This window comes from Ixodes scapularis, unplaced genomic scaffold (genome assembly GCF_016920785.2).
Source record: "Ixodes scapularis isolate PalLabHiFi unplaced genomic scaffold, ASM1692078v2 PGA_scaffold11__112_contigs__length_91849675, whole genome shotgun sequence".
Taxonomy (NCBI): domain Eukaryota; kingdom Metazoa; phylum Arthropoda; class Arachnida; order Ixodida; family Ixodidae; genus Ixodes; species Ixodes scapularis.
In genome coordinates, this window is record NW_024609837.1 from 66,334,452 (window position 1) to 66,456,791 (window position 122,340).

Consider the following 122,340-nt stretch of genomic DNA (forward strand, 5'->3'; position numbering starts at 1 on the left):
GCATATCCCACAAGCATGAATAACCAACCTGCTCTGCTACAGGCAATCACAACTGATCAATTTCATTTTCATTGACGTAAATGAGTGATGTCAAATTGTCAACTTTGACGGTGTTGGTTTTGGAACAAGACGACGCCAAGCTTGCACCGTGCTTTTTAAGCACGCCATGAAGCTTGTCATTTGCAAATGATAAGTTGTGTGTGTGTTTGTGTGTATGTTGATACTGCCTGAAGTTAGTCCCTGTGTGCCCTAGGTTCTGCAGCACAGACTTTTGCTTTATGTGCTCCAAGCTAGTGTGTGACGATAAGTGCCGTCATGGCATTCACTGGCCACAAACGCGAATTCAAGCATTCGTCAAAGGATTGATTGTTGATCGGCACATACATCCAAGGGACGCAGTGCTCATGTCCAATATGTAAGATGGGCTTGGGTGCCACGGACGTATCGCAGAGGAGCTTTCTAAGGAAAAGAGGTAAAAATAGTTTGTTACATTTTCAAAATTTCCTACAAAAAAGCAGCATTTTGGCACTCTACCCTTCTATACTACTTCTTTTTTTTATCCCACTAAACAATATGCGATTACTAAAATCCCATTGAAAAATCATTCATTCCAGTCCAAAATTTGCAGTATGATAGTCATAGTAAATATTTTCTCGTGCTCTCTCGTCCCAAGGATTTTTTTTCCACATTTTTTAGATTCAGTTATACATTTGTTTGCCAAGTACATGCTCTCCCCAAAATAGCACAGGCGTTGTGTTCTAGATTTACAGAGTGCTTATTGGTTTCCCTTGTGTAATGTCCTATGGTAAGGCCTTCGAGGTATAAATAAATAAATAAATGCTTCTCAAAGTTTGTGATTTAAAACCAAATCCGAACCGGTCTTAGGATGCTAATTAAAAGTTTATAGAACAAGTACACACAAAACTGGACTAAACGTAAACCTTTTGGTGGACATCCATCTGGTTAGGAATGGCAATAAATGAAAGGAATTTGCTAGACGACGACGAAAACAAAAACAGTCACCCGTTATCAAGGGGCCGAACTGGCCTTAAAACCTCGAGATTCGTATCAATTTTTGGTTAGAGTTTTCCTTTCATTCAAAACAGGACCAGAAGTATGCCTTAGGTGTTTGAAGTAGCCATCACCGTTTCTAGGCTGCCAAAGTATCCACAGGTTATTTTTGTTTTCTTTCGCAGTCTCCATGGAAGTTAAAATCTCGCTATCTCCAACCTGATTGGTTGATTGGCTTTATTAATTCCGTTCTGTGTGCGGCTTTGAATAGAATAACCGGAAACGTATTGTTTCGGATTTTACTAACCGCCTCTTCAAACCGCGACAGTTGAAAAGGAAACTAGAACTAACGCCAGCAGTATCATCATTCGAAAATAATAATCTTTTATGGTTATTTTATTATATGTTAAACTTATTTTAAAATATTTTGAAACAATATTTCTAGCATATCAACGAACTTTTAACAAGAAACATACGAAATTATTTAGAAAGTACAAACACCCAAACCCACCGCCTTCAGACGAAAAGTGTGCCGCAGTTGGCCACGCTGTAATATTTACGTCCGCTGCCGCGTCGAGGAATCTGCTGCCCATCCGTCCAACGCACGGTGGCGATGCTACACTCCCTTTAACGCGTCGCCTCCTTTATCCCTTTCTTTTTACAAATAGCATTACTCGGTTCTCGGCCCGAGCCATCACTCCAGCGTTTCACCAATCATCCAGACGAGGCCCAAGCCGACGATGAAGGCGAACGGGAGCAACCGAGGGTCTCTGCGGCCCCATTACGGCGGCCGGGCTCCCCCGTTCCTCTTGGCAGCGTTGTTGATCGGCCTTGCACTCATCGGCTTCTGCTACTATAACCTGTCGTCGCAGTACAGCGCCCTGGAATCTCAGTACCGGGAGCTGCAGCACCGGCTCGACGCCCTCCTCGAGAAGAAAGACGAGATCAAGAACAGGCACGACCAGCTCAAGACGAAGTTCGAGGAGGTGATGTCTTTGGTACCTCTTTTATTGGCGAAGTTTGGTACCGCTTTTGTTTTCGTAAATATCAAGGTTGGGACCGGCAAAAACACCTCTACTTTGTTATAAAAAAAAAAAGAGGAAAAGTAAGTTTTGTTTGAAATAAGCAAAGAACTGTGAAAGAACGTTACGCCCAATGGCGTAAACTGAAGATCTGCAGCAGATTTTTCTTTTTTTCTTTCTCAGATTTTTAGTTTGCAGTTTATTTCGAAGTTGAAACGAACAAAATAAGCGTCCTCCGACTGATCTGCCAAGAGGTGCTCGCAGAAAAACGAAAAATTAAAAGAGCACGCTCACGAGCATTCGTGCTTTAAAAAAAACACGCACTCGTGCTCGCGCACAGCGTACAGAACATAGCGTGTAAAAAATAAATAAAAAAGAGTTGCATTTCGCAATTTTAAAGGCACGACCGGTCATGGTAAAAGGTCACCCATACTCCGTTTCATACTTAGCGTGCAACGCTGTCAAAGCTACTGGCGCGAGCGCGTGGCTTCATCTATGCTATGGTTTCGTTTGCGCGAGAACCCGTGCAAATGATCTGTGAGATCAAGCCCCACGCTCGCGCCAGTAGCTTTGACAACGTTGCACGCTAAGTATGAAACAGTATAAAAGAGCAAGCTCCGGACTTTCAGCCTCCCTGGCGTGCACGCGCGTTCGTGGAATGAAGGAACTCCCCGCATGTTTGTCCGTGTGCAGAACTTGAAGAACCTGGAGGAGTCCGAAAAGCAGCTCGCGCAGCGCGACCGCGAGAAGTCGGCGGTCGAGAAGGCGCTGCGCACGAAGGACGATGAGCTGATGGGCAAAATACGCGAGGCGGACACGGCTGCCAAGGCTTTGGTGAGTGGGAGCGCCTTGTTTTACTGCTGCCTCCCGCCAGCTGCTCGCTTGCTCGTCCCAGGCTTCCGGGGTTCGTAGTCCCCTGCCGCGCTTCGTTGCGCGACGCGAGCGTTATCTGATACGCGCATTTGGTTTTTGGGTTCGAAACGCGTTGTAATTACACCTCCTTCCCTAAGGTGTACGGGAAGTAGATCAGTGTTGTTAAAGGATTTATTCCCGAAAGGAACACTGCAGCTCGCGCAGAAAAAGTTTTTTTTTTTTTTTTTTTTTTTTTTTAGGATGTGGATATTTTGCCGGCAGCCGGCGTAAGTGCCTGGAAAGGTTCTTCCGGCAGTGTTTTGTAATTGGCTGGCTCCCATCAAGGGACGTGCAACTCTGCCAAAACTTTCTGTGCGCTCGCTGTGGCATTTCCGAAAAGAGGGGGAGTGTGTCCACATCTTTGCTCAAAGGCAAGCGCATGTGCCATCGTACCTTCGATCGGATTGCCCCAGAAACGACGCTGCCTCGTCTAGTTTACAGGGCAGGACGAGGAGGGTGCGGGGCTTGGGTAATGTTGCCCCAGTGTCGAATGTTACGGGCTCTTGGAGTTCTCAGATTTGTTTTCGCTGCTGGAACTGCCATCTCCTGTGTTTATACCCACTTGGCTCTTGCGGCGCACCAGCAAGTGTCACGTACGCCGACTTTAGGGCCCACGGATTTGGTTCCTCTTTCACGGGCATCTCTGAAACTACAAACTTACTCTCCTAAAAAGAATTGCCGAGCGAGTGCAAACTCGAAGAGTCTAGACCGTTATAGACAGGTGTTTCAAGCAGCCGGCATTCCCTTTCCCAGGTGTATGCCGCGGCTGTTGGCACAATATCACTCGCAAAAGATGCTGGCGGTCATCATGTGATTGTAAAGTTAGCCAATAGGGAAGAACTACCGGCAATGTTTTTCGCGGGTTCTTGTGCCGGCTGCCGGCAAAACATCTGCATCCTTTTATTTTATAGTTTCTTGGGTAGAACAGAGGTGCAATCCGATTTGCACCATTTACGCCACAATGCTTACCTCGATTGCTACATCCCGCTACATTTTATCAAAATGTGAGGAACATTGTGCCAAAACTTATTTTCACATTATTCATATTAAAAATACAAGAAATCGGGCCCCGTTACAGGGCCGGATTGTTACGGTGGGCTCATGCACATTTCCAAAACTTTCGATTATCGCCTTCAATATCATCATATTCCATTTGATATCTGTATCAAACATTGAGAGCAATTGAAGTTTTGCTATGTTTATCATGCTGTTGTCTGTTTTGGATGGATAACTGAAGCGATCGTTGAGTGTGCTTGTCACCGTGCAGCGGAGTACCGCAGTGAAGCGACTGCCGCAGAGTCGGTAGGCGTCGCAATTTTGCACACCTTGCTTTGCCTCAGTGCACCCACGTGATAAAGGGAAAGCGCCCCTCTGAAGCAGGACGTTGCGCACAGTTTTTGAATAAAGCTGCAGCTGTTATGCATGATAGACTGCTATATTCTGACGGCATCTTTTTAACATTTGAGATTCATCCAGGCTACCTGAGTATTGCGAGAGAACTTCTATGGACTGCTTTATATGTTTACTTGTCTATGTCAACTATAGTTAGTTATTACCTTTTTACAGCCTCCATGCGTTCAGTGGCACAGTGAATATATTAAATTAAAACTAAATTAGCTAGTGCAGTCAGTGCAACGAGGTAGAGAGGCTTAGAACGATAAACTGGTATCCCGTTCAGCAGGCAAAAGTGACCCCACTTGGCTGAAGTCATGTTGTACAATTTTGACCGGTAGACACATGACCATACCAAATCCTGAGGTTTTACGCAAAACTGAGCCGAGATTTGTATTGTGATTGCTGTAAAGAACACAATAAACTATTTTTTCAATAGCGTTAGCCTCAGAAATCAGTGTCTAGCTCTGATAAAAACCCAAAATACAGCGCCGCGACCGACAGCATCTAGTGGAGGCATTGCAAAGCTGCCTGAGTTTTTGTCGTAAAAGCGCATTTCGGACTTAAAGAAACGAAACATAACTTATCTCGTCGTTAATGTTATTAAAGATCAATAAGCAATTATTTGTGTGCGATATTTCTTTAAAATCTAGACATAAAACTATAAGGTCACGTGTCTACATAGTGGTAAAAAATGTGCAACACGGCGGCGGCCAATTGGGTGTCAGTTTCAGCTGCGCTCTACCTTGTTAAGTAAATGCAAGCCTGGCAATTACCTAAACAAATTAGGCTATTTTTATTTTTTTTTTAATAAAAAAGCATATTTATTGTTTACATGCTGATTTTCATTATCATAAAGTTCTGTTTATAAAATGTCATTGAGGTTCATATCAAACAACATTGTTTTCTATTTCTCAAGAGCATTGTTTTCTATTTAAGTTAAGAACTGGAGTTCTATTACAAAAAACAATCCATTTAAGTGCTCAAAACTATTATATTCTAGCGTTAGTTCCGGGGAATGTTTTATTTAGTTTATGTTAAATTTCATACCTAAAATAACCACATACAGCAATTCATACTGCCCTTCAATCAGGATCTTGCTGTTGTTCTCTGTGATTCTATGTGCAATGGACTTTTCTGGAAAGTAGCGCGCGCTCTCAGGCGGCGTGCATGAGGCATTACGGGAACAGTGAGGGTCGCTGCTTCGTCGTCTGCTGCCACCGCCATACTGCCTACAAGAACCACTTTGCCTATGTTCGCGTCGGGTCCCCTTGTACGGGGGCTCCGGAACCGGGGGGGCAGGGGGGGCGTCCGCCCCCCTCATGTTTTTTTCGTAGGGGTCATGACCCCCCGACGCTGAAGGCTGACCCACAACTCTCCCTTAATGTAGTCAGAGCAACATGCTACCGCACCTTCCAATCTTGAGGCGGAATAAGAAAGGACAGCGACGTTTTGTCGGGACGAGAATTGGTAGTAAAGCTGATACCCCTGTTAAGTGCTGGAGTAAACGTTTCTTCTGAGACAGCCTTGAGGCGCGTGTATTGGTCACATCTTAATCACTGGCAGCCGGACGGGGACAGCTTAGGAAAGGCACCTTTCTACCGTTCCCTGTCATCGGAAAGGATGGCGGGGAGGTGGCCTCCCTCCGGCTCTGGATAAGCCTCCCCAAACGTAAAACCTCTTGCCGTGGGAAATTGGTCTCTGGCAGAGTGCTTCGACGAACAGCAGTCCGGAGCATATGTCCTTGGAGGGACTGCACACTCTCTTCGACGAGTTTTGCTTGGGATCGGCTCTTTCAAGCTCGGCCATGCCAATACCGTGCCAATTAAGCTCACTGATCCCATAATGGCCGGGGAGGGTTCAGAGCTGGCCTAGCATGGGAGGCGCCCCTTGAAGTTTCTGCACGACGCCTAGACGCGAAAAGCATTTCTGCCATCCGTCAATCATTTTCATACTTTTGTTCGGTGTGACAGGAGAGGCCACAGAAACGCTCTTGCGTGCTAGAGATTTTGAAGATCTCTTTTTGTTACTCAGAAAAGATTTCGGCTAAACAAAGGTCGCTTCCTCCATTTCGGTTTTTCCACGCATACGATCTTCAAAGTTGGGGGGGTATCTGCACTGCAAGGATGTGAGCCTTGACCCCCGCCCCCCCCGATCAGAATTGACTTCCGGAGCCCCTGCCCTTGTACGGCAGACGGCAATCTCTGCAGCACCGTGTGCTGCGTTGCCTTTCCCATGTGACGTGAGAAACCCTCGATCGCAGCACGTTTGTCCACTGCCCTTTTTCGGATGGGCCATCATTCTTTCTTTAATGGGCCATCACGCTTGAGCCATGCGCCAAGGGAGCTAGGTATCACTAACGCATCCAACATCTCTTTCTTTTTTTTTTCTACGGGAATCAGTTGAGCTAGTTAATACATTCTATTTTTCTTTGCCAATAAAAAACTATAAACAAACAAACAATGCAGTTTGTTTTAACAACGTTTCAAGACCGTTAGCTCACCTGGAAGCATGAATGGATTAAGAATGGCGCTGCAGTTCGGGTGGTAGCGTGCGCCATCAGCATGTAGAAGCTCGACAAGGCTTGACTTGGTTTGGCTAGAGGGCACTACGCCCTCACAGTTCCCATAATGCTTTCTAGCGCTAACCGGTCACGTCGGTATTTCGAGAAAGGTCCATTAAACTGCCAGCTAAAAAATCAAACCTGCCATGTTGTTAATGCCATCGAAAGGTTGCAGAAAAGCAGGAGGGCAAAGTAGGCATAAACACGTAAATCTTAACATGGTGTTCACGCTGGTATGAATGAAAATGAAATGTGTGCTTATGCTTTAAACATACTTTTTTTCTGATTCCGAAATAACATGTAAGTTTCTCCAAGAAGTGCTCTAAAATGATTCGGACCAGTCGCATCTCTGTAGATGTCACAAAACTTACTCTCCCTCTTCCCCTCTTTCTACATAATAAAAAAATATAAATATTTAGTGCCGTATTTAATTTAAGAGTCATTTCAAGTTTTGCTATACTTTTCTGGAGGGAAAGAAATGTAGTGTTTTCTTCAACGCAAAATTAAACTATGTGTCGCCAAGCGCTCATTCTCCACCCAAATGTGGCACTAGCGGTCCGGACCAGATGCCAGAGTTTCAGAACATTCTACAGCTACAAGTGATTTTCTGACTTTCAATGAGAAATGGGGTGCTGGCTCGGTAGTTTGCGCCATCCAGCCACTTGTATTCGTGACCTTTGTCGGCCACCATGTTGCCATTGAAAATTTCCGAAAATCGCTTTCATTTTTTGAATAGGATAAAGGTTTGTTCTGAAGCTGTGGCATATGGTGCAGACTGCTAGCACTACAATTAAGCGGAAACTGAGTGTTTGACGTTGCATATACACGTTTGCAAGTTCGGTTTCATGGTCCCGCCATCTTGGTCAGTGCGGTGCACCAGGGTGCGGCCATAATCCAATTGGGATGCCTTAGCAAGGCTTTGTAATCAGATTGTAACGCGTCCAAGCGCAGCCCAGCCAGGCGAGATGGCGGTGCCCTGAAGCCGGACTTGCAAACGTGTATAGTTTATTTTTAGAGCGCAGCTCTTAGGGGCCCGTTTCCAGCCTGAGCGGCGTCGGCGTAGGCGTAGGCGTAACCGGGGGGCGGGGGGGGGGGGGGGACGGGACCCCCCCCCCCTCGAAATCACGTGACCCCCCGAGGTCATGTGATCCCCCAGAGGTCACGTGACCCCCCCCCCCCCCCCCCGGTCACGTGACCCCCCCTCCCCCGAGATCACGTGACCCCCCGGGGTCACGTGACTACCCGCAGGTGACGTGACCCCCCTCAGTACCCTTCCCTACTCCTCCTCAAGAGCTGCGCTCCAATTCGGCGTTACAGGGATTTGTAAACGGCTTTCATTTTTTAAATTACGAAAACATTACATTTGTGGAGGGGGGTGGGGGAGACAACCCATTTGTAAAGATTATTTTTCCTAGATTTTCGTTATTTTAAGGGAAAACAATACCTTAAAATTGCATTTTTTATGTCACATTTTTATCAATTAGTCTTATCAGCTTTTAAATACCCTGATAAACGCTGTCAGAAAGTTTCACTCCTGTAACTAAAGAGTTATTTTCCGGAGTGAATTGTTTCCGACATGCCGGTAACATCTAAAGTGCAACTTTCTGAACTCTGTTTCACTTTTTTGCATCAAACCTTGATTTAGGAAAACTATGATTTGATAATGGATTGGTATGTGGAGCCAGTTTTTCAAGTTTCTGTACTCAAAATGTGATAAGGAAAGTGGCTGTCAGCTTACTTTTTGCATTTTCATAGTCTTTCATTATGAAAAGCTGCGGTACCTATCTTCAACCTTGCAAAAAATGAAAACTTTTTAAGATTTTAATTTTCGATTAAAAATGGTATAATTCCTGTAATTTCTTTCCACAGCCACGTGACTCGGGTGTTATTCTGTATGTTTAACAAGAAGAACTGGCCGTTATCCTTGCCTTTCCGAAACGAGAGTTTAGAAAAGTTTGAGCTTTTATGCGACGCATAGTTTATTTACCAGGGCCGAAAAACTTGGGTTTCTTTTCTTGGGGATGCCATGTATAACCGACCAAAAGTTTTTGAGTGTTTGCGAGATCAAATCTATAGACTATTTACAGTGACGTGACTGTTGCGCCATTTCTGACAAAGTGCTTACCCTGCCACATCCTGATACGTCTTACCAAAATGTGAGGGATTTGCATCAACATTCCACCAAAACTTAATTTCACTTTAATAAAAAGTTGGGGGACACTTACGCTTCGCCTTTCAGAGTGGAAAGCGTTATCGGGCCCCGTCCACAAAGCCTTCTCGTTTAAACCCACGCTCGTTCCCAAGCCGTGGTAGCATCACGTGTCACGTAAAGTCACATGATGTCACGTGTGACTTCATGACGCGTGACATCACACGTAGCTGTGACGTCATGACCTTGTGGGAACATGAAATCCCTTAATGCAACCGACCCACTAAATTTAGCGGAAATTTCTCCGCTAATTTTGGCACAAATGTTTCCGCTAAATTTGGTGGGAAAAGTTTCCGCTGAATTTGGAGGGAAAATTTTCCGCTACATCTGAAAGGAAAATTTTTCGCTAAATTTAGCAAGAAAAGTTTCTGCTAAATTTACGAAATTTAACAATTGATAGGGTCACGACATCACACCCATGTGTGACATCATACGTGGCTGCGCGCGTTGCATTATGGGATTTCATGTTCCCGCAGACGCCGGATTTGCTGCAACACAAGCTCCTTAACGCTATTGCGTCCATGCTGAACACATAATTGCTCAGGCCTCCCTACCCGACCGGATTGTTACGATACACTTGTATGAGTTTTCAGAACTCTTGATTATTGTTCCAGATAACACACTGTTTGGTTTCATTTCGTATCAAAGACTGACAGTACTCTGAAGTTTCGCAATATTTTTTGTGGTCTGTTCTGGGGGGTTAGTTTCGTTGAGTGCGCTTCTCATTGCGCACTGGTGAACTGCGAAGAAGCGCCAACCGCAACGTAGGCATTGCAATTTTGCGTGTCTTTTTTCGCTGCAGCGCACTCGCATGCAAACGGGTATGCACTTTTCCAGGGCGAGACGCAATGTAATTTCTTTCACAACTTTGGCTTGTATGACAGACTGCGATGTCCTGGCGGTACCTCTTTCCAATTTAAAATTTAGCAAGGATACATCAGTATTGCGAGAATTTTTATGTCCACTCTTTTGTGATTTATTTTTATTCCAGCTCTTTTGTAGGTTCATTTTTATGTCAACTCCTTTGTTTAGTTACTACTTTATATAGGAGTTATAAATTATAACTAAATTTATAGGAAGCTTGGGAAGAACATTAACGAGTTCAGCGGGATTGTTTTTAAGAAGGCAATTGATCGTTCACATGCCCATTTTTGTTATGATCTACATGTAAAATGTAATTGAGGTTCATAATCAAATGACCAGCACATTGTTGTTCTTCATGTGAATTATAAAATGCAGTTTATTACAACCTCTAGAACTTGAAGGAATCATTAATTTAGGTGCTCGAAATTATTGTATTCAAATATTATTTCAGTGGGATTTATTACCTTAAATAACCATTCGCAGCAGTTCATACTGTCCTGAAGAGTCGTTGAAGAGTCGATTTTTACGAAGGCCTGATTTTTGTGACGAATAATATTGCACAAGATAGATCCTGCGAATATGTTATCTTACTCTAATGAATACATAACTCTCCCAATCGCAAAGTTGTGAGCTCACAAAATATTCCGGAAAGGCACACTTCGCAGGATTTGGGAAGTGTGGAGCATGCGCATATAAGGTCGCTCACAGGATGTAGCACTCTATACTCTGTTTCACCTTATGATGTACCGCAGGAAAGGCTACAAGCGCGAGCTCCTTGCTCAAGGCACATCTTGGCGGCACAAGCTCTCGTGCAGTAAGGGCAGCTGCCATTGCTATGAGCTCGCGCTTCTAGCCTTTGCTGCGGTACAACATAAGGTGAAACGGAGTATAGGAAATGTATGGTAGAAGCAGTGTTACGGTAACCTTCGGAGTGGACTTCCGCTTGTGAAGGGTTGTGGTGCGTGACAGGCACGTGAAGAGCCAAAGTCAGATTTGTTTGGAGTGTGTGCATTTTGTCTCATGTTTTTTTATGAATTGCTATATGACAGCTATATGCTAGGTCTCCTGCGGCACCTGTGTTCAGTGTTGCCGAAAAATGCAGGCGGTTCGGTTTTGTTTGTTTATTTTTGACTCCTGTTTTGATAGGAAGACCCTGTAGCAGTTGGTATGGAAGGGACAATAACATATTGGTGCATGAGATATACAAAATACAGCAAGAAATGACGCTTTCATAGGATACCTAATAAAAAATAACTATACTGAAACAATCGAAAAGCCAGGTGGTAGTGGGAGTTAAACCCAACTTCAGACCCAGCAGAAAAGAAATATAAATTAAATGTAAGTCCAAAAGGGGAGAGAGCACTTAAGGAGCCCCCTAAAAAGTAATGATCACTGAATATTACCGGTAGTTACTAATTTATTATACAGCAGTCGCAGGTTTCTCCATAAAAGCAATCAGTCCATAGTAAGCTCATTACCTGTAATGCATAATGCTGCTAACTTTGATGCCAGATGGAGGCTAACCTATTTCAGCGACATAGTACACTCATGCTGACGTATGATATGCAGTACGCCGGCGTCCGTTTCATTAGGACAATAATCCTTCCTTCGGGAAGGGCTGAGGAACCAGAATGTATTTATATACCTTGAGGACCCATTTCTATGTATTAGTCGAGCGACGGTTTACATGGAATTCCAAAAGTCTGCAAATAGCATAACAAAGACAGTAGGAACAAAGCATGTACAGGCATGCAATTGAGACAATACTAGCAGAAGTGCAGTTCCTGTTACAATTTTAAGTTTCATTACTAGGAGTAATAAAGACAGTGAGGCTTTATTGAAATTTAGCGGCGTTGGTTTCTCTAAGAATCTTGTTTGGCAAGAGATTCCGTTCCGAAGTTGCAAGCAGCAACGTTGAATTTGTGAAACTGTCGGCGACGTTGCTTTCGCTTTCCGTGTTGTGTTTGCGTGTATGCTTATATAGCTTGAAGTTAGTCTTCATCAACGGGCGTACGGTGTCCCAGCTGTAGATGAGCAATTTAGCCAGCGCAGTACAACCGCTAGCCTGGGCTCTTTGACGCGCACCACGCAGTAGATGATACACGACCGCACGCCGGTACGACGCTCATCCAGATCGAAACAAGCAGGGGCGGGGATTGAACCCAGGATCCCCGCGTTCTGCGGTGTAGTCTCGCTTCTCGCCCATCGCCCAAGTCTCGGAGCGCTTAGATGAGAGGCACTAACGCCGCGCGGAAAACCGGCAAGCACAGAGCCAAGACGTCTTTCGTCCTTTCGTCTTTGCTGCGACGCGGGATCGAGCGGAAGAAAAAAAATTGACGGCATTGTTCTCTATTTCGCATCAGTCATTCTTTTTGCGAGTCAGTCGGTCTTTTACTTCTTGTTCCTTCCGAAACGGTCGGTACAGCTGCAAAACGATGCCCATTTAGATATTGTACTTCGCTCACTCCTAAGCCGACAGTGCTATGCAAGCAACGGTCTCGTTGGACCAGTTGCGCGGCTGTCTTCCACTGCCTGATCGTGCTCCCATCTGCACCCGTGCGCAGAAAGCAGGGTCAGGTGTTGAAAGGGAGGCGGCGATTGGTTGGGCGAATGCGTAGCCCCCCCTGCTCTGTCGGCTTAGGGGTGAACAAAGTAAATGCTAGCACCACTAGAAACGAAAACATAAGTAAAAAGGTGAAGGAAAAAGATGTATTTGCTGGTGATATCAGGCATCTTGTAGAACGACATTTGATGTCTCGAAAGATGACGTAAGCGTCTCTCCTCCCGTCCGAGGACCTCTACACGGCAATTATTCGTGCCTAGATTCTTACGACAATCGAGAAAGAGCTACCCAGTTGTGGCTCAAGCAGCGGCACGTTCACGCACGAAGACCGACGAGGACTTCTCCCAGTTCTCCCTTTTTTCTTTCTTCTTCGGCCACGAGTGATTACGCCTACAGCTTAGAACATATGAAGAGCTATGAGCCCTCTGCAGCATTACGTTCATAATTCAAAATATTAGGACACGCATATATTAAGAAGTTTTATCACTCCCAGAACACCGAAAACATGTTGAATTAGGGTACAACACTGCTTCTAGGGCTTTTTCTAAATTTGTGATTCGATTGGAATGGAAGTTTTCTAGCATATTTGCCTTTACATTCAAATTAGAAATGTATACTCGGTTTTGGTATAGATTAATTAGTTTGGATATGATTAAACATTTCATCTGCAATGATCACCGCAATACCCCAGAAATAGCCCACCTAAAATCGAGAGAAAATCGGGTGAGAAAAGGGGTGGGCTAACTTTCGGAAGGCAATCAAGTAAAGTTGATAAAGTGCCATTTTTTGGATTGTGCATCCGTTAGTGGTGCAAATATCGATAGTCGGCAGAAACCTGACTATCAATAGTAAAAAAACTATTGATATTACTATTGATAGTCTACTATCGAAAAACTATTGATAGTCGACTGTCGAAAACCTATGTATAGTACTATCGATAGTCGACTATTGGAAAATTATTGTTAATTGACTATGGGAAAACTATCGATAGTTGACTATCGTAAACCTATCGATAGTACTGTCAACAGTTTACTATAGATAGTTTTGCAAAACTAGTAGTTTGCGTCGATCCCTCTTCTCTTTTTCTCGATTTATTTTTTCAAATGGGACACAAACTAGCCCAAGCACTTACCATAGTGGTGCAAAACTATCGATAGTATCGATAGTCACCAGAAATTTGACTATTGATAGCAAAAAAAAACTGTGGATAGTCGACTATCGAAAAACTATTGATAGTACTATCGATAGTTGACTATAAAAATCTATTGATAGTACTATCAATAGTTGACTATAAAAAAATTATTGATAATACTATTGATAGTCGACTATCGAAAAACTATCGATAGTACTATCGATAGTCGACTATCGTTAGTTCTGCGGAAATATCGATAGTTTTGGAAAAACTATTGATAGTACGGATAGTCAATTTATCGATAGTTTTGCATCACTAGCGTCCGTGCCAAACTTTTTATCGGGGCGAAAGACAGTGAGGCAAAAATAACTGTACTTACCACAGTCAGCAATGTTCGCTTATATTCCGCCGTAGCTAAATAGCCACATTTACGCCTGGGACATTATTGATCTGAACACTATGATTAGTAAAAATAAACTGTCCTTCGGTATTTCAATCGGGACATTACGGTATGGGCGGTATTAAGACAAACTCAAAATTTTAAATTAGAAAGTAAACGTAAAATTAGAAAGTAAACATATCTTAGTCAACTATTGTAAAAGACAGCGGAAGCGCCCCCGTTGTTCGTGCGCCAGCTATTAGCATTTCCAGAACTTGGAAACCCTGCAGACTATACGTTGAGCAGCCGATTTGACGGGACAAGTGCCCCTGTCTAGATTAACCTAGTTTTCAATGAAAGTGGCTTGGGCGCTCCCCCAGTATTTTACGGTAGAAGATCTAAGGAATTCAATAAGTTATAAATGAAGTCTAAGGTTATTCATAAGCTTTTTTTTCTTTTTTTTTTATACTGAATATTTTTAGTTTTGAGGTTAATTGCCACGGGAAATGTCCAAGGCATATAAAAGAATAATACTTAAGCCATATTTAACATATTTAAATCCCTCTTGGATACCTCAGTCATACTTCTACCACGAAAAGGGGAAATGACAAATCGGTTGTATACAGGTGGAGATAGCCTTCATAAAATAGCAGTGTATAAATAGCTAATTGTGACATAACAGGAAACAAACATTCACAGACCCAATTTACTCTTGAAGGGTGCAAAAAACACGGATGAGAAAGAGACACATACAAAACGCACTGGTGCCAGTCCGTGTTGTATGTGTCTCTTCCTCTTCTGTGTTTTTTGCACTTGTAAGTCCTCCAGGTCACAATGAACCAACTAGGTTAATCCTAAGTTTTAATCCACTTTACTCCACTTTCATAGAAATATCTGAAAATAAATAGTCATTTCACGAAAATACTCGAGGTCAAGATGAAAAATGCATGCAATCTTCAAAAACACAATTTCAGAAATGTAATTTTTTTTTTTTTTTCAATTTACTCATTTTGAAAGAGCGGTGTACCCCCTAATGTGTTGTGTTGTCGCTGAAAATGAAACAATTGAAGGGACTTTAAAAGTTTTTCCACGCTGATCCTCTCATTTCGGTTTGAATTTCGCTTGCATTTATAGCAGATACACGACTCCCAGTGTCTTGATGCCTTGTTCCGGCATTTGGCATCAAAGAATAAATTGGTTTCTTGGTCTGTCAGAGGTCCCCTAGTGCGACAAGTAATCAAAATCATCCATTCTTGCCGATAATATTAATCTGTAATGATTCCCAAATAACCACGAAACAATGCCCATAGCTGTGAGCATAGAGGGGACACTGAAGTTAATTGTTTTCTCGTACTTAATGACGGATATCTGGAAGCAGTTTTCTTTGCTTTTGCTTTGCTTTCAGCTGCGTTGAAAGAGTTTATTATGCACTGTTCTACGAATGGCGTAGAAGAGAGTTTATTATTAATGTGCTCTATTGAAACTCGCATTCCAGACGGGCTGCCTGTTAAGCATGAACGAGACGACCTCAAACCTGTCAAAAACCGAAGGTGAGTTAAGCAAACTGGTTGGCCTTCTTGTGTATGTTGCTGTTGTTTGAACCATGTTTCTTTAAATAAAATATCAGGAAACTTTTGATGAGACAATATCCGGTTCCAAATATGGGATGTCGTAGCAAATGTGATTATGCTTGGGACAGCCAACCCAACAAGGGATCTCGAGATCATTAGAGCCCCAGTGTTGCTGTGTGCTTTAAAAATATATTTTTTCTCATCGGTGGCACTGATGATGATCTCAAGGTTGAAGGGGCGATGCAACAATTTCTGTACTTTCAGTCTGCTTTGCAAGATTTGAAAGGCTGAAACATGCAAATATTTCAGTACTTCTTGTTGGTACAGTGGCACTAGAGAAAAATAAATGACCATTTTGCTTTCAGCTGTTTTGCGACTCGCTAGCTTGGTGTTTTCCTCTTGTTCATGTTTTGGGCTCCATTGAAACAATGTCTTCAAGAAAAATTAAGAGAATCTATAGACCTTTTTTTTTATTTAATAAGGCTGGAATGAGAATTGTAAATTAAATTATTGAAAAACCTACATATAATAATGGATTATGAAGCAAGTCTGCAAGTTACATATCAAAGGAATAAATCCTTTACATTTATGAACAATAGGAGAGGAATCAAGTTTTGTTCCCACCCACTTGTTTTTACTCTTGAGTCTTTAACTATGTTTTTTTCTGTTTTTTCGTTGCTGTGGGCAGCTTGCAAGTCTTCTTTCCAAAACCAACAAATCTGTGATTATCTGTTGATCATAGATTATCCCATTAATCAATATTTCAGGAGGTGGAAAGATGTGGAACCAATTTTCGAAAGTAGCTAAAGAGAACAACAAACCTTTTGGAGCTAATAGAAGTTACCAAATACAGATGCTTGGCTTAGAAGGAGCAATGAAACGATGTAAACTATATAACGAAAGGATAGTCATCTGATTTTTACTATTCATTACTGTTTTATGGTACTACCTTCGATTTGGAATTAGCAAGGTGCTCAGTGGTTTGAGTAGCTAAACTTCCCCAATTGATCTAGAGCGCATAAATTTCCTCCAGCAAAATCAGTGTAAACATTGTACTTGTGCATCCCTTGATCAGGGCTCGCATTCTGTCGGTGGCCAAGTTTGGGCCACAAACAAACAATAATATTGACGCTTTCTTCACTCCTCTTTTACCGTCAGCTCTTTTAAAGAAGCTCACGGAAGAAATGAAGTCTCTAAGAGAAGCCAAAGAAAATGCAGCTGCCCAACTTCCGTGAGTATGGCGCAGTTCATCTCCCGCAAACCTGTCCAACGATCTGCGTTACACCCCACTAAGTTCTGCCACATTTCAGTGAGATATGTTCCAGATGTTAAAAGCTTGTCGCGATGATATCAGGTAAAATACAATACCACTTTTATACGTAGTCGCTGACAAGATGAGAATGGCAGCAAGGTGGTAAGTCGGTCTAGTTGGCGATTGTTGTACAGGATGAAAGACAGCACTTGAGGGGACAGGACAAGGGAACAAACACAGGAGACTTGCGCAGTGACTCACAAATAAAATATGGTAAAGAAAGAAGAGGAACCTGGCAGCTAAATACACGAAAGAGAACGAATATTTCAATTATGAGTCAGCGCGTGCTTGTTGTGTGTTTGTTCCTTTGTCCTGTCCCTTTGAGCAATGTTTTGCATCATGAGGGTGGCAGGGAGTTGTCCTTCCTCCAGCGTAAGCTTTCTGTCTTCAACAACACTGTGGAAAACAAAAATGTGCAACTGATTGCACAGAGTGTGCCGCGATCGACAGCGATAGCTGTTATGCAATTGAAAGATGTGCTTTGGAAGCTTTGCTTTTATACTCAGGGGCATCTTTCTGCGGCAAAGTTTGGCAACCGAAAGTTGTTAAAACGAACCAAGCAAGGGGTGTGCAATGTGTATGCACAGGTGATAGAGAGGGTACCGGGACTTTCCATTTCGTCCGTACACCGGTTGGTTAGCGAGCTGACCGGCGTAAGCGAGCAGGTGTCGAGATTGATCCCAGGATCCCACAGCACAAGCTTTCGCTATACATGTTCCGAGCCGCGGTGTGCCACCGTCCCCCCCCCCTCTCGTAGGGCCAGTGATAACTAAATATGATCCAAATTGGATTTGACTTTGTGCCGTAGCATGTGCGCACTCTTATTTTGATGTGTTGCGCCTGTGTGCTACGATTTTTCGGCACCAGAAGAGTTTACATATTAATGACCTCAAATACTGCAGCACCGGTGAATTTCACGTCGTTTCTTATATTTATGCTGCAAATCGAAATCTGTTACAAGACAAACACAATTCGATAAGATCGACCGCGGTTACCTGTTAATTTACCTCGTAAGTCGGTTCGAGTGTTTCAGTCAAAGCATTTGCTCGTGTACAGAAACAAGTGAAACATAGTGAGAGACGTGTGGATGCAAGGGGGAGGGGGGGGTGTGAAGAGAGAAAGAGAGATAGCTGTTGTGCATCTGGCCATGGACTACACGATTGTGAGAGGGGGAACGGCAACGGGGAGAGAGTGGTATCGCAGTACGACCCTCACCCTCCGAATTTTGCTGAAAAGAAGCATTAACAACTGCCACTGTAAAATGACAAGTTTTGTGCATGATTCATGCAGTGCACAAAGTATTTCTTACCAGGTTTTCCCGTTGGAAAAAAAAAATGTGGGGTATTTCGCCTTTATTTGACCCATGCTAGGCCATTACCTGGTTTGCATGCTGGTGATGCCAATGAATGGTGTGAACTCTCTACGTATAATTCCCGCCAAAGTAAAACGAATATCTAAATCTGTTGCAATACAAACAGAATTCAATGAGATCGACCGCGGTTACCTCGTAATTTACCATTCCGCAGTGTGAAGTGACGATGCATATTGTGGAAAAATAGCCGGTGTTGCCACTGAGGTGCAGGGCATTTTCAGAAACGACAAGCCCGTCTACAGCTCTGTTTTCTTTTACAGTTTTGTTCGTTATTGTTTCTGCAATGCTAGTTTCTGTGACTATTTTCTGCAAATACTTGTTTCTGCACCTGTTTCCGTCATACCTATTTTTTTTTTTTACTGTTTCCGTAGCCATTTTTTTTTTGTTACTGTTTTCTTAATACTTGTTTCTGTGGTTGTTTATGCAATATACATGTCTTTTTTCTATTGTCCCATTATACTGTAAACAACTTAACTTTCGTTAATTTTGCGATTCGGTAAATATTGCAAAAAATCAATCATGCTATACTCCGTTTCACCCTCAGTCCGAGCGCAGCGGACGTTAGGAGCCATCCCAGGCAATCCAGCGTTGAAAGAATGTCATTTGACCTTGAGCTCCCTGTGTCGCTCAGCTCAACCGGCAGGTCACGCGATTTTCTCCCGGCGCTGGATCTGCTGGGATAGCTCGTGGCATTCGCTGCGCTCGGACTGAAGGTGGAACGGAGTATAGTGTGGCAGTCAATGGTAACAAATCCACAGCATCGCAAATTTTTCTGCTTTGTGCTTGGGGAAATATTTCCAAAACTCACATTCCACAACATTAAAAAAATATTCAGTCTGCGAAGAAAAAAATATTTTTATGCCGTCGTATTTGTCTGCGCGAGTGTTTTCGTAATAACCCCCCTTTTTTTTACTGTTTCTAAGATATTTTTTTTCTGATTGTTTCAATAATACCCCTTTCTGTGGCTGCTTCCGTAATATAGGGTAGCTACGATAGATCTGGCGCAGTGATTTCATTCGGAAATATTGGTGCCTTTACATAGAAAGCTCGAAGTCTCACTGAATGTACATCGAGGTAGTGCATTTACTGATGAAATTTTAACGCATAGCTCTCTTTCCATTAAAAACAGGACCAACTAACCTGCCAGGGTCAATGATGGACGGCTTCGCAGAAGACCGAGTACTTGATGCTTGTAACGTGTGGTGCTATCTCCCGATAGGTGCAGCGAACAGACGCACTGTGGCGTCTGCTCGCTGTGTCTGTCGAGAAATGCTGCCACGCGTTACAAGCGTCGCTAACTCGGTTATCTGCAAACTTGTCCGCCGATGACCCGGGCAAGTCGGTTGGTCTTATTTTTCCCAGAAAGGTAGCTATGCATAAAAATATCATCAGCTAAAATGCCCTGCCTCCAGGCACGTTTGGTGAATGTTCGAGCTTTCTACTTGCAGGCACCGATTTTTCCTGCTCGTTTTGCGGTGTAAGCTTACCACACTTGCTTGTGACCTTTACCGTCATTTGCATCCCACCGTTTCTGTAACAGTCTTTTTTTGCGTCTGTAACTTACTCTAAAAGACCTTTTCCCAGTAAGCTTCCGCTCGTGCGTACACCCCATCTCCTTGTGTTGCTCCTCCCATCGCCACTTTTGCGGGGCAAAGTTCCGGTCGACCAACATATTCAGCACCTATCCTGGCACTTATTTTGCCTTTCTTGGCCATTCTTGTTTGGGTGTACGCTAGTGTGGCTCATAAAAGGCAACAAAGATTGATGCAACAGCACGATGCCAATGTATTCTGATGGTCGCAAGCAAGTTGGGCTGCCCGCGACTTGTAGTTTGAAGACAGTTCCGCAGATGGCGCTCGTTAGTGGAGAAAAATCGATTCCACGCTGCCATCACGACAGCTATTTGTGCATCCATACACGAGACGGTTGACTCGCTGCTTTTTTTTGGTCCGCAGAAATGCAATACAGCCATCGAGTTCACCCGCGGTGGGGGCGGCCAAACAGGATAACGCTCCCAAGAAGGAAGATGGCGTCAATGCCGGAAGCGCACAGGACACCACGGTAAGCGACGGAATTTTCCTTTCTGACGGGTCTTTGGGAGCCTGGGAAGCTTCCGGGTATCGTGCGAGCCTTTCAAAGACCCTTATATGCAGGCGTGCAAACACACTGATAGAAACCGGGGGAAAGAGGGAGGTGAAAGCACGTGGGGCTGTTGGAACCCCAAGTTCTGACCGAAATGATCTGTGGGCGGACGCAAAGGCAGCTAGCATTGCGTTTACCTGCGGATCATTCCAGCCGGAGCGCAGCGGTCCGACGTTTCCGCACACTTTCACTTCCTTCTCGTCCACTGTTCCTTTCCATGTCACATTTCACACTGTGTATGTAATATGACTCTGAAAAAATTTACCGCGAAGGAAAATATATGATTCCATTTAATGTTAATTGAGTATGGATATTGTAATAAACCTACAACTCGTTTCATGCACAAAAAAATCATTTTTTTTTGCACTGCCTTTCAGAATTAGGTCAGCCTATAATTGTTGTAATAATAATGGTATTTATTTCCAAAGAATGAAGAAGCTTTAGGAGTAAAAGACTTCCCTGGAGGCTTGACAAACCCTTAGTGCCATACTTTTACAGCCACAGCATCACAGAAGAGAACTAAACACACACGAAAAGGTTAATGGGATACGATAAACGTTGGAAAATTAGTTTGTAGATTGCCTTGATCTCGTGCTCCAAGCACGAAAAAGACAAATAAAATTGGATCGAGGTACAATATCGTCTGCACGTACGGTTTCTGCGGGTTGGGTTGTTTCATAAAATGTGCTTATAATTAGGAATTCATAATGTAGAGCACGATTTGGCATCTCGTGAGCCTCAAGTTTTCATCTGCAGTCAAAGCATGGTGGAAGGCAACTAATCTGTGCTGGAGGCCGGGCATTAAAAAAAAATGCCTTAGTGTTCTCATCCTGTCAGTGACTATGGCATCGATTCAGGGGTTAATAATGCACTTATTTTTCACTTCGAATGTGAAACTAGTCTGCTGTTGGTAAAAGAAAAGCACTTTGGCCTATATCTGCAAAACAAAAAAAGATTCTTTTTATTGTAGACGGGTTTCAAGTGTAATTTGCAGTAAATTTACTACTTACCATGATGTCCCGAGATGCCCCACCCCCGAAAGATAACCCGCCCCCTATTTTTGGCATGATGTGCCATTTTTAAAAAAAAAACGCCAATCCTTTTTGGTAGGCTCTTTCTTGGGATGTTACGGTTTACTCATTTTTGCTTCAAGAACTGTATAGCTATTTATCGAAACGTGCGTGTTAAATGTCGAAGCATTATTTTTTCTCCGACGAGTATATCTTGTAAGAACTAGTACCTACTTTATGTGGCGTACGAAGTAATGCACAAAACGTTTCCTTTAGGTGATGAGCGTAGCATGCACGGGTAAAACTTTGCCCAAAACTTGGTGCTTGCTCTTTAGATGTTTCTCATAATGGCATTTGAAAGTACTGTTCCTATTCCAGTAATCGCGAGATAAACGTACTGTCATAACAAATTATGTTTCTTGTAACGGCAGTTATAAAGACGGATGTAGCTAAGCCACGCCCATAGTAAGTGGGTCCCTCTGTACGGGAAAGTGGCGACAAAGTAGCAAGCAGACGCCGCGTGACAACTTTTAATCGCGGACGGAAAAGCGAAAATCATTGCTTACCTTTCATCACTTTCATCCACAATTGGAGCATAACTGTAGCGGAAGATGCGCGGCCATGGCAGGCAACGCCTCTGCTCTTTGCACGTGGCAGACAGTGGGAGGGAGATGTCACTGCTTTCTCATATATACGTTAGCTTTAAGCGGCTTTATTCGTAGGTTTGCAGACGACTCAAATTACTCAAATCAGTATTTAAAAAATCAAAAGTTTTTTGCCACACAGCGTGCGACATGACAGTGACAGCTGTTAGTGCACATAGTATCTCCCACTTTTATACATATCCACTCTTGATTTACTCGACCCCAGACAACACACCTTTGCGGTCACTGAAATATGTTGGAATAGGACACATTGCACGCACGAGTCCCTGCCCAAGACTAGATTGAGACAGGTCATTACGAGCGGTGGGTTCCCTTACGTCTGACATTACGCGTAAATCGAGTTCAACAGCGAGGAATGTGTAGCCTTGCCAATTTTTTAGAAGACACTGCCGCCTCCCATGAGGCAAGTGCGTCCGCTTTGCCCGACGTCAAGACGCAGTGCGCGTGAAACGGAGTTTTCTGCCCAACACAACGCCGACAAGCATTCGGTTGTCGGCGAGATATCGGAATGTATACACGTTTGCAAGTCCGGCTTCAGGGCGCTGCCATCTTGCTTGGCTGGGGTGCGCTCGGACGAGTCATAATCCGATTACGAAGCCTTGCTAAGGCGTCGTAATCGGATTATGGCCGCGCCAAGAGCGCACCCCACTGAGGAAGATGGCGGCGCCCTGAGACCGGACTTGCAAACGTGTATAGCATTCACTATACATTCCGATATCTGTCTCTGTTCTCGAGCATTGGTGCTCAGAAGCAGAAACATTTGGCAACTACAGAAACTCTTCCGTCGCCATTTTTATAAGGACCGCGGTTCGCACATTCTCTTTTGCCAGGCCCTGGACCCAGACACGCATCCCAAGCCAAACTTCTAGCTCCGGCACGGCTCCTTGGACTGAAAAGGGAATTTGGTAAGGCAAGCACCGTAAATGCATACGCGTAACGCAAAACCCCGAGACGGCGGGTGAGCAAAGAATGACACCTATGCGAAAAGACTCGTGCGCAGCTTACGATTCGGCTGCGTTTGAGACTTCTCGTGTATGTGTCTTCCTCTGCTTGCCTACCGTCTCAGGGTTGCGTAACGTCTAATCTTCGCCGGCTTGTTTGTGCCTCGACTTTACGTTCATAAACATATTTCAATCCTACGGATCAAAGGCCCATTCATACATTTGCATTTGACTGCGCTCAAGTGCGTAGATTTCTCTTCTAACTGCCTAGAACCGGAGAACAGATTAACGCACTGGGGATCCCTACTGGGTGGCCCTGGAACTGTGTATAACTACGAGGGTTTTGCCGTATTTGTGAGGCCAAATGTACTCACCATCTACGAGAAACAGTCACTCCTAGCAAATGTCAAAATTACTTCCAGCCAACGACGAAAGAGATTGTAAAAATTTATACGCCGATAGAAATGGCGCCAGTCGGTTCCTATGTCGTAAGCAGATACCAGAGAAAGCAATGCGCTCGAGCACAGTCAAATGCAAATGTGCACACCGGCCCAAAGCCAAGAGATGCGGAATGTGCTACATGTTTTGAGCTGCGCCAGGCGTTACGTGACGTAGTCGTGCGATGCCGACAACGTTACCGTGTCGCTTGGTTGTCGTCGCACGATCCAGTTATGCCGACAACGTCACGTGACCGTTGTCGCGCCAATGACGTTTCGTGACCGGAGACGACGGGCGTCAAAAGGGGGACACGCAAGAGACAAGGCCTAAAACAGGTTTTAGGCTGATAATTGTTTTAGCTAGTTGAGTGCACCTTTACAGCATGTGCACCGGTGCTTTGGACCCAATTTAGACACTCTGCAAGTCGGTTTTTCTTTTTGGCGTATCGCACCGCGATTTACTACGGTGGTGTTACTAAGTGGTGGAAACTTGGAGTGGAAATATTGACGGATGAACTTATCTCATTCGGAAGATTAAAAAGAGCCTGTTTCGTACAGTATATGGCAGCGTTTGACAGACGGTGCGGGCCGTCTGCGAAATGCTGCCTGCGGATGCTCAGAGAGTGCGTCTTAGTGTGCCATTTCTGGAGCAGACATTGGTGGTTTTATTTATTCTTATTTATGGTGTGACACTTTCTGCACTGTGAAACTTACCGTATTTACTCCTACAATGAACGCACTCGCGTAATGAACGCACCCCCCCCCCCCAAGTCAGCTCTCAAAATTTCGACTTTTTTTTCACTCGCGTATTAAACCCACCCCCCACTGGGACGTCAAAATTTTGACCCCCTCCCCCCACGCGCGCGAAATGAACGCACTTTTCTATCCTGGTGCTGCGAGGTCGCGAATGCATGGGCAGCGTGGGCAAACAAAACGCCTTGCAAAAGGCGTTAAAAAAATTCGAAAAGATCCAAGGGAAGCAAGAAAAAAAAACATTGAGAGGAGCTTTTTTTTTTTTTTGCACAGCGCAGTCTGGACTTTGGGGTCGCGCGCCGCGCGCAAGGAGGTAAGAAAGAGAAGCGGAGAAGCCCTCTAAGCAAACGAAACAGCTTGCGAAAGACAGCAAAAAGAAGAAGAAAAAAAAAAAAAAATCACGGAACTAAGATAAAGAAACAAACAAAGAGGAGCTCTTTGTTCTTTTTTTTTTTTTTTTTTGCACAGCGCAGTTTAGTTACGGGGGTCGCGCGTAAGGAGATAAGGAAGATAAGCGGAGAAGCCCTGGCCTAAGCAACGCCTAAGCAAATAAAACAGCTTGCGAAAGGCGGCAAAAAAAACCAAGGAACTAAGAAAAAAAGGAAAACAAAGAGAAGCTTTTTTTTTTCTTTTTTTGCACAGCCCAGTTTGGTTAGGGGGTCGCACGCCGCGCGCGAAGAGATCAGAACAGAAGTTACGTTGATTTTTCAGGATAAAAGGTTCCTTCATTATGCGAGTAAATAGGACGCAAAAATTTTACTTCACGTAATGAACCCCCCCCCCCCCCCCCCAACTTTGCATCGATTTTTCGGAAAAAAAAGTGCGTTCATTCTGCGAGTAAATACAGTAACTGAAAACCCAAACAACTTATTTTGGGAAATATCCCACGCAACCAAGAACTCAAATAAAAGCGCGCTTTTTCGTTCATTCAGCGTCCAGTGAATCCGTAGTGCCATCTCTGGATAAGGCAAAGAAACATGGCCGTCCCTCGGTGTCTCCCCGACAGCTGCCGCTCTAAAAATCAGTTACCATTTTCTTATTTTCTTTGTACTCGGAGTTCCGACTTGAAATTTTAGCACAACATTGTGACCAGTGAAAGACATTTTCGAGAAAAGTTGCTACAAGATCCGTCCAGTTTTTTTATTTTTGCGAGCCATTTTAAGCGTGTAAATTTTCTTTTGTGACACCCTGTAGAAGACGCCGACAAACACAGCGCTGACTAAAAACTTTTCTTTCAGAATAAAATTGGTTAACACAAAAGAGAGAGAGAAAACTATACAGGGCATTCTTTTTTCATCGCAGTCAAGGTACTGGTTTCAGTCACAGACGGGCAGGTGTGTAAACACCCGGGCTCGTGAACCCTCTTTCTTTACGGAGTGCGGCATCGGGACATCTTGCTGTACATTGTAATAGATGTTGCTGTACTACGCAGTTAAAAATTATTTAAATACTGGCCAAACCTCGCAACAAGACCGCTAGAGAAATTCACGAGGCTTTTTTTACAGCGGAGCTGTTAAAAGCTAGTTTCCCCAGTATCGTGTCCGTGGACAAACAAATGTTGACACAAAACTCCAGACAGCTACCGCCATCTATGAGCGACAGCGGCAACCAGACAACCAGCTTGCCGTTGTCTCGTTGCTGCAATCGCTCATAAATGGCAGCAACCTTTCCAGCCTTTCCACTCTGGCTTTCACCAGAGTGGAAAGGCTGAATTTCTCTAGGCGTCGTCCTAGACATCGTATTCGAGGACGGTGCCTAGAGGACGATGCCTAGAGGACGGTGCCTAGACGTCGTCCTCGTGGTTGTCCTAGAAGTCATCCTTGAGGTCGTCCTAGACATCGTCCTCACGGTCGTCCTTGAGGTCGTCCTAGACGTCGTCCTCTAGGCATCGTCCTAGACGTTGTAAAGATAACAGCTTCGCTGGTCCTCCATCTTCACGTGAGGTGGAAGGGATCTACATTTTTTTCTTTTAGACATTATGGACCTTTTGTTTCTGTCAATGTAGAATCAATTACCCTTTCAGATGGTAAATGATTTTCTGATTCGAGTCACCAAGCACCATTGTGGCACTGTCTGCGAAACACCGCCAAAGACTGCCCGAAACAGGTTAATCTTTTTTCCCTTTAGATATTTATGCTCCAAGCTTCCACCACCTAGCTGGACCCACGTACAGTCCGTTGCAACTCAAGAAGGTAGGGCGAGGGAAAGGAAGGCCAGAGAGGAGGAAGCATACAAAACGCTTAAAAGAGGAGGAGGTTTCCTCCTCTCTTCTCCAGCGTTCTGTCTGGTTCCTCCTCCCCGGCCTTCCTTTCCTCACCCTACCCTCTTGAGTTGTAACAGACTGTAGTAAGTTCTGCGTCAATGTCTGCGGGCTTTATTTTTCTTTTCCTAGCGAAGGTTTTTTGTACTTGATTTGTAACGGCATTCTTATTCCATGTCCGTCTGTCTCCTCCTCCAAGGTAACCAAAGCAAGAGGGGAAACTGCCGTGATTGAGCGATTCATTCCAGATGACGGGACGATCTCCGCCATCCATCAATTTGTTTTCTTCCGAGCCTCGACCGCGGTTGTCGTCGTGCGCGAGAGGTCGTCGATCCTTACGGACGCGGGAGCATTTGCCAGCTGCCCAGCTCCGGTTGTAGTCTAGCTTGTGACATTGTGGTGACTGTGATGGCATCGTTTTTTTTTTAAGAGGTTGCGGGGGAAAGGGATGTTATTGTCGTTTCGACCGTCAGCTCATTTGTTTTAGTTGGACGCCCGTTCGGACGCGGTCTTTGGGAGTCCGACGGCCAAAGCATTTTTTTGTCTTCCATTGTTTGTGTGTTTGTTTGGTTGTGTTGAAGGTACCCTCGATTTTTAACTTTTAATTGTCACTTTTGTAATCTCTGACTGAGAATAACTTTGACGAGAAAAACTAAGGATCACTCGTTCAGAATCATCTGAATCTTACCTTGACAAGCACATAAAGACATGGTGGTAATTTCTTTAGAGGGCACAAATTAGTATTAGTGTCATTTAAAGATGAATGAAGGCAAACTTTACTGTATAGCTTGTTTAATGAGCACGTGAAATTTCACATTTGGTTGCGCTGTATTCTCATTGTTTTAGAAGATTTTTTGCCGCAACAAGAGGTTGCGGATGCTTGTTCTAGCTCGGCATTTAGTAGCTCAGCTCGGTTGATTCATGTGATGTCCCTGTTCAGCCATTATCATTTTCATTTATTACCTTTTCATGCAATATGCAGATTGTTGGATTTGGATACAAGGTGTACCTCGAGTTTGGTTTTTGTATGGAGTGGCGTGACCCTCTGTTGTTTGGGGTCCGTTTTAAAGCCGGTGACTATTCCATGTGCAGGCGTTTTAATGCTTTTCTTTTTTATGTTATATTAAACCTTGGTTCATTGCACTGTGAATTTCCCACTTTCTTTACTTCGAAAAAGAAAAAAGAAAATGGCGGGGCTTTACGGGGCGTAGCAATTGAGGTCGTGGGCCACGACTTGACTCCTTGGGGAAAAGACCACCCAGGGTTCGAACCCTCAGCCTTGCACCTTAGTGGCCGAAACAGAACCACGGGGGCATTTCTTTGGCAGTGGCATCACTAGGGGGGGGCAGCTGCTCCCTGGTGCAGCGCTCAAGGGGGTGCAGCTGGGCGATGAAGTGAATGTCGTGGCGGCCCACCGTGCCGCTGACCCTAGTGGCGCCACTGTTCTTTGTTTAAGGAAAAGAGCTAGGATCTTGTTTGAAAGTAGGAATAAGTGTGTTAATGTTAAATGGTAAAATGCAAAAAGGTTTTGATTGTTGCTTAAGGAATCGGAGCTCAAGGAAGAAAGCTGTCAGAGTATTCCGATGCGGAACGTTGCCAGCAACTGGTTGTTCCGAATTCGCGAGCCCGTCCTAGGTATCTTTGGCACTAGATGATAACTTGGGTCTGCTAAGATATGGAGAAGTAGGAATACTTGCACCGTTTAAGCCGAGACAGGATTGGGTCAATTGTGCAACAAGTAGCAAAAGGACTACCTGGGCAGAAATTTGGCAAGTTTTCATATTTCCGTTTCGCCTCGTAAGACGAAGTTTGAGCTCCCTCGTTAAGTTTGTTATAGTGTTCACAGGCATTGTCAAGGACAACATGTCTGGTCCCAATATTGAACCGTCGGACAATTTTAGCGAGCTCAAAAAAGCGGCCGACCATTTGCAAATTTGAGCAATTGAGGCGAGTATGTAGTGCATTAGACACATCCCATAAGCGAGCAACTCGTGAAGCAAAAGGCTTTCGTTCTGCATCGGTTGTGAGCGTGCGGAATTCTTTCCCTTCTTAGTTTCTTGGTGGGGAATCGGAGCGATGGGACATTGGTGCAACAGTATGCACCGCATCACCCTGCATGAAATTGGAAGATTGCATGTTTCGCGATTGCATTGTGATGGGGTTTTGTTTGGAACCAACAGCACTGTACTGACACAATGCGTACAATCAAATCTTTGCAACTTGGGTGCTTACCCGTAAAGCATCATGTAAGACGCATTCCCCGCAGACGTGACAAAATTATCTGTGCACATGCCTCCAGGATGTTCAAAGCATGTTCGCTACTCACGTGTGCTTTGAACGTGTCTGCAAATGGTTTTTATACGACCGGTGTGTAGGACAGTCGTACAACGAAGAAACGCATCTCGGTCGTCTCTTGTAGGGTGCAGTGCAAGCGCGGCTTTACAGTCCCATTTCAAGCAGTGCCACATTTTCAGAGTTTCACCGCACGACTGTGTCCAGTTGTTAGCCATTTGTCATTGAAGGCAGTCTTGGGACGTCATTCCAAATTGCTTTGCAAGTCCCAAGCGCACGTTGGCAAATCTGAAGTGATTTATCTCCAGCTTTCAGCGCTTCTTCCCCTATGCAAAATTTCCTCGTCACTAGGGACGTACACTTCTCCATCCATAATTCTTTTTTTTTTTTTTTTACTAAATGTTAGTTATTACAGATCCAAGTTGAGAGGTTTTCATTGTGCCACACTTTGTGGTCTGCAAGTCGCACTTCCTCGTAGGGTGGGCGTTGGGAAATTGCTTCGATAAGACTGCGCACATGCATTGCGATTGCGATGCATGCTCAAACTTCGGACTGCTGGAAGGGCGAGCTATTAGCAGATGCTCTGCCATTTCTCCTTTGTCGTAAATGTCTACATGGGTTGTCACCTCAAGAAAAAAGTTTTATGCATTATTCATACACCGCACAAAGTAGTTCTTACAAGATTTGGTTGTCGGAGGAAGCTATGCTTTTGGCGTTTGAAACATGCACGTCTTGATAAGTTAGCATGAAGCTATTCTAAAATGCACTAAAAAGGGGAAATTAGTTATTCTGTGCGCTGAGCCAGACTTTTTTTTACTACGGTTCTGGAGACGAAAAGGAGCACAGTTCTTTTTTTGCCGACTGAACTTTTGACATGTTTTTGTACATCAGCATTTATTACTTGCTTCAATTCATTTTTCTTTTGTTCCTCTTTGGTTGTGCCCTTTCGAATCTCTATCAATGTCCCAAGTTACTCCCTTACAGAAAAGGGTGGGGAGTAAGAACTACATTTACTCCTCATCCAGATACTTTTACCGTGGTTTCATTCTGTGGTGTGAAGGGGGGGCTGTTGGATTATGCGAGCAAGCGGCGTGGTCTTTAATCATTATGGACTTGCGGACTAATTCCTAATCCCCTCAGCTGCAACAGTTGCAACTTGAAAAAATGAATGAAGCATACATCATTATTGAGCAGGAATTCCAGGCAACAAATGAAGGACCTTAGATATGTACGCTTTTATTCCAATACAGGTGATGAGGAAATATGTTAGGCTGTTTGTTAGACACTAGGAGAAACATTTCTGCTGCACGGAGGAGGCATTACATACACACCAGTGGATTCCGGGATGGGAGACTGCTGATTGTTCGACCGTTCAGAGCTGTAGATCGTTTTTCTTTTTCAATCCAGAGAAGAGAGAATCAAAAACGGCAAGACGTGCTGCACTTTGTAGGCATGAACTGTGATGACTGATCTTCGTTAACGAGATGACTGAAGTGTGTATGTCACTGTTGTAATAAAAGATGACCAATGAAACTCAGAGTTTGTTAAATTGAAGTCGTAGTTTGTGTTTCCACCACTGGATATTTTCCTTCTAAAACGAAGGTGGTCGATGAATTGTCAGCCTCCTGAGAACTTCAGACAACATATCTTGGAACTTCGGGGTTTTTTTTCTTCTAGCAAAGTTTTTGCATGTTGCACAAAAAAAAAAAAAAAAATTGTGTCAGAGTTTTTGCAGCGAAAAATAAAATAAAAAAAGCCCAAAAAGGCTGCACTGTTTTTTTTTTTGCCAGGTTTAAAAAACAATTTGCTGCTTTTTCTCGTGAAGTCGCATGGCTTCCCTCTTAGCTGCAGTCCTCAATAGCGATTTACTTAGACCTTTTCCCGTGGTTTGCGATTTTAACCTAACTGAGAATGCGAAATAAAAAAAAAAAAATGGCCTTTTTACCAGCCTCGTTTAACATACAACTGCTTTATATACAATAAAAATTTATAACAAAAAAATTCCAGTTACGAAAAGTGCCGATTCATATGGCAAAATTCAACATGAAATGGCACTTATTATAACCCTGCAGCTGGCAACAGAATATAATCCTAACTGGTAGTTATCCATCCAGAAGTTAATGTTCTCTTGCATATCGCAGCAAGTGGCAACAAAATTTAATTTTCATGGAATGTCCCTAAAAGTTGCACTTCCGACAAACTCAAAAAAATATTAGACTCCCAAATACAACGTTCACAGTATACATTGTACAGCCATAGCCAATAGACTCAGCTCAGAACACACTGAAATCGACCAGTGACCGCGTTTCCCGGTTCACACTAACACAATTATAATAATAAATTCCTCAATGGTCAAGAAAGGGACAGCATACACTGCTCTGATGATTTAACTGCTGTTGGAATCTAGTTGATGCAAACCTCCATGAGGACAGCGCACAGGTGCGACGGAATCGCTCGCAAAAACATGACTAGTGCAATACAGGAGTCATGAAACAAAACAAAAAAAAGTCTCGGAAACGATTGTGGCAACACTGGATGAAAGTCACACCAGCCTACAAAATCATACTTAAGTAGACAAGAAAAAATTTCTACAATACGCCAGTCTCAATTCACGGAAAAACGACCCTAGAAAGCATCGACGAGATCCCTTGAGAAAATGAGAGCTACTATGTCGTATGTACAATCGGAACCATGACTTGCAATATGCAATTTGTACTAACACAAATTGGGCAAAAAAAGCAGGAATGCAAGAAAGTGGATTCACACCACACTGTCGCAGAAGTGTGCCCGAAATGCTTTGTGGGGCTACATGACGCAGAAAAGTCTTATTACTTTCGAAGAGGTAATATAGCAGACGACACTGTCATCTGCTATTCGTGGACAGAAGATGCACAAATGGCAGACGACCTGAGCAAGCAGCACGTGGCTTAAACATTGTCTCTTGCGCTGTTAATTGTACGCGCTATGTTCCAAAACTACCCAGCAGCAGGTAATGTAGAAGATGAGAATCTAGACTCTCTCGAGGCTCGTCTGCAAGCACTTCGAATCCATAGTCGTCAAATTCTAAGCCCACAGCAAGCCATAGCCGAAGCCACCATTCTTAAGAGCCTCGGACACTACTGGATACTTGTTCTGGAGGGAGATCCATCTCGAGACGCTGTAGCGCATCAGACTGCGCAATGAAAACAAGAAGTAATCGATAAATAGTTATGCAAGATGCACGAGAAATGGCTCCGTTTCGAGTTGACAACTCATCAAAGTGCGAGCATTTGAAAAAAAAAAAAAGTAAAGACTAGATAGAGGTTTTATGTCCGTGGCGACCTTCGTGGAAACGTTCGAGGTCAATTGCGAAAACGCTGGACGTAACTGAACGATGGCTGCTTTTGGCAAACGTGAACATCCTATGTACGACGGCTTCAGTGCACTGGCAGACGGCACTTGCACTCTTGTTATGGCAACCTTAAAAAATGACAGTGTCAGAAAGGCTAACGTGGACTGGCAGTTTTTGCCGAGGGTACATTGAACCATGAAAAACAAGAGAGCTACCGCATGTATGGAGCTGTTTGGCCGACGCCAAACTTCCGCTGCCAAAAGACGCCCTTGTAAAAGGGGAGGCAATCGCACCTCTGTATGTTTCCGCTACCCGACCCGTTCGCCGACCGCAGACCGTTCCACAGACGACACACTACTGACACCACCAACACCACGCGCTAGGACAGCTCTACAACACCGCACGGAACCTGGTCTCTTAAATACACACAGTTAAATATAGAGTCGGCCAAAAATTCTGAACCTCCAGACCCCTATGCCAAAACCAAAAAAAATGACAAAAACAAAAAGAACAGACATCTGGAGTTCATAACGAAAGTGAGAAAGAAAAAAAACACCATTCAAACCTTTCAAAGTAAAATAAAACCGGCGCCGCGATCGCGCAACGTTTTTCAAAACAAAGAAACCCGTAATAGCCGTTGGCTGTGTTTCCGATGTTAATGAAGTCACAAATTAAAAAAAAAAAGGGAAACAAAAACTCGAGCTAAGGCTAGTCACCAGTTTATGCGACTGAAAAGCACCAGAATCCTCAGGTGCAACTTCAACAAGCACCAGAAATGAAATAAAAAAAAAGTCACCGTGCATGGCTTCGACGGCAACATCGCGGGACGTGTCGCGTAATAGGAATTAGATCGAAACTGATGAATTTGGAGCACTCCTCCCATTCAGAACCGTCTCATCGATCCTTGTCGCCCTCTGCGACTGCTTTGTATTCAGCACGACAAGCGGTACGTATCATTTCCGAGGACGACTTATTTAAAAAAAAAATACAGCAACTTTTCGCTCCCAACTGGAGACTGCTTTGGCCCAACTTTGGCAATTAGTGTCGAGGTAAACGAGGCAGCACGCAAACTGCAGGGGAAGAAATGAAAATAGAGATTACTTCGTCAATGTGAAAGATGCTCGTGTCGTACGCCACAGAGGGAACAAACTCGACCTTTGCACCAGCAGAAACAATAACTCGCACCAGCTAGCTACAAAACAAAAGGTGATGACTCAAGAATTCAGAAAAAAAAAAAAAAATCTCAAAGTAATAAAGAATAAAGGTGTCACTTTCTTCAGATCGATGGAAAACTTGGCTTCGAGCCAGCGCCGACGATCGCACTTCCACGAGGGGTGGTCACTGGCCGCAGTCGCCGATCACTCGAAGCCGATCACTCCGAGCCGATTACTCGAAGCATATCAACTCGGAGCTGACCAACTAGAGCCAATCACCCCCCGAGCCGATCACTGGGGCCAATCACACCGGGTCGATCACCCAAAGCCGATCACTCCGAGTCGGATCCCCCACGGTCGTCGTCGTCCTCAAAGCCGTCGAGCGCAACGTCTTGCAGTAGTCCGCGCAAGAGCGCAAATTCGAGGAGGGCAAGGTGGCAGAACACATATTGGTCCGGCATTTGGATGCTGAAGGCACGTTGAGAGCGGATGCGCTCCACGGTGGAGCGCACGTCCACGCGGCCTTCCTCTTCCAGCTGTAGGATGCAGATGTCGAGGGTGATGAACGTGCCTGCGCAAGAGCGGGACCAAAACGATGCAGGGGGTCCACTCAAACTGTAAAACATTCAGGGCTGGGCGTAATACCGCTCCGCCATCTCCTCCATCCACATATTGTCTCCGCGGCACATGGGAACAAGCACAAAGGGAAACCTGTTTACCAAAGTCCTCCTACAGTTCCCTAAAGTGCTTCCAATTCTCCAGAACAGTGGTTCTTAAATCGGGGTCCACGGACCCTTAGGGTCCACGAAGCTCTGCCTCATCAGTCAAAGTTCTCTTTTCAGACTGAGAAAAACTTTCGATTTTAGGGCTTGTTTTCTCGTGCGCATGTCAATGAGAGAAGTCTACTTCACACTAGCCCTTAGTCATATACATTTATTAAATCATTATCATTTTTGACCTATACCTTTCCATTTCCCTCGCCACAATTGGGATCCTCCATCCTCTCCACCAATCCATAAGGGGTCCGCAAAACATTGATGGCTGAGAACCAGTGCTCCGAAGTGTCCCTAGTGGCTTTCCAAGGTGCTTCTAGCACCATATTTTTCAAACTTGTAGTCCATGGGCTATACATGTTTAAAAGTTTAAATTTTACACGGTGCGGATTATCTATAGCACTGGTTCACAAATGGGGGTCCCCACAAGCCTTTGTAGGGTCCCTGAAGCTTTTCGGTCAAGCCAAATGATACACTTGTTATTATTGACGCTGGCTGTTGCACAAGAGTGAATAGACCAAACCATTTGCACCGAGTGGGCAGGGTCAATTATTCTTCATTTCAGAGCTTCAAAGTTGCTTTTCACGCATTCAGCTTTCTTCATTTACCTTTCTATCACTGTAAGCGTCGGTGGTTGAGAACCACTGATGTACAGGTACGGACTACAAAAAGGACGCTTTTTCTAGATCGTTTGTCATGACACTACGAATTTTGTGAATGACAATCTATGCCAGGGTTGGCCAAGCTGACCCTGCCTAAGAGCCGCAAACAAAACTACGAAGCTTCCAAGAGCTGCGTGGGGGGGGGGGGGGGGGACTTTTGTCTGGAGCAATAAACAAAACTCTAACAACTTTCTATCTATCCGAGTCAAAAGCAGTCCAACTGTATGTAAGGTAGCAGTAGCACAAGACTACCAAACCACAACCTGTCTTTCGATTTAAAATGCGTTCCATTTTCCTTTTTCTGGAAGTGCCCGTGTGACCAGGAGGAAGTGGGGGGAGGTAGCCGCGAGCCGCACTTTAACACGCCAAGAGCCGCATGCAGCTCGCAAGCCGCAGCTTGGCCACCCCTGGTCTATGCTATTGACGATTTGTGTAAGATACAAGTTTCTCTGTTAGCCACTAGAGACAGGCACTTGTTGAGGTACGTGTTGTATGAGAATATTTGACGTGCAGACCAGACACCAGGTGTACGGAAAATACTGTAGTTTCCCGAGATGCCTTCGGTAGTTCCCCCGGGCATTCTGAAGTGCCAGAGTTCCTTCGAGTGCCGCCCTTTTCCCGACGTAGGCACAGTCGAGCTAAGAACCGAACGCACCGTTGTTCCCAGCACAGCAGCCACACTTTCCTCCTACATACTTTGGCAGAATTCACTTGGGTGTGCTCAGTCATGGTCGCATTCGGAAAAGGAGTTGGGGTTAGTGATACCTACAGCATGAGCAACTGGCAACTTTCAGCGAGCGAGTGAGCAAAAGTGAGAGAGCGTTATAGTGACATTCAGTGAGGGTGCAATCCAGCTTAAAAAAAATGCTGGTCTTTAATTTTTTTTTTTCATTTGTTGTGTTGAAATTTAGTATACTGATGTATTTCTCAGTGGTGATTTCAAATATGCAATTTGTTTTCAGATAGCTTTACTAGATCCCGAGTTATCAACCCAGTTGTAGTTTTAGTAGGTAGTCCTTACGAATTGTTACCATAAAATTCTTCAGAATAAATCAGAATTTTCTTATAGAATTGCATTCCCCAAGACATGTTTTCTGCGGCGATGCTATTTTAAGCCTGATTTAATGATAATACATCGGTAAAAAAACATTTGCAATCAAGTTCCACAAAACGGGAGGCTATATCTTTTTGAGACTAATTAATTAAAATTATTGTATGACATAGAAAGGAACAAAAATAGCATCACCGTATAAAGCTTGTCTCGGTGAATGCAATTCCATAACAATTTCTGATATATTCTAAAGAATTTTACACTAACGACCCATAAGGGGGACCTAATTAAAATTACAAATGTATTGATAACTCATGATCTAGTAGAGTTATCTGAAAACCAATCGCGAATTTGAAATCACCACTGAAAAATACATCAGTATACTAAATTCCAACGCAATAAATGAAAAAGTAAAGTTAGACCAGAGTTTTTTTTAAAAGGCCGCCCGACTTTTGTTAACCCTTTGACGGTAATCGCCGCACATGTACGGCGACGATGACATTTGAAAGTGTTACGTTCAAATGCGAAACTGCGCACGCCGTGAGAGGCGTTGCCATTTGTAATGCCTTTGGTGAACTATAAATGTTGCATTCGAATGTTGTTTCGCATTGCTGGACTGGTTATAGCCTTGGAATTAGATGATTAGAGCAGTCAGCAATTAGATGACTTTAATTGCTGGCTGCTCCGGCGATAGTGCCAATTGGGAGCACTGGCTCTTCAGATTCGGACTCCCGACGCTTTTTACAGCGGAGCTGTTAAGGGCTAGTTTCCCCAGGATCGTGTCCCCCGCAAAGAAATGAAGACACCGAACTCTGGACACCTACCGCCATCTATGAGCAATGGCGGCAAGCCACGCATCTGGTTGTTGCCGTCGCTCATAGATGGCGGTAGCCTTTCCACTCTGGCTTGCCGACTTGCGGCTGGCCATTGCTCTTTCCATTGTACAGCTCCGCTGGTCTTCCTTCTTCACCAGAGAGAAAAGGCAGAAAGTTTTTGGAATTAAATTTATAGGATGAGAGCTCGTCATCCGATGGGGAGGTTCTGTAAAGTTGGGGTTGTGGGGATATTTATACAGCGTGTAGTTGGTCATCCATTAAAGTTGCGACGAGACCGTCTGGTCAGGAATCAGAAGCCGCCGGAATGTCATGGAAGCAGAGGCGCCAAAATGAAACCAAATGATGACAACTTTTCGCCTTCAACGTTTTCAGTTGATGCTCGTAAACTTAAACAGCTTGCAAGCACTGTCTGCGCTCTTGCCAGATAATTCGGAAAGATCTCCGCACTGACCCTTTCTCTTATACTATTCCTTTCTAAACAAAACCGGACCACTGGAAAACATCACACGGAGGAAAAAAAACTCGACCGTCAAAGGGTTAACCATCTTCAAAAAGCTTTTCTATTGGAACCTGATCTTAAAGGGATACCACAACGAAATTTGGGCACTCATTTTTTGGTCTATATGTGTTCAAAAGGGCAGTATCACATGGAACATACCAATATCTTGTTAAAAAAGTCTCGAGAAGGAATTTTAAAACAAATTAAACGATTAGCAAAGAGCACCTGGTGGATGTCGCTAACGCCTCGTTTGTAATGCTCGTCTAGGAACCTTGACAGCTAATGACGGAGGTTGTCTCGTCTCCGGCCACGACGAGAGAAGGGGGGAAGGAGGAACTCCCCTGTTCCCGAGAATCCCTTTTGTGTGTCGCAGAAGTCGCTATTGTCCCGCTAGAAGATTATAGAAGATTAACCCGTCACTCAAAATTTGTACAAAAGCAGCCACTTCGGTGGCTGGAACGACTAGGCCATCCTCTCGACGTCAGCCTCGCCGTAGCTTTGCTCGTCTTGAGACGACCTACATCACGATTGCGTTGGATGTCACGTGCTCTAAGCTGGGCCTTCTCCGAGCGCTTGCCAGAGTGGGCCGTTTATAACTAAAAATACAGCCACCAGGATCAAAATACAAACGTGCGATTGTCATTTACGGATATTGTGGATCATATTCAACCTATTTTTGAACATGACGGGAATATTTCGAATTTCGTTGAAGTATCCCTTTAAGGGGGAACACTGGTCTTGGAGCTTTCTTCCTTATTTTTGTGACCAAATCCAATGAAACAGCATAAGCTTGTTCAGATTTTTACACTGATTTCAATAACTCAAACCTCGTGAGAATGCGACGCTAGCAGTCGGGATAGAATGCTAAAGTTCGAGAACACGACGTTGCCTGCATCAAAAGGTAATTGAGAAAAACAAAATTTCTCAATGAGGTGACGTCCACTTAAGCCTAATGTCATGAAAACAAAAAAATGACATTGTCTTGACCTGTAGCCTCTATTTCAGTGAAACAAGCTTGTCAGCAAGGAATAAAACAATATTTTCTTTCTTGCCGACGAGAGTTTCTTCGCCAATATAAATCCCACGAGCGTTTGCAATATCATTTCTTGCTACGGTGATATTAGGCTTAGGTGGGCGTCAGCTCCCAAAGAAATTCCAATTTTCTCATTTATCATTTAATCCAAGCAACATCATGTTCTCAAACTTTCGCGTTCCAACCCAACTTATGAAGTTCGAGCTTTCCACGGTGTGCAGTTCATTTATCCGGGCCGAAAAAACATGATTCTCTATTCTTGGAAACTCCCCGTACTTCAAATACAACGCGCTTAAAGTGCTTCTCAACACCCCATCTCGCAATATCTCGGAACGTTAACCGCCGGGTCGCTTGTGCGGGCAAGAAAGGGGGTGTCCACCCACTCACCCGTCCGGCCAATGCCAGCGCTGCAGTGCACCACAATGGGCGGTCCCAGGGGGTGCCCCTCCCACTTGGGCTCCATGCTGGCCAATGCCTGTGCCTGCTTGTCCCTCACCACTCCCCGGAAAGCCAGCATGGCCAGGGCAGAGTCCGGCACGCCGTAGTCCGGCCAGCTCGTGAACTGCAGGTGGCTGACCAGCCGCGTCTCCTTTGTCTGCGGGCAAATGGACGCCATGCGGGGCGTTTGTTCATACTTTGTTTGGTCCACTGTAGACTGGACTCTCCTAAAGGAACTTGTCAAGTTATTGAAGCACAATTGTTTGCAAACGAGCTGACTGGTTACCTTGAAAATTTTAAAAAACATGTGCAAAGAAAAAAAGTTTTTTTTTTTTTTTTTTATGCCGCTTGGATGTAAAAGGGATGTCATTAAATTATACAGTGTAGACTGCATATAACGCATGTCGCGGGAGTCGCGAAAATCCGCACTATAAGCGGTACCGCGCTATAACCAAAACATCAATTTTTCAGGCCAAAATACATGCCATCAGACAACTTACCTTTGTAAAAGAATTTATTTTATGTTAGATAAAAAATAAAGCTTAGTTTGAGGAAAGTCTTTATTTCACCAGACTAGTACACTTCTCTCTCAAGTGTGTCACACATTTTGAAAGAAATGAGCGACTTTTGCCTGGCGCAGCCTTTTAACGGCGTCGCGGGTTGCGGACGGACGTTGAGAGCGTTCAGGATTGCTAACCCTAATCAATTTTCTCCGGTGATGAAAACGCGTGAAAATTCGCATCCTTTACACGGTACGTGCCAGTAATACCTTCAATTTGAGCACAGGCATGGACTGCTCCAAATAAGAAACCCGGGCGATGTTCGAAAACACAAACGCTTAGAAATCGCCACTGTAGTCGAAGTAAACAAACGATACAAGCGTTTCTGCCGTCTTGAGAGTGCCGCCACGACATCGCCGCATGAATAGGTGGATCTTTCCTTCTAGTACGTGCTGGGTTATCATAGCGACACACAACGAAAATTCACAGTCAAGGATAGCGCTTTTACGCGGAACGATGAGCTTCCACCACGCCGTCTACGTCGATGATCACAACCGACGCCATGTTTGCGGATAGAAGCAGCCGGCCCGCGACCAGCACGCAACGCGCGCGAACACTTCTCCTCGACCTGCGATTGGTCTGTCGTTGCGGTTGTTTCTAATGCAGCGGAGGGACGCACGCACGTGAACGACACGTGCGTGCGTCCCTCCGTCGCTATGGCTACTGAAGCCTCTCTCTTCGCTTCTCCCCGCTTCTTCGAGCAACCTCCTTGCCCCGCGAGTGCCGCTTGCGGCTCGCGCCGTTATCTAGTGTCGCACAGGGAAGCGTGCTCGCTGCACCGGTCAGTCGGCGCGGTCACCGGGCTGTTGCAGAAACCGCACTATAACCGGTATTTCCCTTCGTGCGCCCGCATTTTAAGCGGTATGTAATTACATGGAGTTCTATGGGAGGCGAACCGGTGGTTTAAAAAATCCGCATTATACCCGGTCCTGCACTATAAGAGGTTACGTTGTAAGTGGTCTATACTGTATTTACAACAAAAAAACTTTTTTTTTTTTTTCACAGCTTTATTTAGGACGCGTTCATCATCATTACTTAGCGACTTCTCCACACCACCGTTGAAAATAAAACACTCAGGTGCGCCGCTGTCGTCAATTTCTGACTGGCGCGCAGGTCTATCATGTGGAGCTTCCTGTGGGCTGTAAAGGCCCGTTCACACTCTTGCGACTGAGTAAAACCGAAAGAGACCAGAGCGGTTTTTAAGCCTCTTGCGATCTCTTAGGACCAGCTCCGCTACAGCGCATCCAATCCTAAGAAGTCGCTAAAGGCTTAAAAACCGATCTGGTCTCTCTCGGTCTTACTCGGTCGCAAGAGTGTGAACGGCGCTTAAAAGTGACTTATTAATCTTTGTTTTTTGCTGCACTTAATACGAAGATTAATAAGCAACTTTTAGAGCCCATGGCAAGCTTCCGAAAGAGCACAAGCACCACATGACAAAGTGGCTGGCCACAGGACTCTTGCTGCTAATTTTCCGCGGGTCTCCCACGGGCGCCAACTACAAATTCATTTCATGGTGTAAATATAGCTCTAAAAATATTTTTGACGTCGTAAATTTATATAGTGACATCCTTTTTCCATTCAAGCTTTTTAAATTAAATTTTTTATTCCTTCGCATATGGTTTCTAAAGGGGCCCTCTAATGACATTTGAGCTTCTGCACTTTTTTTGTCATTACCTCATTAGTGGTTCGGGCTACTCAGCGAACAACTAGAGGCCATAAAATATTAGCGCATCATATTTTAGTTCGATCGGACAAAAACAGCGCAACGTTTGGCGGCACCCCAGCGTGTTCAAAACGTGCAGCTGGTAACGTTTCATGGACAACTCGGCAGCGTCGGCAAGAGCCGTCAAAAGTTTTTATGCGGGCTAAATAAAGTGTACCACTCCATGAAGTGTCGTCATTCTTTAAAAAAAATGTTTTTATTGGGTAATTTAGAAAAAGGTCTATTGGGACGCTGTCTACTTTTGTGTGCTATCAATACCCGGCCAATTGAGTCAAGGCAATCCGCTTTCCGAAGACGTTGCCATGCCGACAATTGTTGCGTTCATTTAGGCTTAGGAATGGCCAGAACCGAAAGACTATCTAAAAAATGCAGAGAGGTCATAGCTAATGCTTTGCGATTTAAGTGAGGTAAGCCTAAGCGAAAGCCTCCTGCACCATTCATTGCTCACTAACGTGCCCGATATTGCAGCTACAACGACATATTAGTTCCAAAGCGAGCGGCGCTCACTCACCGGGGCACTGCCAAGTTTCCCCACATCCCTACCGAGCCAGTCACGTGATTTCAAAATCCCTTTCCTAGGTACTGCGGCTAACTTTAGCCGCGGTTAGCGCTTCGAGCAAACGGGCCCTGATGTTGATCATTTGTAAGAAATGATCTGGCAACCCTGACAGAATATGACGCGACCAGCCTCCACCACTGCTTCCAAGAGTCACATCATGGAGTCCATGGGTCACGTGATGCCAACTCAGGCCCGCTACGCTCAGCGAACCTAAGTCTACAAGTAAGCAGTTTTAAATGTCCTGTAATTTTTTTGTAATCATAATTTGCTCATAACTTTTAAAATAATTCAAATTTCCAGAAAAAAGGCTTTCCTCCGCATTTCTATGTTTAATGTCTCGGCACAAGGGTCTTGTGACATCACACGTGGCGCCTTTATGGGAAACGTCCCAAATGCAATGAGCAGTTACGCCGACAGTGACGCCACTCAATCCGGAAACGGCCCCTAAGAGCTGTGCTCTAAAAGTGACGAATGGTCGGTTCGACCACGATCCTTCAAACACTGTGAAAGCTACGCTCCCCGGCATAGCTTCCACACCATCGGTTTCTGCACGTTCGACAGTTGGCCCATGGGAGAAGCATGGCCCACACGCGGATGGCACTCTGGTGGCGGAGGCGTAGCTTTCACTGCAGGCCAACTCCGCCGCAGAACCCCTCGCTTGCCTCGTAGTTGTGCAGCTCCAGCTCGGCCTGGATGTAGTCCGGCTTGGGGTCGGCCGAGAGCGTGGTGACCCGGAAGAGCCCGTCGAAGTCCATTGACGCCTTCACGGCCGCGGGCCAGTACTGGCCGCACTTGCCCCGACCCCGCTCGAAGGTACGCGTCGTCATGACGATCACCGCACACCGCTGCTCCCACACCATGCGCCAGAAGTCGCAGTACGTCTTGGGCAGGGGCCCTGCGACATGCGCCAGAAAACATGCGCAACGGCGGAAGGTTGGAATGCGCATGAAGCGATCCCGCAACGGACCTTCCGCTAAATTACCAAATTTTCCGGACTGCAGTCCGCGCTTGGTGTGTGGTCCGCAGGGGCAAATTTAGGTCGAAAAAGAAAAGTATTTCCTCAGATAGTTTGCCCCTGGTGCTTAGTGGGCACGTAAGTCTTCTCGTACACAGCACACCTTGACAAATGTCTGCTTTGTTCTTTCTTTCCTTTATTATTCCTTTGTTATTCTTTTTTTAAATACACAATCGTTGCTTGGACCCATAGCCGTGGAGGCTAGTCGCGGGTCCAACATTTGAAATAACCTTTACAATGCGGCAGGCAAACAAAACAAATGTATGCACACATCAAAGTATTCACAAAACAACATACATACTAATTGAAAAAAAATATATAGGGCATGATATTGAACTTATTCATTGGCTCGCAATTTAATTAAATACTTCTTTAAGGATGGCAATATCTTGGATTTACATTTGATGTCGGTAGGGATATCATTCCATACCAGGGCACCGTTGAATTCAATAAGCCTTTCTCCATAAACATTTCGACAAGATGGCAAATTAAACAGATTATTTGTTGCAGCTCTCGTATTCCGTAATGGTAATTTAAATATCTGTAATGGGAGTGGGTCGTTAGTTTTTATTATTTTAAAGACTGTTTCAGGTATTTTTAAGTTGTATAGGAGGTCTAGTGGCAGCACACCAACTGATTGAAATAGAGGACTATAGAGGTTAGCTCACTAGGAAGCTTGTATGACACATAAATCATTAACATACTCTTTCATTCACAAAATTCATCACGTCTTGTCATAACGAGCGATCTGGAAAGGAAAAAATTCCCGCATAGTCCGCACCTGTAGACAGTCCGCACTGCATAAAATTTAAACTTTCAGGCACGTTTAGTCTGCGGATTATGGTCTGGAAAATACGGTACCCAAGCACAAAAGAGCATGCCCCGAGTGTGGTTAGATGCGCCGACATATGCAGCACTAACTTTTCTAAAGAAAAAATCTAAAATGAACCAAGCACGCGGGAAAAGGTGAAGCCACGAAGAGCAAGGCTTGATGCAGCAGCGCGATTAGAGGCTGCTGGGACAACATCAAACAATGTCCATGTAACACCCGCTTTTGCGCAACTTGGGAGGAAGAAAGAAAATAGTTTATACAAGCTCTATCATGCTGGGAAAGACTGGTAAGCACAGAATGTGTGATAGGCCTTCCTCTTATTGGCGTTCGTGTGCAGGGCCCCCAGTAAAGGCTCCCCCTGATGCTGCACCCTTTTTTACGTTACCAGTAAGCTCGCGCGCAATCTGCGGCCGTCTGCTTCGTAGCAACCGCCGTGCGTCTGAACGGCATTGTCCTTCCTACAGCTGATAGACATTTGACGTGATATAACACTCCTGGCTTTCTCTCCGGAGCAAAAAAACAAAAATCGAAACGCTTCGAGCAATCGCTGGCGGGAGACGTAGCGGAAGCCGCACTGACATCGATATCACTAACGGCTGTGCTCGCCAGAGCAAGGGCTTCCTTCTCACCCTGCAACCCGCCCGAACCTTCACAGAGGTAGGTCTGACCCTTAAACGTGCCTCTTCCTATGGTATCGCTGCTACGATTGCCTAGGTCGTGGGTTCTCCGAATGGGTCTCAAGAAGCCCGCGACCCCCAGAATACCCTTGAGAGTTCATCGAACTTCCAGATTTTGTCGGCTGCTGCTGCTCATAAGTGAACTATCTGCCTCTTTAAAACTCTCTTAGAAGATCTGAGCCATTTGCATGTTGCGTCGTTATGCGCTAAGCACTTTAAATACGCGCATTATTGTTTACCAGGTCTCTAGACTTCTTTGCCGCTTTATTCCTTTAATTCCGACACCGGGAAAGCTTCCTTGGCTGTCTGTTTAAAGGGACACTGACACATCAAAATTATATTTTATTTTATTATCCGAAACAATTTAAATTGATGCCGGAACATTACCCTCAATATTCGAAACTTGGAAATTGAGTATTTGTGAATTAAAAAAACAATTTCCAAATGCCGATTTTGAAGTTCCCGCGCGATCCGCGCCAGTGTAGTGAGTCAAATTTTGCGGTCTCCTGCGACTCGACTTTCTTTCGGACCTCCGCTCCATGCTGTGAAGCAAAGCGCCGTTGCTACCGCGACCCGAAGCGGGGAAGAGGTGAGCAGACGGGATAGAAGGGTGCCGGCGCGGGGAAAAGCCGGTTTCTTCTCCGACTCAGCGATAAGCCTCTGCTCAAGCGCCAACAAGTTTTCCGAGGGAGGATACAGATCGAGGAAGCGACATCACACCGAAATCGGATTTTTGGTGTTTCAAAAAGAAAGGTCGTAGTGCGTTCGCAATTGCGTTAAAAAACATGTTTTACGATTGCCGTTATTAAATGTTATAGAAATGTCGCCTACAAAGCTTCTAAATTTCCTGATTTTTGACGTCACTGATCAAAAGAAGCAAGGAGGTGAGCGCAGGAGATATAAACAACAAAAATAAAAAGGCGCGCGCACGCGCAAAAAATTTTTTTTTCGCGATGCATTTTTTTTTTACCTTTGGGGTGTCAGTGCCCCTTTACGGTTTAAAGGAGGGGTCTCCGAACCCCCCTTGCAGGCAAGACCCGGCTCGCAGAGGCATTCTGACCCGCCCGTGGCTGATTGCAGTCCTTTCAATCAAGCCCAGCCGACAACCGACCCCCAACAGGCCTGCTGGTACCGGAGTAAAATTAAGTGCGCGTAAAGAAACAATGCCGCAACGTGCACTAACCGCGTAGACTAAGACCCGCAGTAAAAACAAAAGAAGACTGTATTGTAAAGCGTGCCCTTTCGTCACATTCATCATAGCCTCGTCCCACTAAAGCGACAAACACAGGTTTTTGTTTGATGACACCACAAAGTTCCGTGTCGACGATGCTGTCCCACTGCAACGACCAACACCCGCGACAATCGCCGACAAACGATCGACGACGGACGAGTTCTTGTCTGTCGTTGGACTTGAAGTGCAGCAAGCAGTCCCACTGAGGAACATCTCTCGGAAACAAAATTACCCTCCTCGCCCGTTTATGCCTTCTTTTGCCTCCCTTCCCACCCTTCCTCCCGGAACGAGAAGCCCTTGGTGGCCACTCCTCGTTCCCGGCCCCGCAGTTGCAGTCCCTCAATTGCACGTAGTGGTCGCGGGCGCAGCTTGGTGGCTGGCGCCGGGCGGTCGTGTTGCAAAAGGGAATTTGCTGTGGCTGGTTTTGCTCGCGAAAACTAGTTTTTCTCCTCAGAGTTTCGAGGTCAGTGGTGCATGCCATCATACCTCACATCCCCCGTCGACTTTGGCTTTAAAGGACAAGTGATCTGTTTTGAAGATGCAATTAGATCCTTCACTGCTAAGCGCAGGAATCCTTGCCCTTGCAACGGAGGGCACTAAATTTATTTAGGCGGACACGGCGTGGGAGGAATGAAATCATTCTTGACTTGTTGCTCCCGAGCAATACTGGACATTAGAGGGTTAACCCGCGGCGCAGTACGGCAGATCGACGAGTAAAAACTCAAGCCGTCCTCGACCGATCGGGGCAGCAAGAGGGCGAGCAAGCGCCACGTCACGGCACTCCCCCATACCCACCCTGGGTGGAGATGAAGGCGTTCTTGTGGCGGTAGCCGTCGACGAAGTTGGCGTTGATGTATGTCGAGTCCTCGTCGTCTCCCCGCCGGGCCAGGGTCACCCTGCTGTGGTCGTAGCAGAGCACGTCCGTGTACCGGTTCTTGCACTGGTTTGCCTTCAGCCTGCCGACGGAGGGAGACGTGAAGGCGCCGGCAGACTACACGCGAGGCGCGGGTGGTGCCCCCCCAGCGCGGCTCCGAGCACATATTTACCGCGTCCCAAAAAGTGGTCTTGCGATGTCATAAGTACCTACGTTGTTGCCAGCCGCGACCTTGCTTATTCTGCGGCGGGTCGCTGTCCAGCTTGACAGTCTACGGAAGCTTCAATGGCGGGAGTTGAGACGCCGCGACGACGGCGACGCTCGCATACCCTCGCTCTTTCTTCCGGAACTTCTACGTCCAACAGCACGACCCTACGACTCGCGCGAGGTCGCCGCTTTGAGACCGCTTTCAACGCGCGAGCGGAACGGGCCGCCGAACGCGCCGGTTGGAGGCGCGTTCTGGACACCGTACTAAAAAGGTCAGTTCCGAGAGAGCGTCGGGAGAGTGACAAGAGCCCACCTGGCCGTGAGGAAGGTGCCCTGGGGCCCCCTGGCCTTGAGCTGGCTGTACTCCTGGTAGAGGCCCTTGCGGCCCTTGACCTGGAGCTGCCCGATGAACTCCTCCAGGGTCACGCCCCCCTGCCCCTCCCACTGCGAGGAGGAGGAGGCCGAGGAGGGGCACTCTTCCTCCTCCTCGGCCACGGGGGGAGGGGCCTCCGACGGGGGCTCGGCCGCTGGGTCCTGAAAGGGACGCCACGCAATTCCTTCGCAACAAGCCCCGGCTCTCGGCGGAACCTCTACCGGCCTCGGTATTGATGTGGTAAAGCAGTTCAGAACCCTACGGAGCTTGAAAGCAAAATTCACAGGGTCTCTTATGTTATCCCTAGGACGACTTGAAGGCGAAAGCCCGAGCGTCGATGTATTAAAGTCAGACATCCCTCTGAATGTGCCGAGTCATCCTTCTCAATGTGCTGAGTCATCATCTTAATTTGCTTAGTCATCCACTTAATCCGCTTAGTCATCCACTTAATTGTCTTTAATTCCTTCCGATTCACTTGAATTCCTCTTAATTAGCTTTGCCGTCCTTCCTTCTTAATTAGCTTTGATTACTCTAACTTCTCTTTAATTCCTCTTAATTCACTTTGATTCATCTCAATTCGCCTAAAAGTCCTCTTTACTTCCCATTGATTCCTCTTACTTCTCTTTAACTACACTTAATTCACTTTGATTGCTCTTAATTTGCTTTGTCATCCTTCTTTATTTCGTTGCCTCCAATTCGCCCGAGTGGTCACGTAAACGTTTTGGTACCTTTTTACCTTTCGTGTCGACGACATGTTTTCGCTTAAGGACTTTGAAGTTTGACTGAACGATTAGACATGCAAAGCTTTCGCCTTAATAGTGCACATACTAGGAAGTGCTTGGCTCATTATCACGCATCGACAGGTGGCTTGGATCCACTGAAATGGTGCTTAAAGGGTCGACAAGCAGCCAGAAAGGAGGAAACTCTCCCTCTGTTCCTTCTTTCCACTCAGACCCCCCCCTTTTTCTGCGAGGAGTAACTCAGAGACCCACTACCGTGGGAAGAGGAAAAAAGAAGAGTGCGAGAGGAAATGGAGAAAAGGAACCGGAAACCGGTTTTCTGCCCAGCAGAAGACGGTTCTGTAGGTCGGCCCATAAACAGGGGAAAAAACTTCACCTAGGGGCCAGGACGGTTAGGGAAACTGGGGAGCCTGGGGATTTTGTAAGGGTAGCCTGGGCAACCCGTGTTCCTAGGGACCCAATTTCAGAAACCGTAATTTAGAAAACGACTTCTCCTTAGGAACGGGAGTTTCCCCAGACTATCCCCGTAGCTTCTCCCCGAGCTCCCGAATACCCTTGAACCGTTCCCTAGGTAAAGCCAGTATGTAAGTGCTGTTCTAGCAGATCTGAGCCACTTGTCGGTACATACCTACAGGGGCAAGACATTTCCTATCATCTATATTCTTGCTTACAATGTCTGTAAGCTTCTACACAAATATGCTGCATCCAATCCAAAAACGGGAAATGTTCCAAGGCTGCCCTTACAGAAAAATGAAGGTTGCTCGGGTTTTCAATTTTTTTATACATCTGACCTGCAGATTATGTAGCCCACTGAAAAGCGTTGTTATTTTTTAATATACATATTCATGCGCAGTTAGTTCTTTGCCGATTATGCGACCCGTCAGAAAGTTTCCCGATTTTGTTTTATTTATTTATTTATTTATTTATTTATTCAAAGTACCTCAAAGGCCTGTCGGCATTACATGAGGGGGGTTATATAATCTGGTTAATACAAAGAAGGAATGGCAGGGAGCACGCCGACTCTATACAAACATCAATACACATCTGCGCGCAACAGAATAAACTAAATATTTGCACAGCTGGGTAACATAAAGCACATAATGAAATAAAAAATAATAATAATACACACATCCGTTAACATCTCGAGTAAAAATATAGATACAGTGACCGGTTTGCAAGAAAATAACATCGTTACACATTTTTAATTGGCTAACATATATGTGGTTAACTCTGAACGAAAAAGTGCTGGGTTGGAAACTGAAACAACGGCCTCGGGAAGATCATTCCAGAGCTTGATGGCACGTGGCAGGGAAGAATTATTGAATGACAATGATGTCCAAAAGATGCGCTTAAAACTCTTAGTGTTAAAATTACGTGATTCCTTGTTGAGGTGTTCCAGATGTAAGAACCAAGTCCCAGCGGGGCTGTGGCATAATCGGTGAATTAAGCATAGGAGAGAAATGTTACGTCGAGTTTCCAGTAGACATATAGGATAATTTTGCTTTATTAGTGACACGCTGTCGAAACGCGAATATGATGAAGAAATGAAGCGGTCTGCACGGTTTTGAATGGATTCGATTTGATTAATAAGGTAGGTTTGGTAAGGGGCCCAGATAGCGGAGGCGTACTCTAATTTTGGGCGAACATAGGTTTCATAGGATAATTTGCGGAGGCGAGAGGGCGCAGATTTAAGATTGCGTTTCAAGTAACCGAGGGTACGGGATGCTTTAGCGGTTATCGTGTAAATGTGAGAAACCCAAGAAAGATTAGAAGTTAGTTCGACACCGAGGTACTGATAAGCGGAAGCAGCGATGATGGGCGAACTGTTGAGTAAATATGTGAAGTCTGAATTTGTGCGTTTACGGGTAAAAGAAACAAGTTTACATTTTGCTGTGTTAAGGGTCATTTGCCATTTGTGGCACCAGGTAACTACCCGATCAATATCAGTTTGGAGATGTAAGTGGTTGTCAGGGTTGTTAATCTTTCTGTACAGTACACAATCGTCGGCAAAAAGACGTACACAGGATGTTAGCGATTGCGGGAGATCATTAATGTATATTAGAAATAGAAGAGGGCCAAGGACAGTACCTTGCGGCACCCCGGAGGTTACATCGGAAAGCTCCGAGTAAAAATCACCTACTGTGGTGAACTGCTGTCTTAAGGAGAGGAAGTTTCGGATCCAGGAAAGAGTTAAGTCGTTAATGCGAAGTGAGGAGAGTTTAGATATTAGACGGCAGTGCGGCACGCGGTCGAACGCTTTAGAGAAGTCTAAGAAAATGGCATCGGTCTGGGTGTTTAGGTCCACGTTACTATGTATGTCGTGAGTGAATTCAAGGAGTTTGTTGTCGCATGAGAAACCCTTACGAAATCCGTGCTGGTGTTTGTAAAAAAAAGTTGTTTTGGTCAAGATGGGACATATCACATTCGAGAAAATAACCTGTTCCAATAGCTTTGAGACAACACTCATTAATGAGATGGGTCGGTAATTATTTGGTGAGTTTTTATTGCCACTTTTAAAAACTGGAACGATCTTCCCGATCTTCCAGTCAGAAGGGATGGATCCGGTAGATAATGATTGTTCAAAAAGTAAGCAAAGTATATTTGATGATACCTCAGCAGTGTTACGTAATATTTTAGAGTTAATCATGTCGGTGCCCGCGGATGTTGAGATTTTAAAGGGACACTGACACCCCCCAAAAATTTTTTTTTATTTTTTGCCAGGCGCTTCATTATGGTGTCGGAGGACTACCCAATTAATATTTTGCAACAGAGTAGCGTATTTCTTTAATAAAGCCAAAAGACGCAACTGCTCGAAACCGAAACCGAAACCCGACGGAGGTCGGAGAAGTGGAGAGAAGAGAGCGACTGGCGGAAGTCACGTGGCTACACCCGACCGTGCGGTTTTTTGGTTTTTTTTTTTTTCTCCTCTCCGGTAGCAGACGACACGACATGCGGCTGCGATGCGGCGTGCGGGACTGCTTGCCGTGCAATTCTTTTGCAGTTATGTTTGTTCCGCTCGTTGTTCTGTACTCCAAGATGAGTTGTTTTGTACATTGAGGAGTTGGAGATGAGTAGTGAGTGCCCGTGGTGAATTTCCATGATCGGCTCCGAAAAGAATACACCCAAAATGTTGCGTGAAGAGCTGGCTCACATGTCTTGCATCCGAAAAAAAGTGGCATTGTGCGACAGAGTTTCCGAAAGATCAACGGTATCGGGACCAATGGCTGGCTGCAATTCCTGTAGAACATTTACGGGCACCTCGGAAAGCGGACGCTACCCGATTTATATGCTCCTTGCATTTTGTGGAAAGTGATTACATTGAGTTTGCAGTTGTCAAAACGGAAATCCCATACCGTTTAATTCAGCGAAGGATCGTCCGCAACATTTGTTTGTTATTTTTTTTGTTCGTTTCTTCAGTGATGATTGTAAAAAAAAGAAAAAGATATGTAAACATCAAAAAATGTTTGGAAAAAAAAAAAAAAAAAATTCACGGGGGATCGAACTTGGCCCTTCTGCGTGTGAAGCGGACGTCTTTCCCACTGAGCTACTGGGGCAACTCGTTCCTAGTGGATCTCTTTCCTTAGTAATAATTCAGCCGGTAAACTGTAAGTTGGAAAGTTTGCTGTCGATTTTTCTCTAGCAAAAGCACTCCCGGGTCGAAGTCGGGAAGCACCACGCTTTGGGGACGTTCGCACCTAGTAAAGAAATCGTACGCGTACATATTCAACTCGAAGTAGACACGTCGTGCTTGACGTTTGCGCGAGCGTTGTTTTTAGCCACGAGAAGGGAGCGACGGCTCGGCGACGTCTTCGTGCAAATCGGCTTGATGGCCGGGCGTGTCGTACGGGATGAATACCAATTCTTTTGATCAGTCCCAAATTTCTCTTTTAACGGTAGACAGAATTCGCCGGTACCGCGAACGACAGTTCTGAAATAGAGGTCCCACGCCCGTCGTCCGCTGCCATCGCCGTCCCCGCGAGTCCCACGATACGCGAAACGACGAACGCACAGAATGCTTCCGGTTGTCTGTGGAACTTTTTTTTTCAATCAACGTATATACAGCTTTTTAGAAGCCACAAAAAATGGGTTTCATATTTTTTAATATTTTTAATATTGAGTGTGTGCCTTCAGTGACCCACGACTTTGATTAAATTTGGTGGTCGCATCGATACCTTAGAAAACGGCCCAGGACCGCGAAAAAGAGAGTGAGCGAGACTCGAACCGGCCAATTCTTGATCGGCGGTTTTCGGGCGGAAAGAAACCGAATTTTGAGCCGCAAATTCTGTTCTGGGTAGTTGAGCTCTCATATGTCACCTACAACTAAAAACCTCGGCGAGCATAAATACCCTGTCAGTGTCCCTTTAAGGTTATTGATGAGTTTTAGAATTCCTGCAGGCGATATTAAAATGGGTTCCATAAAACGGCAGTCTAGCTCTGGTACAAACGGAATATTACTTAGGTCCTCGGTTGTAAAAACAGACGTAAAGAAAGTATTGAGGACTGTTGGGCAGCTCGCGTCGGGTACGAGTTGGCCAGAGCCGCTAATAAGGGATATCTTAACATGAGACTCGGTAGGCGATAAATTTTTCCAGAATTTAGTTGGATTGTTTTTAAGTAGAGCAGGTAAATCGTAATTAAAGTACTTTTTCTTTCAGTTTTCTAGACAGGTAATATAGTCTTTTTCGCAGCTAGAGTACCTCGCCCACAATGCATCAGAATTGGATTGTTTTGCCTTTTGGAATAGTCTTTTCTTTTTATTACGAAGCGTTTTTAGTACTTTATTAAACCAGGGCTGACTGACGTCGGAACGGATTGAAACAAGGGGAATATGAGCATCAATGAGCGCAGATAATTTATTTTTAAACATATTCCAATTATTTTCTACTGTACGAGTGTGAAAGCCGGCAGTGAATGAAGAACAAAAACGCAGGAGGCTTTTATTAATCGAGTCATAGTCAGCCTTGCTGTAATCTCTTATCAGCTTAATAGTATGCAGCTTTTGGGAGATAGATAAGTTTAATTTCAGATCCACAATTTTATGATCACTGAAACCGTCGCAGCAGGTCAAGGAAGTGATTACGTCTGGTGCTGATGCTAGTACTAAGTCGAGAATGTTGTTGCCGCGCGTGCTGGCGGATACGACTTGTACGAGGTTGAAAGTTAGGCATATATCCACAAAATTTGTTTCAGTATTATCTTGGGATGATAGTGTCAACCAGTCGATAGATGGAAAGTTAAAGTCACGAAATACAAATACGTCGGCTTTCGGATAGTCGCAATGAATCAGGTTTAAGTTATCGTGAAACGAATCGCAGAATGATGAGTCACTGTTGGGTGGTCGATAACAGACGCCAATTATGGTTTTCTTGAATGAAGTATGAAGACAGATCCATAGCATCTCGATGTCTTTATCAATTTTTATTATGCACGAGGGAATGTCTTTTTTGACAGCTATCAAGATACCTCCTCCCCTCCTGATACATCTGTCACGGCGATAAATGTTGAAGTCTGCGCAAGTGTCAAATATTTCCTTATCAAGTATACCAGGTTTAAGCCAAGTCTCTGTTAGGATTACGACGTCGGTATCGTTATCGTACAAATATGATGATAGTAAATCATGTTTAGGGATTACACTGCGGATGTTAGTGAACATAAATGAAACATTGCATGTTTTATCCGAGATTCTTGACAAGACCCGATTAGGACAGGAGGGCTTAGATTTTTGTTTCATTCGCTGTTATGCTGTCAGTTGTTCTACACTGTCTGATAGGGGATTGTGTTTGTGTTTACGTGTATGTTTTGTGTTTACGTGTACGTTTACGCTCCTGAAAAAGCCCTAAAAGGGCTAGCGGTATAAATAAATAAAATAATAGCTATCTGAAATGAGCAAAACAAAAATTTGTAAGAGCTTTTATTCTACATAGATTGTCTAGGGCAGGGGTTTCACAAAAACAATGCCTTGCTACATTTAGCGGGATGTGAAATAATGCGAATGTAAAACGCGCAATTTCCTCGCTACATTTAGCGGGAAAATCGGTGTCTAAAAGACCCCCTTTGACGCAAAATAATGTAAGAGATTACGCACCAATTTAGGTTTTGCCACTGCGTTTAGCTGGAAAACGGTTCCTGCCTCATTTTTGGCTTGTGTATAACAAAATAATTAGGGGTGTGCGAATATCAAAATATTTCGAAGCGAATCGAATTGAATAGTAAAGGTTACGAATCAAATCAAATCGAATATTTTCGAATACAAATATTTTTTATTTGATGTGAATCAACCAAGGATACTCTATCAAAAACGAACTGGGAATTCTTTTTCAGCAAACGTAATTATAAAAAGGTTAACTTTATTATGGCAATAAAAAAAATGTCACACATGTGACTGATAAAAAGACAGATAAAGTAATACTAGCAAAAACACGATTCAGAGTATGAAGTTACAGAATGTTGTCATGAAGAAATGTAAGTTGTTCCACGTGTTCTGGGAGCAGTGATGCTCTTTTGCTGGTCACAATTCCCCCAAACACTGAAAACAGGCGCTCGCTAGACACACTTGTGGCTGGTATGGCTAGGTACCTTCTTGCAAGTAGAGCCAACAGGGGGTATCTTGTGGCACCCTTCTCACACCACCACTTGCAAGGATCCTCTTCCCGGGCCAGGACGTCTTCGTGCAGGTAGCCTGCTACCTCTTCTTCAGCTTGTGTCATTGAATGCTGCTTTTGTTTAATGAGGCTGTCCAAGTTTTGCCACAGCGCTGACCTGGACGGAACTTCATGGGCCGCTATCTCTGAGGACACCCCTGCGCTTCTTTGTGTCTCAGGGATTTTTTGCGCTTCCTCAACTCCCAGGTTCTTCAACCAGTTCCCCATCGACCTGTCCTCTTCGTAGACCACTGCCTTGAACCTTGGGTCTAGGAGCATTGCCAAGCTGGCTACTTGGTCAAATTTGAAGTCAGGAAATCTTGTCTTGAGGCACTTGGCCAGGTTAGACGAGAACGAGGAAGTTATGGTCTGCTGGCTGATGGAGCTGTTCAGGCATGCAAGGATGCAATACAAGATGGGTATTTGGGCTGACAAGGTTGGGTAGCTGTCAGCTCCAGCATTGGTCGTTGCTTCTTCTAGTGGCTTCAGAATAGCAACGTAATCACTCATTTCCTTCCATTCTGTTCCGGTAAAGCCTTCAATTGACCCCACTTCAGATGCAAGGTCAACGGTTACTGCTTCTCTTAACTCTAAAAGCCTGTACAGCATTGCACATTCACTATTCCACCTTGTTTCAATGTCCTGAACAACATGCGGGGGGGATCTGCCTATTTTTTTTTGGTAGCAGTTGAGCCTTTCCTGAGCTTTTGGGCTATGTTTATAATGCCCAACAATGCCTCTTGCTTTTTTACAAAGTACAGAAAGTCCTGAAGTCATCTCTTTCGCGTCGCTGATGACTGGTTGTAAGGTATGAGCAAAACAAGTTCTTTCACACCAAGGAAGTGCATGAGTGGCTGCACTGATGTTGCGAGCGTTGTCAGTCACCACGTAAAAAGGGCAAACGTCCTTGGGAATGTCCCAGAATGTGACAAGCTTATCAAGAATTGAGGCAATTCTAGCTGATGTGTGCTTGCCTGGGACGTGACAGGTGCTCAAGTTGTAGCGAGTGAGCTTGAACTGCGAGTCCAGGAAGTGGCAGGTCAGGCTGATGTAGCTTTCGTTCGCTCTGGACGTCCACATGTCAGAGGTGAAGGAGAGAGACTCCATGCCACTCTCGAACGCATTCTGTAGCTTAAGTCGAACCTTCTTTCTAGTGTCGTCGTACAACTTCGGTACTAACGTGCGCAACAGCATTGTTCTCGATGGTGGCAGGTAACCTGGGACTGCCTCCTTCAATAAATCCCGGAATCCCCGGTCTTGCACAATCATGTATGGTTGCAGGTCGAGCGCAACCATCTTGGCAATCTTCAGGTCCGAAGCCTCCCGTTTTGCTTGCGGCAGTGCTGTTTTTCTCAACACATCAGCAATGCTTGGCTGATTAGCAGGCTTGATTTTAGCAGCTGCTTGAAACTCCGCATACTGATTGGCGTGCCGTTTCAAATGGTTCACGAGAGTAGTGATCGTGCCTGATGGGGTTCGCAGTGAGCTTTCGCAAAGGTTGCACACAGCTTCACCCTGGCAAACTTTTCGGAAATGGGTCCATACGAGACTTCTTGTGCTGGCAGGAGGTTGTGTACTCCGCCGTGGTTGTTGAGTCCCTGACGATTCCTGTCGTGGCTCCATCAAGCTCAAGCACCAGCAGACACAGACGAGCGCAACAAGTCAGAAGCGCAACCACGTGAACGTAAAGCATGGCACACGATACGAGGGATGAAAACGTGCGCCTCGCGGCCACCACAGCCTCCTGCAGAACTAACCTTGCGCAATATATTTTCGTGTGCAATAGTTGTGCCGAGAGAGGGCGCCACAAAGAAGCTATAAAGCTAAAGACGCAATACGGCTATTTTTCGGCTGACGGAGCAAGTCTCACTTTGACCGGTGAAAACGGGTAGAAATAAAATGAATACTGGAAAACTGGTTAATCAGAAAATCAAGCGGAAAATAACTCGAGTGGCTTGATCCATCATGGCAACGACGGTAACAACTGTACAAATTATCCCCGAAAGTAAGCCGTAAATCCATATCCAAATTCATAGCACTTTGGCCCCTTGGCCCTTGGCTTCCTTGGCCCTGTAGGCCAGTGGGCCAATCTCTATGGTGCTCTATGGGCTCAGTCATTCAGTTGTGAGTGCACATGAGTGAGTGGCTGTAGTCCGTGGCGTTAGAGCTCACGACGATGTACGTGCCCTTGCAAATCGTAGTCCTTTATCAAATTTATCACAGCGATGGCTCCGTATATGTTTGCGCCACTACCACTGGGCCAACTCCGCAATCCAGACATCGCGGCAAGCGAAGGTCAGATCGCGCTACCGCGTGCATATAATTTCCACTTCCATTGCTTCGTACAAGAAACAAAAACAAAAAAAAGGCACTTAGGTTGGCTTTTGGGGTTTGCCAAGTTCGAAACTATACTGCGCAGCCCAAAAACAAACTGGGAATGTGACTGCGATTTGGGACTTACCGGCGAGTTTAGAGTTATTCATAGTTTTCGAATATTCGAAGAACTCGAATACTTCGAACAGTAAAAGTGCGAAGCGAATCGAATCGAATAGCAGGCACTATTCGTGAAGTATTCGAAGTTTCGAATATTCGCACACCCCTAAAAATAATACAAGGATGCACCAGTCTTGGTTCATTTTGATTCCGTCTCACATTCCATGCACCTCAACTTTTGTTGTAAAGACCGAGCTCCTTCGGATTTTTTTCAGCGAGCTACAAAGAACAAACCAAAAGCATTCCATAATATTGGTACACTCTTTCTTAGAATACTGAGAACAGATGTGGTCTTAACTTGAAAGAGTGTGCACTTATTTTCATAACAGGCCCAAAGGTAAACTTGCGAAAATAACCTGGTGTAGGTGCACTCCAATCTAGTGATTTGAGAGCACGTCCGAGTGCAAATCTAGACTCTGAACAATGGGAATACAGACTAGTCCAGACACCTGCTTTGGCTGTGTAACATCCCACTGCAACACACTGTGTGGACCTCAGTTGCCATGGCAACAGTGGTGTTGCAATTGCAACCAGCAATGGTGCGTCGTCGCGACCGGTTGTGAGCAGTGCAAAAAAAAAACAATCGCATCTCCACGTGGTGAATGATGTTGATTGGGGCGAAGCTCTGGTGGTGCTTGTGTGCGTAGACGGTGAACCGCAGCATGCCGAGCCTTTCGTTCGTTTTCATCCATGTCAGAAAGAGAAAGTGTGGTATGGAACGTGGTTATATACGCATTTGAGCATTTGACCGCAGCGCCCTCTCGTCTATAAACGTTGAGCCAATGCATGCAAAGTTTAACGCGATATTATACGCATTTGACCGCAGCGCCCTCTCCTGTATAGACTTTATGTGGCTACATGCAACGTTTCATCCATGACATCCCCAGCTCTTGAGTTACTACCACATCTCAGAGCCCCCTACTCGTCCCGCAGTCGTGGCCGACTGGTTAAAGGGATACTGAACCGAAATTTCGAACTCACAAAACAAGGCTGCACAGATAGGCGGGACGATGCAAAACCCAAAAACATCACTCATACAGCGATATCTCTAACGGATCGCCATATTTTTAGAAAAGAAGCGCCCGACTGAACCCGGCCGACGAGGCCGACAAGGCAAGGGACGTCACGATTCTTATTCCCCTCCTCCTCACTACGTCCCGTGTCGAGCTGGTGAACCGAAGCGAGGAGGAGAGAAGCGAGGCCGCTCCCCCTCATTCTCAAATTCTCCCGGAGGACAGTGATGTCAGAGGCCTCGCTTGATCGCGCCCTTCTTTTCGAAAAGTGCAGCCACCCGTTTGAGATATCGATGTACGAGCAATGTTTCGGAGTTCGTAGAGTCCCGTTCAACGCTTCTAGAGCCTTATTTTGCGAAATTCAAATTTCGGTTCAGTATCCCTTTAAGGCGATGGACTAGAAATCCATTGGGGTCTCCCCGCACAGGTTCGAATGCAGTCAACTGCGCAAACATTTATTTTTTTCTTCATCATTTTTCTTTTGCCCTACACGAGCACGTGAGCTCACAAGGACGATCACGAGCAGGAGCACCAGCAAGATCGATGTGAGCATGGACGCCGGACAGACAAGGCTAGACCCTAAGGAACTTCGCCCCTAAAATTTGCTTCATCTCTGGCATTACCCAAAGGTGTCATTTAGGACGCTTTGGTGGTGCACAAAGCCTGCGAGCAAGAGCATTCATGATATGTGTAGGCAGCCGCGGTGCCGCCAAACCCAAACGCACAACGAGCAAAGCTCCCGCCCCAAGAGTACTTGCGACTGCGGGAGTGGGCGAGTGCACACTGCGCTGCAAGCTTCACACTCCGTACGGGTTACGTCCGCGAACATGGGAGCGCTACGGCTGGCCCCATAAATGACACGCATTTAAAACCACGAAAACTTGTGCCACAAAAACTTGTGTACTCACAACGATGTCTCACCGTAGTTCCGACGGCCACTGCGTGCAGCCGTAGATCCCCGACCCAAAGCGCGCAAAAGAAAACCATTCTCTCCCTAGCGATTACGCGACAGAATCCCAGCATTTCGGCAGAGGGTGGCACGTTTTCTATTGCTCGTATCGGGATAAATGATGCAAAGAATACGAGCTGCAAATTCTTCTAACATTAAAAGAGCTGTGCAACAATTTCAGGGCTTTGCTTTAATTATTGTGGAAGTTGATGCCTGACACTTCTGAAGTGAACTACAGTAAACAGATTTTGCCTGGATACCCTAGTTTTCTTTTAAAAAAATGAAAAAGATCCAGGTTTTTGCCGCCTCTCAACTTGTATGTCGTCTTCCGGGTCACGTGCGCAGTGACATTGATGGGGTAGACACGGGGTTCCGGAAAAGTTCTCTCTTTAGAGCCATCAGTGAGAAGCGAGAACTCGTCCGCTCGCGACCGCGTGACTACATGCTGGCGGGCGCCGCGCGAACAATATGGTGAAAGGAGGAAACTCAGGAAAGTCATCCGGGTCCGGCCATACCTGTCCGGCCCTGTCCCTCTCCCCCTTTGGCTTCTGGCGGCTGTTCGCGGTAGCAGAGAGAGCTGACAGTTTTGTAGACCTAGGATAGATGGCGCCACTAAAACTCCGCATAATAAAAGTTTTGTCGATGATACCAGGTTTTTGACGCATTTATGTATATGTTGGAATGACAAGATTTGTAGAAAAGTTAACTTTTATTGAGCAGGTATTCGCACAACTTGCTATCTTTCTACAAGGTTCCCCATTGACGTCGCACCGCGTGTTTCTCATGGCCGCCGCTCGCGGCTGCAGGTCGGGGAATATTCTAAGCTTTGCCTCACTATTACGCGGCGAAATCGCAACATTTCGATGAAAGGAGGTGTATTTTCTGTCATTTGTGACAAGGTGAACAATATTAAAAGCAGAAGATGCCAATTCTTTCAACTTTAAAATCGTTGCACAGCTCCTTTAAAATCATGGCACTGCCCCTTTAAAATTCAATATTTTTCTCGTTCATGATGAGAAAATTGCTATGAACGAGCATCGAAAATGAATGTCAAGAACAAGCATCGTGGACAACCGACACGCTGGGAGCGTTACACGACTTCAAGGTTGCATATGAAGCTTACAAAGGCCCTCGTAAAGTCAACTAAGAAAGATGCCCCAGCGAAGCTCCATCTTGGGTCGGTGCAGTGGCAGTCGGATACAACGTCCACTGAGCTGCGAGCAAATTTTTCTTTTATGTACATCTCTATCGTGAGCTGCGAGCACAGCTGCTCTGGAAAGGTAATTTTAATGCGAACGTGCCGGCGAGAGTAGCACTCTTCGAATGAAAAAAATAAAATAACGAAAACACCGTAATGTCCAGAGGAATGCCCCACCCCCGAAAAATAACCAGCACCCTATTTGTGCCACGTTTTGCCATTTTTTTCAAAAACACCAAAAGATGGTGCTAGATTCAGGTTGAAGCATGATCGAGACCGTATTAACTCTTTTTGAGGCATGAGGTGCCCCCTGGCGGCCCCCCCGGCGTACCTGCCCGTCCCCCTGGCGCTTGATGACCTCCACCTCCTTCTCCCGCTCCTCGCAGTTGTGCTTCTCGTGGACCCCGACGAGCAGGTCGGCGGGAGTGGGCAGGGCCGCCGAGGAGGCGTCCTCCTCGCCCTCCGTCAGGTCCTCCTCCCCCAGCGGGGGCTGCACCAGCGCTGGCAGGGGCAGCGGGGCCTCGCCGCTTGACGCGCTGTACCTGCGCGCCAGTCCGCATTGTGTGCGGTTTGTATTGCGTACGGGCTGCCTTACAAACACCGTGTACTGGTTGCATTACGTATCAGATGGGTATTGCCCTTATATGGTTTGGGTCATCTGTGGCAATGTTAGAACCAGAAAACGTTTCGGGTCCTTCGTCGGTTACGCTAAAAACCCCAGTTTTTACTGAGGTTTTTGGCTGGACTGGGTCGCCACAGAAGACCCGAACCACCTAAGGGCAATACTGTCTTAATATTAACACTTCTAAACGCTCGTTTTTCTTCCCGGGCCAGTTTGTTGCAGGTTAAGTTACACACAGCTCGCATAAGGCCTGTGTTGCACACAGTATGTGTTGGATATGCTTATGTTGAGTTGTATAGTTTGCATTGCATACAGTTTGTGTTGCATACAAGTTGCACTGTATACAGCTTCTGCTTTTGCACTGCAAGTAACCTGACACGCCCTTTGCGAAATTCACTCTGGCCACTTTGATCACTATCATCATCCAAGCGCACACCATCTGTGCCATGCTCATTAATCTACCGACTCCTGTTCCCCGAACCATTTATTTGCCCTTCCTTTTATCATTTCCATTCCTTTTTAACAATTTGTTTTTCCTGTATTATTGGCAGCAAACATTCTCACTGTATTCACATCTTTCTTGCCTCACTGCTGATAGATGGTAGTGTACCGACCCGCTATACCTGACCCAAATCCGCACGACGCCACGCCATTGGCTGCGCACACTGCGACGCCATACCAATAGTTACGCTCCATTGCTGACACTCTCTTCCATGGGCTCACTCGATACAGTGCTATCGATGCGAGCAAGCAAGCTGCGTGGAGAAATCCCACATGAGGCTGTCGCTCCAAAATCGGACACGGTTTCAAATGCTCTCCACCGTACAGTGTCTGGGGGAAGTTCCACGTCCGAAGTGGTCTCATAACGATAGGCAAAGCAAACTCAAGTAGCGCCGTAATTTAAGCCAAAATATGCTTTTAGAGCGCAGCTCTTAGGCGCCCGTTTCCGGCTTGAGCGGCGTCGCCGTCGGCGTAACCGCGCGGTGCATTATGGGTAAATTTTTCCGAAGGGACCCGAGGACTCCCGAAGGAACCCGAGGTCCTTCGGGAGGACCTCGGGTCCCTTCGGGAGGACCTCGGGTTCCTTCGGGAGTCCTCAAGTCCCTTCGGGAGTTGCATGCAACAGGCTGCATGCAACCTGTTGCATGCAACTGGCATACAACGATTTGTATGCAACCTGTTGCATGCAATCCAGGTTGCATGCAACCTGATGTGACCCCTGAGGTCACATGACCTCTTAAGGTCACGTGACCCCACTGAGGTCACGTGACCCCTGGAGTCACGTGACCCCCTGAGGTCACGTGGCCGCCTGAGGTCACGTGATTCTCCTGAGGTCACGTGACCCTCTGAGGTCACGCGACCCCCTTGACGTCACCCGACCTCCCATGAGGTCACGTGACCTCAAGGAGTCACCTATCCCTCAGTACGCTTCCATCCTCCTCCTCAAGAGCTGCGCTCCAACCGGCGTTACAGGGAATTGTAAACGGCTTTCATTTTTGTCTCGCAATTAGGGCCCCCTGAAAGCCCAAGGAAGTCGAGGCATAAGCAAGCCTGATATTCCTTGGCCGGAGTCTGGGTATTTGAATTGCTAAACAAGTGCCAGAGTTAGGCCTCACTGCCCGGTAGTTCAGTCGCCACCTGGCCCTTTTACTGCCTCGGTTCACGAGCAAAATGCCAGGATCAGGCTTTGCTTCTGGTGGTTAGCGGTTTTCACCGGGCAACTCTGGACCTAAACTGCCAAACGAGTGCCAGAATTAGGCTTTGCCGCTGGGGCCCTAGACTCAACCAAACAAAAAGTTGTTAGCGAAAGCTCACAAAGTGCACCGACTGGACTTCGGTGAAAAAAGTGTGTCGTCGTTGTTGCGAAAATCCAATCGGGGCGCTCCGTAAACTTTGTCCCCAACCTTGTGTACGACGAGACTGGAGCCCCCGGTTCTTCGGCTAATCCGTGGCACCCCTGGCTCGTGTCTGGCGCTTTGGCAATCATGCGGCGAACCGGAGCAAACCCATCAGCCAAAAAGTACTCGGCACTATCTAAGGCCACGGAGCAAAGTCCTGGGATCATCAAACTCGAGCCGTGCCGGTCGTTTCTCCGGCGAGCTGCCCGGGGAACGCGGGAGGGATCGCCCCACCTGTTGGCCATGGATTTGAGGCAGTGGAGCAGCCAGGCCTTGTGGTTGAGCGACAGGTTCCCGCCCAGCTCCCTGGGCAGGGCGTTGTACGGCACGTGCAGGCTCAGCTGGTCCAGGCTCACCGTCGTCACCTGCGGGGCCCCAAAACCGCCGCCGTTACCACGGATTCTGTCAACGACCTGCCTGATTTTGTCAACGACAGATTATGTTGATAATGATTTCTATATGATACAAGTTGTGCTGTGTAGGAGAAATTTCGCTCGTGGATTATGTATCAGGTGCAGAGTGTTCATGGTATGCGGACCTACCTAAGGAAATACTTTTCTTTCTATCAGCCACCGATTGCCCCTGCAGACTGTAATCAGGTGCAGACGGAAAATATGTTAGCAATTTACGCGACGCTGCATTCTAAGATTTATAAAGATGGATGATATTGGATGTGTGCTCTTGTATTCCCGATTTACCTTCACCCTACAGAAAGAGTCAGTGTGTACAGAATGAGTTGGTTTCACTAGCTTCCCCACTTTCCCAAGGCTCTTTCAAGTCTTTTCTGCAATGCCAAATCGTGCGACATGGTCGTACAATGAAGTTCCACTTGAATAAACTTCAGTTGAACAGACCACATATTAAGACGAAGCAGCTTTCGTAAAATCCCCCAGCAAAACCCTACTTGGCTCGTTCAATTTGCCTGCGCCAGTGTGGAAAAGTGTAGCGTGGTGCCCAAGAGTTCAAGGCAATGAACTTGTGGATGTAATGCTGCACGTGCAGGTAAATTGAATGCATCAACTGTGTCCAATGCATTCCCTCCATTGAAACTTCACTTTTCTTGAGGTCCCTCAGAACTTGTTCAGATGGTATTTCCCTGTATACATGCAGTGGATACGTTACGTTACCGTTGGCATAACATTGTAACTATTGCTTTACAAGTCTTTCCCTTGAACAGAGGTAAAGCATCTCGGGGTGGCGGAATCAATTCTCATCGGGGTATGTTCATAGTTTTATTCTTCCTTTTCTATTGCAATTTCTTCTCCATTGTGCGCTCTCGTCAATAGATTTTCTCCCCAAACTTGCGTCACGCATTTCATCACAATATTTTTCGCGGCCTTCGTACACATTTTTCCCGTTGATCCCAGCCACAAACCTTTTCTGCAATAAAATATTTCAACGCAGAATGCATTTAAGGATCCGCCATCCAAGTCTAAAGTGTCGCGAGAAGATGTCAGGAAAACATAATGATGTGGCCTTGTCTCCTTCGGCATCATAGAACACACATTGTCTGTCCCTAAGCAGGAATCGGACACCGGATTTCCCGCTCTATGATCCGACACTTTGCACCAGCAGAGTATAGCTTGCTTGAGCACCTTTACAGCTCCTGTGTATGCTCGTGCTGCCGCAAAAATCTGAACTCGCCTCATTGTATTTACGAAGAACCCCAGGACAAGGAAGGGACAATACAAAGTATCAACACTTTTTTTAAACGTTGCGTTGTCCTTTCCTTTCTTTCCCCTGTCTCGGGGTTTTTCCTAATTATCCTCAATTTGCACCAGCTCATTTGCAAACCTACTTTTTGTTCATTTCAATACTTGGCACAAAGCCAACCAACACATGTGTTTGTAACGGCCTCCCCGACAGATCGCCCCAAAAGCGAAACGGGTGGCCACAAACTTAAGACGCATTCTAAGTCATTAGGCTTTAGGTATAGTACTAAGGTATTCTTTTACAACTTCCCAGATGGACCACATGACACCTCGAGCACTGCCTATGCAAGTGTGGCAGGCAAACTCTCCGACCTTGAAGGGAAGAGTGCAGCGACGCAGCTATTTGCAGGGCGCCTGCATAAACGCTTCGCTTCACGGAAGCCTGGTTCCCCGTGCACGTGCGGTGCCCACAGCTCGTGAGGGAACTGCACATTTGTCCACACCTCGCGTGGATCTGTTTGTAAGTTGGTCTATACCCAGTGATGCGATTGGCCTAAGCCATTTTGGAGCACCTTTCGGAGCAGCCAAAACAGTGTTTTGGAGCAGCAAAAGTGGCCTTTGGAGCAGCCAAACAGTGTTTTGGAGCAGTAAACGTGACTTTTGGAGCAGTCAAAACAGTGTTTTGGAGCAGCAAAAAGTGTTTCTTGGAGCAGATATTCTTAGAAAAATTAAAATATTTGTTTTAAGTGCTGGACAAACGAAGAATGCTTTGTTCGCTACAATAAACAAATCATGGCCAAGTTAGACCACCGAGTGCTTCAACAAGTAACTGACACGCCAATGACATAACAGATTTTGCAATGCTTCAGTTAAATGATACATATATATGTACCCATCATAAATAAATATGAACCAAACTGCAGATGTTAAACCTTATTTGAAAATAACCAGCTTAGTAGTAAATATCACAGCATTAGTTTGACCAGTTATATAATATATGGAAGCAGTCTCCTGCTGATGAAACATGTAACTACTGCAATGCAATGCGAAATTGTACACAAGACAAAGGTGCATTACGATTAGCGGGTGATTTTCTTTTTGCTTTTCAAAACTTTCTGCAAGGCTGCTGCAAGCCTTGCTTTGCTTTCGGCTAGTAATGAATGTCCACTTGCAATGCCTCCAAAGAGACATTGAGACATCCCACAAGTGTATACATACATTGCTGAAGCCATTGTAAAACAATTCCGAAAAACCGCTCGCCACCGTTTTACTGGATCCCGACGTGCCAGATTTTCGTCAAAACTAAGCAAACGTAAAACAATGGACTGCAAGAGTCCCAGCTGGTGCCTCTGTCGTGCATTCATGTTCGCATGCACATGAGGGCAACTTCCGCAGGCTTGCAGCTGCACGTGCTTCGTCGCACGAGCGGAGATATTTATTCGATCGAAACGGAAACCATGCCTCTTTGCTCAGTCACCAACTGGTTCTCAAAATTGTATGCAAAATGTAACTGTCCACCATACGACAAAGAACAGTCCAGCAGCACATGCTTTCGAGGCTGGCTAAACACACAGAAGCTAGACAAGCTAAACACAGAAAAAAAAAAAAAGAACCGTAGCGCGTCGATGCAAGACATTGTAAGCCAGGGTCAAAAAGTCCTTGAACCGCTTTGTAACTCGAGACAAACAAGCGCGCTGTGCGGGTTCAACGTGCAGACATTGCATTCTTTGCTTTAGTTCACTTCTCTTCATCAACTTCCTTTCGCGGCAGATTTTTCAAGTACCGGGGTCCCTCTTGAAAGAAAGCCCACCGAGAGAAACTATAGGCAATCAATACTTGGACACAGCAGTCCTTGAGTTAAAGAAAGATTTTTGTAGTAGAGTATGATTTGAACTAGAACAGGAATGTTGATGAACATGCGGCAGTCCTTATGTTACAGTTTAGAAAGCGCCATATCTGCAGCGACGAGGGGACGGCTGCTGGCAACACTTGAGTTCGCGCGACCACGGTGACTGGCAGACAGGGACCGAATATAGTTTTCCCACGGCCTTTGCTTTCAGGAGCGAGTGCTTCAGCTCATAAAGTGTCTCGCGCCGGGCAAAAAAGTGGTTTCGTTTCACAGCATAATGGTAAGGCTGGTACCCAGCACGCTTGCGTCGGAGTGTACGCACAAGCCCGCGTCTACAGCTGAAAAAATTTTAAAGAGCCGCGAGACGAGACCCCTTAGACGACGACAGCGTGAAACGAGAGAGGACGGGAAAAACATAGTTATTGGAAAAACCAAGTAAGACCAGATGGACGATTGATGCAGAGTACTTTCTGTCAAGCGGCCGCTTGCGCCACCTAGCTCACGCATGCTCAATTACGGCACTCAGTTTAGTTTCGGCTTTGAAAGGCGACCGAAATTGGTCCTTTGGCGCAGGCTTGGCACAGATTACCCATATTCTGGCAAAATGTAGCAGGATGTAGCAGGGTTAGGCCCTTGGCGCAGTTTGGCGCAATTGGAGCAGCAATCACATCACTGCCTATACCTAAACAGGACCCCTGAAAGCAGCCGCTGCGCTCTTCTCTCGTACTACAGGGCAAAGCACAGGTTGGACATTTGGATCCAGTGCAATCAAACTTTTCACAAAGGTGTCTATAGGTTAACCATATATCATAGCCAAATTGCTTAAGGGTAGGTTCTAGAAAAACATGTATTAGCCTAAAAAATACAGCTTTTTTATACGGGGAGAGGAAAATGATAGAAACCGTCTGGCTGACCCCGCTACTTGCAGACAACGCAAAAAAAATAAAAAACGCGAAAGCTTTCTTTGATTCATCTGCGAGTAGCAGCGTTGGCCAGACGGTTTTAACTGCGTGCCAAACTGTACATAGGAAAAAAAAAAGGGATTTTTGGGGGGTTTAAATTTTTTCTTTCCTTAACCCACACTCGCGTAATTTAAGAATGACAAAAAGCGTCACGTAAAGGCACATTTATGAATAGTTTTGATGCACTCGGTTCCTCGATTTATTCACGCAAATTATTTCGTGCCCGAATAGCGCCAGAAGCACCTCATTGCTCGAGGATTGCCCGAGCGACGAGAGTGGCTCGAGGGAAAAGCGACTCACCCGGTCCCGTAGCTTCTCCCTGACGAAGAGACGCAGGATGCGGAAGGGAGCCTTGAACCACAGGGGAGCGCTGACAATCAGCACCTTCTTCAGCCTGGCGGGGTAGGCTCCCTGCGGGGGCAGACGCTGGGTCTCAGGCTCGGACAATGCCGCCGTTGCACTGCTGACACGCCGCACAAAAGACTGCGTACGGACGTTGTCCCAGATGTTTCTTACTCATACGACGGCCCCGCCGCGCCGATCATACAAACGCTGCTTAAGTGCATTGCGAGAGCGTTCAAAAGAAATGTGCGATATGCCGTATAACGCGCAATTGTCTTAGAGCACTTAGAGGAGGGCTGCAGTTGCTGGCAAGATCAGAGTTCCGTGTTAACGCAAAGGGTATGCGGCAGGGGTCGAAGCACTGCCACCAAATAATATGCGATACTGAGACGCAGTACAAACACATCCGATACAATGTGCTCCATTGTCGAGGCTACTTTCTTTTTTGATGTGAAACGTCCTTTGGCTACAAGTTCGTCATTTCGTGAAGCCCAAAAGTGAAGCCTGGATAAAAGCGTGGCCGCAAGGCTCAACACTGATTGGTTGACGGGTGGGAGAGGGAGAGCAAGGTAGGCGAGGAGGAGCTCCACCTCCTGTGCGGCCTGAGGGAGAAGAGCTTGTGAGTATGAAAGGTTCCCGAAGATTGCCAAGTTTATCAGCCCGGTTAGCGTTAGTATCACTTCATTCTAGGAACAACTACCGAGTGAGACTATCTGATGAAAAGCGCCGTGAACGAAGGCATCTAGCAACTCAGTGTCGCTAAACATTTGCAATGCTTGAACGTTTCACGTATGCAACACAATTGCCTGGCAACTTTTTATTTGTTACTTTGCACGCAGCCTTTGACTACACCTACAAATATCGGTGAGAAAGTGAAGAAACATGCAGACGCTCGCATGGTGTGAACCGATTTACAATTGTAGAACTGAATCCTAATCCTTTCGGGAAGTTTCACTGGATTAGCTTCTGAATTTGTATTCGTTTCCGGTGCACGGTGTAGGGTCAGCCAACTTTTGCCCTCGTGCGAAAGGAACTCGGCGTGTGTAAACAAGACCAGTACGCCTGTGAGGGCGAAGCAAAAAGAGGGTACAGCTTTGACCTTCTCCACTCCCAAATATAATTCAAGATGTAACAACGAGAGCAGAAAACACCAAAGTCCTTCATCTAACAACCCATATGGAGATGTAAAAAAATTACACGGGACATCCAAAAAAACAAAAAATCGCAATGCATACCAACATTTCCTACATTTGAGTGGGTGTCAGCCAACCGGGTTTTGTAAACGACACCTTTAAAACTGAGCACGAGTGTTTTTTTTTATCAAATATTGTCGATTTAGAACCAACAAACTATAAACAGCACAAAGACAGACAAAGAATGAGAAAAAGTATAGAAACAGCGCTTTGTCTCATCCTTTCTCAGTCTTTGTACTGTTTTTAATCCATAATACCTAATTTACTCGCGCAATGAACGCGCCCCCGCCATTGGCCATCAATATTTTTACTTTTTTTTTCTTGCGTAATGAACATAGTTTTAATTTTCGTTTTCGCAAGTCTTGAATTGCGTCCAACTTAGCTAGCCCGCTAGCCACCAAGCCCGCCAATTTTCTTTTGCTGGCAAGCGGCCAGGCTAAGCCAGGCCAAGCCGCTCTCGTTAATGGTTGCAATTTCATGGTTGTGGAAATGAGGAACCGTGAAACTGAGCAGCGCACATGCCTAGCGAGGCTGGGGTTCAGTAATTGCCAGCCCGAAACGTGCTTCAACCTTTGGATGCATCGAAGTCAACAAACACGCCGCCGCCTGTGATCCACTTTCGAACAGCGATATTGTGAGAGTGGTTAGGCCGAAGAACGGTCGTGTCGCTCTCCATGCTGAGTGAGATTCACAGGGCACGTTTTCTCCGGCAAAATGCACGCCGAAAGCACCCTAAAAAAGATTCGCAATTTATTGAGCATGATTACTGTAGCATGCCCACAAGCAATGGGCGCGCCTCCGTCAGTCGAGACGTGGTGCAGTGCCCTGCCACGTCATATTGGCACCTAAGATGACATTTGCACAAAGTGTGTAAATGCAAAAATTTTACCCCACGTTATGAACGCACCCCCCAAATATGTGTCAATTTTTCGGCAAAAAAGTGTGTTCATTATGCGAGTAAATACGGTAACTCACTGGCCCCGAGTTTGGGGTTTAGGATGTGGGAAGGCAGAACGGCACATTCGTTGTGCATGATTGGCTCAATCAGTGATAGCAGATGAACAAATGCGACGAGCACCGTAATGATGCAATTTCGGCACTGCCCGATCGACCGGCTCCATTGAGTCGTAGCGTCGGACGCGATCAGACCCGAAATGAGACAGAGTTGGAGAGGATCGTCCGCCTCTCCAAGACGGGACTCCGCCGACAAGCGGCTCCCTTACCTTGAGAAGATTGAGGATCTTCTGGCTGAGTTCGTAGTCGAAATTCTGGTACCTCGATCCCGTCATGTTGTAGATGAAGACAATCCCACACCTTTGACTTTCAAGACTGCAACAACAGAACACAGCCACGACGTTACACACATTTAGCGCACAAAAATCAAGACTGTGCGGGCCACGAGGGTCCCTCGCTACGGGTAAAAAGCCAACGACACCGAATTTCTGCAGCATGGTGCCCTAGAACGCGTCTCCGACCGATGCGCTTGACGCGTCCATAGAAAAGTGAATTCGTGGACGTCGTTCGTTGCCACTTCGGGACCGGATTTGACGCGTGGGCGGGACTGGACGCTAAAAGCGCCAGTCAAAGACGCGGTCTGTGCGCCGAAATGCTGCGGAGAGTGAGGCAGCTGAGCATCGGGGGGGATGACTCACGAATCAAGTTTGGTACACACAAGATGCGTTTCCACGGCATTCTTCAAAATTTATATCAAACGCTGCAGTTTGTTTTTTTTTGTTTTCTTTTTTTTTCTTCAGTTTCGACGCGTTATTTTATTCCAAACTTTCCATCTTCGTGGGATGGTGGGTACGTCTTAGATTTCTCCTGTGTTCTTGTACGAGCAGAAACCGAGGGAGAGGAAAAGACGAGAACGCACAGGGATGTCGGAGCGCCGAAGTCCGGTATTCGCGTTCAGAGTTAGCAGACGAGAGCAGCGAGCTTGCGTCTACGCACAGATCATTGCAGTCGGAGCTCGGCGTACCCCCGTCTGCTCTCGTCTCCTCCCTTGGCTCAGCTTCTGTCCATACTGATTGCAGTCCCTCCCTCCAGATGCCTAAAATAGGCAATCGGGTAAAACCCAGAACACACAGAAAAGGACTGGACAAACACATCGCTGATTAACAACTTTTACTTTGTCCTCTTCCCAGCCTAGGCAAATTCTTCTCCCTCCTATGGCACATGAAACTCGATTAAAAAAAACTTGTGGCCCACCACTGAACGGGGTGTGGCAAACCGCAAATATTGTCGTTCTTTTCGTGAACCGTAATCGACGAGGTGCTCACGCAGCAGTATGTATCAACTAAAACCCGTGACTAAAAAAGTTTACGCAAGTTACAATGTACCCGCTTTCGGCGTTGATCAGTTTTCATCACTTCGCGCCGTCGCGTCGACGCCCGCGACGCTAGCCTCCGAAGAAGAGGTCGAGTAGGGCTCGAAACGTCGGATTTCCGACTAGGGCTTGGCTGGAAGTTTTTCCTTTATCAAAGAATGTGCTTTACGAGTTGTTTTCAACGAGAAAATTGCCCTGAACGAGCGTCATAATGAGTGTCACGAAGGAGTGACGTCCTGGGTATTTGAATGTAAACTTGCCGGCAAGGGCGGCAGGTTTTGGATGGAAATAAAATATACAAATGACGATCGACGAGGCAACGAACGACTGAGGGAAACTAAGCGTTTAATGAGGCAAACTTGCGCCCAGAACGAAATAGGAGAAGGCTAGCGTCGCGGGCGTCGACGGCGGCCCTATGGCAGGATCGAGCGCCGGGGCGAGACTGACCCCGGCTCGCCAGGCGGGGTCCCTTAGGTACCTTTGTAAGTTTCTGGAACACTCGGCGTAGAACGTTCGGTGCGTAAAACGTTTGTAACTCGATGGGGCGACAGGGTTCTCGAACTTACGAAAAACAATAAATTGAAAGAATAAATGAAAAAAACTTCCTCGACGACGCGAGCGGCAATATTAAGTCAAATAAAAATAAAATAGAATTATAATAAAAATAAAATAAAGGCAAACAAAAAGTATGAAAAAAAAATTAAAAATAAATATATAAAAATTAAATGATCAAAATATTGTAACGAACTTAATTTTTGCAAGGACCCAATCTTCGTGAATTTCGCAAATCGCGTATGATTAGCAAAAAAAGAGATCTTGCGAATAAGTTTCCTTACGGTAGCGAATGCATAACATACCACCCCAATTCGCGAAAATTCGAGCTCGCGAAGATTCAGTCGTTTACAAATGAAACTAAAATAAATAAAAAATAAATATATAAAAAAAAAATTAGAAATCTAGCACAAACCACGGAGCGCGGTTTGTACGGGACACATTTCCCTGGTCTTTGTCATCACAATCGAGCCTGTGCAATCTTTTTTTTTTTAACAAGGGGGAACCCACAGACGCTGCTCACGGAAACGGTAGAACGCTGCTTACCAGAAGTGAAAAAGTGTTTTGCGTAACTGCGCTTGTACAATGCCATGCCACGCACAACAGTATTCCAGGTTAAAGGGAGACACTACCCAGAAAAGTCAACTTCTGTACCGCTTGCTTGATTTCAATGTAATTTGCAATGGAAGTTTATTTGAGTGGCAAGCCCATCCCTGCCAAATTTTATTGTCCTGTGCCAATTCTGAAACTTGTTACGAATGATACAATATGGAAGTCAATGTGTTCGCTTAGGAAAATTTAAAAAAAAAATAAAACTTTGTGGTTTTTATGTGTAATATAGTCATAGGAATGCCCAGAGCACATACCCAGCTAGTTATTTTGCTATAGTGCATTGTTTTTCATAAGTATAACTCCATAAGAAGATTACAATTTTTTTTCATGTCTGCACTTTTTTATGTAGTTTTTCTAACACAAAAGAATGTTAAAGTAGAAGAACAAACCAGCCAGGGCATGTTCCTCACAATATTCTATCCCAGAAAACCACCTAAGAATAATTTTTTTGTTGTATAATAGGAAAACTATAGTTTTCCTAAAGTGAAATTTATGCCGAAAAGTTGAATGGAGAAAAATGTATTCAAAGTGCTCCAACCTCTACCTTTTCTATAGCATCGGTGGACCGAAAATAATTTATAAAGAATTAACTATACAGTGTAAACTAATGATACTTTCTGCCAGTACTCTCTAGAAGTTGGTGGATGTAAATATGGCATTTTTTCAATTCAACTTTTATTGCAGAAATCGTTTTTCTGTGTAGTGTCCCCCCTTAAGGAGGGGTTTGACTTGACAGGTTGGAGTTTGCCGGTAAGGAGACGGAAAGTGAGGAGAAGAAGGGGCCGGACACTTCACCTTTCCAGGGCGACGTCCAGCTGGTACACGACCCCTTGAAGAGTGACGCGGTGCGAGCTCTCCAGAGGCCAGTGCTTGCTCGCCGTGAACATGGTGATGGCCGCTCCCGAACTGTCTCGCGTCGGCTGCGCACCCAAGACGGCGCCCAAAACGGCAGGGCACACTTCGTTAGGGAACCTTGGTCAGCTTCACCGACAGCTAAAGCCATTTCAGAGATTGTCCATATATGGTCATATATATGCCAACTAAAGCCATTTCAGAGATTGTCCATATATGGTCATAACCCAATCTAAGGGCGCTAAGCATTCTAAAAATCTCAAGATTAGATCGGTATGCAGCCAATTTCTCTATTAAAAGTTACATGCACGATCATTTGACTAAATGCAATGAAATGCGGTAGCTTCATGGGAACATTGTTAGTAAAAACAATTAGGGAAGGAAATGGTACGCAGATGAAATTGGTTGTAATATGCTGTTCACACATCGAGGACGACGAGGAAAGCGTCTACGACGTCAAGGATGGCATCGAGAACGACCCTGAGGACGACCTCAAGGACGACAGGTCACGTCAGCTTCAGCTAACGGAGCTTACGCGACCGGCGCTTACGTGACCTTGATCACGCGACTTCACACTTCAGCCACGGGCGCCACGGGCCCTTAAAGAGAAGGTGAACCGAACATTTCAGTGTTTATAATAAGTGGCGCACTATCTTTTCATGAGACAGCAGCCCCTGGTGTGCACGAGCACACGCAACGAAATTGACGTCATCATATTCACGCTAAATAAGCTCGAATGGAGATATGATGATGCGCGCACACCGGCGGCTGATGACTCATAGAAAGATAGTGCACCGCTTATTATACATGTTCGGTTTACCATCCCTTTAAGGACATGACCTTGAGCGTGGTTGGGCCTATAAAGCTAGCACTTTGAAATGCGATCCAAGGTCGTGACACATTCTTTCTGCTTTTCGGCGCAGACACCAGAGGGCGTCACCAGGCCCGAGCGAACGCTTCCCGCGCGCGATTCGCAAATATTTAGAAATAAGCGATAGCTCGAGATTCGCAGTCGCACCTTCTACGGCAGCTTCTGGCGTCTGCACTGCGGTCGAAGTCTACACCTCCACAATAGGACTCACCTTATCTCCCTCCAAAACTCAACTACTGGTCACATCCTCCAAGAGAGGACCCGACCCTGACCGAAAACTTATCACAATCAAGCTACAGGACAAGGAAATTCAACAAGTTGATCAAATCAAAATTTTAGGAGTAGTATTCCAATTCAACGGTAAACAGGAAGGATCACTCCACCGCCTTCACACCCAAATCAACCAGATCGCACACCTGATACAGCGGACCACAAATCACAGAACCGGACTCAAAGAACATAATCTACTCCATATCATCGACGCCTTCGTCATATCTCGTCTCCTATACACACTACCCTACCTCACGACAACATGTACCCAAATCAAAAAGCTCGAAGCCAGTCTCCGTAAACTGTACCGACTCGCCTTGGGAGTGCCGCGCCACGCGTCCAGCGAACGCCTTCTCAACACGGGAACTTTCAACACCATTACAGAACGCATACAAATGCATAAGGACGGGCAAATATTACGACTTTCTACCTCAAACCAAGGGCGAACAATTTTACAGACATTAGATATCAACACAGACTCACTTCCCCCAATCCCCATACCTCACCCTCCATGGAAAAGCGCCAACCCAAATGTTACAGTGGAACCACTACCGAAAAACATGAAACCCGACAACAACCCCGAGAGACGAAAACTCCGCGCCAAAGCCCACGAAAAGCGAATACGCTACCTACATGAGACGGAGCATGATACGTATTTTGCTGATGCCAGTCACCAGGTCACGCATGGCAAAATAGCTTTCGTCAACACACGCACTAAAACATATTACTTCGAAACCTTCACAGAACCCCCAACGATCGACGATTTGGAAGAATACGCCATCGCCAAAGCCATGGAACACGCAGCCCAACAACCTAACACTAATCCCACGCTAATCTTCACGGACTCACAGCGCGCCCTACGAAACTACACCGATAACACATTACACTTTATGACAGATAACCTAGTCCGTGAAATACATGCCTGCTACCCGGACAAAAATTCCGCCTCGTATGGACGCCTGGCCACCAAGGCGTGGAGGGAAATGAGACAGCCCATCGTCTCACCCGCGAAAACTCCCCGGGTCCCGTCACGTCATGGCCGGCTATCTACTCGGTAGGCACAACAAGGAACGCTCACCGAGCCCTGCGGAAGTCGAGATTAAAAGAGCAACGTGAAGAGCGGACCATTTACCCTCACCCACCAAAGACCATGTCTAGGCAACAATCCTCCCTCGTCAGGCAAGCCCAGACCAACTCTTTCCATCGCACCACATCTTCCACCACATCTACAAACGACCCGGCTCCCCCACCTGCCCAAAATGCGGAGAATACCCTTCCATCCCTCACACCTACTGGTCTTGTAACCCACCCACACTTCCCCCAACCCTCTCACATATCAATTCTTGGGAGGAATGGCTGGCTCCACCCACGGGCACCGAAATATCCACCGTACTAGAAGTACTAACTAATCACTCCGGTCCCCTTGCGGAATCCATCCGCGAGACGTGGGCCGGACGTAGGCCTTTACAGAAAATAAAGTTTTGCTTGCTTGCTTGCTTGCACTGAAGCGCAGAAAAAGAGGTGTGTCAAGATCTTTGATTCTGTTACTTGGGAAAATTGTCCGCGAATTTAGGTATTTTAGAATACTCAGATCCCGTAGATTGAGATATGACCATAAAATAGACAATCTAAAAAAACACTAAATTACCCCTTTAGAACATAAGGGCTACATTAGTGTTCTGGATTTTGGTAATTTTTTTATTATTTTATTTTTCGTTGTATAGCTAGCTGTGAGGCCAAAGCAGGTTAGTAGGCATTTCAAAAGTACCAGTCCACTTAAGTATTAAAAATGTTATCAGAAAGACCACACACATGTCTAGGCTCGTTACAACGGATCTGGTTACAACAGACTTTCGGACATAACATACCGATTTGTGAAGTTCGGTAGGTTTTCCTATCTGTCCCCATTGATTCATCTTCGTTAATTGCAGATTCATTTAAGCTGCATTCTGCAGCTCCAATGACGCCGAAGCGGAAGCGAATCTCTCTGAAGGAGAAGCTTGAGATTATCCAGGCAGTTGACCAGAGGAAAAAACAATCGGCCGTTGCAGACACCTACTGTAGATACGATCATGAAGAACAAAGAGGCCGTCCTCGAAAAACAGGTACCGGGTGACCCGCAACCAAAGAAGTTCCGACTCCGTGAGGCTACTTTTCCAGAAGTCGAGGATGCCTTACCGATATGGCTCCAAGACGCTCGTTCACGAGACGTCCCTGTGAATGGCTTGCTTTTGCGGAAGCGTGCGGAGCAATTGGCAGCCAATTTGGGCCACAATGAGTTCTTGCGCAGCGATAGTTGGCTAAGCCCCTTTAAATTGAGTTACGGGGCAACTTTCCAGTGCATTTACAGAGAGTCGGACGGCGTTAGATGATGGAGTTGTGGCAAACTGGCAAAAACCAGTCTCTTTTGGGTCTGCTTGTGGGCTACGAACCGCGTAGCATTTTCAACGCTGACGAAAACGAACTCTACTACAAAATGAGGCCAGGAAAGACCTACAGTCTCTCTGGGAAACCGTGCCATGGAGGGAAGGATCTAAGGAGTGCGTGAGAGTTCTCTTCTGCTGCAGCATGGACGGAACCAAAGAGACAAACCTGGTATTAATTTGTAAGGCCCATGTGCCTGCGCAAGGTGCACGTTCCGATAGACTGGGCATCCAACAAAAGCGCGTGGATGACGCGGGACGTTTTTAATAAGTGGTTGCTGGCTTTCGATGGCAAGATGAAGAAAGAGAAGAGGAAGGTGCTAACAGGGAACCCTGGTTATAACCAAATGTCTGCTGTCACTAGATCTGTTGTAACGGGGTCAGACTGTATCCACGAGTTTTTGTTATGTATTCATCCGAAACACAGCCCAGCCCAACAATAGTGTCAGCAAGGTTGCATATTCCTTCGGAAACCACGAGCCTCATTTACTTCCCTTGTCTTCCTGATAGCGGGACAGGTTTTCTGAGTATTTGGGTGACTCCCATGCTCTCCGGAAGTTGAAGGATCCAATGCCCGTGCCACATTTCATTCAACATTTTTGCCGCGATAAATACCCCATTTTTGAAAGACACTACAAAACACAGCCTGCGGGCAAGAATACCCGAGACTCAAGTCCATGGGCAAAAATGCCCGCAGGAAAACAGACCCCTAAACACAATCCGTGTAAAAAGAAACGGAGAGAGGTACTACAACTCACCAAGACTGTGAACTTCCCAGTTTCCAGCTCCCCTTTGAGTGGGTCGGTGGTAGGGTCAAAAGTGCACAGTCCTTCTCGATATCGAGTGTTCTGTTTTTGTGCCGAACAAGAAAAGAAAGAATAAGACAATCGTTACAGCCGAGATGCGCGGGAGACAAATATTTATGCGGCTCATCCAAGTCTTAGAGTACCCGCATAAATGCTCGTTCTACTACGAGTCTAGCAGAACTAAAGGTAAACTCCAGCAACAAATACGCACTGTTCTCACTACAAACTGTTGCCAATGAAAAAAAAAAGGTTGACAATATGAAGTTGACAAAAAATACAGTATTGTCAACGAACATAGTCGCCGGCACAAATGGCAGACAACAAACAAACCCTGAAAGTACACACGGTGACTATTAATTGTACTGTTGACAGACCTTTCCTGTGCAAAAGCACCCCGGGCGGACCTGCCTAAGATCGTACGAGTCGTCAAACAAACGGCCTTCCACACCTCTGTATGTCACCAGCGGGCAGGTGGATGAGCGACCTGGGGAGTTGTGAAGGGCTTTCCAGTCGCCAGCGATCGAGATTATTTTTTCGTTGCTTCAAGGTTGAAACTTCCTTTGCAATGAGTAGCATCTGTGATCAGCGGTAGATTCTAGGAACAGTGCCGGGAAAGCTTCTCTTTTACCCTTGTTTTCGCGGGGAAAAAAAAAAAGAAAAAAGTGCAATGGAGGCCAGCCCCGTCAAGGTGTTTTTGCGCGAGCTGTGTGCCGCGTAAGTGTCTAGTGTCGCACAAAACATTCTCACTTGTGCTCGGAATAGTTTGTAGAGTTATGGGTTTGAGTACGCGGCCACATACTTTATGGCTGCATGCTGCGAATTCAGTATCCTTCCGCAGCTGGAACAGCTTCAAGAGCAACAAGCAGTGACTCGAACCGGCTGTGACCGCTACAACACCCGTCCAAAGAGGAGCGCTAATAATATTGAGGAAAAATAGAGCACATTCTAGCACTATGGTCAACATTTGACTCGGTCACATTTGCTGTTCCAATCGCTTCAATGATTTTTTTTTAAACGCGACCGATCTGTTGAAGACGAGAAGTAAAATGTCTAAAAAAGTTCAAGTCTGAGTCTATACATGACTTTCGACACACTGCTATTTGTGTCTGGTATTACAGAGGATCAGGGAGCGGATGTTGAGATTGATTAATATACAATAGAGCCATTGCCTGGTTTGTGAAATGGGTGGCATGCAATTTTTTCTCACATGAGACGTGGTGAAAATGTCTTTATTTTATTCTACTGCAGACAAATCTTATATAGGGCTGAAAAGTTTTTAGAACTATGAAAATAATAATGTCGTTGAGGGGAGGCATGCAAATTTACAGCTGATAAAGGCTGTGCAAAACCAAGACGAAGAAAACATCACTTTTTTAATTAACTTGGAGTGAATCTGGGGGAACGAGATAACATTTTGGAATCAGGAAGCCATCCCACATACAGATGATGCCTTTGGATTATGTTATAGCTAAAGAATTTAACGGAGTTCACCTTTAAGGTTAGGATCCCCCATTGTGGCACATCTACTTTTAATGCCTCCTTCTTAAACCAGGCCTCCATTGATTGGAGTCGCCTTCCCAAAGTCATAGCTTCAATTACTAACACCACTGACTTTAGAACTGAAAATTACTACTTTGTTAAGAGCACATACACCAGGAGAAAGCTATTTTTTATTATTTACAATAACTGAACGAAATTTCCACAGTTTCTAGTGCTTGATCTCTTTTTTATATATCTGGTGTTAGTTTCGAAATAGGTTGTTTTTATCTCTTGGATGCTAGGCACATGCAGAACAAACCATGCTCTTTTACACACTTGGGACATGGCAACAGACCTAAAAGAGCCTAGTAAAATAGAGTAACTCGCTCCTCAAAAACCACTGAGTGGTCTAAAAGAAGCGAAAATAATATGTGCTTATTTTATATTATGTGTGCAACAGAACAAAAATAATGTGTGCTCGACTAATTTTATTTTAAGGTAATTGAAAATTGCAATAACGCCATTTTCAAAGGGCTAACAAAGGTTTCTGAAATTTTGCATAAATAAAAAAAAATATACAATTAACCAAACCTGTAGATAGTTGCATTGTACATACTATTCTAAAGCATATGCATGCCAAATTTTGTTATGATACAACAATATTAAGAACAAAAGTTCTTCTGTGCAAACTCTGAAGTTGCCCCAAAATGACATAAATACATTCAAATATGCATTTGAATGTTACCCAGTGGGGGTCCAGACGTCCTTACCCCCCCTCTCGAATTCCGCACGTCTAAAATTTTAGGGTGCGACGAAAGGGAAAGAGGGGGGGGGGGGGGGGGGTTTTAATATCTCGTACGCTGACTCCCCCATCGGGAAATACCTGTATCCGTCTCTAATGTTACCATAGATGTGTAGCAACTATTTCGCTGCAAGAAAAATATTTTTTTGTTAATTTCTTTCGAGAAATTGAAGCTACGGAAAACTGCGAAGGAGAGGAGACGGCTAGGCCTACTTCTCCACATAAATGTGATGGCGGGCGACGTCGCAGTTTGAAAAACCGCACACACAAAAATGGCTTAATTGTTTGCCGTTCTGGGTCACCAGGAGTTCTTCAAGTGCTTCTTTGACTAATCTCTCTATTCTAATCACCCCTTAATATTTTCATAAATAAAATCTGGGGATTCAGAGATAATGAAACACCATTAAACCCAAAATCACACTTTCTCCAAAAAAAGATTGCCGTTCCTTGACATGCGTCTCTGTTTAAATTATGTATCATACTAATTTTATATTTTTTCTTTTTATTTGTATCTTTTATTTTATGTTTATACTATTTTATGGGCAAAATGTTGACTGATCTCCGCGTGCCTCCAACCTACGACATATTTCTCATTTCTCATACTGCGCTTTTCGAGACACGGTACTATGCAGAGGCACCTGGACCTCGCACGCCGAGCCTTGCTCGGCCTTTGTTCGTTCGAACTGCAACTTCCTTGTTCCAGAGGTCGTCGAATGCCGAGTTCATTAGCGATTTCTACATCTCAGTGTTCTTCATGAAGCGCGAAGTTGAACGGCATAAATATTCGCCATTCTGAAACAACGAAGGAGCATATGGAAACAGCAGTCGCTAAAAATAAGCGATATCCTATCAAAAAGCGATGCCACAAGATAAAACTTTACGGGTATACTCGGGCGTGGCACCGCAAGGGTTGAAAGTTTATGTGTTTGGTTTCACGCGAAGCGCAAGTTCGTCTGCTTCTTTTAGCAGGGGTTGTGGAGACTTCAGAACGCCGAGCTCCGATTGGTTCTGATTGAAGGCTAGTGGGGAAACCTCAAGGCAGCTTGCTTTTATATCTACCCACTATCCTTCAATCAGAGCCAATCAGAGCTCGGCATTCTGACATCACCACAACCCCTGCAAAAGAAGCAGACGAACTTGCGCTCCATATATTGCGGCAAATGTAAACCAAATTACCGTATAAACAACTTTTCCCAGAATTCGTGATTTTTGGCGCAGATATAGAGCTACACCATTCAAAAGTCGAATTTCTCATTTCGCCAAAAGTTTGGAAGTCTTATGAAAGTTTGCGACGTCCCCAGCTACAGGAGTTTACGGGAGGCGGCGAAGAGCCAGCCATTAAAACACGTTCTGTGCTAGAAAGGAAGAACATTAGGAAGGTACACAAAACAAGATGGCCGCCCACCTCGTGAGCTTCGTACAGGGCCAGGGCGCGTCGAATGTCAAACTTGCGGGCCATCATAAACTTGACCGCCGCGTTCCATGTCAGCAGGCCCGCGCTGTGGCTTATCCTCTGGTCGTTCACCACCTTCATGAAGTCCTTAACGAGCTGTAACGGGGGAAACCACAAAGAGTGTGAAGCTCTCGTGCGCAATTGGTCGGAGACACTGTGGGAGCTGGCGGCGGGGGAACGTTGTGGCTCGTTTCTCATGCACGACGTCGCATCGTGTACTGTCGTGACTTAACTAGGTGACAGAGCCACAGGTAGCTATAACTCGAGAGAGTTCAAAACTTTGCAGCTAGACTTGTCTTTGAAAATTACTGTCATGAACTTGGCACGAAAAGTAATTGAAAACCTCTCGAAGCATGAAAAAAAAAGTTACGGCTCAAACGATTTCATAACGTCTATTACTATATAGTTGGTATACGGCACGAAAACTACATTTTCTCCACAAATTATGTATAACGTTGAGTCGATCGTGAACGCAAGGCGCACAAATAAAAATGCGAGGCAAACCAGTTCCGGTCATCTTTTGTCCCTAAAGTTACCGTAACATCCCAAGAGATAGTCCACCTAAAATCAGGAGCAAATCAGGTGAAAATATGAAGTGGGCTAATTATCGGTGTACAATAGAGAAAAGTTGAAAACATTCTACCTTTAGGCCAGTTGTCCCCGTCTCAAGACTGTTATCGTGGCGAAGGTCAACGAAGCAAAGGTAGCTGAACTTCCCAGTCAGCAACGTTCGCTAGTTTCCCGCTATAGCTAACTAGACGCAACTAGACACCGAGGCCATCACCGACTCCGACACTACGGTTACTAGAAGCAAGCCATCTTTCGGTGTTTAAAAAAAAATAGCGAGTCGAGCCAAAAATAAGGGACAGGCTATCTTTGAGGAATGCAACTTCTAATCGCCGCATTGTGAGATGTTCCTTTTGTTTTCGAATGTCCCTTGTTAGCGCTTATGCGGAGTGTAAACGTGCACTTTCTGAGATGCTCGTTTTTGTTTTACTGCTGCTGCATATGTTCTTGTTGCATGCATCTCCCCCGCTGTAATGCCGCCAGACACTGCAAGTGAATAAATAAGTAAATAAATATAAGGCTCATTCAATTTACTGGCACCAGCTTGCACCAGTGAAGAAAAGTGCAGCATGGTGCAGAAAAGTGTGGGGCAATGTACCCCGTGAGCGATATGAAGGTGAACAGCCCTCTTCTTGTTTTTGATGCCCCTGCAAGTTTTGGAAGAAGCTCTCTTCCAGAAGAGGGCTAGAACGCAAAGTTTAGACCCCAAGCCACATACCATTTGAGACGTTGGGAGTTAATACAGCTTTAGGGAGCCATAAAACAGCCAGGAAACCAGGTAAGGAGTTCACCTTCATAATGCCGGCGGGTGTACTTCCGGTTGTGCTTATGTATATGCTGCAATCGTTAATCGTGTGCGCCGGTCTGAACCAAGTGCAACTGGTGGAGGAGGTGCAGGTAAAATCGAACGCAGCAAACAGCTTTTCTTCCGTACTACTATACCCCCTTCAGGGCACTCTGTCTTTAGGTTGAGAGGCTGTACCCTAAGCAAGGGTACAGCCTCGGACCACCATAACGAAGTAGGCGTGCCACATTGTCGCACTAACTTGTTTTTCGATTCATTTGTCCCAAGGACTAGTAACGAATGGAACCACCTGCCCACCTCCATCGCAACGACTACCGACAATTTCACTTTCAGATCTGCCATTGAGTGTTGTGTACCTTCTCAATAACCTGCGTTGTCTGCATCTTTTATTCTCTGTTAAATTTCTGAATTAACTACCTGTTGTTTGTTTTTATGTTTTCCACCACTCCCTTCTGTAATGCCCCCTGGGCCTTGAAGGTACAGAAATGAATAAATAAATAAAAGGGATTCCATCTTCCCAATCTCAAGGGACCTCGTCTGCCTTGAACTGCAGCTCGGGCATCCCCTGCAGCCTCGGCATTGACGAAATAGAGCGGCGTAGAGCGTACACACCTCGAAAACAATAATAAACCCGTTAGGATTGGCACATAGTTATGTGTCAATGGGTGACTCAGATCTGCTGAAATAAAACTTAAACTTGAAAAAAAAACAAAAAAACATGAACTTAAAGGGGCCCTGCAATCATATTTATGCGTCCAGCTTTTTTGCGGTTTCCACGTCTCTTGTGGTTCGGGCAAGCCAGCGGGCACGGAGAGAGTAAATAAATATCAGCGCGTCATATTTTAACCGGACGACGCGGAAACCACCTCCACCGACGAGGGCGACCCGCGGTACCAAAAGCGCTCAAAATGTGACGTCTTTGGTCCTGGGCTTACTACTGGTCAGAGCCGCTAAAAGCTTCTTTTTAGTCGAAATGCAAAATATAAGTGGCGTGTACCGTTTCAATTATTTATAAAAGTAGTTTTTCTTCAGTATTTTAGATCAAAAAAGAAACGAATGCAGTTCATAAAGTACAGAAACAAGAAATGACCCGTCGACATACCCGCCACCAAGCGGTGGAAAAAGCGGCACATACTAGAAAGGAATAGTGGGATCAGGCGCCGACACGGAAAGGTCCCGGACGTACGCGGCGGCGTTGCGGCCGTGTACCGGCCCGAGGATCCGACCGGTTCCGAGCGTTCCCAAGGCTCTCGGCGCGGGCTTGGATGGCGATTTAGACCTTTGGCGGTATGGCAGCGCGAAGTGGCTCCCGTTCTGAACTGATCTTTACCCCACGTTTGCTGTCGTTTGTGGCCAATGAAGTGTCATGCCGAATTAGTGTTTAATCTCGCAGCAAATGCAATGAGAGCCGCTCTGGCTGCCCGCTGCATACAGCCTATCCAGAACACGCTTCAATGGCGCCCTCTCGCGCCGTCAACTCGGAGCGCGGCAGCCGTGAGCGCTCGATCAGCTCACTACTTCTCCTCTAGTTCACGGCCACTCTCAAGCAACCAAGGATGTCATGAGGGAGGTTATTTTTTGCTTGTTTTTGTAATATTAATTTGCCTATAACTTTTAAAATAAAGGGAATTTCGAGAAAATAAAAGTTTCACGAAGTGACTACGTTCAGTGCGCTCAGGTTCGGTGCAAATTAAAAATTAGTAAAAAAGTCATTGCAGGGCCCCTTTAAGGGCAGGGACGGTCAAGGAAATATGGGACATTGGGGGAACAGACGAGGGTGCTCTGGGTAATAGGGCAAGGGCCCTATTGCTCAATATAGATGCCAATCATCGGTTAATCAATTTCGCTACTTTTCAGGGTCTGCGATCAACACCGTAACGCTGGGATGTCACGAGTGCATACCCGTCAGTTTGTGAGAGCAAACTGCATGGCCCCAGGAAAGAGAAGGTTGAGGCTCGTTGCGGCATTTTCCACAGGAAGAGAACCAAATGTGGAACCGGTACCAACAACTCTTCCGTGCCTAAGAAATTCGAAAGGTCCTTAATCAGTGTGCCGTAGACCCCGTTTAAAAAGTCTGGCAACAGCGAAAAAAGCTAGATCGTGTCAAAGGTTATTCTGGTGAAATCCCACACTGCCTGGTGATAGTTAGGGGGAGACAATTGGCTTAGAAGGGCAGGAGGAATCATACGTTTGTCTTTTTAGACTTAGGCTAGGTGGCGCAAGGTACCGCCCATTACAAAGGGTATAGCCATTAACAGCCATCCATCCATCCATCCATCCATCCCTAGGGTACACTGGGCAGCATATGCTGTTTAGAAGGAATTGCCGGTTCGTTTACGTCGCCCAGGTACGAGTTTCGTGGCGTGGTAAGGAGGTCGTCGGAGAAACACAACTGTCGTTTCTTCATCACGCGTCGACAACTTGGCTAAACTTTACGGCCGGTGACGCAAACACGTGGCCATCGCTGCTGCCTTTAGATGATAAAAGCCGATCAACGCTAATTACCGCCGCTCCGGAGCCGACAGTTTTGGTTTCGACCGATCTTCTGAAAGCCAAAGGTTCGACATGAAGAGACCACGCAGCACCGAGAAAATAAAACTATGCTCTGTAGTTTGGGTGCACTGGCTACGCTTGGCCGTTGCATTCCAAACGTCGAAGAAAATAGGCCAATAAACCACGGTGCCTGGAACGTCTCTTCGACCGGTGCGTCCACCAGCGCCTAAAAATGGACCCTCGACTTCCGCCCAACGACGTCGTACAAGCGTCACGCTGTCTTTGGCCACGATGCTGGTGCCGCCACAACAGCAGTGGTAAATGTGGAAGACGTTCGTCCTGCTGCACGTCGCTCTCTAGCTTGACGGTCCGAGGCGCCTCCGGCAGCCGGGGTTCGGGACGCCGTAACACCAGCGACAATCGCGTTTGGTCGCGCCTTTTTGCCGATACTTCTACGACCAACGACCAGGATCTCGACGTTTGTCGGCATAACACTACGGCGCTTGTGAGGTCATTTGTGGTCGCTTTGGGACCACATTTGATGCATGGGCGGAATAGGACACCAAATGCACCGGTCGAAGAGGCGCTGCAGGCACCGTAAGTAAAACGAGAACATCCGCTGAATTGAATGCATCTCCCGCTCAGCCGGCTGGGCCGGTTCGACGACCTGTTTCCAGCGACCATGTTTGTCCAAGAGCAACGCCTGCTGTTTGTCGCTGGCATTGCGGATACTGATACCGCGCTGTCAGAGAACAAGACTCAATCACAAATTACAAAAAATTTCAGTTTGCTGGGGTGACCTTTACGTATTTTGGAACCATATTAGATTACGCCACTCCAGTGTGAACTGGGGGGCTACGCTTGACAAATGTTTCGTTTCTCCTAAGAAGAAACATAAGAGACCGGATTGACAATATCGCGTCTGATTGGCTATAGGCTCAAATGACGAAAGGGGTAACTATCATCATTTGAGCCTCTAAACAAACAGACACGATATCGCCACTTCCGTCACTTCTGTTTCTTTTTGGAGAAACGAAACATTTGTCAAACATAGCCCCCCCCCCCCCCCGTTTTGTTCCATGATACCTGCATGCCTGTATCAACCAAGGTAATGCGAGAGTTTAATTTTCTTTTTTCTTTCGCAGACGTGTTGGCAAATTTTGCGACCTATTGCGCTGTGGTCTTGCCTGGGGAAACCACAGTTATTTCAAGCTGCCAGCATTGGACCAGTAAAACAGATTTGCTCTTCTCTTGGGTACTCCACATTAATGATCAAAATCATGGACCGCGTGTAACCACACCTGCTATCGATCTCCCATGAGGGTTACCCTAGGCTTTAAAGAAACAGATATCTAATAGCAGAGAACAGGCGAGCCTGCGCTTTTAGTTATTTTGTGTTAGGTTTGAATGATTAGCAGCGTGGATAATAAAACGTACCACAAATTTCACTCGCTTCCCTCAAGTTCACAAAGGAGCGACATTGGCAAAAGGAAAGGAGAAACAAAAAAATTGCATAAGTCTTGAAGGTGCAAACGTTACCTCATCACGAGCGTGGGAAGTCAACTCCAAAACCAACTGTAAATAGTCGCCGAACCCAACCTAAAGGGCTAAAAGCCGTGATATACTAACCCCAATGTTGGCGATAATTGATTATGCTAAAGAAACCGAACTTCGAGGTCTATGTATCCGAGTTTATTCGCGAAACAGGGTCTGTGGTCGAGCATCGTCATAGACCGCAGACACCTCAAGACTCGGTTCGTTCGGGCTATTCACCGATGAGCTCAAAGACTGTGTGTGACCTAACGTAAGGCTAGTGGGGTAAGGTAACGCCACGTATTTCTTTCGCGAACGGCGCAAAAAACGTGCCCCGAAATCTTACTTGTTCCTCTTGTGAAGTCAGCGATGCAGCCATGTTGTATTTCATACTCCGCTCCGGCGGCTTTGGGCTTCGGGTGACATTTGACGGGTCGGCGGCTCGCTCAAAAACTTGGTCCGCTCGCGTCGACCGCGGCCGAGAGCGCGACGGAATAGGTGCGGGCTCTTCGGCGGTGGACCATGCCTTAGCTACGCAACGAATAAAATGATAGAGATGAAACGAAACACGCGAGAAATACACCGAACAGGGGATCCTTCACAAGTCGCGACTCCTGTCAGCCATCTTTGTGCTTTTTGTTTTGTGTGTGCCTTGTTTTTTGAGGCAGGTCGGTCGAAGCGGCATCGAAGGGAGTTTGTGCGGTTTCGTATCTCATGGCAACCAACTTTTATTAAAACATATACCAATATATACTTCCAATTAACCAAAGTGAGTTACAAAACCAGGATACTTTTTGCGTGTTATTTTGAAATAAACTGAGGGCTGTGAGGCTGAAGTTTCGCCGCGCATACGCAGCGCCACTCTTGCCCCTAGTGAGGCTCGTCCATACTAGTTTGGCGTACGCGGATTAGCAGACGACAAGGGAGGCTGGTGCACTTGTTGTCCAATGTTGTCGTGCTATGTGGTCGCTGGAGCGCGTACAGCATTTCGGAGACGTGAGTCAGGTACCATAGCCGTGCTGGCATTTAGGTTCGTAAAGAAGGTACCGAAATCAAAAGGACGGGGTGCCAGGTGTTGTTGCGTAGTTAGATCGCACGGCATCGTATTAAACAGAGAGGAGTGTCAAGAACGCAGTGGAAGCTTCTCGCACCCCTTTCCACTTCAGCAGAGCGAACAGTGGAGAGGGACCACCTTCCTGCTAGGGCAAGGGGGGGTAGAGGAAATTTATGAACACATACACCCCGAACCGAGTCTCTGTTAACACATTTATTATCCTGTGCTGTTTATACACCTGAAATTGTATTGCAGCAATTAAGTTAAAATAGTTTTCACTCCGAGTGATATATTGTCTATGCCAAATATGTTATTAAATCTGTTAAAGTTGAAAGCATAAAAATCAACTCCAGCAGCCCTCAATGCATCAAATGAAATTAAGAAACGGTAAATCTTTTTCGGGTTATTGTTTCTTGTCAATGCTTACTTTTATCAACATGTCCTGCACAAAATTTAACATTATGTTCTTTTTCTTTCTGCCTTGTGTGGCTGTCTTCATCAAAAAAAAAAAAAAGAAATCTAGAGCAACCCTTTCGCGTTAAAACAGCGAGAGGAAAAGAATGGGAATAAATGATCAATTTTCTTTTACAATATCACTCTTTAACCAAGCACCTTCGACGTTGAATGAGCAGCGAAACCGGTGAGTCGACTATCTTTGAGTCGCGTCTAAAAAAGAAGCCATTCAAAATGTTTTACACTTATTTCGTGTTCGCCAGCAAAATGACTGTTCAGTGTGGTTCACTTTTTGGCGCATAAGGTTGTTGGGGTGTAAACAGGAAGATCTGAGTTTTCGTGCATATACAGTAAATAAAATGGGCACGAATTACTGCTCCAAGGTATTGAAAAGTACTGTGAAAGTAATTTCATTACTTTTTGGAAAGTAATTGGAATGTAATTGAATTACTTTTAGTCAGCGCTAATTTGTGATGTAAGTTAATTTTTACAGTTTTCATAAAAGTAAGTGGTGATGTAATTCAATTAAAGATTTGCAGATCTCAGAAAAGTAATTAGTAAGGTAATTTAATTATAACTACTGAAAATATTTTTGAAATCTCTGAACTACGTGTACCAAATAAATTCAGAGTCATGGGTTATCTAAAAATCGCATTCAATATTAAAAAAAAAAAAAAAATCCATGAATTTTATTTTTTGTCGTCTAATGTTCCAGACTTCAGCGGAAGCATGTACACGTCATTCTTAATATGGCGACCTACCGCGGGCTGGACGACGCGATGGCGGTGCACGACGGAACAAAGTTGCGACGGACGTGGGACAGCTGCACCGAAATTGTCGTTCCCCATACCAGCCAATCGACCTTCAGGCGCAGAATATCGACCGGAAGGAATATAAATTTGAAACAATCGCACGACAAACGTTTCACGCAAGTTCGTCGTGGTCGTCGTCTGCTTCAAGCGCCGGACGAGCGGAGAAAAAAACAAACGCCGTCGGGTGTAGCCACGTGACTTCCGGCCATGAGCTTCCGTGCTTGTTTTCGGTTTCGGTTTCAAGCGGTTGAGGTTTTTTTTGTTTTGTTTTTTTCGTTTAATTAAAAATTATACGTGTCTTCGCAGAAAATTATGGGGTGGGGATTCTCCTGACACCATATTAAATCGCAGAGCAAAAAAAGTATGAAAATAATAATGGGAAGGATCAGTGTTCCTTAAAGTGGAGATTATAGCTAAAGCTACAAGCACGGACACGCCCGCGTTCTTAACTTTGAGACGCGCTTTTCCGTCGCAAGAGCTCGTTTTGCGGAAGAACGTTTCAAATTCACGGTCTCGTGCTCTCGTGCTTGTGGCATTGGATGCAGTCTCAGCTTGATGGCTGGTTCAGACATTTGCTTCGGTAGCATACAATGCAACCAAAACGACCACTACGACAAATTCACCGGTTCAATCGTGACTCACGATTGGTTTTTGAGGGCACAAGTTTCATTGCTTGCCACCTTGTAACGACGAACTCTTTTCCTCGTGACATTGTCTTTGCTGTCGTTTTAGATGCTGCGAATGTCTGAAACAGGCATTCGCAGCATCTAAAACGGCCGTCGCAAATGTCTGAAACAGGCATAAGGGTGAACGGAGTGTAGACACTTCGCTGAAAGGGAAGCGAAAACTGTTCATGAAAAAAAAAAAAAGAAAAAAAAACGAGTTAGAGGTGAATTTTATAGTATTTTTATCCCGTGAATTTGAATATCACGTCCGGGTTCCCCAAAGATGTAACAAAACGCGAGAAATCACGAAAAACTTCCGACCAGTCGTCGCGTCATATCCAGAAGTCTCCTCCCCCAAGCGCGTGTCGGTCATGTGGGCGTATTGCGTGCAATGGAAAATTATACAGCAGTGGGGACGTCTTTTTTTATGTTTTTTGGAAATAGCAAGAGAGGGCAAGCATATATATGATATGCCCTCAAGATACTCTAAAGCGGGGATTTCGAAACGTCGGGACATGACGTCACGCTCCGGGAAGGAGAGGCATCAGCGGTACTTTAAAACGTTTAAAACTGATTTTCTGCAGCCTCCGTGCGCACCAAATTTAAAAGAAATAATCTCGATAATCGTAATCCTGTAGGGAGGCCAAATGAAGAAGATTTCAGTGTTTTTATTTTCTTCAATAGAATAGTTTCCCTTCGATATTCCATTCCGCTCCAAATACAGTCGAACAAAACAATTAAGGCTCCAATCCACGCTGTGAAGTTGGTTGGACAGCGAAGCTGTGGTATTACTTGCAACGAGCGCCCTCATCGTTAGAGACCCTATTTATGGCGACCGTCACCAGGTGACGCTCCAGTCTTTGACATAACAGGCGATCTGCAATTTATTAAAAAAAAAAAAAAAAAAAAAAACGAACAATGGTTACGTTAATACCGCGCAGCTTGAAATGTGGATGAAACGTTTAACCACTCCAAGTGAACGACAAAATAACGAAGGAGTGCGCGATCTGCTAAAATGTTTAGAGTGTTGTTGGAAACCAAATTGCCTCCTCCTAGATGTATTATTGTGCAGCCGGAGGCCCTCGTCAAATCGCCAACTTTGTTGTCCATCTAGCATTTATGCTTTCTAGCGTTTCTAGCACAGGTGACATATGCAAGCTCAGCAGGCTTGCAATGACGGTGGGACCGGAAGACTACACTCTAAGAAAAAATGGAGGAAAAAAGTAGCAACGGCGCGCCTTCCTCCCTTCTACCGACGCGCCTCCAAGCGGACACGAGAAAAGGGGAGGAACGAAATATTTTTCTCCTTCTCCAGGCAGACGGGAGAAAGCTTTCGCCCTCCCGACTCATCTTCTTTCGGTTTCGTTTTTCGAGCAGGTCGCGCACGTTGTTTAATAAATAGCTGTTGAGTCGATTGAGCTTCAGCAGCAGCGAAGGCCGCCTGTAATTCCGTCTTCTAGTTTAAACGTCCAGAACATTTCGGTTGCATTGACATTTTTATCACTAATTTTATCAAACGAGCAAACGAAGCCGCTAGAAACAGCGAAGTCCCGGAGCAGTGCCAGCAGCGCCACGTACACTGGGGGATGGCCGTCTCCGGATTGCGTGACTGGCGTGACTCGCGCGGCACGGAACTACAGCCCCTACAGCCACTGCAGGCTGCAGCACTACAGACTACAGTAGCGAAAGCACGCGGAACTGTGTCGACGTTTTCGACGTTATGGAAACCGCAGGAACTGCGTCCAAGAAAGGCAGGTTTTGCTGCCGGCTGCCTGGGTGCCTTCCCCCCTGAGTTTGGTTCTGTTTTCCGATGCCGAGTGCAACCGGCGTTCAACGTGGTTTTGTGTTTGTGCGTGTCAGCAACATAGCTGCAACATCGTGATGACAGTGTCGGGTTGTGAACAGAAGACTGGAATTATCGCCGATGTGACCATGTGTTCGCGTATCAGTGGTGTAACAAGAAGATAAGATCGTAAACTGTTGGGCATTGATGCCGCTGGTCGGGTTGTGATCGGAGGGGGCGGGGTGTCGCAGGTTGACATTCCGCTTTACATTAAAAAGTTTAATACCACTTGAGGGATTACGTGCAATCGATCAACGTGCGGATAGTCATGGTCTGAACAGTAGAAGCTCCTATCGTACAGTGGCCAATGTGACTGTCGGAATTGTCTCGTCCCCGACAGCGATTGTACTCAAGGGCAAGGACTGAACAGTACGAAATCGTGACGTAAAGTACGTATATTTACAGTATGGAATTTCGGCATTAAAAACAATAGTAGGTAAAATCGAAAAAAAAGCTACCCTTTATTTTGCTGTTTAATTATACGGTTGCTGGAGAAACTGCCCTCCGTGGTGCGCTGGGATGAGCGCTAGAAGTTTTCGGGCTCGCCACGGCGTAGTTCCGTACACTTAAACCTGCCGCAAGTCGCGGCTTTGACTACATTCAAGTTGATCGAAAAGCAATTTCTCAGTCCGTGAAGCATCACTTCCAGCTACTGAATATCCGCTCTACAGAGATTAATTCAAACGGCAATTGCAGCTCTGCGCGAACAGCACAAATAGAAAAACAAATAGAAATACAAGCTACGACGTGCCGTGTGGGGAAACAAACTCATGGCTTCGAACCGCATTGGAGCGGCTTGATTTATTGGCTTTCAAATAATTACGGCATGATTGAGCGTTTACTTTTTAATAAGAGATTCGACCCCTGAGCCATTCAAAATACTCTCAGAGGTATGACATTGCAGGGAAAAATTCAACATGCTGGGAATATTTTTTATTGCTTAGGGAGTCACCGAAAAGTTCCGCACGTTCAAAACGACCAGTATAAAAGACGGAAACGCAGAGCACGGGTGTAGTGTTCGGGTTAGTGTGGTGTTCCGTTGTGTTGATATTTGTGTGAGCAGTGCATGTGCTTAATGTATGTTCACCTCACTGATCTGTTCACCTGATGCTTGTAATAATGTGTATGGGTTGCATGTGTGTATAGTAGAGGGTCCTCAGGCGCAGTAGTGGCCTGAAAGAAGCAAATTATTTTTGTAGAACATGAATTGGGCGGTACCTAGCGCCACCTAGCCTAGCTACTTGCAATTACTCTGCTTGACCCCGGCTTCTGGTGGCTAGCGATTTAACCTTCTTTCACGCTACGCGATAAACAGCGGCCATAGAGTAATATAGTAAATAGTGATGGGACGAATCACCCGAGATTCGGATTCGGACAGATTCGGAAATTTCCGAACTTCCCGCGACGAATATTCGGCAGATTCGGAGATTCGTCTGAATCGTCGCTGGTTGCAGGCGGCAGCATGAACCTTGTCGTAAACCTCGCGAATGCGGTCAGTTGTGCTTTTCTAGCTACTGTTACTGCATATAACCAGATTTCGTCTTGTTTATTTCAACGTATGGTATGTACTGTACTGTCATTCTAGACTCTGGCACGCGCCCAGGTCCAGCTGAGCTGATCGGTGTGATTGACGTAGGCCTAACCATGCACGGTCTCGCTTTCTGTGCAATTTCGCGGTGATCGGTAAAATGTAGCAAAACGTTGTGTATTATACGTAACGTGGCGCAACGAAAAATAAATAAATATATATTCAGCCAAGGAAATGATTCGTCTCCTTCTCTAGAGCTGCGTATGTCTGTACCTGTAAGGCGCGAGAGCGAGATACCGGTGGCAAAGAAAAACGTCGCACTGTCGTTTCTCCGTAAGTTTTGTATACGTGAACTTTATTTGATGAAACAAAAAAGAAATACACAATACAGGGGTGTCCAACGCAACTTCATTGTTCGTAAACAGACACTAACTAAATCAGATAGCATGCATTAACGAAGTTTCAGATTGTTTCCCGTGTTCCGATAGCAATAGCTCAGTGGATACTCGATCGTTGGAGATAATCGAATCGAACATACTCACTTGTGTGGTGTGTGCCACACTGACAGTAATTATCGGCACGAAATGTGTCTGTACCGAACCGAACAGCATGCATCGATCTCTTGCGGCGATGAAAACATGCGCTTGTATTTCCACGTGCGTGCATCAAGCATGCGTATTTGGGTCGTAATCCAGAACCGAAACCAACTTTCCCGCGATGTCTGGCTACCGTTCTCGATAAACATCCAAAATAATATAAACAAAGTGGAACATTTTATTTATTACTGTGATATTATATTACAATAATCTTTCGTGTACTTTGTAGAATTTAGTGAATTTAATCTCACAAAAAAGCTGAAACACACATCAACGTGATTTAGCAACCATGGCGACGCTCCGAATCTTTCCGAACTTTTCCGAATCGCTTGAGATTCGGCCACTCTTCCGAATCTTTCCGAATCTGCAGATTCGGCTCCGAATCTCGATTCGGATAAAGATTCGTCCCATCACTAATAGTAAACGCAAAGAGAGGACACAGGAGCCGATTCGCGGCCCAGATAGTGCGTTTCATACCCTCCGCTACGTGCCGCTTTTCTGCAATTTGGTTAAAATTAATTAAAACTCTTTCTGTGAAAAGTATTTATTTTTTAATTGGCAATGATTTAAAATTGTTTAAAGTACTTACAACGGCTAAATAGTTTAAATCAAATACGTCACAAAAACCACGTGAGGAATGGCGCCTGCCATGGCCTGCCTGCCTGCACGCCGTCGCCTCTGCATCATTCTGCATGGCCTCTGCTCGTCCCTGCGTCTTTCGTCTGTGCCGTGCGTGCCGTCCATCTGTGCTTTCTGCTACATCATGTTCGGTCGACTTTGCATCAATCAAGGTGACGCATGACCGCCCGCATGCTCGCATGCTCGGCGTGAATTCGTGTAGCCGATCGGTTCGAGCTTCTCGCGCTGTTGTTTCTGCCGGGCTGTCTGGCCGCACTTGAACCTGTGTGCATGTTGATTTTCGATGAGATTGTTTAAAAAAAAAAAGAATTTAACTTACGACCCAGCACACGACATTGTCCATGGGTTTACAGATGACGGCGTTGAACGAACCTCTAACATTGCAGATAGAGCCTTGGTTGTTATGCTGTCTGAAATTTCCAGGAGCTGCGTTTAGCCCCTTGTATACCCTGTTGTGCACACTCCAACAACGTCTTCTGTTTAACGCAGTCTCCTCATTTCTCTCATTCGGGAGCTTAAAGGGGCGGTGCAACGATATTCGATGGGAATGTTCTTCACTTCACACAAGCTTACTGGCGCTAGTGGGACTCAAGGATATTCGCACGCAACGCCACTAACCAAGAAACTCCTTTGTTGCGCTGTAAGTTCGAGGACAAAACCGAGTGTTTTCATTCAATCTCTCCTTCGAAAAACCTGATGACGTAGCTGGGCGGTAGCAGTACCGCCCACTGACGATATTTGAATACGGCTCATATATTGGACCCGAGCATGGCGTGGACACTCGATTTGGGCTCGTGATAATCGATAGTTCGAGAAACATTCGTGTAGTGTTCTGTGTCCAATCGCTGCAATGACGACAACAGCCGAACCATAACAATGTCTTGAACTCAGCGCGTGTCCTGTGCCTTGCCAACCTCAGCGCATGGCTATGATCAACATTGGCGGCATATAATCGGCTCCAGATCACGGGGCCGCTTGTTATGGCTTCGAGTTGAGGGGGTGAACTCTGCTCGTTTTTCTTTATTTTTTTCTGCGACTTCGATTGCGTGTGGTAAAAACGAACGGGTATTTCACAGATCATTAACGTCAGGGATTCGTTCTAAGCGGTATTTGCGCAAAATAAAAATATCAGTGCATCGCCCCTTTAAGACTGTTGGCTTTACAGTAAAGGCTGTGGTCTGTGGTTAGGGGGCTTCAAACATCAGCTTGTTGTGTGTGGTGATAAGCCATTTCTTGAAGTTGACAACGAACACGTTCACTTTGTCTTTGAGGTTCCGCACCTTCCCAAAACAACCAAGAGCAATCTCCAAGTCCACAAACTTTGCATTTGAAATGAGGTCATTGAGTGGTCTTCTATTGTTGAACTTTATTGTTCTATCCATGAGATGAGCTTGCAATTGGCTCCGAAACTTACTGAGAGACACATTTTTTCAAGAACCTTTCTGTAACATGGAAGAAAATTGTGCCCCACAGGTACTGAGTGCCTCACTCTTTCTTGCAGCCATATCCGTTGTTTATGCCAAGGATCTTCCTGAGGCAGTCATGGCTACAGCCTATTTCTGTGATAGGATGTGCATACTTTTTGATTGTCTAAATAGCTAAAAAAATTCAAGAAGACAGGGCAGAAGTTGCGTCATGCCATTCTGAAGGGAGAATCTGAAATGCTTGATTTTCTCCACCAGAAACTCGGAGGGATTTCAGCATGGCAGTTCCAAAGTAGGAGGCAGCCATAAGCCATCATTGGGTGGCAAGTTACTATAAAAAGTTTCCTCATGCTCTGTGATGAGCTTTCAAGCAGCCATGACTTGAAGTTCTTACTTACACGACGCCTGCAGCAAGACACACTTGAGAACGTTTTTGGAGCTATATACGACAAATGCTGGGCTGCAACACAAACCCAAATGTGGATCAGTTCACCTCAGGACTAAAACACCTCTGGATAAAGAAACTGTTCAAACTGTCGGACAATGAAAACGTAGGGAATGACAAGGCTGACCTCCTAAAGGAGTTGCAAATATCTTCGCACCATGAAAGTTTAATTTCATACATTGTGGAATGTCTTCCAATTGATAACTTCCCGCCACTAGAGGATATTTCTGAGCTGGCATGAGACATCAGGTCTAACATAATTGATGACTCGTCCACTTTTTTTATTACGTTCGGGGCTATTTGATCAAGCTTTTGCTTGAACAGACAACTTACAGCTATGGCTGTTTTCAGCTGCTATCGGATGAGTCTAATAACTTGACCAGGCCTCACCAGTACTGTCATGTTCCTAAAGCATACCACGTGCCTGGAAAATGTTTTGGGAACTTAATATTACCATCACAGGCTGCCTTTCATTTTATTCAGCAACAAGAAAATCACTTTCTTCCCATAATAGAGAGTGCGACACATGTTCGAGGAGTCTGCGCCGCCTTGTATAGCAAGCACACTTTGAGGTCTGGGTGGTTTTAGCCTTTGCCCAGAGGAGTACCACAAAGGGTTTTTTAAAGTTGTTTTGCAGAATACGCTTGTGTTGACATGTTTGATTTCTTAACCGGAATTTGGACAAAGTTCGGTTGCACTCTTCAGCGGTTAATAAGAACGAGACAGGTTTAACCGTTAATAGTGTATTAACAGAGGCGGTTGCCAAACCAAGAACAAAAAAGTGCTTAAGTGGGCGGTGCAGCTTGCTCTCCAAATATTTGTTTCCCCTTTTTCCAGCGAATGTGTATCACGGCTCCCTAACAAAAATATTTGTCCCTTTTCTACAAAATTTTGATAGAAAATAGTGTATAGAGGCTAAAAATATTTGAAAGAAAATGTATCCACTTTTGTATCCACTGTCCATAGTTTTTTAGCCGCTTTTTTCTGAAGCCATATTTCTTTTTTGAACAATTTCGGGGAATGTTTAGGGACGTTGAATCTTGTCAGATTTCGAATAGAGTTCTCATTGTTTGGTAATGGCTCGCCCGCAGTGAGTTTGAGGCTATGCAAATTGGTGTTTTTTTATATTTGCCGGAAATCGGGAATTTGTACTATCCGGCGTGTGCTTCGCACTGTTATTATACTCTTCTGACTGGTAATGACAGTGATGTCTTATTTATTTTTGCACTTACTTCCCGTACCCGAGTCGGCGTGAAAGTGAATGTATCATACAGCATGTTATCCGTGGAAAGGTTTTGTTAACTTGGTTCCGCTAAGAATCTATTACGAAGTGTACGATATGCCGAAGTCCTTCATATTCATTTATTTTTGTGAGTATCGATCTCTTTCGTATAAAACATACAGAGCTTCTGAAGTAAATTATGTATACATGAATGTGGTCCAATAAAATGTGTTCGAACCACTTACTGTTGTTGACCCCAAAATGCTCCACCAGCCAGGAGTCAATGCGGCGATTGTGTAACTTCAATGCTTTACAATAGAAAAAGAACAAGAAATATATATATACTTATGCTTTGTGAAGTAAGTTTAAATATTGTTTGATATATTTTGCACGGACTCTATCGTAAAAAATAAAGCAAAAGTGCGTCAGTATAAAAAAAAAAAAAAAAAAAAAAAAAAAAAACAGCGGCTTTGGGAGTCAAAGAACTCCCGAGAGCCGAGCGAGGCGGGGAGGAAAGAGAGAGAGAAGGGTACCGGAGAACCGGAGCAGAAACGCCCAAACCGAAACCGAAACTAACTTGACCGGAAACGGAATTAGATTACACTTAACACCGCCCGCTAGGAGCGCTACCTGTCACTGGTCTATCTGGGCCGCTGGGGCCTATGGCAGTGTCCGCTCTTTACCTTGTGTATATTACTCTATGCAGCGGCTTCGAGTTCGTTCTTTCGAGAGCGGCTTTTAGTTTCGCGGAGTGAGTTTGCCCTTCTCCGTGATGTGCGGTTGACGAAGGAATTGTGATTCGAGGAACACCAAAGGTAAGACGCAAAGTGCGCGAAGTAACTGGGTATCGGTTGTCTCCGTTTAACATCGCAGTGCTGTTGACGAGAAGACTGAGTAACTGCTTTCGAAACGCAGGTTTCTGTACCTGTGGGGGGAATCTGGCTTCGGAAATAAACACAGTTTGCGGAAAGCTCGTGTTACGCTTTCATTTGCTGCTGCTCTCGTCCCGTACAAGAGACGTAGCGTCCTCGTTAAGCCTTATTGGGCTCGATTTGCTCGATTCGGGGCCGCCATATTGAGATGCAAGCGACGGAGGAACTTTGCTCCCCTGCTTCAGGGACGAAGGTTTCTCCCTTTCTAAAGGAACATAGGTTACAAGACAGTTCCTCCCGTAAGGGAGGACTATCCGTACCCTTTTTTCTAAGAGTGTACGTTTGTAAACAGATACCAGATAATTGATGAAAAAAAAGTAACTGCACTGTATTAATTTTTTTTTAATGGGAGACTTTGTACGTTGCCGTTGCCGCGGAAGATTATGCAACCGCACTATTTACCGAGAAGCGCAGGCGGGGAGTGATAAATCCTTATCATCGTTCGCGAGCGCCTTATAGTATAACACGTGGATTTGACGCTTGTTTTGGGAGTTTTCTTATTGAAAGAAGTTTCGGAACCACATGATAAATGATAAGGCGTGCGCGAACAGTGATAAGGCGCGTCAATTTTTTTGTCGACAAACGCAAAAATTTCCACCTGCGAGCCACACACAGCTTTGCTGTAAAATCGTCGACCTCCTGGATAGGATCAACCGCATCTGGAAAGCGGGCACCATCCCATCGAAATGTAAAACATCAAATGTCCTTCTGATCTAAAAAAAAAAAAAAAAAAATGTTCCGTCAGACATTGAAAATTTCCGTCCCATCTCTCTCACTTTATTATTATCCAAGATACTGGAAATAATGGTCTTAGCCCGACTCACCTGGATCACCAAAACCCTCTCCGCATCGGGGGATGTTTCCGAAACACATCGGAAACTGCACCCGATGCATAGGGTTTGTTTTCCCGACCACTTCGCTCCAGACAGCTTGGCGCTTACACATGAAGACATGACGGCTAACCCTCCTAACGCATGTCCCAATACGTCAATAGCCATCGACATAAAGACAGCTTTCAAAATGTTGCTACACGCCATAGTCATCCGGGCAACGGAAAGAAAAAGGATGCGATTCATTTTCAACTTCATAAAACTGTTCCTAAAAGACAGGCAGTTTCAACTATACATAGGTAACACTAAAAGAAACATCACGCGTAAAAAATCTGGGAGACCCCAAGGCGCAGTCATATCCCCTACATTATTTAACATGGCGGTGGCAAACCCTTCAATCTTTTAGATCATGAAGACCTGGGATTCACTATTGAATACATCACTCTCCGGACTACTAAATTAACCACCATACTACAACAAACCAGACTTCAATGAGCCCCGAACGCCACTGAAGAATTCACGAGACACAGGAGTTCGAATCTTTTCCGAAAAGACGACGTATATATTATCAGAAGAAAGATCCCAAGCAAAACGCGACATTCAGCTCTCCGTTGATGGCGATCAGATACATTAACAGCCCAACATCAGGAGTTTAGGCACCGTTGAAAATTAGGCGAGTTGGTTATGCATAGTTCCGAAGAGGGAAACCGCGCCGAAAGTACGGAGGACAAAGAACGACGAACACACAGACCGAGCGCTGAAAAGCCTCGGTCTGTCTGTTCCTCGTTCTTTGTCCTTCGTACTTTTTGCGCTGTTTCCTTCGTCGTAACAGGAGTTTAGCCTTAAAGGGACACTGACAGGGTATTTATGCTCGCCGAGGTTGCTAGTTGTACGTGACATATGAGGGCTCGACTACCCAGAACAGAATTTGCGGCTCGAAATTCGGTTTCTTTCCGCCCGAAAACCGCCGATCAAGAACTGGCCGGTTCGAGTCTCGCTCACTCTCTTTTCCGCGGTCACGGGCCATTTTCTAAGGTATCGATGCGACCACCAAATTTAATCAAAGTCGTGGGTCACTGAAGGCACACACTCAATATTAAAAATAGAAAAAAAATATGAAACCCATTTTTTGTGGCGTCTAAAAAGCTGTAATTACGTTGACTGAAAAAAAAAGTTCCACAGACAACCGGAAGCATTCTGTGCGTTCGTCGTTTCGCGTATCGTGGGACTCGCGGGGACGGCGATGGCAGCGGACGACGGGCGTGGGACCTCTATTTCAGAACTGTCGTTCGCGGTACCGGCGAATTCTGTCTACCTACCGTTAAAGGAGAAATTTGGGACTGATAAAAAAAAAAATTGGTATTCATCCCGTACGACACGCCCGGCCACCAAGCCAATTTGCACGAAGACGTCGCCGAGCCGTTGCTCTCTTCTCGTGGCTGAAGACAACGCTCGCGCAAACGTCAAGCACGACGTGTCTACTTCGAGTTGAATATGCACGCGTACGATTTCTTTACTAGGTGCGAATGTCCCCAAAGCGTGGTGCTTCCCGACTTCGACGCGGGAGTGCTTTTGCTAGAGAAAAATCGACAGCAAACTTTCCAACTTACAGTTTACCGGCCGAATTATTACTAAGGGAAGAGATCCACCAGAAACTAGATGCCCCAGTAGCTTAGTGGGAAAGACGTCCGCTTCACACGCGGTAGGACCGGGTTCGATCCCCCGTGAATTTTTTTTTTTTTCAAACATTTTTTGATGTTTACATATCTTTTTCTTTTTTTTACAATCATCACTGAAGAAACGAACGAAAAAATAACAAACAAATGTTGTGGACGATACTTCGCTGAATTAAACGGTATGGGATTTCCGTTTTGACACCTGCGAACTCAATGTAATCACTTTCCACAAAATGCAAGGAGCATATAAATCAGGTAGCGTCCGCTTTCCGAGGTGCCCGTGAATGTTCTACAGGAATTGCAGCCAGCCATTGGTCCCGATCCCGTTGATCTTTCGGAAACTCTGTCGCACAATGCCACTTTTTTTCGGATGCAGGACATGTGAGCCAGCTCTTCACGCAACACCTTGGGTTTATTCTTTTCGGAGCCGATCATGGAAATTCACCACGGGCACTCACTACTAATCTCGAACTCCTCAATGTACAAAACAACTCATCTTGGAGTACAGAACAACGAGCGGAACAAACATAACTGCAAAAAAATCGCACGGCAACCAGTTCCCGCACGCCGCATCGCACGCCGCATGTCGTGTCGTCTGCTACCGGAGAGGAGAAAAAAAACAACAAAAAAACCCCGTACGGTCGGGTGTAGCCACGTGACTTCCGCTAGTCGCTCTCTTCTCTCCACTTCTCCGACCTCCGTCGGGTTTCGGTTTCGGTTTCGAGCAGTTGCGTCTTTTGGCTTTATTAAAGAAATACGCTACTCTGTTGCAAAATATTATTTGGGTAGTCCTCCGACACCATAATGAAGCGCCTGGCAAAAAATGAAAAATTTTTTTTGGGGGGTGTCAGTGTCCCTTTAAGCGCCGTTCACACTCTTGCGACCGAGTACGACCGGGAGAGACCAGACCGGTTTTTAAGCCTTTTGCGACTTCTTAGGACCGGATGGGTTGCAGCGGAGCTGGTTCTAAGAGATCGCAAGAGGCTTGAAAACCGGTCTGGTCTCTCTCGGTCGTACTCGGTTGCAAGAGTGTGAACGAGCCTTTAAAGGGGTACAGAAACCAAATTTCAGCGCTCATTTTTTTAGCTTTAATGTGTTGCATGTTGCAGCATAACCTCAAAAATACCAGTCTTTCGTTGAAAGGCACAAGCAAACTAATTTTAAAGCTAATTAAACAATCTTTCAATGTGCACCTGGTGGATGCATGCGGAGCCTATATGGGAGGTAATCTAGCAACGTAGGGGAACTTGCTACGTAGTCATGACGTAGCAAGCTCCATCGGAGCAGCGCCGCTCTTTGAAGTTTCATAATTTTTCTTCTCAGCTTTCTTTCAAGCTCAACTCAAAAATCACGCATTGTACAGAACAGTCCAAGAAGACGGGAAGGAAGGACTCCCCTCTTTCTCGGACCCTCGTTCGTGCAACCGGACACAGCCATTCACCCCTAAAAGATTAGCCCGTCGCTCAAAACCAGGGTTGGGCAGAACTACTCAAAAATGTATTTGGAAATACAAATACTGGGATACAATAAAAAACTAGCTAAATACTGATACTGAGATATATCTGTAAAAGTGTATCGCAATACGTATCGGAAATACATTTTAAAAAGAGGCACAAAGTATTTGGAAATACAAATACAGGAATACATTTTAGGGAGGGCAGAAATACAAATACAGAGATACTGATACTGTAATACATTTTTAAAATTTGTTTGAGACGCAAAATGAGATGAAGCTTGAAGCTGGAGGTTGAAGTTTTTGATCCTGAAATTACTTTACCGTAGGCTTGGCACTTTGCCATGAAGGTAGTGGTTTCGGAGGACGAGGAGTCTTCAATGGGCTCAAAAAACAAAAACAAAAAACGTTCCATCAAGGACTGACGGCGGTCCCTTCCCTGACATCCTGCCTGTCTAACGAGGGATGCGAAAAGACTTCGACCTGTAAATAAATTATATGTCATCCTAAATCACACGCCCCTGTCCAATAAGGGCGCCCTGTCAACATTTATCACATGGCGTCACGGTGGAATGAACTGGAATCTTTATCTGTAGGTGTGGCCTTGAACATGAAACTTTAGCACGCTGCTGTATGAAATGACAATACGCACTTTCGTTATAGGTTACCTCGTTGAAGATCGTGCAGGCAGTGTCATTTGGATATTTCGAAAATAGTGGACTACCTGAAGCATCCTGGAACACCTGTCTTATCTTCTCTTACGGTTGAAAAAACGATACGGTGGCATCCTTGTTGTAAAGGTCTTTCCTGTCGATCCTCTGCCACCGAGGCATGGATTGCAGTCCTCAAGTTTTGTCTTGCGTACTTTATATAGAGACCTCGTGGATTGTGACCTGATATTGCCGGTACAGGTGCGAGCTCTCCGAGAAACAGCGAGCTCGAGACGAGTCGCAGGTCTACGAACTCTGGGTCGGTACAGCGAGGCCCCACGTCTGACTTCCTTCCTGGCTTTCGGATCACCAGAGCAGCGGGTTACTTTCACGTCGGCTAATGACGTACCCTTGAGCCGTGCAATATTACGGGCACAGCCGCAGGCGCATTCGAATCTGCGTTGAACTTCACTGCATGAGTCATCCTACCATTTCAAGCCAACCACCGCCAGGCTCTTGCTGCGGCGGACTGTGACTCAGCTTTGCCGACCGGGTGTGCTGCGTACGCTAAGGCAGGAGAGACGGTTAGCAGTGGGCATTGGATGTCAGGAAACAATAGGGAGTTTTAGAATAGCGCACGCTAAAGCTTTGCGTGCGCAAAGAATAGCGTCGTCGCCACTGCGCATGCTCCGAACGCAAACCAGGTTTTGCGCTTTGCGTGCGCAATTTTAGCGCGCGCTATTTCTCGGAAATAGCGTGCGTACGCAAAGAATCTTTGCGCTTCTCCAAGGAGGATTCGTGATGAGAAGTTGGCTCAATCCAAGACGAGCACAGTTAAAAAAAATGGCGGCTTCCAGGATTATGTTGGCGGCTGCTTTGGCGGCGTCGTGAGTGCGACGTCGGCGGCATCCTCGCGACTGCAATTTTCAATACGGGACGACATTGTACTCGGTTTGGCAGCGATCGCCGGAAACTTGATGCTTGCGACGCGCGAACATTTCACGGCGAAGGAACGATGTGCGAAGGTCAGTACACGAGACCTCTCTTGCCGACGCGACGCAAGCGGACACGACCGGTCAACCGCTCGCGTCGCGTTCTCATGTTTAAACAAATTAAAATGCTACTCTGGACCAAAAAATAGTTTTTTTTTCTAAAGTTACATCATTTCGTGTGTGAAATAAAAATGTTTACTGTATCTTGGTGGCGTCGCAAGCGCCAGATGCTTAGGCTTTTGCGTCGCGGCGGAGAAACGCTATTCTAAAACTCCCCTGCGTCGCGTGCGCTAATACAAGCGCTAAATTTAGCGCTAGCGTGCGCTAAAATTGCGTACGTTATTCTAAAACTCCCCAATGACTCAAGAAATTCGTACCTAAGGACCTGCGGCACAAGATCCTCTGACTCCACTCCTGGCACGCCGGCTGGTTCGAGTACCCGACTACGCAACACTTGTCAGAAGGGAGCAGAGGACGCATAGGAAAATACTTTGGAGAATCGGATGGAACCTTGGTCGGCATGGTAACAATTCCACAGCACATCCTTGGCCCTGGTGGCCTCAGAAATAGAAAAAAAAAAAATGCTTTCGATATTTTTCCCCGGAAAAGTGTGTGTGTGTGTGTGTGGGGGGGGGGGGGGGGGGAGGGAGTATTTTTAAAGAAATGTAACGAAATACATTTCACCCTGATTGTATTGCAATACAAAGGAACATTCAAAATGTATTCCGATACAGGAATACAGATACTGGTGAAAAAAATGTATCGCGATACAGAAATACAGATACGAAATGTATTTCGGAAATACTATCGCGATACATTTGTATCGCGATACTGCCCAACCCTGCTCAAAACTCGGACAAAAGTTGCTTTCCCCACCCCGTCCAGCCCCAAGCTGACAGTGTTGTGGAAGCTACGTGCTCCTTGGGCCAGCCACACGCTCGTCACCCCACGGGTACAATTCGAACGGCTCGGTTGTAACGTGCTGACGCTGACAACGCCACCAAGGGCAAAGCTCATAACCACGCCAGCCTTGGTGCATCACGAATGCGGGCAATCTTTTCTTTCTGTTTTTGTTTGCGTCGGATATCCCATGACGCATCGCGCTCTCCGTTCGCTTCTCTTCGAGCGCTTGCTCGAGCGCACCGTTTGGAACGAAAAATATAGCCAGTCGTTCAAGATACAAACGTGCGATTATCATTTACGGTTATTATCCGTCATGCTTGGCTCATTTCCGAACGAAATTTGGAAATTTAAATTTTTGTTTCCGTACCCCTTTAACCTTCGAAGATATAGGAGGAGCAACGAACTGCCTGGAACAAATTATGAACTAGATTAAGACGGACGTAATTCCTTAAACGCATTAAGGCTTGTCCAAACAGGCTACTACAAAAATCGCCAGGCCACACGACTGTTGCAGAAATCATCGAAATTTAAGTGTCCGCGGTAGTCGTCGGTCGAATGTCTGTTTGCGCACCGGCCAAGCCAAATTCACGACTTTTCTCCTCGCCCCCTCCGCTTTTCTTTGACGTCGGTGCTCGTCAAACTTGACGTCACACGCCACCTGCCAATGGTGTGCCTGATGCCTGTCTATCTCGCGCGGCTCACGAAATTGCCGACCTTGCTACCGCCGTCACCTCGGCAAGGTTGGTAGTGGAGCTGCTGCTCTTGGGCTCTTCTCTGGCAAACTCGTGTGCGTCTTGCAGACTAGATGTCACCTCTGCCACGAAGCCTGGAGCTCGGCTGTCTGGTGTAGGAAGTTGTCCGGGGTTTTGCTCCCATGGTTTGCGGAGCTGGCAGCCATAGCACAGAAAAGCTGGCGTGTACCCTGTGGTCAGACTTTTGCAAGTTCTCATCGTGAATGAAACTTCAGGGATTCGTTGGTCCCAGTCACGATGGTCATGGCAGTATGCCACGAGGCACTGCTTTACTGTTGCGTTCGTCCACCCAAACGTCGTGTTTTTGTTTCCGTCCACTTTCCTTTTTTGTGTAATACAATTATGTATATGCTGCAGTTACGTGTTCTACTCGCTGATTAACAGCGTCCTTTCGAATTTCCTCGATTTTTCGTGCCGACTTCCGCCGCTTGTCATCGGGCGCTCGCGCGTGCGCAGAACGCTTCTCGAAAGGTTCATTACCAGTTTGCATCGCACCGAAAGGGAAATATCTTTGTCAAAAGAAAGACTGATGGCCACGCCATAACTGTGAAAACCGAAATCGACTTGTCGAACATGAGCCAAGCACCTGAGGCGTATAGCCTTTCTTTCGTCACTTTCTTCTGTGTTATTTATTACGTTCGTTCTGACAGTCTCATATTATATATTGCCATCGCAGTTTGAAGCATGCATCGGAAAAGAATTTTCTTCTTCAATATGCTCTAATAATAATCAATCAATCAATCAATCAATGTTTTTATTGAAGTGCCCAGGAACAACCTTGCGGTCTTAGTACAGGTGCACTCAGGAAACATGAAAAACAACACTACACACAACAAACAAACAGTAAGCAATAAAACACTTAAAAAAGATCACATATGTCACATAAACTCGCTACGCTATACCACCACGATAGCGAGAGGAAAGGAAAGCGAGAGTATAAAAATTGGTTCTGAGCAACTTAATCAGGTGCAAAAAATGGGAAGCCAAATTTAGGTGAGGAACTTTAGCGCTCTGATGAACTCCGGTGTGTTATTGTTAAATATATCAATAGAGTCTGTAAAAGAGGAATTGTAGGTGTGCCCAATTCTCGACACGGGGTCGTGAAGATTAGTTACGGGAGCATTGTAGAAGGATGCATTTTGCCTTGTAGTTTTTACGGGAATTTTCAAACGCACATTTGATATCAATGATGCGCAGTCAGTGATGCCATGAATAAGTTTGTACAGAAATAGGATGTCGGCATGTTCTCTCCTACGCCACAGGGTGGGCAATGCCAAGCTATGTTGGACTGGGACTGCTGGATCATCGTTTGAGGTGGACGCATTGCGCGACGAGAAACGATGTCTGTAGATACATAAGAACTTATTCTGAACACGTTCGATTCTAGCCGAGGTTGTCGCGCAGATTCCATTCCATACAACAGAGGCATACTCGACGTGTGGTCGACATAAAGCACTGTACAGTGTCACAAAAGTACTAGGGTTATTAAACTCTTTAGTAATGCGGCACGTGATACCAAGCGTACGTAAAGCTGAGCTCACAATATGGTCAACATGACTCGAAAAGCGTAATGTACTATCAAATACAACTCCAAGGTCTTTGATTTCATTCACACGTGTCAAAAGAACTGACTGAATGTCATAAGAGAATATAATATTATGTGTCTTTCTAGTGTAGGACATGACTTTAGTTTTCGAACTATTTAGTTTTAGGGCATTCTGATTGCACCAGTTTTCGAATGCATATACATCATTTTGTAGCAGAACACAGTCGCGTTCGTCTCGTACCTCTATAAACATCTTAATGTCATCTGCATATTGTAGAAAGGAAGAGTGACGGATCACAGCCGAAACATCATTCACAAAAACTGAAAACAGAAGGGGGCCAAGAACGGAACCTTGAGGTACACCCGTCGTAGCCTGATAAGCAGCAGACGAATTACCATTCGAGCTGACAAAACACAGTCTATCACGCAAGTAACTTTTGAGCAATAAAAGTAACGACCTGTGGACATCAAATAATAATAATAATAATAATAATAATAATAATAATAATAATAATAATAATAATAATAATAATAATAATAACAATAATAATAATAATAACAATAATAATAATAATAATAATAATAATAATAATAATAATAAAAATAATAGTTTATTGCACGAACACAGAACCAGGTACAAACACAGGTTCATCAAAGCCATCTAGGGCTTGTATGATGAACACCACCTTGATGAGCATGCTGCTCGTGAAGTGAAACAAAAAAACACAAATTCTAACAAAATTTGTTTCCGGAGTCACTTAAATAGAAAAAAAAGGTAAATTAATATGATTGCTCACAGTATGTGACACAGCATTACCATCAAACTTAATGCAGGGATACACAAAACATCAGATTTTTTTTTTCTCGATCGGTCTTGAGATGGGCTTTAGCAAACACACTTGAGAGCTTTCTTTAATTTTTGCACCGACTCTATGTTATTTAAGTCTTCGTGAAGCTCATTAAATAGCTTTGGTACATAAAAAAATCTTACGCTTTCTCCATAATCGGTTCTTCAGGGCACTTCAAACCGTTGATTGCTCCTGAAAGACCTAGACACATACTTGGGATTCTTAAAGGAACTGTCCCAGTAGTGCCTGGTGACAATGGTGTGCTTGAACAGGGTCTCAAAATTAGGCAACTGAAACGATTTAAACAAGTTGTCCTCTGCAAGAAACTCTGAGTTGCAAGCTACACTTCTCAGCATACCTTTCAAGATACCACCAATCCTGGTATGCCATCGCCTGGGACAGTTTCCAAATAAAGTAATGCCATACCTTAAAACACTGTACCCCAGTGTCTGCATAATAAGTATCCGAATTGACATCGGGAAAAACACTTTAATGTAATACAATAGACTGGATACTCTTCTCATTCTTATGCAAATATTTGCCATCTGCTTGTTCCAGGATATATCAGAATCGAACACAATTCCCATGTACTTAACATCACAAACATATTCAACAGGAACACAAGTACAATCTGCTCAACATGACATATGCAAAATCAAGGGCCTATCTAGGCAAACACTCCTCAGCGGGTTTTAAAAACATCAAGTTTTGTTTTTGAGCAATTCATATTAATAAGGTTTGACGCAAACCAATCCAACAGGTGTAGAGAGCCATCCTGTAGCATATCTATCGCGGTACTATATTGCATATGGCGAGATAAAAGCAGGGAGTCATCCGCGTACTGATAAAGGGTACAGTTTTGAATACAACATTGCACGTCGTTAACATAAATGTTAAATAATAGAGGTGACAAAATAGAGCCCTGCGGCACACCCGCCCTCAGCCAAGCCCTATAACCTTTTCTGTCGCCAACCAAAGTCATCTGAGACCGGTTGGTTAAAAGTTAGTAAAAAAAAAATTGGGTTGTGTGTGTGTTTATACAGCCTAGAACTTGGTCTGCCTCACAGGGGCGACGAGTCTCCCAGCTGTAGATGAGAAATTTAGCCAGTGCGGTACAGCCGCTAGCCTGGGGTCTTTAACGTGCATCACGCAGTAGTGATACACGACCGCACGCCGGTACGATGCTCATCCAGATCGAAACGGGCAGGGGTGGGGCTCGAACCCAGGATCCCTGGGTTCTGCAGCGCGAAAAGTTAGTAAGAAGCGAAAGAAATGGACCTCTGAAACCATAATGATTGACTTTTTGAAGCAGTATGTCATGAGACTCATGACTAACTGTGTCGAAAGCCTTGGATACATCAAGAAACAGAGCACAGGGGATTTGATTATTGTCAAAACTGTTTTTCAACACGTCCGATAGCTCTTCCAGTAGAGGCTGTGTGACGCGACCCTTGGCAAAACCATACTGGCAGGATGTCATAAGGTCGTGCTTCTCAAAAAAATGAGGTCATAACGTTGTACAGATGCTTCTGCAAAATTTTAGACAGCGAAGGCAAGATTGATATTGGGCGATGACTTTCGAAGTTTCCTCTAGTTTCACCCTCGAATAACGGCTTAACCGTTGCAGTCTTTAGGTTAACCGGTATGCAACCAGAAGTTGGTATTTCTTTTAGAATAATGAGTAGCACATTACACAAGGCGTCAAAGTTTCTTCGGAGCTCACCCATTCCATTGTTGTCGCCACCAGCGGGTTTGTTGGAGCTGTCGCCAGACATTAAAGAATACAACTCCTGCCTGTCCAAGCACGGAAGGAAAGCAGACGGAGCTACGCTTCCCTTTAAGGTTAGGGTTCTTTCCTCCCGGTCTTTGACAACTCTCGAAAACAAAGCGAAATAAGCATTAAAGTCGTTTGCAAGTGAAACTGCATCGCGTCCAAAACAGATCTCCGATTCGGAGGTCCAGGAATCCCGCGGAGTTCATTTATAAGACTTCATGTCTTGGCAAAGTCACGAGATGACTGAAGAAATTAATTTTTGTAATGCCTTCTTTTAGCCGAGCGCAACATGGCGTTGGCGCGGTTTCTGGCTATTTCAAAGTCTTGTCTCAGCTGTTTACTCTGTGGATTATTCCTGTTGCGAGCCCATGCCAGCTCCTTTTTCTTAACTGCTGCCAAAATGCCATCATCCAACCATGGAAGGTCAGGTTTTCTTTTTAATAATAATAATAATAATAATAATCAAGAATAATAAGAATCAAGAATAATTTTTATTAGGTGTCCAGGAACGACCATGCGGTCTTGGTGCTGGCACACCGAAACTTACACACTACAAAAAAGTAGGAAAAAAACATAAAAAACTCAAAACATTGAGTAAAAGATATGATACATATATAACGCATGCTGACACAAAGATACGATGTACGCAACAAGGAAAGAACGGAACACAGGGTCCGAACGCAGAGTAGGAAGACTACCACAACAACGAATATACCTTCTTAAAATAATATATAATAACATCACAATCACCGACAGGTTCAGAGAGACCCATACAAGAATCTGAGAGATCTGACAAATTCAGTCACACAAAAAATATCAAGATCACTTCCAATGCCATTATATGCCCCACACATACGAAACATCGGGTCCAAGATATTTAACGTTCGAGGAGAGTAAAAAGACGTTGTCAAACGGGTCGCTGTCCGAGGAACTCGCAAAGATATCTGTGAGAGCAGTTCTGAACAGTCGGCCATACCATGAAGGACTTTGAAAAGGAAAACCAGATCTGCCTTTTCTCGACGGTGATATAAGCTGTTCATTTGTAGGACGCCCAATACATTGTTACCCTTTGCTAGAGATGTTTCATCTCGCAGATATCGATATCGATAAATAGATAAAAATTTGTTTTGCACTCGCTCCAGCCTTAGGAGGGTAGTTTTACAACTGCCATTCCATACAGGAGATGCATATTCGAGTTGAGACCTTGTCAAAGAGCGGTACAGGGTTACAAACGTTGTGGGGTTTTTAAATACTCTAGTCGTTCGACAAACGATACCGAGCGCGCGCAAGGCGCAGGTACTTATACGAGCCACATGGCTATCAAATCTCAAGGAGGAGTCAAAAAGCACTCCCAAGTCCCGCACTTCACTAGAACGGCACAATACGTCTGAGCGAACACTGTAAGGGAAACACGTCGTTTGCGTTTTGCGACTATAGGACATGACCTTGGTTTTCGAGCTGTTTAGTAGGAGACCGTTCAGTGAACACCATTTGCTAAATGAGTTTATGTCCTCTTGTAGAAACTTGCAATCTGAGATAGTTCTAATCTCCTTAAATATCTTAATATCATCAGCATATTGCAAAAAAGACGAGTTTACAATCTGCTTACACACATCGTTCACAAAAATAGAAAAAAGAAGCGGGCCCAGAACTGATCCCTGAGGTACCCCAGACGTGGCCGTGTACGTAAAAGAATACGCGCCGTTCGCACGAGCAACGCATGTTCTATTAGACAAATAATTCTGAAACCAGTTGTGTAGCTTTCCACAGACACCAATACCACAAAGTTTTGATAAAAGAATGTCATGGTCAACCACATCAAACGCCTTACTCAGATCGAAGTAGACCACGTCGAGCTGGCCTCTTTGGCACACAACTTTGGATGCAATGGACATAAATGAAATCAAATTTGTTGTTGTCGAGCGTCCTGCTACAAATCCGTGTTGGTTGGAACTTAATACATTTTTTAAACGAAAGGACAATGTTTTGTGAACCACCATTTCGAAAAGCTTCGAAAATGTACACAGCAGAGACACTGGCCTGTAGTTGAATGCAGTGGTACGACTTCCAGACTTGTAGACTGGGACTACGACTGACTTCCTCCACATATCAGGGAACACTCCTGCTCTTAAGGAGTTGTTGAAAATATCATAAAGGATGGGCGTAAAAATTTCGTGAAATGCTTTTACAAGTGTTGCTGGAATACCATCGTGACCTGTGGACATGGTAGGCCTCAGTTTTTTTATGCATTCCTGAATCATTCCCTCATCCACAGGCAGGGAGGAAATGGATTCGTTCACGCTACGGGATGGCGGCTGTTCGTACCCACTCCTATTGTGTTTATATACAGAACTGAAATGACGCGCGAATATATCGCATACACTGGACGTGGTCACATTCTCCTCATTAAGTATAATATCAGGATATATCAATTTTCCTCCTCGAGAACGAACATGTCGGTAGAGTTTTCTTGGGTTTCTCCTCAATTCGGACTCCACTGACTCCACATATATCTTATGATCAATCCTCTGATGTTGCTTACATGCATAGGCGTCTATAATGAACGAACTCAGCCTCCCACCTGAGACTGCCAGTCTTTTTAAATTTGCGATGAGAGAAGCTTTTTTTCTTCAGCAACTTTTTTAAATACGGAGAAAACCACGACGGAAATTTTGAATTGGTATGCTTCTTTAGAGGAATGTAATGATCCATTCCCTCCTGCACTGCCGTGGTGAATTGAAGAACCTGATAATTGACGTCAGATGATTGCAGGATAGGGGGCCAGTCGAACGTAGAAAAGTGGTTATATAATCCCACATAGTCACCAGCAGCGAAGTTATGCAGTTTGTCTAGGTAAGTGAGACTAGCAGCCGGTATACGGCTGACAGGTACATTCAAGGTTATAGCCACCTCAAGTGCAGGGTGATATTTGTCTGTCGGTACTAAAGGAAATTCACTCTTAGTTACAGAAACGTTATCAATGTTTGAGAAACAAAGGTCAAGCATAGCGCCTTTACTATTTTTAACCCTGCTGAACTGATTCAGGGCCATGAAAGAGGCAAAGTCAACAAGATGACCGGCCTTCTTTGCACCGTAATAATTACTTGAAACAGCACTGTGAGTTTCCCAGCACACACCTGGTACATTAAAATCGCCAATTACTAATAGTTTGCATTCACCCAGTTTGTCTGCTATATCCTCAATTCCAAGGAGACAATCATTAAACTCCTCGGGTTCAATGTATGGAGGAAAATAAAAAGTACCTATCAGAACGCGTTCTCGATTATCACACTCCAGCTCTACCCACACAGATTCCGAATAACTCTCTAAATCGGCGCGCCTGGTGCACTTCAAAGACCCATCGATTGCCATCAAGACACCGCCTCCCGTTTTCTTTCCGCGAGATAAATCACGATCACTGCGATGCACAAGGAAATCCGACGAAAAATACTCCCCAGACAGTATTTCTGGGCATAACCAGGTTTCCGTTATACAAAATATAGAAAAGTCAGTACATATAGCATTAGAAAAGAAGTCACTGGCCTTAGTACGAAGGCCGCGAACGTTTTGATAGTAAATGTGCGTGCTAGTCATTTCCAGGCAAGATGGTTGGGGATCACTCTATACGTTCATTCTCATCATGCACGCGGCTTCCCGTCAGCCGACCCTGAAATTCCCTGAAGAGGCAGCCCTCCGGCCAGATGTTCGGGTCAAACAATGCCTCAATGTCGTCGTCCACAGCAGCGACGTGGAATGAAGAGTACCCACCATAGCGTGTCTTCAGCTTTGTGCATCGAAGCTCCTTTGGGCCAAGGAATTGTCTGAGATGTTCTCTGACGTCCGCCGAAGAACAGTTGGCGTCCAGACGTGTCACGAAGACAGCTCTGGAATGTCGCACAGACACCGATACGGCGGTAATTCCTCCATTCTTAGAACTTCCCTTAAAGAATGGCCGCTGGGGAATGGAGCCGGGGGAACGAAGTCCAGGGACCTTTCTCGCACTGTATTCCGGTAAGCCAGGCTGAGCCGCTGAGCGGCCACGGGCCAGTGGACCGGTCTCTCCCCTATCTCCTCCCTCGTCTCGATTGCTGTGAGCAGCTGAGCCACCGGCCCCCTCTGCCCGCGTCGCCGAAGCGGCAACGGAGGGAATGCCCGTCAGCAACTCCGTCGTCGTCTCGCGGAAGGCTCTGCCGCTCAAGGTTAACCGGCTCTGGTCACGTTGATGCTCGGGGGGCGAACGAGGAGTCACGGCGCACGCCTCGCTGAAGGAAACAGGTTCTTCAGACACCGTCGAGGTCGATTTCCCCTTGGGGAATGGGGCGGCTCCCCCTCCTCCCAGCACGGAAGCATTCAGATCATGGCGGCCCGCCACGGCAGCGGAAGGCGGGGGTACCCCGACGTACCTCGGGCGATGCCGGAGGTCTCGTAGCTCCGTCTGGATGTTGCGCAACATGACCGAGTGAATTTCGGAGCTCCTCGTCAGCTCGCTGCGAAGGCGAGCATTCTCCTCCCTCACAGCCGTCATCTGGTCCGTCAGGAAAGAGATGCCGTTCAGGGCGTCGGCCAGCAGGTCTCGGAGAACAGCCACCGAAGTCGCGGCGACCTCGCCGAGCCGGTCCGGGCAGGGTGAGTCCTGCTCGTCGTCAGGCCTAGCTTCGTCCGAGCTAGGACTATGCGTGCGCTCGACGGTGATGCAGTCGTTGCATATAAATGGGCTTACCCCAGTCATCATTCGTCCAACCTCGCTGTCCGGAAGCATGACACACTTCTTGTGCCAGCGTTTTCCGCACTCTTTACATCGGAGATACTTTTGTTTGCCGTAAAAAGGCTGAGAGCACCCGTCGCACTTGTCCTTACTGCCCGCCATCTTAATCAATCAATCAATCAATCAATCAATCTTTATTATACAGTGCCCAGGAACAACCCTGAGGTCTTGGTGCTGGTACACTGGTGGATAAAAAAAAACAAAAAACAAAAAAACACACTATACACATCTCTGCAGAAAATAAGATACATTTTTAGCATAATACTAGGCAGTGCACGAGTAATTAGTACCATGAAATAAAAACGAGGCAGTAACAGTAGAGACGGAACACAAGACCGAAGGACAACAACTGCACCGCCAGAAAACACGACATGGAGATGACGACATTCAGACATAACAAAGCAATTCAGCAATGCTCATCCTGCACGGGCAAGTTTTTAATAGAAAGGACAAACGTCCTGTAGCAAGGGTTGAAAATATCAAGTTTTTCAGAGTAATGATTCAAACGCTGAGCCATTCTCACAATTGGGTTTACCGGACTAAACATTCTAGAAACATAAAAAGATGACAGAAGACGAGTAGGCACACGGGGGACCCTAAGGCACAGTTCAGATAACAGGCTCGGAGAATTGATGAGTCCATGCAGCGTTTTAAACAAAAATAGTAAGTCCGCGTTCTCCCGACGCCGGTGCAAGCTAAGCAAACCAACACGCTCTAACGCAGACTCATATGTTAAACAGTGAACATCCTCCTTTATGTAGCGATGCTTAAAGATAGAAACAAACTTTTTTTGCACACGTTCGATCTCCAAGGAGTGACTTTTAGAAATTCCATTCCAAACAACTGAGGCATATTCTAACTGTGACCTGGATAGCGAGCAGTATAACGTGATAAAAGCCGTCGGGTTTTTGAACTCCCTGGTTAAGCGAGAGGCAACACCCAACATTCGCAAAGACGAGTTAACCAGCCTACCAACGTGATCAGAGAAACGCAACCCAGAATCAACCATGACTCCGAGATCTTTCATTACACTTACTCGAGACAAAGTCTCTCCTTGAATATTATATGCAAAAGAGATATTGTGAGTTTTCCGAGAGAGCGTCATGACCTTGGTTTTGGACGGGTTCAAGAGAAGGTCATTTTCAGAGCACCATCGGTAGAAAGAACATGCATCTTCCTGGAGCTTAGCACAATCACGTTCAGTAACTATTTCTCGATAAATTTTTATATCGTCAGCATATTGCAGGAATGAAGAATTTAAAACAGCAAAAGAGACGTCATTTACGAAAATTGTGAACAGAAGGGGTCCTAAAACAGATCCCTGAGGAACGCCAGAGCGAGTCCTGTACAACGAAGAGTTCATGTTGTTAACCCGGACATATGCCTCTCTCTCTGACAAGTAGCTTTTTAACCAGTCATGTACTGAGCCACATACTCCATAGGAGGAAAGTTTGGATAAAAGAATAATGTGATTGACTACGTCAAAAGCCTTACTTAAGTCAAAGTAGACAACGTCCAACTGACCTCTGTTACATATTACACGAGATGCAGCAGACATAAAGCTAACGAGATCGGTAGTTGTTGATCTGCCGCTCATAAAACCATGCTGATTGGGAATTGCTAAGTTTCGAAATTTGAAAGACAGGAATTGATGAACTACCATTTCAAAGAGCTTAGAAAATGGAGAGAGAAGAGAAATAGGTCTATAGTTACAAATATCACCTTTTTTTCCCGACTTTAAGACTGGAACAACAGCAGCGACTTTCCACGTTTCAGGAAAGGTTCCCAACCTTAACGAGTTGTTAAATATAGAGCACAGTACCGGCGTGAATATGTCGTGATACGTTTTGAGAATCGCAGAGGGAATGCCGTCGGGCCCTACTGATAATGTTGCTCTCATTTTCTTAATACAGGATCGTACGGACTCTTCATCAACATTAATGCAACTTAACAAGTCACCAAACCCATCTAAGTGAGGCAGCACAGGTGCAGAACGCTGCGTACTATCCCTGTAGACGGACCTAAAATGCTCAGCAAATAACTCAGGCACAGACTTCAAATCGCTCTCGTGATTATCCAGGACAATCTTCGACTCGATATGCCTCCCAGAACGTGAATTAATGTACTTCCAGAATTTCTTCGGATTATTGACAAGATCTGATTCCACTGAGCAACGATGAGCCTGGCGGTCGCGATCCAGGACCGTCTTACATTGCTTTCTGCAGTTCTTGAATTCCACCTCCCACTTTAAAAGGCCACTTTTCTTAAACTTCCTGTGAAAGAAGTCCTTTCTTTTCAGTAGTGTTTTTAGCTCACTGGAAAACCAGTTAGGAAAGCGAGATTTAGTAACTGTCCTTAACGGAATAAAAGTATCCATGGCCTTCCGAACAGTTTGCGTGAAGAGCATGACCTGGTCATTCACATCAGGCGACTCCAAGATCAATGCCCAATCAAAACTCGTGAGGTAATGATGCATCCCGACATAGTCCCCTGCCGACAGATTATATGAGGTGTGCGGCGGGGAATCACTAGAATGAGCACGAACAGAAGAATTCTCGAAAGAAAGTACTATATCAAGTGCAGGATGATATGTATCCTGAGGAACTAATGGCAGTTCACCCCGTGCTACACGCACACTGTCCATATTTGAGAAGCATAAATCTAGAGCATTAAATTGGTGATTCAAAACATTATTGTGTTGTTTGAGATTTAAGAAAGAAGAAAAGTTTAAGAGCTGGGTGCCTTTCTGCCTGCAGTAAAAGTTGTCCGTAAAAACATCAAGCTGCGGCCAGTTGACTCCAGGAGCATTAAAATCCCCCAAGATTAAGACTTCGCATCCCTGTAAGTCATTCACTGTATTCTCTATGCCAACAAGACAACTATGAAATTCATCTGGCGGTGTCTGGGGAGGGAGGTAAAATAAACCGATTAAAACGCGTACTCCCTTTGCAGCCTCAATCTCGACCCATACGCTCTCGGGAAATTTCTCTAAGTCTTCGCGTCTCCTAGAGCGGTAGCGCCTGTCGACTGCGACCAACACTCCACCTCCCGTTCTGCTCCGCGGGGTAGAATCACGATCGCGACGGTGCACCTCAAAACAAGGAGGGAATAATAATAATAATAATAATAATAATAATAATAATAATAATCAATCAATCAATCAATGTTTATTTTTCTCTTGTGCTAACCAACAGCTCGAAAGCCTACTGGGTTAAGCACACAATTGAAATACACCCAAAATACAGAGTAGACAAAATAAAGAGTTGTGAAAAAAAAAAACATGCAAGCACACAAACGTGTATATATGCCAATTAAAAACACATGCATCAAAATGATCGTTCTCCAAAAGACAGGTTTGCACTAAAAATATCGACGTCAGTAAATTGCGTGTTTAAAACATGTTGGATACGCGAAACCGGTGATGTGTTTCGAATAAGGTCTGGGTAAAAGACTCTAGGATTTCTAGAGTTCGTTCTAAGTGGTATGCGAAAGTGAACACAGGTGAGGAGAGTAGGGCTGTCTATTGCATTATGAATTAGCCTATGTAAAAACTGAACATCCCGAATGGACCTTCTTTTACCTAAGGTGCCCAATGTTAATTTTGCTAAAATTGAATTATATTCATAAAAACACTTTCTTCCAAAATATCGGTCGTAAATGATGCGCACAAATCGCTTTTGTACATGTTCTATACTTTCACTTGCTGTTATAGATATGCAGTTCCAGACTACAGATGCAAATTCTAGTTTCGAACGTACATGGGTACTATATAATTTCAAGAGACAGTGATGAGTGATAAATGGTCTAGTTAAGCGAGACATTATTCCTAGCGTGCGCAATGACTGGCTGATAATGGAGTTTACATGAGAAAGGAAAAAAAGATGGTCGTCCACAAGAACACCTAGGTCTCGCATCTGCGTGGTCCGACAGATCGTTTCATTTTCCAGAACATATGCATAGGATAAATTGTGACGCTTTCTTGACAGCGACATGACTTTTGTTTTGCGCGGATTTAAGAAAAGATTGTTAGAACTGCACCATTCTACCACTGAACGAAGATCGTCCTGCAGCAAAGTACAGTCAGTGACTGAGGTGACCTCCCGAAACAACTTCACGTCATCTGCGAACATAAGTAATTGAGAGTGTTTTACGGACGACACCAAATCATTTATAAAAATAAGAAACAACAAAGGTCCAAGGTTTGAGCCTTGGGGCACTCCTGATATAGAAATGAATGGACGAGACAAGAAGCCAGATACCCTTACACAGTTCTGCCTTTTATGAAGATAACTCCTAAACCAGGTATTGTACTCAGGACTCAGGCCATAGTCCCTAAGTTTCAGCAATAACAGCTCATGATTGACCTTATCGAAGGCTTTGGACATATCCAGATATATTGCGTCTACTTGGCCCCGAGACTGAATAATTGGAAAAGCAAAATTTAAAAATGTGCACAGATTTGTCTCGACGGATCTGCCTTTGACGAAACCGTGCTGTACAAGAACAAACTTTCTTTTAAAATAATTATACAAACGATTGTACACCAGCTTCTCAAAAACCTTTGAAAACGCATTGAGAAGGGAAACAGGACGATAGTTACTAACATCACAAGAATTACCTGACTTGAAAATCGGGACTACTATTGAATATTTCCATTTTTCTGGAAAGACACCACTTTGTATAGACAAATTAAACACTTTTTCAAGAACAGGAGCAAAACATTCGGCACATCCTTTTACAACGAAGTTGGGAATACCATCTGAACCTGTGGACAGTTTAGAATTCAGCTTTCCAATAGCTAAAAGCACTTCGTGAACAGTACATCTAGTAAAAGGTAAATAGTCATCAAAAGTAGTATTACATGTCATGGGTAAAGGGGTGTTGACATTGGAAAAGCATGAACTGAAATGATGCGAAAACAACTCACAAACAGATTTTGGGGACGTTTCAATAACTGACCCGTTGCTCAGCGTTATATCGTTAAAGTTCTTCGTGGTATGCTTTTTCACATAGCGCTAGAATTCTTCTGGTCGCTTGTTCAGGTTACGCTCCATCTGCCTGCGGTAGTGATATTGGTCGTTAGCAAGAAGCTTTTTTGTTAATTCACGACAGATGCTAAATGTTTCATACCACAAGCCGAGCCTCGTTTTTTTATATAATCTGTGGTAACGTAATTTTAATCTCAAGTAATATCTCAAATCTTTGGAAAACCACTTCGGGTACTTCTCTGGGCGGTTGGTGCGCTGGGGAACAAACAAGTTCATGGCATCATTGACTACCGCTGTGAAACTATCCACCATCGAATCTACGTCAGAGCATTGTAAGACATCAGTCCAATCATATTGTTCAAAATATTTGTATAAACTGAAGTAATCGCCAGCGCTGTACGCGTACCGTAGTGCACCAGACGAAACCCTTGACCTTAGAAACATAGAAAACGAAACCGTAAGGGGAGGATGATAAGCATCAGGGGGGACCAGCGGATCGTCTACACGAGCCACTTTCGAAGTAGGAATGTTAGATAAAACCAGATCAAGAATGTTACCGGAACAGTTCACAAACATGTTGTGTTGTGTAAAATCACTAAAATCTATGAAGTTAAACAAACAAGACGCTTTTTGACGTGTGCAGGAGCTTTCACTGTTAATACGACCATTAATCCAGTCAACTTTCGGTAGATTAAAATCCCCGTATAGTTGCACGCGATATTTAGTAACGTCTATTTCATTTTCAAGAAAATTAAAGTGGCTTACAAAGAGAGCCGCATCTGAAGCCGGAGGGAAATAATATGCTCCAATTAGAAAGTTGAACCCGTCACCAGACGGTATCGCGACCCAGACGGATTCTTGATAGGTTTCCAAATCATTTCGCCTATGTGCATTCAGTGATTGTTTGCAAGCTATCAATACACCACCTCCATATTTTATCCCGGAAGTATAATCACGATCTCTACGAAACACAGTAAAGGCAGGTGTAAAATATTCACTATTCGCAATGCCGTCATGAAGCCATGTTTCTGACAATATAACAATATCGTAATCGGTACCTAGCAGATTGGACATAAATTCATCCGATTTTGTTCTGAGGCCGCGGACATTTTGATAGTAAACGTTAAGATTTCGAGCCATGAGTACCTTCGGTTAAACTTTCCGCTGCAACCACGTAATGCCGGGAATTAGGTAACCTCCCCAAAAAAGGGCGAAAAAGAGAGCCATCTGGCCAGACGTCTGAGTTATTTAACACTTGCAACGACTCCTCGTCAACGGCAAGATGGAACGAGTTATACGTGGGGTATTTTGTTTTAAGTTGCGTGTAAATCACTGGCTTGTCCCCGATAACAGTTGATACTATAGATTCGACGTCAGTGACGCTAGTGGATGGGTCCAGACGGGACACAAACAAGCCTTTGGAAGGTGGTGGGCGAGGCACCGCTTTGACGGTGCAATTCTTGGCTTGACCAAATGAGGCCTGAGGCCTTGGACGGCGCTCCTGGTTAGCTCGCGGGAAACCCGCGTTGTGGGCCATGCTGGTAGACTCACCGTTGCCTGGAGGTGCCGACGAGAACGGTGCCCTCTGAGCTCCGACATTCCCAGGATTATCGCGGGATAGTCCCCAAGGTGGGGCTAGGGGCCGGGGAGCCAACGCCACAGACGCATAGGATGGTTTCGCCGGCGGCGAGCCGGCGGGTGCCGCGTCCTCGGGGGAAACCGCGATTGCTTGTTGCGCAGCTGTCTGGCTCACAACCGCTTGGCGAAGTTGAGCGACTTCCACCCGAAGCGCACTGTTGTCCGCACGTAGAAGCTTGATCTCGGCCGTCAAAATATCCAGCCGAGACGTTAGCCTCAGCAGCAGGCCATAAACTTTTGACGAAACTGCAGCCTGTGAAGTGTCAGCGCAGTCCCCTCCGTTGATGCTGAATCCCGTCTCGCCATCGGTGGGCGTCGCTCCGCTGTCATCAGCTTGTTCGCTGATAAGCCTTGTCGACGAAGGATCGCGGCGCCTTGAACAATCGCTGCATTTGTAGCTGCTTTTTCCGGATTGCATGAAGACATCGTATTCCTCGGCCAGCACATTGAGGCACTTACAGTGGAAGCGGCGAGAGCACGATGAGCAGCGCAAATATTGCTGTCTGCCGTAAAACGGGGCGGAGCAGCAACTGCACTGATCCGTACTCGGCGCCATTCGCGCGTCGAATCGATAATAATAATATAATAATAATAATAATAATAATAATAATAATAATAATAATAATAATAATAATAATAATATTTATTCACGAGAGAAGAATTACCAAGTTCAGCTTCGGACCTGGTCAAAGCCGGCAAGGGCTTGTGGGACCAGATCCAGCAAGAGAAGAATCAAACGGCGAGCTCGCATATTGTCACACAGTAGGTAAAAATAAAAGAAGAAAATTACACAAAAAATTGTCATTGCTCCCGCAGGACGAACGCAGTTAGCCGCTGGGCCAGCAGCGGCTAACTGCGTCATAATAATAATAATAATAATAATAATAATAATAATAATAATAATAATAATAATAATAATAATAATAATAATAATAATAATAATAATAATAATAATAATAATAATAATAATAATAATAATAATAATAATAATAATAATAATAATAATAATAATAATAATAATAATAATAATAATAATAATAATCAATCAATCAATCAATCAATCTTTATTATACAGTGCCCAGGAACAACCCTGAGGTCTTGGTGCTGGTACACTGGTAGATAAAAAAAAACAACACTATACACATCTCCGCAGAAAATAAGATACATTTTTAGCATAATACTATGCAGTGCACGAGTAATTAGTACAGTGAAATAAAAACGAGGCAGTAACAGTAGACGGAACACAAGACCGAAGGACAAGTGCACCACCAGAAAACACGACATGGAGATGACGACATTCAGACATAACAGAGCAATTCAGCAATGCTCATCCTGCACGGGCAAGTTTTTAATAGAAAGGACAAACGTCCTGTAGCAAGGGTTGAAAATATCAAGTTTTTCAGAGTAATGATTCAAACGCTGAGCCATTCTCACAATTGGGTTTACCGGACTAAACGTTCTAGAAACATAAAAAGATGACAAAAGACGAGTAGGCACACGTGGGACCCTAAGGCACAGTTCAGATAACAGGCTCGGAGAATTGATGAGTCCATGCAGCGTTTTAAACAAAAATAGTAAGTCCGCGTTCTCCCGACGCCGGTGCAAGCTAAGCAAACCAACACGCTCTAACGCAGACTCATATGTTAAACAGTGAACATCCTCCTTTATGTAGCGATGTTTAAAGATAGAAACAAACTTTTTTTGCACACGCTCGATCTCCAAGGAGTGACTTTTAGAAATTCCATTCCAAACAACTGAGGCATATTCTAACTGTGACCTGGATAGCGAGCAGTATAACGTGATAAAAGCCGTCGGGTTTTTGAACTCCCTGGTTAAGCGAGAGGCAACACCCAACATTCGCAAAGACGAGTTAATCAGCCTACCAA

At 45.3% G+C, this 122,340-nt stretch overlaps 3 protein-coding genes and 2 pseudogenes across 3 annotated transcripts; 1 reads left to right on the forward strand and 4 right to left on the reverse strand.

Moving 5' to 3' along the window:
• The first annotated feature begins 1,529 nt into the window (after nucleotides 1-1,529).
• On the forward strand, nucleotides 1,530-27,660 carry LOC8042278 (protein GOLM2). Its single transcript, XM_002415369.5, has 7 exons — nucleotides 1,530-1,997; nucleotides 2,727-2,867; nucleotides 15,543-15,597; nucleotides 16,777-16,849; nucleotides 20,258-20,363; nucleotides 22,950-23,024; nucleotides 26,710-27,660. Exons 1-6 carry the CDS (start codon nucleotides 1,752-1,754, stop codon nucleotides 22,986-22,988), a joined length of 660 nt encoding a protein of 219 aa, XP_002415414.1. The 5' UTR covers nucleotides 1,530-1,751; the 3' UTR covers nucleotides 22,989-23,024; nucleotides 26,710-27,660.
• Nucleotides 27,661-30,022: 2,362 nt separating this feature from the next.
• LOC120836474 (tyrosine-protein phosphatase non-receptor type 9) lies at nucleotides 30,023-54,521 on the reverse strand. The gene is made up of 6 exons (XM_040205394.3): nucleotides 53,955-54,521; nucleotides 46,571-46,791; nucleotides 45,972-46,132; nucleotides 42,084-42,316; nucleotides 38,529-38,736; nucleotides 30,023-33,858 (listed from the first exon to the last, which is right to left on the reverse strand). The coding sequence occupies exons 1-6, from the start codon at nucleotides 54,519-54,521 to the stop codon at nucleotides 33,620-33,622; spliced, it is 1,629 nt and encodes a 542-aa protein (XP_040061328.1). The 3' UTR covers nucleotides 30,023-33,619.
• A 622-nt stretch (nucleotides 54,522-55,143) lies between these two features.
• Nucleotides 55,144-55,704, reverse strand: LOC120836465 (annotated as a pseudogene).
• Nucleotides 55,705-58,153: 2,449 nt separating this feature from the next.
• LOC120836473 (tyrosine-protein phosphatase non-receptor type 9) lies at nucleotides 58,154-86,671 on the reverse strand. The gene is made up of 9 exons (XM_040205393.2): nucleotides 86,373-86,671; nucleotides 80,581-80,724; nucleotides 76,847-76,936; nucleotides 72,468-72,592; nucleotides 69,406-69,511; nucleotides 66,948-67,058; nucleotides 62,419-62,549; nucleotides 59,996-60,206; nucleotides 58,154-58,180 (listed from the first exon to the last, which is right to left on the reverse strand). Exons 1-9 carry the CDS (start codon nucleotides 86,415-86,417, stop codon nucleotides 58,154-58,156), a joined length of 990 nt encoding a protein of 329 aa, XP_040061327.1. The 5' UTR covers nucleotides 86,418-86,671.
• Nucleotides 86,672-112,902: 26,231 nt separating this feature from the next.
• On the reverse strand, nucleotides 112,903-113,854 carry LOC120836475 (annotated as a pseudogene).
• Between the last annotated feature and the right edge of the window lie 8,486 nt (nucleotides 113,855-122,340).

Coding starts and splice junctions, on each gene's coding strand:
- LOC120836474 (XM_040205394.3), bottom strand. CDS start 54,521: ATGAGTGATTACGTTGCTATTCTGAAGCCACTAGAAGAAGCAACGACC. Junction 38,737..42,083: donor TGGAGCTGCACAACTACGAG/GCAAGCGAGGGG, acceptor ATTTGCCCGCAG/ACAAAGGAGACGCGGCTGGT. Junction 33,859..38,528: donor CGCTGGCATTGGCCGGACGG/GTGAGTGGGTGG, acceptor GCTCTTGCGCAG/GCACGTTCATCACCCTCGAC.
- LOC8042278 (XM_002415369.5), top strand. CDS start 1,752: ATGAAGGCGAACGGGAGCAACCGAGGGTCTCTGCGGCCCCATTACGGC. Junction 16,850..20,257: donor AATGCAGCTGCCCAACTTCC/GTGAGTATGGCG, acceptor TTTGGTCCGCAG/AAATGCAATACAGCCATCGA. Junction 20,364..22,949: donor GAAGCGCACAGGACACCACG/GTAAGCGACGGA, acceptor CTCTTTTGCCAG/GCCCTGGACCCAGACACGCA.
- LOC120836473 (XM_040205393.2), bottom strand. CDS start 86,417: ATGAAATACAACATGGCTGCATCGCTGACTTCACAAGAGGAACAA. Junction 62,550..66,947: donor GGGAGAAGCTACGGGACCGG/GTGAGTCGCTTT, acceptor GGGGCCCCGCAG/GTGACGACGGTGAGCCTGGA. Junction 60,207..62,418: donor CTCAAATCCATGGCCAACAG/GTGGGGCGATCC, acceptor ACTGGCGCGCAG/GTACAGCGCGTCAAGCGGCG.